The following is a 126,311-nucleotide window of genomic DNA, read 5'->3' as shown; positions in this document are numbered from 1 at the left end:
AAAAAACAAAACAAAACCCAGAATGACAACAACAAACAAACAACAACAACAAGACAACAAAGGAGAACAGCGAATGAGAGCTTACTGACCCATCGGCCCAGAGGAGTTGTAGAGACTGAGAGATATGTCCTAGCAGCCAGGAAAGTATTATTTTGAATATTTCCACACAAAAGATTTAGGAGAATGCCGGGTGGAATACCTGCAAACCTTCTGCAGAAATTCTATTTATCACCGTGTTGCTACCCCTGCTTTCTCGCTCTTGGGTAGTGTGTGAATACACATACGTCTGCCTCTCCTTTTTAGCTGAGCCGTCCGTGATATGCTGCAGACCAAACAAGTCAAATAAAAACCCAAGCTAGAACAATGAGGGATGTACTGTAGTGACAGAGGTTTGTTCCAACCACAAAGGGAAGATAAGTAAAGAAAATAATCAGTCCAAAAATGGAACGGGAAGTCCTCAGAGAGGGAGAAAAACAGGAGAGACTCTTAACTCTAGGAAACAAACTGAGGGTTGCTGGAGGGGAGAGGGGTGGGGGGATGGGGTGACTGGGGGATGGGCACTAAGGAGGGCACGTGATGTGATGAGCACTGGGTGTCATATGCAACTGATGACATACTGAACTCTACAACTAAAACTAAGGATGGACTATACGCTGCCAATTGAATTTAAATAAAATTAAAAAAAAGAAAAGAATCAGTCCGGAAAAACAGGGGAAGACATGACTCACACACCTTTACGCATTATATATGGTGTTACATGCTCTGCATTCACATTACAAAGGACATCGGAGGCAAGCGGGTCCTTCTTGGGAGAATTCAAACTCTCCCTCTGAACCTGCCGTATCAAGGACTCAGAAAGGTAGAGAGAGAGAGGAGATGCGCCCTCCCCAGACTTTCCCACCTGGCCTGGCCCATCCAGGAGGGCCCTGGTCAACGTCTCCTGATCAGCAGCACCCAGACAGCGAGAAAATGCTCTGGCCACTTCCCAGTCACTGTCACTCACCTACACGTGGGCCTCGAGAAACTCCATTTTCCACCATCCAGGGATCTTCTCCCTGCTGTAACTGGAAGATGACCTTTGGTGTGGAAAACAGGATTCCTGTTCGTGAGCAAGAAGAAGAGAATGAGTCCGCCGTGCAGACATGAGCGGCCACCCTGGCACACAGATCCGGCCCCAGGGGCTCCGGGGCAGAGGGACAGCTGAAGGAAGGAGAGGTCTGTTCAGAGAGGGGCTTCGGTCAGGCTCCTAGAGGATGGCCAGGAGGTGGTCCCAGGAAGAAAGTCAGGGCGCTGGCTGTGCTTGCCTGTACACTGGAACCTCTCGGGACACCCAGAGGGACAGTTTAGGGACAAAGAACGGCAAAGGCACACAGAGGCTGCCCATCGCCAGCTCTACCAACCCGCGGCCTTTCCTGGCAGTGGAGGGGAATGCAACTGCCACCCTGTGAGCCCACGTGTGGCTGAACCTGACCAAGCCCCCAAGTGTCCCCCTCGGAGAGGGCCCCACGATGCTCCCCCAGCAGACGCTCCATCACGAGGAAAGGTCCTTACCCAGCGAGACGAGGGTGCCGTAGTTCTCCAGCATCACCTCCCGGTAAAGGGTTCTCTGCGCGGAGTCCAGGCGCAGCCACTCGTCCTGGCTGAAGAACACGGCCACATCCCTGAATGTCACAGACTCCTGCAATGGCAAACCCATTCCTGCTCACCCGGGACCATCCCCCCAAGGGGACGGCTGAGCAGCCACCCTGTCGCCACGCAGGGTTGCGAGCATCTCCAGGCGAGTCTCTGTCCTTTCCACAGGTACGTACAGTTGTCCCACTTCTGCAGGGGGGCACGTTCCAAGGACCCGCCCCCCAAGAGGTTGCCTAAAGCTTGGAGAGTACCTAACCCTATATATACTGTTTTTTCCTATAAATACAGCCCTATGATAAAGTTTAATTTATAAATCAGGCACAGTATGAGATTAACAACAAATAACAGAACAACTATGATAATATGCTGTAGCAAAAATTATGTGACTGTGTCCCTCCCTCTCAAAACATCTTACTGTGTTGTACTTACCCTTCTTCTGCTTGTAATATCGTCACAGCTAGACCCCAAGACCTGACCTTTACTGCCCACCTGCTGCTGCTCATTGACCTTTGTCCACATTCTTCCTCGAGCTTTTCTTTCCAAGTTCTCTCTTAACTCGGCCAGATGGGAGGAGAAACCGCTCCTCCAGCAGTAGCGACAGCCCTGTCAAGATCTCCTGCTGGCCCAGGCCACCCACACCTTTGAGCTAGAGCCCCGACTCGGCCTGCAGAGATGGACCGTGAAGTGACCTCTAGTGACCCACAGTTACCTCTACCTCATTATAATACTACAATCTCCGCCCAAGGCGGAGCACAAGCCTCATTTACATAACATACAATGGGTGTGGGGGGGTGTTTCCTTAAGGCGCATGCGCGACCTTGTGTTGGCCTCTACATGCAGTGACCAGGGTCCCCCTTTTTTTTTTTTTTTTTAAGATTTTATTTATTTATTTGACAGAGATAGAGACAGCCAGCGAGAGAGGGAACACAAGCAGGGGGAGTGGGAGAGGAAGAAGCAGGCTCCTAGCGGAGGAGCCTGATGCTGGGATCACACCCTGAGCCGAAGGCAGACGCTTAACCGCTGTGCCACCCAGGCGCCCCCCAGGGTCCCCTTTTTAAATAAATAATCATCTTAACCCTAAATAACAGGAACCCATCCACCCTGGCATGGGGAGTCACGGCTTTGGAAGTTATTTCCCGTGATCTCATTTGCTGCAAAAACGTTTCCCTTGTGCGACAGCTCACCGGGCGTAATTTCTATTGGAGGCAGACCCAGGAGCAAACTCACGTTGGTGTGGTTACATGACGAGACGGTCAAGTGCCCACACGAGGTGAAGTGAGGTGAATGACGCAGGCTTTGTGGTGCAGCGTTCAGCTACCACTGACCTTCTGAGGACAGGTCAGAAGCAGGATCATCTGGTAACTGAAGCCTCGGGAAGGGAAACAATGGATGGGGGGCGGGGGCTATTGTAAGTCTTTTCAATAGCTCAGTGTCACTTGCCAGGCTCACAATTCAGGATCATTCTGAGGTGACCTGCGAGCCAACTCTGAATGTGCCTACCTCTCAGTCTCCAGGGAGGAGGCGGGCCTAACAGGTCACCTGACAATGTCCAAACTACAATGTTAAGTGGAAGCCACTTAACATGTGAGTGAGCCTTCTGTCTTGGCAATCTCTTCAATGGACGGCCTGGGATGCACAGGGCATTCTGGCCTAACACTTACTTAATGATCAAAGCGTTTTCTTTCTCTTCTGCTTCTGTGGAGAGGTTTTCTGGGTTGGGAGGACATTATGTTCTTAATTATTTCCGTAAGTGCCACGAAATGGCCAAGAAGGAAGAAAACACCGTGGACCAGATGCTTCATTTCCCTCAGTCTGTCCCCCAAAAGCACTGGCTAGTTGGGACTACTTTTCCTTTCACCAGCTCTATAAGCCTGGTCCTGCTGGTAAGCCCCACATCGCCCAATACAGTTGACCCTCGAACAACAGGGGTTTGAACTGGGCAGGTCCAAATATATACAGATTTTTTTCCCGATAAATACAGTACTGTAAATGTATTTTTTCTTCCCTTGAATTTTCTTAATAACATTTTCTTTTCTCTAGCTTGCTTTATTGGAAGAATACAGTACAGAGTACATATACCATACGAAATATGTGTTATCCGACCATTATTGGTAAGGCTTCTAGCCAACAGTAGGCTATTAGTAGGGAAGTTTTTGGAGGAGTCAGAAGTTATATGTGGAGTTCTCATTTGCCACCACGTGGCTGGAGCCAGAGTGTATTATGCTAAGCAGTGTCAGTCAATTACCTGACTCCCTCAAGTTTCCACCCTTCACAGGAAAAAACATTCCTAGATCCATTCAATTCCTAATCAACAAGTACTTAGCTGTTAAGTGGGGAATTCCGACTGAGACTGGCCCTGAGAGCTAGAGAAACAGCTTCCTTCCCGAGTTACCCCACCAGGCCCTCGGTCCCTCCGTGGGCTTCACTGCCTAGTAAAGCTCAACGATGGCTTCACTGTGTTCACGACCTCTGAACCAGGAAGGCAGGTGAAGAAAGAAGCCTTCGCTCACCTGAGCGTGGGCTGGCAGCAACCTTGTGGCCATTTCTCCCTCCCTGCTGCCCCTCCTGGAGAAGGCACCTGAAATGGGAGAAAAAACTGTGAGCAGTCTGTCTGTCCATCCTGTCTGTACTCCCACCCTCATGAGGCCGGACGAAATTAGAGAGCTCCACACACTGAGCACCCTGCAGACGGAAGCCAGAGGGAACGTGGGAGCCCAGGCATCCCTGAGTTAGAGGGTCCGTGGGCATGGCCGCCCAAACCAGGAGTGGGCAGCAAGCACACTTCCAGTCACCGGCCAGCTACCTTTCAGCCAGTGGTTTCTGAATAAAGATAAATCAGACTAAGGAATTAGAACCATCTGATGTACGTTAACAGAGTAAAGGGCAGTCAGGCCAGGCTCAGAGAGATGTTCAATGAAAGAGAAATAACATAAATACTCAGCACATCTGCACTTAAATGTTTTGAACTATATTATAATAATTATATTGTACCTAACATAGTATATAATTAGATATAATGTATGACAACAAAGTAATAACACGATTATAATTATTATATATAATTATAATAATTCTTTACATAACATTTGAAGGAAATTGGTGTCCGTTTCAGGAAGAGCCAACCAAAAATTAGTCTTTTCTTTCCCTTGGAAATGGTGCTTCCTTTACGAAGAAAGAGTTATCAAATCTCCTTAAAAGAAAACATTACCCATCCTCTCCCTGCTCCAAAAAAAACCCACAAGGCTCAAAAGAAAGAGCATCATTGGCTACAGATGAATTTTAAAATCTGGAGAAAAGGCAAGTAACTCAGCAAAAGGGCAAAATTAAACAAAAAAAGAATAGTCAAATCACTCTAGGATTCACTCTGGGAGAACAGGGCCACACAAGCTCAATCTAGCAAGCATAGCAACAACTAACACACATAAAAAGTTGAAACTCGGGGCGAGGTGGGAGTGGGGGGAGACCAACCAACGCGCCCAGCCAAAAACCGCCCCAGGGTGCACGAACCCTCCCTCCAACAAGGCAGAGCTCCCTGCAGTCTCAGTTCTGGGACCAGGGCTCCACGAGACTTGCCCGAGGCTGGCGCCCCGGGCTCAGGCGGTGACAGCTCCGATTTCCGGGGCTGGGGGGCCGCGGGAGCGCAGAGCTCCCGGGGCAACGCCCCCTCCCCGGGCCACCTTCACCTGCCGAGGCCGCCGCCGCTCGGACGCCCGCAACCGGGACTCAGCTGAGACTCGCGCGGCGGCCGGCCCTCTGCTCTGTCCCCGCCGCTGGAGCTGCGCACCCCGGGCCCGCTCTCACCGGCAGCCGGTACCTGGGCCCGCCGCGACGGGGACGCCAAGCGGCGGACCGCACTGGAGACAAGCAGGATACCTAGCCTGGGGACATTTTTCGCCGCCGCCGCCAGGCCGCCAGGCGCAACTGCGCCTGCGCACGAGAGATGAGCCGGGCGCTTCGGCTGAACCGCAGCGCTTTTTCTTTCGAACTTTGTTTCCCAGACGTCGTCGCAGGACGGCAGCCTACGGTGTCCGAGAAGGGCCAATAGCGGTAAGGCTAGAGAAAGCCGGCTTGCGGGAAGCCCTAGAAGGCTGAGTGAAGCCAGGTCTTTTAATGCCTCTCTAACCGCTTGTCCTGTCGCGTACCCTTTTTGCGAAAAGTGAGTATGTATTTAAAAATATGGAAAATGAGGCTCTCGCTGCAGCTTGTTCTTGGAGGGTGAGCGAACTGTGTCAACCAAAATTCTTGGAATGCCAAGATTTGGTCAGAGACGAGGGAAAGCTTTCTTGCCACGCGGTTTGCACGCCCCGGCGTCGCAGTCTCGAGCTACAAACTGAGAGTCCTCTCCGAAGGGGACCATTTCGGCTGAGGGTTAACTAGGCAGAAACCGCAAGTTCTGTGCCCTTATCGAGGCTGGTCAGACTTGGGTCCCAAACTGCAGCTTCAGGAGCGAGTGACAAGCCGGGTACAGCTCGCTTTTCCGAGCTTCAGGATGTGGCAGATCCTTGAAGAGCATGATAAGTTGTGTTGCAGGGGTCTTTCTGCGAATGTTGTCGCCTCAGGCTGTGCTGCCTGGTTTTGTTTCTCATGATCCTTTGGCCAGACTGAAATTTTAGTTTCTCTCCCTTGACATGAGGGAACCCATTTTGTCTGTTAGCTGTTGCTGTGTAATTATCGGGGTCTTTTGTTCTCGGCTGTTCAAATCTATTTTACACGTTTTTGAATTTTTAAAAAATTAGGTCTAAATGTCGTAACCTGTAAAAGACGTATTTTTAACTGACATTCACATTGGGTTAAAAAAAAAAAAGCGTAAACCCAGCATTTCCTTTTTCACGACACTCATCACTTCTTTTAAAATGGCGCCTCTGAAGGCGCCTGGGTGACTCAGTCGGCTAAGTGTCTGCCTCGGGTTCAGGTCATGATCCCAGGGTCCTGGGGTCGAGTCCCCCATCAGGCTCTCCGCTCAGCGGGGAGTCTGCTTCTCCCTATTCTGCTTCCTCCTTTCCCCCTGCTTGTGCGTTCTCTCTCAAATAAATAAAGTCTTTAAATAAATAACTAAATAAATAGTGAAATGGCTCCTTTGAATTGTAAAGTTTGTCTTCTAGCATTGACTATAATCCCTTTCCAAACTGCATCCTCAGTGACTGGTATTGTACAAACCAAAGAATATGTGCTCCGTGATCTTTTCGAATGATCTTTTTTTTTTTAATAACTAAAACTGAAGGGCACTTGAGGATAGAAAACAAAGAGATTAACTAAAAGATGCTAGGAAAATAATATGAAAAAAAATCTGGAATCACGCAGTGTTACGTCAAACAAAAATTGCAAAAAGGATGCAAGGCAAACAACTTATTTGGGGTCTTAGGAATTGCAATTTGAGAGACACAGGTATTTGGGAGAAAACTCAAATAGTGCTCTGCCTTGGAGGGGGTGGGGGAGCAGAGGGTTTTTAAAGGCAAAAAGAAGAATTCCAAGAAGTCTTACATAAATTGTTTTGCAAAATTATGATTGCCTGAAAGAGTCTAATTTCTGTTGAATTCACAGCTTGCTATCTGGGCTGCAAAAAGCAGGATATTTCAGTTTCAGTGAGCTATATTTAAAGTACATGTTTTGTGTGGAGGTGGAAGTGGATAGGCCCCATGTCCTTAATGGCCCCCTGGTTCCATTTTCCATGGGCTGTCCTGACAGGAGTGACTCTGTTTCAGGTTTTTCCTTTCACAATTATAACATGACAAAGATCATTTCAAAATAAAATAATTAAATCGGACAAAATGAGTTGTTTCGTATTGATGAAAGATAATCCATATTCCTAACCGTTAGGGAAATGCAAATCAAAACTGCGTTGAGATAGCAGTTCACATCCATTAGTATGTCTGCTATCAAAACAAAACAGGACAGTACAATGCAGCAAATGAGCATTGGTGAGGACATAGAGAAATTGGAATCCATTGCCAGTGGAAATATAAAATGGTGCAGCAGCTGTGGAAAATAGTATTTTCCTCAAAAAATTAAACATAGGATTACTATATGACCCAGCGATTTGTCTTCTGGGTATATTCCCAATGGAATTGAAAGTGATGACTTAAACTGGTATTTGTACAGTACAATGTTAATAGCGGCATTATTCACAGTAGCAAAAAGATGGAAACAAGCCAGTGTCAATGGACAGATGAGTGGACAAACATAATGTGGTGTGTGCGTACAATGGAAAATCATTCAGTTGTACAAAGGAAAGAAATTTGGACACATGCTCCAACATGGATGGATCTTGAAGACATGCCAAGTAAAATAAGGCAGACTTAAAGCAGACAAATATTCTATGATTCCACTTATATGAGGTATTTAGAATAGATTCTTAGATAGAAAGAGGAAAAATAGTTACCAGGGGTTTGGGGAAGAGGGGAATGAGAATTTATTGTTTAATGGGTATAGAGTTTCAGTTTGGATGATGAAAACTGGAAATGGATGGTGGTGATGGTTGTACAACAATACAAATGTACTTAGTTCTCCTGAACTGTACACTTAAAAATGACTAAAATGGAAAATTTTGTGTTATGTGACCTTTATCATGATAAAAATAATAGCAATACAAAGTAAAGATGTAACAATTATGAACTGTTACTGGCAAAAAACATAACATTGAGATTTACAAAGTATAAATAAAGTGAGAGAGTGCACTTGATTGCCTCCTTTTTTCTCTTAATATTCCTTAAAATACAAAAACACATACATATTTAATTTTCAAAGGAATAGATCCCCTACAGCCCCAGAAAATACCATCAGAACCCCAGAAATTGAGAGAAAATTTTGAAGGCATGCAGCAGTGTGCCCTGAGATCCAAAATCCATCTAATAGAAAGATTCAGAAGAAGTAACCATGAATGAAGAGGAGGAAAAATTATAAATAGATTACGGATAAAGATATGGAACCGTTCAAGCTGAAGAAGGCTTGGGTCTTCAGTTTGAATAGAATATAAGATATTGAACATAATGACAGGGTTGGGCCGGGGGAGGCCTACAAAAAATATATGCTGGATGAAATTTCAGAACTCTTAAGGATAAACAGAAAATCCTAGGAGCTACCAGGATATAAACATGAAATAAAAGATTACCTATGTGTGCCTTGCTACAAGTAATAGAAGATGGACTGCCTCCATTGTCTTAAATGATAAAGGCAGAACAAGAAATTCTTGGGTCGGACTCTAGCTCCAGCAGAATGAGTAGTTGAGTGAGGTCATCAAAAAACCAAGTTTCTTCCCTCCCTCCTCTCTGCTGCTCTGGAGTTGGGTGCGATGTGGACATAGACACAAAATTAAGATTCTGTTGGGAAATAGGAAGAGGGTGTTGAATGGATGTTGGGTGATCAAGAATGCCCACTATTCCCGGCAAAGGAAAGAGGGTGAGGCTGATATCAGACTCTCAGCAGCAGCACTGGATTCTAGAAGACAGTGTGGAGTAATATCCTCAGATTTCTAAAGTAAAATGACTTAGAACTTGTAATTCTATAACCCTTTAATCTAGCATTCAATTGTGAGTGAAGTAAAGGCATTTGGAAGATGAAAGTATTTGCATAGATTGTAATCCCTAAAATATCTCTGATAGATATAATCCATTAAAAAAATCAGAGAGGAGTGCCTGGGTGGTTCAAGTCAGTTGAGGACCTGACTCTTGATTTCAGCTGAGGTCATGATCTCTGGGTTGTGAGATCAAGCCCCATGTTAGTCTCCACGCTGGGCATGGAGCCTGCTTGGGATTCTCTCTCCTCTCTGCCCCTCCCCCACGCTTGCATGCTCTCTCTCCTCTCTCTCTCAAAAAAAAAAAAATCAAAGAAAGTATAACTTGTATAGATTAGAGGAGAATGTAGTAAGTACATTACTAAAACATCGGGGTTCAGAATGATTCTTGGGGCATATCGTGAAGATAATTTAGCAATAGGATTAAAAGCACAGGTGATAACAGAAGGGAATGGCAGAGAGGATATGATGACAGGCTAAGGTTCTTGTCTTTGTCAGGGGGATGACACAGATACCAACTGACTTCAGATGTAAATTTTTTAAATGTTTAAATATGTATATTAAATTTTTAATAGAGACCAGTAGGCACATGGAAACATGGTATATGACTTCCTAACCAGCCACAGAGTAATCTTAAACTATATTCTTTTAAGTCAACATTCTTTTTTAAATATGAATTATTTGATTTATTTTTGCAATTAGATCTTCACAAAGTTGTCTTTTCACTGTGTTTTGTTAACATGAAATTATACTTTTGTGTAGTACACCAAAGTTGGTCACCTGGGGAACAATAGTTGTATGTTCAGTTTAACAGAAATAAAAGGATTTTGTCTTAAAATGCAAGATTTTATCTGCTGCAGAAGCTTTCATCATGTGATCACATTATAAAAGTTTTGAAGTAACATTTTTAAATTCTTAATAAGATTGTTGTGTAGGTACAGCTCCCAATCAGAGTAGTGGAGAGGGACCTGCAGCCCTGCTCTCCATCAGCCAGCTCTGGATATTTCTTCCTTTCCCGCACATCTAGCCTGTGTCCTGAGCCTCGGCATCAGCCCCTGCACTAGGCAGGAGTGTGGACCCAGGGCACCGGGCTGCTCTAGGTGGGGAGGAGAGCGGGGCTTGCACCAAGCTGCCTCATTCCCCAGGGTGTGAGCACCCACTCACTAGCACTTTCCGCACCTTCCAGCCCACCAGGCCATCAGTGTTCAGAGTCTTGGACCTGACACATCAGGAGGTAATGCTGGCTCAGCTTTGAGTGTTTTGGGGAGAATGAAGACACCCACCAAAAGGAAGGCTTTTCTATCAGGACCTAACTCACCGGTGGTCTGGACCACAGACCTCCTTTCAGAGAGACACTGGCCAAGGATGGAATCACCGCTTTAGCTGTTGGCAGTTTACCTTCTAAATTGTCGAGTACATTTTTTTGCTGTCTGCATCTCTTGGAATAGAGTTACTGCCTACTTGTCCACTGGTATCAACAAGGAGACTTAGAACCAAAATTTAGAAATCTAGCTTACTGTATTTTATTTTCTATCATGTATATGTGGGAACCTGTACTTCCATGACGTTGCCAAGGAGAGAGACCTACCAGGTCTCTGCAAAGCTACATATTGGACTTCATCAAAATGAATAGTTTTCCACTCATCAAGTGACAGTTTTAGGAGTGTGAAAAGACAAGACACAGATGGGGAGAAACATTTGAAAAGCTTGTATCTGGTAGATCAGTATCCAGAATATATAAAGAACTTTCAAAAAACTCTGTTGTGCTACGCCAAACACCCTAATTTTTAAATGGGCAAAAGATTTGATCAGATACTTCACTAAAAAGATATAAGAATGGCAATTAAACTGAGACAGTGTTGCACAACATCATTAATCATTAGGGAAATACCAATTCAGACTATAGGGAGATACCACTACATACCTACTGCAGGAGAAGGGACCACAGCCCCTCAAATATGTCTGCCTCTTAATCCCCTGAATGTGTGACTGTTACCTTATATGGCAGAAGGGACCATACCCGTGTGATCAAGTTAAGGATCCTGAGATGGGGCAATTTTCCTGGATTATCTAGGTGTGCTTGGCATAATCACATTGGTCCTTACAAAAGGGGGGCAGGAAGTCAGAACGGAGGTTATATGATCATGGGAGCAGGGGGACAGAAAGAAAGAAGTGAAGATACCACACTGCTGCCTTTGAAGATGGAGGAAAGAGGCTGTAAGCCAAGGAATACCAGTACCTATCACAGGCTGGAAAAGGCAAGGAAATGGATTGTCCCTTAGAGCCCCAAAAGGAAGCAGCCATGCTGTCACGTCAACTTGGGCTCAGTGAAATTGATTTTGGGCTTCTGGCCTCCAGAACTGCAAGAGAATAAATGCATGTTTTAAGCCACTGAATTTGTGGCAGTTTGTTACAGCAGCAATAAGAAACTAATACACCTCCTAAAATGATTTAATAATTTTTTAAAAGATAATACAAAATGCTGGTGAAAATGTGAAAAGAGCAGAACTCTCACACTTTGGAAAACATTTTGTCAGTTTCTTTTAAAGTTAAACATGCACTTCCCATGTGACCCAGCAATCTCACTTCTAGGTATCTACTCAAGGGTAAATGAAAATGTATGTCCACACAAAAACCCGTATGAACATCTTTTTTTAAAAAAGATTTTATTTATTTATTTGACACAGAGAGAGAGTGAATGAGAGAGAACAGCAGAAGGAAAGGGAGAAGCAGACTCCCTGCTGAGCAGAGAGCCCGATGCAGGACTCAATCCCAGAACCCTGTGGGGGCCTGTGGGGGCCCTGTGAGCCAAAGGCAAGCACTTAACCGAGGCACTCTGTATGAAAATCCTTAAAGCAGCTTTATTCATAATAGCCAATGCCTAGGAACTGAAATGTCTACCCACTGGTAAATAGATCAATAGATTTTGATACATTCATGCAATAAAAAGAAACAAGTTGCTAACATTTGTCAACATAGATTAATTTAAAAAAAAAGATTTTATTTATTTGAGAGAGACATAGCGAAAGATAGAGCATGAGCAGAGGAGAGAGGGAGAAGCAGGCTCCCGGCTGAGTAGGGAGCCCAGTGTGGGGCTCGATCCCAGGATCCTGGGATCATGACCTGAGCTGAAGGCAGATGCTTAACCAACTGAGCCACCCAGGCATCCCAACAAATTAATCTTAAAAGCATTATGCTAAGTAAGAGAAGCAGTACACAAAAGGTTACATATTGTGTGCTCCTTTATACATAATATACAAGAAAAGGCAAAGCTAGAAGGGACAGAAGTCAAATCAGTGGATCCCTAATGCTGGGGATAATGAGGGGGAAGAAATTGACTCTAAAGGAGCATAAGAGATAGGGAATTCAGGGCTGAAGAGACTGTATAAACAAACCTTATTCTTTACTAATTTAGTACCCAAGCCCAAACTTCTTTGTGTTGTCCATTTTTCACAAATTTATTGTCGCTTTGTCTAAAAGCTGCCTGCTTTGGTCCCTTCTCCGAGTCTTATATTTCTATGAGCTCCTGTATATACAAATTAATGTCTTACGTCAATTTAATTTTTAGTTTTTATTTATTTTAAGATTTGTTTATTTTAGAGGGGAGAAGGAGAGGGAGAGAGAGTCTTTAAGCAGACTCTGCATTCAACACGGAGCCTGACATGGGGTTCAGGCTCATGACCCATATATGAAATCATGACCTGAGCTGAAACCAAGAGTTGGATGCCCAACTGACTGTGCCACTAAGGCACCCCATGGTCAATTTAGTTTTTCCAGCCAAAAGAATGTAGAAGGGTAGAGGAAATTTTTTTCCTCCCTACAGTATGACAATTCTATATTTAATTTGAGGAAACTCCATACTTGTTTTCCACAGTGGCTGCACCAGTTTGCATTCCCAGTGACAGTGCACAAGGGTTCCCTCTTTTCCACATCCTGGCCAACATTTGTTATTTCTTGTCTTTTCGATAATAGCCATTCTAACAGGTGTGAGGTGATATCTCATTGTGGTTTTGACTTGCATTTCCCTGATGATGAGTGATGTTGAACACTTTGTCATCTACCTGTTGGCCATCTGAATATCTCCTTTGGAAAAATGTCTATTCAGGTCCTCTGCCCATTTTTTAATCAGACTGTTTTTGAGAGGGGGGTTGCTGTTGAATTATATGAGTTCTTTATCTATTGGGGATATTAATCCGTTATCAGATAGATGATTTATAAATATTTTCTCCCGTTCAGTAAGTTGCCTTTTCATTTGTTGATAGTTTCCTTTGCTGTGTAGAAACATTTATTATTTTTTTAAAATTAGGAAATACTTGATAGAAGGGTTGGGAGTTATAACTCAGTTTCCTTCTTTGTAGTGTTAAAAAGAAGACAGCAGGCCCAGGATGGAGTCACTAATGTTAAACCCCACATCAGCAAACCAAGACTTAACACCCAATCTGATTAGTTTCATGTAACCTTTAAACAGTGAACCCGACGTTACCTGGTCAGCACTGGTTGGGTGGTCCACCTGGCCTGGAACAATGCATTCATTCTCTATTAATCATTTCCCTTCTCTGCCTTTACAGACCTTCCCTTTTCTGCAGCATTTTGGAGCTCCTCTGTATTTGTTAGATTGGATGCTGCTCGAATCATGAATTAATAAGGCCAATTAGACCTTCAAACTTACTTGGTTGCATTTTTATTGTTTAACAGATTCGGTGGCAGTGGTGGGACCGAAGGCGGCTTCCGATGGCTTCAGGAACAACCAGAAACATAGGTGCGGTGTCCCTTTTGAGTTTGCAGTCTTTCTCATGGTTTTCTGGCAGATGGAGTGAGTTAAAGCCACCTGCTCGGATGGCTAAAGCTAAGTTTCAAATGAGTGTTCCCCCACTTATTTTTCTTGTGATAAGAACGACCTTCTGAAGTTTGTGCTTTAACCTTTGCCTCCCAAAGGCACAGAGAGAGAATGCAAGTTACAAGCATTTTAAGAGAACTAAGGGAGGTTTGGGGATGGGTGGAAAGGAATAAGTGAACTTTGAACTGCCTCTGGAGCCGCATCTCTAGCTTTGCAAGGATTTGTGAGGTAAAGACAGTTGCTCTCCACTCCGCAGAGAGTGGCGCGATAGCCTAAATGACTGAAGTTGATTCACCCGCCCAACCGCATTATCTTCTGCTTGCTTGGGGGAGGGGGGAGCAATGGCCTAAAAAATTTTCTATCAGGCTCTGAATGTTATCTTTCAATTTGGCCAAATTTCTGATCATAGAGTTATTAGATCCTTTTAAATACCTTGCCAAGTTTCAGCGTGGCCAAGCAGTAAATATTTCGGGCAGCATTAAACAGCCCCGTGGCCCCGGGAGGCACCCTCAAAGAGGGTGCAAGGGATATTATCTTCACAAGATCCGGAACCATTCCCAAAAATCAATAACCAATGCCCTGGATTTGGAAAGGTAAAGGACAATGTGAAATTTGATTTGTCTCTCCCTACCAGGTACTACAGACGGAGATCCAGGCGGGAGAGCTGATTCTGGTCCGAAGTCTCACTTTAGCTGGCTTCTGCCAGTTTCGCCAGGACCCCATCTGCAGGCTCTGAATGGGGTTTAAAGAAGAAGATGTAACTCTGCTATTGACTAGAATTTGGCAAGGTATTTCCTTAATGTTCATTTTATTTTTCCTTGGCTCCAGAAGAATCCCTGAGTCCTGTCAACTCTGAGAGGTACCCACACAGGGGCCCTCCTTTGGGGATAGATGTAGGGATAGATGTCCGTTAGGCCACGAACTGGGTGGACTTCTCTTTACAGTCTCATATAGGCAATTCAGACCAAGGATTACTAGAGCTGGGTATTCAAATAAAGGAGGGTGAAGGGGAGCAGGAGGAGGGATGTCAGGCTTAGGGTCTTTTTGTTTTAGGTACCTCTTATATCTTCAGTTTCTCATTAGCCTTTGCAACAAATCTTCCAGTGAAGCTACTTAGGAATTTTGAAGCCCTTTGGAGGCTTCTGCATGCCAATTAAAATAGTTATCCCATTCTGTCTGTTGATTTGGGACCCCTTGCTTTCAAGTGCACCTCCTAAATGATCTTGTCTGATTGGATCATTGCTCGTAGTAGCTGTTGTAATTTTCCCTGAGGGCTAGCAGCAGTTTGGTGGGACCCTTAGCCACAAACAGAGTTCACCCCATGTTTCTGTCTAGTCCTATCTGCCTGTAAAGGGAGTGCAACCCACATTTCTGTCCAGCCACATTTTGCCCCGCCCCCACTCTGACAGTTGCCAAGCCAAGTTCTCAGGACACAAAATTCTAGGCTTTCTTTAGTCAGATTGTGGCCATTTCTGTCAATCTTTATAGCTTCTGGGAGCATAGTTCTTAAGCAGGTGTGCTGGAAGGGGGCATCCTGAACTCTTTATAATTTTCAGGATCCCATTTCTCTGACTAAGCCTTTGGGTCTCTGGGAGCCAAACTGATCCCTAAGAGGGATGTACTGTGGGGTCGGAGACTGCATGGTGTTTTACAACATATCTCGTTGCACGGAAATTTTCTCGAGGTCGGTGGGTGACCTAGTATTAATCTAACCGACTCCAACAAACAGTGCTATTGCCCCTGTAGCCAGGATCGGAGGACCCAGGACTCAAGGGGTAGAAATAGGGGCACCAGTCGGTATTACCCCTAGAGACCCAGAGCAAAACGTTTGCTTCCGGTTCCCACAACCTCATGTTCTCCTGGCCCAGTGGTCTTGAGTTCCACAGTGTGGAACGCTTCCGCCTGGAGACGCAGCAATAATTACACTGAACCGGAAGTTAGGATGGTCACTTTGGACTCCTCGTGCCTCTGAATTGACAGGCAAAGCCAGGAGTTACTGTGCTGGCTGAGGTGATTGATCCCAAGTACCACCTAGGGGAAAGTAGACAGCTACTCCGCAGTGGAATACAGGAGACCCCTTTGGATGTCTGTAGTATCACCACACCCTGTGATTAAGGTCAAGGTCAATGGAAAAGTGCAACCACCCAGTCCAGGCAGGACCACTAATGGCTTATAGTGTTTATGTTGCAGGATATCAAGGAGAAGCATAAACATCACTCAAAAACATTACCTCCTTCTTGGGGAAGGGGTTAGTTTTTGGTTGTATGCAGGATAGTTGTATCACGTTAATTGAAGTATGACCTTGTTATTACCTTTATTTGAAGCTTAAGTGTGGCTTAAGAAGACGCATATGGGTGCCAAGTAGACAAGGGGTGCTGTGATGTTTAATTTTATATATCAACTTGACAAGGGCCCAGGGTGCCCAGGTATCTGATCAAACATAATTTTGGCTATGTCTGTGAAAGTGTTTCCAGAGGAGATTCACATTTGAGTTGGCAGACTGAATAAAGCAGATTGCCGCCCATAACATAGGTGGGCCTCATCCAATCAGTGGAAGGCCTAGACAGAACAAAAGGCCTACCCTCCCAGGAAGGAACTTCTGACTTCCTGGAGTTGGGTCTTCTTCTGCTGTTGAACTCGAACTGAAACATCAGCTCTTTTTGGATCTCAAGCCTCCTAGCCTTCTGTCTGGAACTTACACCATGGGCTCTCCTGGTTCTGAGGCCTCAGACTGAAACTACATGTCTGTCTATCTATCTATCTATCTATCTATCTATCTATCTATCTATCTATCTATCTATCTATCTATCATCGGTCCCTATTCTGTTTCTCTGGACGCTGAATACAGTAGCTAATCACATCTGTAAATGATGAGATTGCATATCTTTAATTCAATCATACTTATTTTTTTCTTGCACTCTCGTTCTGAGTTTAAAGGAAATAAATACCTGAAATGACTTCATCAGCAAGTATAATATTTTCTGTATGCTTTTGGTAGCTAACTTCATCAGACTAAAGAAGATCCCTAGATTACCGAGTTTTTAAAATCATGAATGAATATTAGATGTTATCAAATGCTTTCCCTGCATCCATTTAGATAATCATGTTTTTTTCCCTTTAATCTGCTAATGCAGTGGATTACGTTAATAAATTTTAAGTCATTAATCTGCTAAAGTGCATTTCTGGGACAAACCAGGCTTACTTATGAGGTTTTTAAGTATTTCAGGTTGCAAATGTTTTGACTAGGATTTTGGTCTCTATGTCCCTTAGTTTGGCTGAAAATTTTATTTCTTGTTCTCGCTGTGTTTTGGCTTAATAAAATGAATGACAAAATATTTTCTTTTTTCTACTCTGAAAATGTTTTTGTGAAGAAATGTGTTCTGCAATAATGCTTCTGTATTGTGGATTAATGTGGTGTTATATGGAAGGTTTCTTGGTTCGTATGCAGTTTTTCCCCAGAACATTCATATTTTACACTTCAGGCAAGAGGGTCTAAATGCAAGCAGACCAGCACAGCTGAGAGCAGTCCGACTAGGGAGAACAGGACTCTTCCTGACATCACTGTCTCTCGTAGCTCAGTGTGGCCACCTGCTTTCAGCCTGAAACACTTTTGTGTGGTCTTCATAGCTCAGTGACACAAAATTTCCATCATATTCCCTTTTTCCAAGGTCCTTTTACCTTTCTTAATAAGTGAAGTGCACGCTCTCTCTCTCGTGTGTGTACTTAGATATCTAATAACTTACAACATCTTTCAAACTAGGCAATTCGTTTTTATTAGGATTGTGGTTTTGGGGGTGCCTGGGTGTTTCAGTCGGTTAAGCATTTGCCTTTGGCTCAGGTCATGATTTCTGGGTCCTAGGATCAAGCCCCCAGTTGGGCTTCCTGCTCAGCAGGGAGTCTGCTTCTCTCTCACTCTCTCTCCCTCTGCCCCTCCACACCACTCATTCTCCCTCTCAAATAAATAAATAAAATCTTTTAAAATAAAGGATGATGGTGGGACACCTGGGTGGCTCAGTCGGTTAAGCACCTGGCTTCTGCTCGGGTCATGATCCCAGGGTACTGGGCTGGAGTTCCACACATCAGGCTCCTTGCTCAGTGGGGAGCCTGGTTCTCCCTCTTCCTGCCTCTCCCCCTGCTTGTGCTCGCTCTCTCTCTGACAAATAAATAAAATCTTTAAAAAAAAAAAAGGATGGTGGTTTTTGTTAGTGGTCTGGTTCTAAACATGCTTATGGTTTGAGTGGTCTGTTCCAATCCCATTCTTCCCATAATAACTCGTTATCTTTTGTTGGCATTTTTACGTGACACCGAAGTTATCAGGAATACTTACACTGTGTTCCAGCAGAAACACCTGCCAGCATTCCTTGGTTCATTTGTGCCACCTGACTGTATCTGGAATCACCCATGGCTCTTCCCTCTGCCTGGGAGGTGACAACATTGCTCTGTCACACCCTTCATCCAGGTCCAGGTCTCTGCCCACATATGACCTAGAGGACATCTATGCATCCATCTGAATGGCCACGTGCAAAGGGATGCAGTTGGACCCCTACCCACACATCATATACAAAAATTCACTCCACGTGGATCAAAGTCCTAAATGTGAGAACTAAAACTATCAAAATCTTACAATAGAACGTAGGTGTAAGTCATCATGTCTCAAATTTGCCTACGGATTCTTAGGACACCAGAAACACGAGGAATAAAGCATACATATTATTTGAGCTTCATCAACATTGAAAACTTTTGTGTATCAAAGGAGACCGTCAATAAAGTGAAAGACAACCTAGTGAATGGAACAAAATATTTGCAAACCATATCTCTAATAAGGTTGTGGTATCCAGAATATATAAAGAACTCTTACCACTCTTAAAACCACAAAAAGATCAAAACAAAACAAAACAAAAACCAACCTAATACAAAAGGGTCAAAGTATTTAAATAGCCATTTCTCTTAAGAAGATCTACAAACAAAAAGCCCATGAAAAGATGCTGACGATCATTAGTCACTAGGGAAACGTAAATGAACATCACGGTCTCACTTCACATACACTAGGAAAATAATCAAAAATATGGAAAATAACAAGTGTTGGTGAAGATGTGGAGAAATTGAAATCCTTGTGCATTGTGGGTGGGAATGTGAAATGGCTCAGACACTGTGGAAAACATTTTTATAATTCCTTGAAAAGTTAAATATGGAATTATCATATGGTCCAACAGTTCTACTCTTAGGTTTATGCCCATGAAAATTGAAAACATATTGTATTAGTCAGGGATCTCCACAGAAACCAGAACTGTGTGTGTGGGGGGGTGGTCTACGGAGAGAGACTGAGAGAGAAAGATTTACTTTAAGGAATGGCTCACACAGTTATGCAGACTGGCAGGTCCAAAATCTGTAGAGTGGTTCAGAAGGCTGGACTCCAAGTGTGAAGGCCGTCTGCCGGTAGAACTCCCTCTTGCTTGAGTGAGGCCAGCCTTTGGTTCTATTCAAGCCTTCAGTTGATGGGATGAAGGCCACCCACATTATGGAGGAGAATGTGTTTTACTGAAAATCCACCAGTTTGAATCTCATCCAAAAAATATGCTTACAGAAACATCCAGAATATTGCTTGACCCAGCCAAGTGACATATAAAGTTACCCATCACAAATCCACCCCTTGTCAAGTTGGCACCCATTTGGGTCTCCTTAAACCATACTTAATCTTCAAATGAAGGTAATAATAAGATCATACTTCCGGGGCGCCTGGGTAGCGCAGTGGTTAAGCATCTGCCTTCGGCTCAGGGCGTGATCCCGGCGTTCTGGGATCGAGCCCCACATCAGGCTCCTCCACTAAGAGCCTGCTTCTTCCTCTCCCACTCCCCCTGCTTGTGTTCCCTCTCTCGCTGGCTGTCTCTATCAAATAAATAAATAAAATCTTTAAAAAAAAATAATAAGATCATACTTCCACCTAACATGACACAACTGTCCTGCATACAACCAAAAATGTGCTAATCTCTCCCCCAGAAGAGGAGGTGAAGTCCTTAAGTGATGTTCAGTCTTCTTCTTCTTGATAGCCATAACTTCAATATAATGATATAAAGTAAAAAATACTTAAATACGATATAAAGTCAACAAATCTTCTGTTACATGATAAGGGAATAAGAGAAAAAAACAAAGCTTGTATAAACATGTTCATGTCACAAAAAATGAACTCATGATAATCACAATCCTTGTTTGTATAACTGATCATGTGGTCGTAGCTGGTATGTGTAATTACCTTCTTCCACTGCCCACTTTATATTCCCTTTGCCCTCAGCACGTTGCTCTTAACCCGGTGAACTTCAAGGGTCTGGGCCATTAGTAGTCTTGTCTGGATTGAGTTCTTTTCCACTGATGATAGTCACACGTCATTCACAATGTTGAGGAACCTCTACCTCTATATCGTTTCAAAACATCTGACTCGTCCCCAAAGAAAACTCTTTGTCCATTAAGCAGTTACTCCCCAGTCCTTCCCCCCACCCAGCCGTGGCAACCACGAATCTGCTTTCTGTCTCTCTGAATTTACCTATCTTGGATAGCTCACGTATATGTCGTCTGTCCCCTTTTGGGGCTAGCTTCTTTCATTTAGCATAACGTCTTTGAAGTTTATACACATTGTAGACTGTGTCAGTACTTCATTCCCTTTACGACCAAATAATATTCCATTGCATGAAGCTATCTTAATTGTTTCATTCAGTCATCCGCCAATGGACACTTGGGTTGTTTCTAACTTTTGTCTATTATGAATAATGCCGCCATGAACATTTGTGTAGAAGGATTCGTGAGAGGGTCCAGTGGGTGGGGGCAGGCCTGGCAGGGCAGCAACAGAACAGGTGGCTTCTGAAGGCACACGTAGCTCCCATTTGTCAGCACAGGGTGTTCAGGGAGGGCTCAGGGGGATGGCCTCCAGTACAGACAACCAGGTGTTTCAACGACCTCATGCCAGAGACCACGCCATTCCTCTCACAAACCATGTGCCCCCCTCTCAACAAACGAGAAGGTGGACTGTGGGTAGCAACCCCATCAGGGATCAGAATCCCTAAATCCTCGAAGCTAACCATGAAGTGAACCCCAAGAACACAGAGTTTTAAGTGAATTTTGCAATAAAAATCATCTGGTGGTTCAGTCAGCAGGCTAGTCTAAAAATACAGATATATTTAACCTTCCAGCTTTGGGGTTAGAAATGTGAAAACAGGGGCGCCTGGGTGGCACAGCGGTTAAGCGCCTGCCTTCGGCTCAGGCGTGATCCTGGCGTTACGGGATCAAGCCCCACGTCAGGCTCCTCCACTATGAGCCTGCTTCTTCCTCTCCCACTCCCCCTGCTTGTGTTCCCTCTCTCGCTGGCTGTCTCTATCTCTGTCAAATAAATAAATAAAATCTTTAAAAAAAAAAAAAGAAAGAAAGAAATGTGAAAACATACTGAGAGCAGCGGCCCCAAGCCTTAAATTTCATTTAATCTTGTCAGCTGAACTAGCTGGAGCTGAAATTATGGACTCAGAAGTAAAAGTTGCTGAGCTTTACAATGGGTTGTATGAGCAGCCCCTAGTCTCCTGTGCTGTGTGGACTTGGGGGAGTCACTCTCTGGCTAGGTTGTGTTGTCTGTTTAAGGTGAACAATGACCCCTTTGCCACTGCATGGGGCTGAATCAGTTATAATGAATTTTCCTTTCTTCGTCAATCCCTGTTTCTTGGCCTCTGTGCCGCCCACTCTCCCACCCCTCCTCACCTCCTTGGCCACCCCCTCCCAGCCTCTTCTCTTCCGTTTTACCTCCTACTGTTGGGGGACCCGGGGCTTGGTCCTCACCCTCTGTGCACATCTCTGCCCGGGTGAGCTCATCCATCCATGGCTTTAAATGCCACACACTTGCTGATGCCGTCCCAGCTTCATCTCCCACCCTGGCCTCCTCCCTCAATTCCAGACTCATGAATCCAACCACTTGAATGAGATTCTCGGCTTTCCTGTGTCCCAAACTGAGCTCCTGATTTCTGCCCTCCATGGACCTGCTCTGCCCTGGTCCTGGTCCGGGCGTTCTCATGGAATGTTCCCCCTTCCTCTCACATGCCCCAGCCGTGACACCTTCCTCTTCCTCACCCTCAGAGACAGTCCTTCCCCATGCCTGGAGCCCACCCACTTCCCTTCCTCCCCCCCCCCCCCCCACCTCCAGCAGCCTGATCACAAACCCTCTTGCCTCCCTCTGCACCATTGTCAGGGCTCTGCCCCAGTTGCTGATGGTCTGTCTTGCATTCAGGAGCCAGTGGGATTCTGGAACCTGCTTTGTGACATCGGCGGTGGCCTCATCTGACCCATTTGGAGCAGGGGAGGGCTGTGAGGAGCTGTGTGAGCCCAGCCCACCCACCTCCAACACCCAGTTTGTATGGACCTTCGTAATGTCAAGCTCGGGGCCTAGCACCAGCTAAGTGCTCCATCCTTCCCAGGTTGTAAATGGGTAAAGGCAGAGCTGGATCCCGTTCTCCTGGCTCCCAGCCTCTGCCAGAGGGAGGTGCCTGGCCAGCTCTGGGAGCAAGACTGGCGGGGCCCTTGGAGCTGGTGGGGAAGGAGAGAAGGGTGACATGGCTTCTGCTCATTCCCTCTGCCTGCTTTGCCCAAATCCCTGTGGCCACCCTAATCCACCCTGTCTAATGGAGCGCAAGCCGGCTCAAGCCCCTGTGGGATGAGTCTGCAAATCCCTGGGGCTGGGAGCTCACCATCTGTCCCCAGGATGCCCTTTGCTCTCTCTCTTTGCATTGGAGAGCCAAATGATGGTAAAAGCGTATCATGGCGAAAGCCCCCTCACCATAGCCCTCAGTGATGAGATGGAGAAACTCAAGTCCAGAGCCTCAAACCGTGAAAGTCACTGCTTCAGACCCCAGAGCCCAGGAAGGCTTTCCACATGACCAGAAAGAACAGTTCTTTAGGGTTCCATCATCAGATGTGAGAGGTCGGGGCGGGAGCTGCAGGGTGAACTGGCCCTGTCCCGTTTTCTCCCTCAAACGCAGTGCGGGCTGGTGGTTTCACACCAGCCGGAGTGCAAATCCTGACGCTGACCCTATGGGACCTTAAATGAGTCACTTCATTCCTTGAGGTCTCTATTTTCCCATCTGCAAAACGAGGCTCAGGGTAAACGTCTCCTCTTTGTAGGGTTATTGTGTGTGTATTAAGCAGAGTCCTTGCTAATGTTAAAGGTCTGCTTGCTGGTGCTTCCTTCCTGGCCAGCCCTGTTCTCCCTCCTGCTGCTCAGGTGTACTGGGCTCATTCAGCCTGACCTCCTTTCTCCCTCCATTCTGGGGGGGGGGGGAACGGCAGGGTTTTGCAAGGACAAACTTGGGGAGTACCTTGGGCAGCTGGAACCAAGGTCCTGGTGGCTAGGAGAGAGAGGAAGAGAGGGACAGAGAGAGAAAGAGAAATTGACAGAGACAGAGAAGAGAGACAGAGATGGGCAGGGGGCAGAGATAGAGAAACAAACAGAGAGACAGAGAAGGACAGTGTGGGTGTCAGAGACAGCCAGAGAGAGTTGGGGTCAGATACACTGCCAGAGAGGAAAGAAACAGCCCCAGGAAGTAGGGCTCCCTCCTCTCCTAAGAGGGAGGGAAAGGAGTTATAGGAGAGCCAGTTCTGGGCACGCTCCATGTTCAGGAGGGGTCTCTACCCTCAGGGCGGCCTCTCATCCCTTCCCCAGAATCCCTAAATCCTCTCTGGGCCCTGCACATCTGTCACATCCGTGAGCTGACCGACAGCGGCTGGCGCAGGTGAGTGTGGCTAGGGAGTGCTTTGGTTGTGCGCTGAGGAGGAGGGGCCCAGGGCTGTCGGGGAGAGGCAGGCTGGCGCGGTGGAGACAGTGGTCGGGCCGGAGACCCGAGTGATAAGACTGAGAGGGTGTGAGACCCCGCTGGAGGCCTGGGAGGGCAGGGCGAATTGAAAACCCATCTCTTCCCCAGCCAGCTCAGCCAACATTTATTGCGCGCCTCCCCCCCTCCCCAGGATCCGGGGCTCCTTCCCCTTCCCCGCGCGACCCGGGGTTCTGCCTCTGCCAGGTGCTCAGAGCGTCCCCGCGTTCTGTTCCCCTCCCGGCCCTGTCTTCCTCCCGCAGCGGGACAGCGGATGGCCCGGCCCCGGAGCCCCCGAGAGCCGCGGCTCCCGGCGCTGCTGCCGCCGCTGCTAGTGCTAGTGCTGGTCCTGGTGCTGGTGCTGGCGCAGGCGGGCGCGGCGGGCGCGGCGGGCTCCGTGCGCCTGGCGGGCGGCCTCACGCTGGGCGGCCTGTTCCCGGTGCACGCGCGGGGCGCGGCGGGCCGGGCGTGCGGGCAGCTGAAGAAGGAGCAGGGCGTGCACCGGCTGGAGGCCATGCTGTACGCGCTGGACCGCGTGAACGCCGACCCGGATCTGCTGCCCGGCGTGCGGCTGGGCGCGCGGCTGCTCGACACCTGCTCGCGGGACACGTACGCGCTGGAGCAGGCGCTGAGCTTCGTGCAGGCGCTGATCCGCCGCCGCGGCGACGGCGACGAGGGGGCCGTGCGCTGCCCCGGGGGCGTCCCCCCGCTGCGCACCGCGCCCCCCGAGCGCGTCGTGGCTGTCGTCGGCGCCTCGGCCAGCTCCGTCTCCATCATGGTCGCCAACGTGCTGCGCCTGTTTGCGGTGAGGGCACTCTCTCCCCGTCCTCGTCCCGTCCTCGCCCTCCGGTCTCCTGGCAGAAATCCTCAAATCCACCAAGATCAGCGGCTGCTTCAAAGAAACCCCGTCCCGTGGGCCAGATGCAAGCCCGAGCCAGATCAACCCAACCGGTCCACCCTTCCTTGTCCGCCCTGGTGCGCTGCCAGAGCGGCCGTCTGCACACACAGCCCTCTGTGAGAATTAAGGAACCCTACCTTCTGGAAGGTCAAGGGGGCCCCCTCCCAGACGAGGCTGCAGCCTCCGCCCGCCCGGGGCCTGATTGACTAGAACAGGGCAGCCTCTAGTTTAGCCTGTACTTGGGCGCTTGCTTGGGTGTCCTCGTTTGGGGCACACACGGCACCGTGGGGTGGTCTTGTCCCGGGCCCCGGGGAGAGCTCTGGGTAATGAGGTGCAAGTTTTTCCTGGAACCCGGGCCCTCCTTCCCATGGGGCACCTAGGACATACCCCTGACTGCTGGGGTTAGTTCCCTCATCTTTAGGGAATCATCTCAAATGAAGGGCAGCCCCCTCCTTGCACCCTGGGGAGCAGTGACTGGTGGAGGGCATAGGAATCAGGGATTAGGGGCCTTTGCATTAGAGTTGGGGGGTTTTCCATAGTAGTCATTCACTGGGGTTCCACTGGGGTTCGGTAGGGGGAGGAGGCGTTTCTGTCCTCCAGTCTTTCTGTGGAGAGAGGACGGCTTTGCTTCCATCTGGCTAGGGAAGGGGACTTCTGTTTGAGAGTTTCTCTGATTCTTCTAGGCAGGGAGTCTGTTTCTACCATGCTGGGTAGGGGTTTTATCTGGGCCCCCCTCCATCATCTGCATCCATGTAATTCCCCCCACCCCTGTTCCCACTGGGTAGCAGCTTGTCATACAAACACACCTTCTAGTTGGGACAGGGAGAGCTTATGTGTGTTTGCGGCGGCTGGGGGGGGGGGGGGGAGTCCTCATCTCATCCACCTGCCCATGTCTGTCTGCATTTGTACTTCTGTCCCCTGCCTCGAGCTCTGGTTTCTGTCCCTTTTCCTGTGTCTGCCCCTCTAGGCTGAGTGCAGAGATCTCAACCTCAAGGGCCTTCAGGGGCCAGGTCTGGGGTGTAGGTGAGTGAAGCAGGACCCCGCGAGTCCAGGGCCCACTGCTGCCAGCTCCACCCAAGACTGAGGTCACGCCCCACTCCCACATTTTAGACACTGACTGCCAATTCAAAAATGAAAGAAATGAAGACATTGGTGCATGAAAGGCAACCAGGGGCCAGATTTGGTTCCCTGGGGCCCGTTTTGCAGTTCCTGGTCTAGGAGCAGAGTTGAGGGTTTCCGAATTCATGCATCACTGTGATCGCAGGCGTTTTAGATGAACTTCTCGGAGGAGGTTCGAACTGCACAGGAAGGCGGTTCTGAAGATCAGACTTCAGCGTCTAGACCACCCGGAGTAGCTATAGCGTCCATTACCTGTGCCGGGCCTTTCTCTGACCTTCCCTCCTCCTTCGTGGTTCTTCTTGTTTTTCTGTCTCTCCCCGTCTCTCTTTCTCTCTCCCCTCTCCCTCTTGCTCTTCCCATCATGTCTCCACACTCCACACTTTCTTTCTGCCTTGCTTCAGACATCCCTGTCTCCCCTAGACCAGCTCAGCCCACTCCTTCCAGAACCTTCCTTCTCTTCTGCCCTTCACACCAGGTCCCATCTCACCCCTCTTCTCTGCCAGCCTCCCTTTTCCCTTCTTTCTCAGCCTTCTGCTACCCCTCTCCACTCTCCTTTCACACTTGCCCTTCCTGTCGGCCATTCTCCAGGATCAGCTCAGCCCGTAATCCCAGCTGTCAGTCACTCTAATGGACACAGATGAACCCATTTCCATGCAGGCCCCTCCATTAGGCCAGAAAGAGCTTTGAATCAAATAATGTCTTCCCAGCTCCCCTGCCCGCTCTGACCCTGCCTGGGGCTGCCGCTCCCCTACGCAGACTTGTCCCTTGGTGTGAATTAGGAAAATATGTTGTCTCCTGGGGCTGACAAGGAGTCCCATTCCCCTTGCTGATGCAGCCTGTGCCCAGCAGCTGGATTGGCTGCAGGCTGGACTTGAGCCTCCACTTCCCCTTTGCCTGGACACACTCAGACATCTCAAATACAGAATGCTCCCCACACCCTTGGGCCTCTCTATGTGGCTCTCCCACGTTGATGCCTGGCGCCCTAATCCCAGACTTCTGTGCCGCAACCTGTGTCCTGGATCCCCGCTGCCCTACCTCCCCCTGGGGTCACTGACCGTCCATCCATAGCCCAGTTGTCCTTCCCCATTCCAGATACCCCAGATCAGCTACGCCTCCACAGCCCCTGAGCTCAGCGACTCCACGCGCTACGACTTCTTCTCCCGAGTGGTGCCGCCAGACTCCTACCAGGCCCAGGCCATGGTGGACATCGTGAGGGCACTGGGATGGAACTACGTGTCCACGCTGGCCTCTGAGGGCAACTATGGCGAGAGCGGGGTTGAGGCCTTTGTGCAGATCTCCCGGGAGGCTGGTGAGCTGGGAGCAGGGTCCAAGGCATCAAGGAGCCTACAGAGGGGGAGCCAGGGGCCATCAGACAGGACCCTGAGATGGGGCGCTAGGTCCATGGTGGAGAGCCTGGATGGTGCCCCTGTGGGCAGGCGTCCCTTTCCTTTGGAGCACTCGGCCCTGCCCCAGTAATGCACGGTGGTGGCCCCGGTGGGTGGGCGGCTGGGTTGAAAAAGAGGTGACTCTGGCATCCCTGACACCCAGGGGGCGTCTGCATTGCTCAGTCCATCAAGATTCCCAGGGAACCAAAGCCGGGAGAATTCAACAAGCTGATCAAGAGGCTCATGGAGACGCCCAACGCCCGGGGCATCATCATCTTTGCCAACGAGGACGACATCAGGTGGGACGGCGGGCACATTCAATCACCGTGGTTATCAGAGGCTCTCCTTGAAGGCCCTGCGCCCTCTTCTTACACATTCCCCAGCCATACACATCCTCCCTTCCTCCTCCTCCCTCTTCTTGACCCCCCTCGCCCTCCTGCCCTTACACGCTTTTCCTGCTGTCATCTGTCTGGTGCCCCCGGAAACGCACCAGGCCCCGTCAGGATGGAGGTGCTCCAGGACAAGCCAAGGGGAACACGAAGGAATCCCTGTCTGTTCTTACCATTCACAGTGGGGGAGAGACCTGTGGGCAGATCTAAGTGCCGAAAATAAGCTGTCAGGGAAGGAGCCCCAGCGGCAGTTCGGGGGTATCCGCAGGTGGCCGTGGCCCCTGGCTTGAGGCCTGTGTGGCTCCGAGCCAGCAGGAGCCTCTGCAAAAGGAAGGCCCTTCCTCCAGGCAAGTGAGGTGGGCTGCAGTGCACAGAACAAGAGACAAGAGGGCAGGCCTAGGGCCCGAGCCTGGCTGGAACCCCCAGAAGCCCGGGGCAAGTGCCCAAAACTCCCTTTGCCCCACTTTTCCTGATAAATGAGGGTCTGATGAGTGGTTTGGAATGGGATGGAAGGAGAGAGATGAGCAGGAAGTGGCCAGAGGTAAGTTGGAGGAGGCTCTCAGGCCCTCACTCACCCCTTGCCCTATTCCCACCAGGAGGGTCCTGGAGGCCGCACGCCAGGCCAACCTGACAGGTCACTTCTTATGGGTTGGCTCAGACAGCTGGGGAGCCAAGACCTCCCCCATCCTGAACCTGGAGGACGTGGCCGTGGGGGCCATCACCATCTTGCCCAAAAGAGCTTCCATAGATGGTGAGTGCAGGGATGTCCCCACCCCCACCATGTCCCAGGCCCCTGCTCGTCCTTCCCCACGATCCCCTCTTGGGGGCGCTCGTTCTCCCTATCTGTAAAATTGTATCCTGCTCCATGTCCCTTCCTCCCAAATTCTAGGATTCTGAAATTCTGTGAATACATCCCTGCAAGCAATGTTTGAGTTGGGAAAGGAGGAAAAGCCCACCCCACTGTCCAGGGTCAAAAATTAGTTGTGCCTTTTCTGTTTTTGTTTTTATTTTAATTCAATGCCTGTCTTCCTCATGTTCCTGGTTCTGCAAGACACACTAATTTGAGGTTTGGGGGAGAGGGAGCAAAACCGAGGGTGGGGACATACTGTCCTGTTGATCAAATCACGAAACCTGCCTCCCCTCCCTTCCTCCACCATCCTACCTGTGAATATCTGGAAGAATCCAGCAGAGAGGTTCACTTTACAACAGGATTGATCGTTTTCCCAAAGTCTGAACTGAAGTTGCCTTGACGAGGTACTTCAGGGCTATTTTATGAAACACAGAACCTTGTAAAGACTGAGAACCCTGGAGCGCCTGGGTGGCACAGCGGTTAAGCGTCTGCCTTCAGCTCAGGGCATGATCCCGGCGTTATGGGATCGAGCCCCACATCGGGCTCCTCCGCTGTGAGCCTGCTTCTTCCTCTCCCACTCCCCCTGCTTGTGTTCCCTCTCTCGCTGGCTGTCTCTATCTCTGTCAAATAAATAAATAAAATCCTTTGAAAAAAAAAGACTGAGAATCCTGACTTTCAGGGACTCCCCGCCTCTTGGAGGTACACACCGGCCCTCACGCTCTTTCCTTCCCTTAGAGTGCACCTGGTTGCATTTGACAAATTAGAATGAGAGTTGTTTTAGCAATAAAGGCATTTCATCACCAGATAAGACGTCTGAAAGTAGGCCACTTCAGGTCTGGACAGAGAGTTAATGATGTTCTCAAAGTCCTGAGCTCTGTCCCCACTTCTGTTCCACCATTCTCCGTGGTTGTTCTGTGCCTTCATGACTCAGGTGTCTTATTCACAAAGTGGCTGCTGAAGCTCCAGCCATTACATCTTCACCACAGCATCCTAACCAGGAAAGAAGGAGCAGCATAAGTCTTCGATGTGGCGAGGCTCTGAGTTTACAACAGGATGCACATTCTACCCTGAAGCCACTGGACGGCTTTGAAATCAATGGGCCAGAAGCTGGTCACGTGGCCAGTCCTGGCTGCAAAGTGAGCAAGTGGTGAAGGGACACAGAGGAGTCGATAGTTCAGACGGTTGCTGTCCTCTCTCCTCCTTCTCAGGATTTGACCAGTACTTCATGACCCGCTCCCTGGAGAACAACCGTCGGAACATCTGGTTTGCTGAGTTCTGGGAGGAGAATTTTAACTGCAAACTGACCAGCTCAGGTACCCAGTCAGATGACGTCACCCGCAAATGCACAGGTGAGAGCTGCCCAGGGTGGCACGGGAGGTCAGGGAGAAGGCGGGAGGCCGGGCGGGGCACCCGCGGGGCCGGGCACACTTCTTCTGGGCATCCCTAGGACAGGCGAGGAACGCATCGGCCGGGACTCGACCTACGAGCAGGAGGGGAAGGTGCAGTTCGTGATCGACGCCGTGTACGCCATTGCCCACGCCCTCCACAGCATGCACCAGGCGCTCTGCCCTGGGCTTACTGGCCTGTGCCCTGCGATGGAGACCACTGATGGGCGGATGCTGTTGCAGTATATTCGAGCCGTCCGCTTCAACGGTGAGCAGGAGCCAGATCCCCTCCCACAGGGAAGGGACGCCCCTGGCATGGGTTTCTCTGCCGGACCTGGGGTGACTAGGATCAAAGGGATGGGGGAGGCAGAATGGTATCATGTCCCCTGGTACCAGCAGAGGGCCTGGCACGTAGGCAGGCTCAGACCAAGGTCTGGAAAAGGCCCAAATGGACTCAAGCCACACTCACGGTTTGTGCGGAGAGATCCACTTCTTGTTCACTGACTATCCTTTATAAAATTAGAAAGTGTTCCCCCACCAAATACTGAGCCCCTTCTCTCTACCGAGCTCGCTGTTAAATAGCACAGCTTAACATCACCCCAGACCAGCTCAACGAGCAGGTAGGACGAGCCTCTGAAAGAAATAGCCTGATTGTTCAGATGGGTGCAAATCTTTGTACAAGTCTGAACCCACCGTCTCGCCTGGCCAGCTAAGCTCTTTCTCTTTTCTTATTAAATTATGGTGACATACATATGACATGTAGCGTCATATTTACCATCGCAACCATTTGTAAGCGTACAGTTTGGTCGTGTGCACTGTTGTGCAACCATTCTCCAGAACTCTCTTTATCTCCCAAGACTGAAATTCCGTCTCCATTAAACACCAACTCCCCATTCCCCCTCCTGCAGCTTCTGGCAACTTCCATCCTACTTTCTGTCCCTATGATTTTGCCTGCTCTACGCATCTCCTACAAGAGGGATCATACAGTACGTGTCCTTTTGTGACTGGCTCATTTCCCTCAGTTTAACGTCCTCAACGTTCATCCATGTTGCGGCCTGTGTCATAATGTCTCTCCTCTTTAAGACTGAAGAATAACCTTCCGTGAATAGGCAACGCTTTGTTTGTCCATTCAGCCCCCAGTGAACACGCACTAGGTTGCATCCACCCTTTGGCTGTTGTGAATGATGCCGCCGTGAACATGGGCGACTCACCTTTGAGTCCCTGAGCTGAGTCCTGGAAGTGGGGTTGCTGGGTCAGGGGTAATCCTACCTTCAGTTTTTGGAGGACCTGCCACACTGTTTTCCACGGTGACGGCACCATTTTGCACCCTCAACCAGCCACGTATCGGGGTTCCACTTTCTATTTCCCGGGGTGCTAACAGTGCCGGGTCCTGATGGGTGGGAGGTTTTTGCCCTGATGACACGGGGCGTCTCTGCGCGTGCGCGTTACGCTCTTCCTTGACCTTGGCGGGGCCTTGCGCCTCTCCGGGAGGGGCTGGAGAGCCCGCTGAGGATGCGGGGCTCTCGCTCCAGGCAGCGCGGGGACCCCCGTGATGTTCAACGAGAACGGGGACGCGCCCGGGCGGTACGACATCTTCCAGTACCAGGCGGCCAACGGCAGCGCGGGCAGCGGCGGCTACCAGGCGGTGGGCCAGTGGGCGGAGACCCTCAGGCTGGACGTGAGTGGGCGCGGACACGCTGAGCTCGGGCTGCGGGGCGCGGGGCGCGGGGCGCAGCGGCCGCCGGACGCAGGTCCCAGGCCCGCGCGTCTCCTGTGCCGCAGGTGGAAGCCCTCCAGTGGTCGGGGGAGCCCCGCGAGGTGCCCGCGTCCCAGTGCAGCCTCCCCTGTGGGCCGGGAGAGCGGAAGAAGATGGTGAAGGGCGTGCCCTGCTGCTGGCACTGCGAGCCGTGCGACGGGTACCGCTTCCAGGCGGACGAGTTCACGTGCGAGGCCTGCCCCGGGGACATGCGGCCCACGCGCAACCACACGGGCTGCCGGCCCACGCCCGTCGTGCGCCTCACCTGGTCCTCGCCCTGGGCCGCGCCACCGCTGCTGCTGGCCGTGCTGGGCAGCATGGCCACCACCACCGTGGTGGCCACCTTCGTGCGCCACAACAACACGCCCATCGTGCGGGCCTCGGGCCGCGAGCTCAGCTACGTGCTGCTCACCGGCATCTTCCTCATCTACGCCATCACCTTCCTCATGGTGGCCGAGCCCGGGGCGGCCGTGTGCGCCGCCCGCCGCCTCTTCCTCGGCCTGGGCACCACGCTCAGCTACTCGGCCCTGCTCACCAAGACCAACCGCATTTACCGCATCTTCGAGCAGGGCAAGCGCTCCGTCACGCCCCCGCCCTTCATCAGCCCGACCTCGCAGCTCGCCATCACCTTCAGCCTCACCTCGGTGCAGGTGGGCCGCGGGCTCCCGGGGCCACGCTGGGGGCGGGGGGACGGGGGAGATGGACCGCGGATGGGCTGGGGGTTGTCCTCCCCTCTGAAAATCAGAGGAGCCCTCTTCTATTTTGATTCCTAGGTTAAAAAAAAAAAAAAAAGGCTGCAGGAGACAGGGCCCCACTGTTTTGCTATAAGCAGAACTCCCCCTCCCCCCGCCCCCATCCTGCTCCATCTCGAGAGAACTGGGTCAGTAAGCTGGGGAGCGTCAGCATCCAGCTCCATTTCTGTAAACACAATGACATTATTTTCCTACACGGAACAGGCTCCTCTACAATTTGGCTCCCATATAAAAAATAAGGCAAAGAGCTATCTAGCAGTTTTTCTCAAGCCAGAAAAAGAATGTTTCCATAAAGGGAGTTCCTGCTGCCTGATCACTGCGGTAACCTGGATGGGAGGCAGGGGCTCCAGCGACCTTACTGTGGAGGGGGGCATCCAGCTCCATAAATGTCCAGGATTTCATGACCTACGTGCAGCAAAAGCAAGAGTTCCTTCAGGGGTTTCTCTAAGGTGGTAACATTATGGCATTGGAAGTTATTCTCATGGTCTGGAAAGTACCGGATGTTTTCTGTGTAAAGGGTACGACTCACGGGCATGTGTGGGTGACATGGTGGCATCGTAGAGCCAGGCCAGTTCTCAGGGCTACGTGGAGGGCCTGTGCTCAGCCTGCTTTGGACATGGCACACTCTGCACTCCAGGCAAGCCCTTCCCCCTGCCTAGCTCTGCGTCTGCCACGTTCATTCCCACCTTCAGGCCTCTGACCCTGCGATTCTCCACAGCTGAAAGGTGTTGCCATCTTCCTGCAGATAGCATGGCCCGAGCTGTCCCTGTGAGGGCCAGAACACCAATGCCCAGTGCATCCCGACTTCTTACCTCCCTGCTTCCCTGCCCGAAATCCCTGTGCTGCCCCTGCCCCTGTCCCACAGGACAGAGATACTTAGATGACAGTCAGTATTTCCGGCCTCGTCAATGGACTCCCCACATTATACCCTTCTTTCCAGAAATCCCAGACCCCTGCAAAGAGGCACACCTGCATTTTACTAGGTTATTCGTCAATATGGTGGACATGAAATGGCATCTTGTTATTTTAATTGCATCTACTTAATTACTAGTGCAGCTGGCCTTTGACGTTTCCTCTTCTGCAATGTGCCTGTTCCTATGCTTTGCTCATTTTCTATTATTTTGTAGTTTTTTGTTTTGTGTTTGTTTTTGTTTTACATGTATTGGATGCTAGTTCCTTATCAGTTACAGGGGTTGTGAAGTTGGTGGGTCTGTTTTGGTTGCTATTCCTGTGTATCTCAGGCCTTGGATAAGAGTTTCTCATAGGCAACTCTTTCCCTACCTAGAAGCTTGTTCTAGGAGGAGCCTCCATACTGCTTTCCTGGACGGTGGGTGGGGTGTTATTAGTCCCTTGTCTGTGGAGCTACTGCCTCTGGAAGAATCACATAAAGGTTCTCCTTCCAGGTCCACAAATTATTAAAAAGCATCCCTTCCTCCAGGATCACACGGCCCCACTCTAGGTACATAGCATGGCACTCAAGTGTTAGCTAAATTTCAGCCCTACCTGCCCCCACAGCACACACACACGCACACACCAGGCAGTCTTGTGCAGTGAACAACCTGCATAAATGAATGGGGCAGCCCCTCCAAGGTCCCACCTTTATGCAGGAATCTTACTTCCTGCTCCCCAGCTCCCCTTGGCTCAAAGTCATGTCTCCTGTCACTGTGAGGGAACTGCTACTCCATCTCCTCCCTGTTAGTGCTTGCATTTGACTTTTAAAAAAAAAAAACATTTTATTTATTTATTTGTCAGAGAGAGAGAGAGCACAAGCAGGGAGAGCTACAGGCAGAGGGAGAAGCAGACTCCCCACTGAACAAGGAGCCTGATTCAGGACTCGATCCCAGGACCCTGGCATTAAGTCAGATGCTTAACCGACTAAGCCACCCAGGCTCCCTGTGTTTGATTTTGATAACCTCCCAGGCCAGCTGGCATCAGCTCACATCCTTACTTCTCTCTGTTTTGTGCCTCATTCTGAGCTTCACTCTGCATTCCTACACGATTTCATTACATTATGTCCAAAAGTTCTCTGGATCTGAAGAAGGATGGGGTCCCTAGGAACTAGGTTTGCCATGTTGCTTGATGGGATCAAGCTAGCATTTTCATGTCTACAGAATGGAGATGGTACCGCCGACACGGGGGGTTGTGAGGAGAGAGAATCTCTGCTGAGTCTGGCTCTTAATCGGTGGGGCAGGCACAGGCTCCTTCCCCAAGCTGGCATGGAGAAGCTATGTTTAGGCAGTCACTATAGCTTGCTGGGCTTGGTGATGGTTGGAATACAGGAAGAGGACATCCAGGGCCCCTTACCCAGCCAGCCCTGACATTGCCAGCATGGACAGTCCCCTCCTGGATGGCCCTCCCCTCTCCATGGGGGAATCTCAGGCCTAAACATCCCACTCAGTAGGCCAAGAGCCTCGAGGCGACGCTAACCTGCCAGAGACATTGGTGGGTGGCCAGGCTGGGTGTGTCCCTGATCGGGTGTTGGCTCCCGCAGGTGGTGGGAGTGATGGCGTGGCTGGGGGCCCAGCCCCCACACAGCGTGATCGACTATGAAGAGCAACGGACAGTGGACCCAGAGCAGGCCAGGGGGGTGCTCAAGTGTGACATGTCGGACCTGTCCCTCATCGGCTGCCTGGGCTACAGCCTCCTGCTCATGGTCACATGCACGGTGTACGCCATCAAAGCCCGTGGCGTGCCCGAGACCTTCAACGAGGCCAAGCCCATCGGTTTCACCATGTACACCACCTGCATCATCTGGCTGGCTTTTGTGCCTATCTTCTTTGGCACCGCCCAGTCGGCTGAAAAGGTAATCTGGGGTCCCTCCGTTGGTTCCACTGCCTCCTTTGTTTTCTGCTTGTCTGTGGAAGGGCTCAATTGTCCCAAGAGCTGGGCCACCCACATGCAGGATTGCTTGTTTGTTAATTCATTCATGTACTTAAAAACCCATTCACTCATTCGTCAGTCTCCTTTGCTGCTTCAGTCAGTCCCATTTCCCTTCGTTCATTCGTGTGTTCATCCATGCTTCTAACCATCCATTAACTTGGGTTTTTTTAAAAGATTTATTTTTCTTGGAGAGAGAGAGTGTGTGTGTGAGTGGGGGGAGGGGCAGAGGAAGAGGGTGGGGGAGAATCTCAAGCAGATTCCGTGCTGAGCACGGGACCCAACATGGGGCTCAATCCCATGACCCCGAGATCATGACCTGAGCTGAAACCAAGAGTTGGACACTTAACCCACGGAGCCACCCAGGTACCCCTCCATTAACTTAATTTTATTCAGTTACTTCTTTATATACTTTATACCCATCAATCCATGAATCTGTTGGTCCATTCACTTGCTCATTATTCCGTCATTTATTTGTGTGTATAGCAGAACATGTTTATTCACCCTTGTCGTTCATGTGTTTGCCCGCTTGCTCTTTTATTCAATGTGCTCACTCATTTGTAGATTTGAAAACATATCCATCCATTCATTAACATGCTCTAGCCTGTTTTAGGCGTGAGGACCATTTCCCCAGGTGTCACTCGCTGCGAATGAGCCCTTCGCTTCCCTGGGTCACTTGTCCACTCGGTCCCGTGTTATTCATCCTCCTTCCTGCCCACATCAGAGCCACACGATGACCATCACTTCTTCATGCCACAGCGTCTTTGCTTATATGGTTGCCCTTTCCATTCACCCAATGGACACAGACTCGTGGGGGTGGGGGTGGGGGAGAACAGGGATGAGTCCAACCCAGTGCCTTCCTCCATGGCTCAGATCTACATCCAAACCACCACACTGACTGTGTCCTTGAGCCTGAGCGCGTCGGTGTCCCTCGGCATGCTCTACGTGCCCAAAACCTACGTCATCCTGTTCCACCCGGAGCAGAACGTGCAGAAGCGCAAGAGGAGCCTCAAGGCGACCTCGACAGTGGCAGCCCCACCCAAGAGCGAGGACACAGAGGAGCCCAAGTAGCGAGTGTGGCAGGAGCGGGGATGGTTGCTCCCTCTCTTCTGTTCTTTTCTTTCTCTTGCTTCACGGTGAAAGCCCAGGTCTGCAGTGAACAGTCAGAAGCAGGAGTCCATGAAGCCCATGCCCGCCAGGATCCACACTTCATCCCTGCTCTTCCGTGCCTGTTGGCATCATACGTACTTACTGCAGACCAGACTTTCTACTCGTGGTGGGAGACAGCTACTGAGAGGATCCTAGGGAGGGACTGAACTTACACACTCCCTGCTCTGGGTTCAGAGAGCGTCATGAAGCCCCCGGGCTTGGCCCAGCGTGGGTGAGATTTCTACCCAACTTGCCACCAGAACCTGGGGATTGGGCAGCATGCAAGAATGTGTAGATCTCACTCTGGAAATACAGGGCTGGATTTGGGGAGGGGCGGTTTCCACAAGAGACCTGGGGTTCTGTCTTCTGGACTGAGTAACTCAGGCTTGGCACTGAAGGATCAAACCTTGGGTGAGACAGCCCTGTGAGCAAGGGTGGACCTGAGACAGGATGTGGGAGCCAGCAGAGGTTCTGGGATGTACCCCCATGGGGTTACTTGTGTTGAGGTCTTTTTCTCAGGACCTTCGACCCTGGGACCTGGGGCATGTCGCACTTAGACTATAGCTTTTTGCCTTTCCCATGCACACCCCCAAACATGTGTGTGGTGTTAGTGGTGTGAGAATAAAGCAACAGGGCAGCGGTTGCCCTTTTCTGATGCCCGTGAGGGATTATGGTCAGGAGTTTCAGGTTGGGGCCAGTGACAGAGAGTTGTGTCCATGGTGACGATTAATTCCAAGTAGACATCTTAGGACGAATATCAAAACTTTCCTCTCCCAATACTTACTGAGAGGTCCCCTTTGAAAGGCAAGCACGAGGCATGAGGAGGAAGATACTTGGACTTCAGATGCATGGACATTTATTTTTCAGGGTTTTTTTCCTCCCCAAAAGCTTGGTTTCAGTCATGGAATTGTATTCCCCTGTGGTAGGATTGACATTTGTTAAATTGACTCTTTTCATTTATCAGTTTGAATTCTCTAGTATCTAATGTCTGGAACTGATTCTGAAAGTCAACCACACTTCATACAACATACAGACTCTTTCCTCTTCCTGTGTTGTGTAAATAGATTTTGACCCTGGGCCCAGGTGTTTCTGTGTTCCTTAAGTTAATAGGGCTTCTCCTCAGAATAGCATTTTTGGTGTACAAACTCTCCTTCCTCATGTTTTTTGCATTCCTATGGTTTCTCCACAGCGTGAATTATGAAGTTTAATTTATCGCTCGGTGCTTTCCAAAATTCATTATTTCGTAGGGCTTCTTTCCTTTGTGAGTTTTCTGATGTGTAATGTGATGAGGTGTGTTTTCTTGCTGAAGGCTTTTCCACATTAGTGCTTTGATAGGATTTTTTTTTTTTTAAAGATTTTATTTATTTATTCGACAGAGATACAGACAGCCAGCGAGAGAGGGAACACAAGCAGGGGGGGTGGGAGAGGAAGAAGCAGGCTCATAGCGGAAGAGCCTGACGTGGGGCTCAATCCCACAACGCCGGGATCACGCCCTGAGCTGAAGGCAGACGCTTAACCGCTGTGCCACCCAGGCGCCCCTTTGATAGGATTTTTGTCCTCTATGAATTCTCGGAGAGTCAGTGAGCTCTGATATCCAAAGGAAGGTGTTCCTATGGTTGTTTGTTTTTGTTTTTGTTGTTGTTGTTGTTGTTGTTGTTGTTGTTTTCTTGGTGTTTCTCCCAGGGTGAATTCCCTGTTGTGCAACAAGTGTTGACTTCTAGTTGAAAACTTTCCCACTTTTTTTGTTTTTTTTACATATTTGTGATTTTCCCCACTTTGAACTCCATGACTTAGAGTTTGGATGGTTTCTCAGTAGAACTTTCTACATTTAGAGGATTTCTCCCCAGTGTGAGGTTTCTACCTTAGAGTCCTGTCTTCCTCCTGAAGACTCTCACACACTCCCCACATTCGTTCATACCGGTCTCTCTGATGTGAACGCTTTGCCACAAGCAGGTCCTGGCTCCTTCTTAATGGGCATCTCATATTCAGTCCACTTGTAATGATTCCCACAGCATGCGCCATTTTGTGTGCGGTGGAGAACACTCTGTTACTAACGTGTTATCAGACGTAGCACATGTTCTCCAATGTACTCAAAGTTTGGACTCCCAGAAGGCTTTTCTATGATCGGTGTGTACAAAGGATCGTTTGGTGTTCAGTGTGGGGTTGACAACTTCCTGAAGGTCTTCCCATGCTATTTACATACATAATTTGCCTTCTCTGAGGTTCAATCAATTTGAACCCCAGAATAAAGGTGGTTTTTTTTTCAAATTTGTGGAATTTACAAGGCATTCTGCCTGTGTGGTTTCTTTTATGCTGAATAAGAACTGGGCTATGCTTGTCAGCTTTCTCACATTTGTTGCCCCTGAAGGATTTCTCCCCAGTATGAATTCTGTGTTCCCGTGAAAATGGGGCTCTGGATTGGAGGCTTTCTCACAGTACGATCACAGTGTTCCTCTCCAGTATGAGTTCTCTAAAGCAGGGGAAGATTACATTTTGATATAAACTTTTATTCACCTCTTCGTAAGAGTGCCATCTGTGTCCAGTGTGAGGAGAGTCGTATAAGGAGGGCCTCTCTCATATTAACTTTATGCTATGTCTTTTCACTAGTGTGAATTTTTCGACACCTCTATTACATTTGCTATAGCTTTGTCACATCTATTGCATTTTGTGGTCTTCGGAAATTTCCCCCCAATTCATTGGCTTTCATTGTCTCTCACTCAGTGACTTCTTGTTGAATAAATGTAACTTTTCCCAGAAGTTTGACTTGCATTTTCTGCTGCTTTTTTATGTAGTCACCAATTTGCAAGACTCCTTCTGAACTGGAATAAAGTGCACAATTTCAGGTGAATCTTTCCACCGTCGTTTTCTAGAATCAAACCTCTTCAGAAATCCTCCATTATGTTGATACCTTTTTTTCTAAATATGAAAAATTCCCAAGTGTAAATATTTTCAATTTCCTGGGCTTTGAGGAGGGAAGCCTGCTGCCGTGTGGACAGAGTACTGACAGCTATAGGGGGCTGGGAGTTTCAGAGATGAACTTTCAGCCTGTGGAGCAAAGGGTAGGAACAAAGATGGGGTGTAGTTCTGAAGGCAGAGACCCTGAGGGGAGGCTTGGATGAAAGGCAGTTGAGGGTGTGGAGAGGCAGATTAGTGAAGGGACCGGGTTTGGACACTGAGCCTCATCGCTTCCTTCGTGGATTATTGTGGCAGGATACTCACTAGTCTGTGCTTCCTGTGTCTTTCTCCTCCATCCCACACACCAATGTCAAAATCACCATTCTGGGGCACCAGCTCCCCGCTCTTACAGGGACGCTGCAATGGGCCCTGCCCTCTCCCAGCACCTGTATCTGGCTGCAATTCATTCTCATATTTGCTTGCAGACTCAGACATAGCAGGAAGGGCACACGGGTCAGGTTCCACATGCTGTTCACTGATATAATCTGTCCGATGAAGTATATTATTAGCTTATTCTATCAGGGCTCTTGAATGTTGAACTCACCCATACTATCAACTTCTGAGTTTTTTTTTTTTTTCCCGTCCCGATCTGCCAGACATGGAAATTTCCAGGGGCCACAGACTTTGTCTTGCCCCTGACACTGCAGACTTCCTTCAGTTGGCTTTTGTATCTAGAAATTATACAGTGTCGAGGTTAAGACTTCTTTTTTTTTTTTTAAAGATTTTATTTATTTATGTGACAGAGAGACAGCCAGCGAGAGAGGGAACACAAGCAGGGGGAGTGGGAGAGGAAGAAGCAGGCTCCCAGCTGAGGAGCCTGATGTGGGACTCGATCCCAGAATGCCGGGATCACGCCCTGAGCCAAAGGCAGACGCTTAACGACTGCGCTACCCAGGCGCCCCAGAGGTTAAGACTTCTTGAGATCAATGCCAGCTCTGCCACGTTAGTAAGTGACCTTGGCCAAGATGATTAGCCTCTCCCATAGTCACTGACAGCTAGAGTCACCTTGATCCCTGCAGATACCCACATCATTGACCCCATTTCTCAACATCCACCTTCCCAGTCCTACCAGTCAATGCTCATGCAGACCCCACTCATTACACAAACCCCTCAGCTGACTGATCCCAAGACCCCATCTCAGACCCCCCCCCCAAATAGCATTCCTTCCTCAAAACTGCTCTCTAGAGAAAGCTGTACTGTATTTCCCTCATAAAAATATGAATTCTACACGGGTCTGGCTGTGAAGGGTCTTGAAGGCTTTGCTTCCCATGGTTGGCCCAGGGGAGCCATGGAAGGGTTTACACAGGTGAGTGCCGGGTCTGGATCTATGGGGTGGACAAAGTCACTAATGTCTGGAGTGGGAGGTGGCTCTGGGGGGGGGGGGGACCAGAGAGATTGGTGAGGAGCCTGAGGCAGTGCACTAGGGGGAATCTGGTATTTCCCCCCATCACAATGGCTAGAAATAACATTAGGTGTGTGTGAGCAATGCTATACCTTGGTTGAAGTATATTGCTGAAATAAATTAGCAGTTGAGCCTTATGTGGTTAAGTTTTTAAGTTTCTGTATTTAAGTCCTTCCAATTTTGGAATTTCTTATTCAGTGCAAGGACAATTAATTGGGAAAGAACAAACTAATTGGAAAATTTCCCAATATTTAGGCTCTGGTAAAATTTATTCATCCACAGCAACCACCTGTAGCTTAGAAGTTTGGAGCACGAAACCTGACACCTGGCCACAGCTTGTGTTTAGAGCACCAGCCAAGCTCGCTGCAGTGGCTGATCGGGCCGTGGTCCCGCCTCTTCCTGTAGAACCCCATCTTGCTAATGCAAGTCCTGACTCTGAGCTCCACCCTCACCTTTTTAATGGCACTTAACCAGCCTCTGCCAGTTCCTGCCTCGTGTGTCCAAACCTCTTTCCCTGTCTCACTCAACTGTGCTTTGTCTGTTGTCAATTAATTCTAGTGAAGCCCAATGCAACCACACAATCTATAGCTGGGCATCTCACAGGCTCTTTTGTGTTACCCCATCTGTGTAAATACGCATCCCACAAACTACAATTATTTTGCTAATTATTTGTGTTTCATTCTGGAGTACATATCTTTTGTATTTAAGTCCCATGAAAGCAGTACTTAGATGCATGCATATGCTCTGCGTATGTACCATGCTTGGCAGAAACTATTAATGGCTATCACTCACTTTCTCTTTCTCTAGCTACTAGCTTTGGCTTTCTGCTTTTGTGGGGTTTTTTTTTTTTTTTAAGATTTTATTTATTTTAGAGAGAGTGGGTGAGGGGTAGGGGTAGAAGCAGACTCCCCACTGAGCAGGGAGCCTGATGTGGGGCTCAATCCCAAGACTCTAGGATTGTGACCTGAGCAGAAGGCAGATGCTTAACTGACTGAGCCACCCCGGTGCCCCAGCTTTCTGCTTTTGGAATACCTCCAGAAGGGCACTCCTAGTAATTACTGTCATTTGGCCTGCCTTGAGGACCCAACCTCATTATCAGGCTGTGCCCACGAGGTATGCCAGGGCTGATAGGTGTTTGTGAACCCACGGTTCTTGTACTCTCAGGTTCGAGTAGCACCCGAGCCCTTTCTACCTTGCCAACCCAGGAAAGGTCTTTTTGTGGAGGAAGTGGGTCTGGAAAACCACGTCTGGAACACAGTTGCAAGACTGGGGACTTAATACAATACCACCCCCCTCCCATCAATAGGCACATCAGCTCCACTCCAATGTCTGGAGTCAAGCGACCCTCCAGGGTGACCTAGAATGTGTCCATGAAGGAGGGGCTGAGTGCAGCAGGGAGGCATGTGTGCCCTAAGGCTACAGTGCCTGGGTCACGTCCTCAGATCATGCATGTTACCAGCTGTGCAACTTCTGAAATGCTCTGAAACCTCTCTGTTCAGCTTCCAAGTGGGGACGGGACAGTCTCACATAATTGTGAGGATTAAGTGAGTTAGTATGTGCAGAGCACTTACAACAGTGCCTGGTCTGAGGGATGTCCTCACAGGTTAACTGCTGTCCCCAGCGACTAGGGATACAACTCTTTCTGTTCCACAGCCTGAACTATGGTTTCTGGGGCTGGGTAAGTTTGGATGCTCATTGTGGGCAGGATATAAAGACAAAAACACTTGGAAGCACTACTTTTGGCTATGTCTTAAGAGATGACCAGGTAACACAAATGCAGCTTGTACCTCTTAGAACACTGTGTACTTTTCTCATTTATTTTCAGAAAGACACAATGATGGATCATTCTGTGGCAACAGATTTTAAGAACAGCGGTGAGTGGTAGACAGGGTAGCACACAGGATGAGGAGGAACATGCCCGAGTGACCAAACCCTGGCACTGGCAGAGAATGGCCATTAGCACAACTGAGAAGTTCATGAGGGATGGGAAACGATTAAACCTTGTATTTTCCCCCCTTCACAAACTGGTATAAAAATACTAAAAGTAAAAATATTACCAAAAAAATATATTTAGCAGGAGTTGAGGTGGGGCCGGAAGCTGGGACCCCTCCCGCTGCAGGCAGGAGTAGGGTGGGAGTGTTTTATGTGTCCACATCGCCTTGCTGGCTAATCCAGTAAAGGGCAGAAGAGGGCGAAGTGCAAAGGGAAGAGGAGTCAGACAGCTGGAGGCTATGCACTTAGACTAAATTCACGTTCAAGGAAATTGTTGTCTCAACCAAAGATGCATGCAGTTTAGGGCTGTTTTGTTCCAAGACTCTGAGGCTCAGGCACTGTAACCGGGAAGCCCCAGTCTGCTGAGGGTCAAGGTGCCATTCTAAAAGCTGTTGCTGAATATGGAGGAAGGCAACGTCTTGGGCAGACACTGCTGGCAGAGCTCGGCAAGCTCAGGTGGCGAGGGAGAACGCAGGTGCCCGATCTATCAGCTGGAGATGGGAGGGCCTGACATGAGAGCATTAGAGGTATGTGAAAGGGGAAACTGTAGCAATTATTTCCCCCCCAAGAGCTGGCAGTTTCAGGGGCATTCACGGGAGCCCACAGACAATGATGAATTTAACAAAGTCTAGGGGCTAATCCTCCTCTCAAACCCTTCCCCCGGGCACAGCGAAATTGGCACTCCCACTGGGTTTGCCCACTGGGTGATTCCACAGGCCAGGGGAGCTCTGATGTGTCTGATGTGGGAGACGGGGTCTAGGTCTGCTTCTCTGCCCCCCACCTCTGGTCCTGTCGAGGGGGTGGGGAGGCTGGCTCATTCATTATCTTGTGATGGCGTAGTCGCAGGTGTGCTGGGAACTCTGTGCACTGACAGGGCAGGGAGCAATCCCAGACTGAGGGCCTTCGGCTGCACGGATTCCAGTGCAGGAACAGCTGCTGGATTTGCCCCAGGGATGGAGGAGGCTCTCAGAGGGCAGCCGGTCTCCAACACAAAGTGAACAATGAACTCAGCTGAGCACTGTTCCATGGGGATTCAAGGTAAGAGGGTGATTTTTAGGACCAAGCCATATGGCTAGTCCTGAAGGCATCAATCTGTAGCAGCAAGCAGGATTCCATGCTTCTTGTGGCATCTGGGTTGCCAGCCCTGTGAGGCTGCAGATGAACATGTGTGGGTCCAGCTCCAAAGAGTCCAGTACAAAGAGCTCCAAGTCACCCCTTGAAATGCTGTTTCCCCTGCAGCTTAATAGGGGAGAAAGTATGAGCTGCTGATCACCTCCCAGGAGATGCCTGCCCACACTGGCAGCCTTTATTCCACAGAAGCAGAGTTTAGAGAACTTAGGCTTTAGAGCTGCTGGAAGCTTCCAAGTCTGTGTTCAACCTGGAGTCTACGGGTTCCACCAGAATACAGACTATCCTCTTCTGTAACTGGGAGTCAAGGTGCAGCATTTGTGGGGCCAGTGGGCTGCCCGACTTGACAGCGAGCACTTCCACAGACTAAGAACTCGCCACTCCGTTTCGCAGAACAACGGCTGACTTGCTCTTCCATCTTCATGACGTGGTTCCAGTTTGCAGTCCTGTGGGCTCCCCATCCTTTGTGGTGGGGAAGGGGACAGTGCTACCAGAGGCTGTGCTCACGTGTGAAGGCACACATGTTATTTTCTCTCTGTGATTTCTACTGAGAGCAGTGAAGGACCAAAGATGGAGAAGGAACTGTACCTGCAGGAATAGAGTATCGCTAAAACTTTTGGGCATGGACAGTGTCCTCCCAGAGAACGTCACGATGCTGATGACCACTTCTTGACCCGTGGAATTACTCCAGAGGTAGCTCACCACTGTCAGAATGGGACAGTCTTTAAATAGAATACCCAGATGGAGGAGAGGAAATGTCTCCTTTCAAATGCAAAAGCAGAAATTCAAAGCTGTTTGTCCTGTGAACACAGTCAAGACCTTCAGAAAATTGGACAGAAGGAAGGCAGGGCAGGCAGGGACCAGGATGCAGTTCCTATTCTGGGGGTAAGAGAGATATACTCTAGTGCAGGGGACACAGAGGACTGCCAGCCAGGGAAAGAGAGTGGAGCAGAGCCTTTGAGAACTGGCTTTGGGGCTCTAACTTGCATCAGCTGGTTAGGAAATGGCAAGTCACAGAAGTGGAGGGGGCCTAGAACACCGCTAGGTGGTTGGATTGTCACACCTGAAGTGAGCAGGCCCCTGACTGCTGTGTGTGGGGTAAGCACAGTGCGGAACAATTGGAGGTAATGTCTACACAAACTAAGCCCCTACTCTAAGGTACCATCCCAGTGTCAGAGTCAAGGTGGGGCCCAGAGGAACTGGGTAACCCAAGAAATTTGATCGCCCTCTGCCTCCCGGGGGTCCCGAGTTCTGAATGCTGGGTCTGGGTGAGATATCCAAAATCACGGACTGTGTACGAGGCCAGATCCCCACATTCCCCAAGGGCAAATGGGGTGGTGATAAGTGACACGATGTCACCAGTTAGGAGGTGCTAAATCAAGAGGGACACACCATTCAAATGAGTTGTCCCAGAAAGAGAATATGGGTAAGCAGCCAGTGGACAGTTAAGTCAGGGAAATCTGACAAGATGGATTCAAGCAGAAGGTGGACAACACAATTTAAGTAACTCCGGGGCCAATGCATGGGTGACTGCACTTTCCCTACACTGGCAAAGTGGGTGGATGAGAACAAAGGGTTCCATTAAAAGTAGAAACCCTCTTATATAAAAGTGAACGAAATGCTTATAGATCATTTTCTTACTTTTTTGTTCCTTTGCTTCTCGACCTGGTCTTTTACCATTTTATACTTTCTCTTAATAGTCAAAATGTAAATTTGATTATCTAATTTCTATGTTATCAATGAAGCTTCATTTTGGTTATGATACTTGATAATCCAGAGTAATTAAACATTACTGGTATTCAACTGAGGCCGTTCCGAACTAGGAGCGCAGCCATTCTTAAATTCTCAAACCCACAATACTGTGAAGCTTGACTCTCCGTAAATAAAAATTCCATCTTCAGGTAAGATTTCATGGCTATTCTCTGGAATGGATTCTCTTACATTCAATAATTAACATACTTAGTCTCAAAGCTCTGCCATATAAACGATAATGCTATCACTTTTCTCCAATATGATGTCTCTGATGCTGAATGAGGTTTGCAGTCTGGTTGAAAGCTTTCCCACATTTATTACATTTATAGGGCTTCTCTCCTGTGTGAATCCTCTGATGTTGAGTAAGGTGTGTGCTTCGAATAAAGGCTTTCTCACAGACTTTACATTTGTAAGGTTTTTCTCTGGTGTGAATTCTCTTATGTTGAGTGAGGGCTGAATGGTCGCTGAAGGCTTTCTCACATATATTACACGTATAAGGTTTTTCCCCAGTATGAATTCTCTGATGTTGGGCTAGGGCTGATTGGTCCCTGAAGGCTTTCTCACACAAACCACATCTGTAAGGTTTCTCTCCTGTGTGAATTTTCCGATGTCGAGCGAAGGATGAATTATCCCTGAAGGCTTTCCCACATTCACTGCATTTATAAGGTTTCTCTCCAGTATGAATTCTCTGGTGCTCAGTAAGGGAGGAGTTCACCCTGAAGGCCTTTCCACATTCATTACATTCAAAGGGCTTCTCTCCAGTGTGAATTCTTTGATGCTGAAGAAAACTTGTACTCTGATTAAAGGCTTTCCCACATTCATTACACTTATAGGGTTTTTCTCCACTGTGAATATTCTGGTGTTTGGTAAGATGTGCCCTGCACACAAAGGCTTTGTCACATATGTTGCATTTAAAAGGCTTCTCTCCGGTGTGTATTCTATGATGGTGGGCAAGGTGTATGTTTCGGATAAAAGCTTTTCCACATAAGTTGCATTCGAAAGGTTTCTCTCCGGTGTGAATTTTCTGATGGTAAGTGAGTGAGGAGCTCACGGAGAAGGCCTTGCCACATTCCTTACATTCGTACGGTTTCTCGCCAGTGTGAATTCTTTGGTGGTGGATGAGGTGTGTGCTCTGGTGAAAGGCTTTCCCACATTCTCTACATTCATATCGTTTCTCTTTAATAACAGTTTTCCGATTTGCATTCAGTTTTTCAGTATGAACTTTCTGATGTTTATTAAGGGTTGAACTCTTAGTGAAGACTTTTCCACACTCACTACACTCGAAGGATTTTTGGCTAGACTGAAATCGCTGACTCTGATCAAAAGATGAGCTCACAGTGCAGTGCCTCCCAGGTTCTTCCCTGGCCTGGGTGCTGAGCACAGAGGGGGTTCTCTGGTGAGCAAGTACCACCTGGCCTCCATGCTGCCATTCTAAAAGGCCACCGTATTTCCAGTGACCATCTCTAGTGAAGCCTTCCTTTATCATCCAGTGATCCAAGTCTTCGTCAGGAATATCCACCTTGGGAGTAGAATTCTTACTCACAAGCATAGTCATCCAGTCTGAAAGACATCAAGCATAAACATGTTTTATCTAGTTGGGGTAAGAAGATGAGCCTGTTTATAATGCTAACAAAGAGTCTGCAGTTTTAAGGGCTTCTTGAAGTGAAGGTAGGAAAGGAAAGGGGAAGAGAGGTGAACAGAGGACGTGCCAGGAAGGGGTTGATTTAATGTAAGATGTATGAAGCAGGACAGCTTGGGAGCTTGAGTTCAGAAGTCAGAGGCCTGGGGTGGGATTCTCAGTACAATACTCATTTTCTTTGTGATTACAGAGAAGTTACCTGACTTTCTCAGCCTCAAAAAGCCTACACAGATCCTAATATGCTAACAGATAAGAAAAAAATGTACTTTGTCTATTTTAGTGGTATGGTCTTAAAAATAAGCTAGATGAGGTCTTAAGAAACCAGGGAAACTAGAGGTCAACTCTTGGTAGAAAAGTAATTCAACTCCCGTAACTACTAAAAGCAACGTTTTTGGGGCGCCTGGGTGGCACAGCAGTTAAGCGTCTGCCTTTGGCTCAGGGCGTGATCCCGGCGTTGTGGGATCGAGCCCCACATCAGGCTCCTCCGCTATGAGCCTGCTTCTTCCTCTCCCACTCCCCCTGCTTGTGTTCCCTCTCTCACTGGCTGTCTCTATCTCTGTCTAATAAATAAATAAAAAATCTTTAAAAAAAATAAAATAAATAAATAAAAGCAACATTTTTATGTTTTATAGACTCATTTTAGCATTCAGATGGCTAATAAAAAGGCCACTATAAAGGTTATGTAAAACACTCGTATCTACTAATAAAATTAGGACCTCCTACTATTGGTGAGGAAGTCTTTAAACCATATGAATAATGTAACATCTGTGTGAGGAAAATGTACCATAAGGCTGTATATGTGAGGACGGAAAATTAGGAACAAAGCAGCAAATCTGCCTGGATACACCCAGTACATCTTAGAGGGTGAGGCCCTGACTGGGGAAAGCAGTATACGAGTCATGAGAAATGGGACTCTGCTACTGGGATATGAGCCATGGTCTCATGCATTATCTGACAGAATCATTTCTCTCCCCACAGACCAATTCTGCACTTACTCAACAATCGTCTCACTTGGTTTCATGGGACAGACGTACCTCAGAGATACTGCAGGTTTGGTTCCAGACTGCCGCAATACGGCGAATGTTGCAATAAAGTGAGCTGAATGAATGTTTTGGTTTCCCAGTGCATGTAAAAGTTATGTTTACACTATACTGTAGTCTGTTAAGTAGCACAGCATCGTGACTAGAAAAACACTGTATATACCACAATTAAAAAATACTTTATTGCGAAAAAGTGCTAACCAGCATCTGAGCTTTCAGCAAAATCTTTTTTGCTGGCGGAGGGTCTGGTCTCAGTGTTGATGGCTGCTGAAGGACGGTTGTCGAAGGCGGGGGTGGCTGTGGGATTTCGTAAAATAAGACAACAATGAAGTCTGCTGCATTGATGGACTCTTCCCTTTCAAGAATGAGTTCTCTGTAGCATGAGGTGCTGTTTTGATAGTATTTTACCCACAGTAGAACTTCTTTCAAAAATGGAGTCAATCTCTCAAACCTTGCCTCAGCTTTATCAACGAACTTTATGTCCTATTCTAAATCCTGTGTTGTCATGTCTACCACCTTCACAGCATCCTGCTCAGGAGGAGATTCCATGCCAAGAAACCACTCTCTCTGCTCATCTGCAAGAAGCAATTCCTCATCCATTCATGTTGTCTTATGAGCTTGCAGCAATTCAGTCCCATGTTCAGGCTCCACTTCTAATGCTAGTCCTCTTGCTCTTTCTACCACATCTGCAGTGACTTCCTGCACTGGAGTCTTGAACCCCTCCAAGTCATCCATGGGCGCTGGAATCAACTTCCAAACTCCTATTAATATTGCTATTTTGACCTCTGACCATCACTTATGAATGTTCTTAATGGTATTTAAAAGGAATCCTTTCCAGCCATTTTCAATTTTATTGCAAGAATTACCAAAATGTGACACAGACACAGGAAGTGAGCCAGCCAACACTGTGGGGAAAATGGCGCCAACAGATCTGCTTGATGTTGCCACAAACCTTCAATCTGCAAGAAATGCATATCTGCACAGCACAACAGAATGAGGTATGTCCGTATTAACAAGCAGAGTTCTGGACTGCATACTAGTTCTTCCTACGTATTGGTGAACATCTGCCTTTTATGTTAAGTCTATTTAAGACTTTGCACTAAGAAATGAAATAGTAAGAGCTAGATACTACTTTGCAATTATGCAAAGCTTTCTGGAAAATCCTATCAAGAACAAGCCTTCCTCATCACTTTTTTTTCCTACACACTCCAGAAAATCTACAAAGAGATATAATCAACAAAAACAAACTAAACTAAACTAACCCCTTTACTTATCTGGAAAAGAAAGTTAAACAAGTACATTTCAAAGCTAACATCCTGGGGAGTTCAGAATAATGTTGCTCAAAACAAAAATGGTCAGTTAAATGCCAGGACTGTCAAATCTAACACAATACGGGCTGACTTTCACTTCTGGACCTTATGAAGTAGGCTGTGGCAGACGTTCCTGCAGAAAACAACTGGAAAATCTAAACTGAGAAACAAAAGTTCTGTCTAAAGGCATCAGATATCCCTTGAGGCCAACCTGATAGTCCAATATTTGGTAGAGAAGAGAAATACAGAAAGGTAATCCCAATACTTGCTGGTTTTTTTTTTCCTTATAGAATTTGCTGAATTCTAAAACTTCTCAGGGCAAGAGACCAAAGCTAAGCAGAATTTCAAAATTTTCTAGTCTTAAGAAAATATGGAGCCAAAAACTGAGAGCAGGATCTTCCAAAGAAGGCGGTAGTGCTCAGAGTAAACATGTAATGCTCTCAGTAGGCACTCCTGGAGGGCTACAACCTAGTAGCAAGGGCAAACAAGAGATAGGCAAAGCTTTATAAACACCACACCCCAAGCTCCAAATAACATGTCCTCGGTTGGATTAAGGTGCTTCCCTTACACTCACTATCTGCCAGAAGAAAAGGCAAATCTTCTCTGGAGGAATATAACATCACCCAGAGCCTCTTCACTTCTTCAAATACAATATCAGGGATTCAGTCAAAATGTACCAGGAGAGGGGGCGCCTGGGTGGCACAGCGGTTAAGCGCCTGCCTTCGGCTCAGGGCGTGATCCTGGCGTTCTGGGATCGAGCCCCACATCAGGCTCCTCTGCTATGAGCCTGCTTCTTCCTCTCCCACTCCCCCTGCTTGTGTTCCCTCTCTCGCTGGCTGTCTCTATCTCTGTCAAATAAATAAATAAAATCTTTAAAAAAAAAAAAAATGTACCAGGAGTACTAAGAAATTAAGTCAAGAGAAAAAACAGAAAGTAGACAAAGAGCCACAGAACTCAGATATGAAAGTTATCAGACATGGATTTTGAGATAAGTGTGATTAATATGTTCAATAAAACAGATAAGAATGAGAATTTCAACAGAATATTGGAACCAAAGAATCAAATGAAAATTCTAGAAAAGAATATAATAATTGAAATTAAGAACTGAACAGATATGGGGCGCCTGGGTGGCTCAGTTGTTAAGCGTCTGCCTTTGGCTCAGGTCACGATCCCAGGGTCCTGGGATAGAGCTCCCTGCTCAGCGGGAAGCCTGCTTCTCCCTCTCCCACTCCCCCCCCCCCCCCGCTGGTGTTCCCTCTGTCGCTGTGTCTCTCTCTGTCAAATAAATAAAATCTTAAAAAAAAAAAAAAAGAACTGAACAGATAGATTTAATACTAGTATACTGAACGTGGCAGAAAGGAGCAATAGTGCACTGGAAAAATACATAAGCAGAAAACATCTATGGTGAAACTTGCTGAAAAAAATTAAAAAGAGACATAGAAGACATGATGAAGAGACAACATATATGTGATGAATTCTGGAATGGGAGAAGAAAACAAATAGGACAAAAGTGTTATTTGAAAAAAATAAAGGCTGAAAAATGAATTTGAGAAGCACTAAGAGATTCCAGCCAGGATAAATACAAAGAAAACACACCTAAGCACAAAACTACTGAAAACTCAAGTTTATCTTGACAGTTGCTTGAGAGGAAAACAAATACATTACTTTTAAAGAAGAAAAAAATAAGAGTGACAGCCATCTTTTCAACAAAAATAATGGAAGCCATAAGACAATGAGACAACATCCGGTAGTGTTAAAAGAACATAATTGCCAAACAGAATTCAATAGAAAGAAAATATCCTTAAAAGTGAATATGAAATGGGTATTTCTACACAAATAAAAACAGAGACTGTGTCACCAGCAGACCCATATTAAAAAAAAACAATAACAAGAATGTTCTAGGCATAAGAAAATCCCAGGTGGAAACATGGAAATGTAAAAAGGAATGAAAAGCAATAGGAAAAGTAAATATGTGAATACATGTAAGATTGCACACGATAATTATGTCTCGAGAGGCTGAAAATATTTATGTAATGAAATATACATAGTAAAAATAACATGAAAGGTGGAAGAAAATGGAGTTAATATTTTAAGGTAGGAGCAATAAAGTCTAATAGTTAAAGAAGATATAATAACAAGCTAATACGGGATGAAAATAAAGCAAGAGAAGGCGAAATGGAAGACAAAAGATAATTTAAAGCAGGTGAGTAAAACACAAAATAAATATTAAGATAACAGATACCCAATTCCATACATATTAGTAACTGGTTTAAACATCCTATTAAAAAACTAAGACTGTAAGACTAGATTAAATCCAACTAAATGCTTATTAGAAGAGAAATACCAAAATATAGACACAGAAATATAGAAAAGAAAGAAAAGGATTTATCATGCAAGCACTAACCACAAGGAAGCTGGTTGTATATATTAGACAAATCTTACAATATTAAAAAAATAGACTTTCAGATATTTCACAATGACAGAGGGACAGTTCCCCAGGAACATATAACGAATCTACATTTGCACATAACTTCACAATGTATAAAGTAGAAACCAAGAAAATGAAAAGCAAAACTAGAGAAATCTTAACAATCCTAATAACATATGTTCACACACCACCCTCAATAACTCAGAAATCACACCTTTAAGAATGGAGATGATCTCAACAATCTGATAAACAAATCTGACTCAATTAGTAGACTTGAAAACAGCACACCCAACAACGACAGAGTACATATTATTAATGCATACAGAACATTTACCAAAACTGACCTTATATTGAGCTGTAAATGAATACATTTCACAGGACTGAGAGCATTCAGAATATGTTCTCTCAACTCGGTAGAATTAAGCTGGAAATGAACACCAAAATACCAAAAAGATACTTAAAAAATCCATAGATATTTCTAAATTAAGCAATACATTTCTAAATAACTGATAGGTGAAAGAAAAAAAATCACAACAAAAATTAGAAAATAATTTAAATGATGATAAAAATATGAAACGAAACTGATAGGATGTAGCTAGAGTCATGTACAGAACGAAATGTACACCTCAAGAAATCAGAGAAATAGCAAATGAAACACAAAGGAGAAGGAAAGAATAATAAAGACAAATCAATCAAGAACTTAATAAAAATCGACAGACTTCTAGCAACACTAATCAAGAATAGAGAGAAGGCACATATTACTAATATCAATAATAATAAAGATGACATCAGGATAGATTCCACAGAGACTTATAAGACAATAACGTAATAAGGAAACTTTATGCTAAGAAGTGTGGCCACTTAGACCAAACGCTCAAATTCCTTGAAAGGTACAAAAAAAGAAAGAGAAAATTTGAATGGTCCTACATCTAATAAATAAATTGAATCTTCATCTTAAAACCTTCTCACAAGGGCGCCTGGGTGGCTCAGTTGTTAAGCGTCTGCCCTCGGCTCAGGGCTGATCCCAGGGTCCTGGGATCGAGCCCCGCATTGGGCTCCCTTCCCCACTGGGAGCCTGCTTCTTCCTCTCCTGCTTCCCCAGCTTGTGTTCCCTCTCTCACTGGCTGTCTAGCTCTCTGTCAAATAAATAGAATCTTTAAAATAAATAAATAAACCCTTCTCACAGGGGCACCTGGGGTGGCTCAGTAGGTTAAGTGGCTGACTTTTTTTTTTTTTTTAAAGATTTTATATATTTATTGGACAGAGAGAGAGACAGCGAGAGAAGGAACACCAGCAGGGGGAGTGGGAGAGGGAGAAGCAGGCTTCCCGCTGAGCAGGGAGCCCAATGCGGGGCTTGATCCCAGGATCCTGGGATCATGACCTGAGCCAAAGGCAGACATTTAACCAACTGAGCCACCCAGGTGGCCCTAAGCGGCTGACTTTTGATTTCGGTGCAGGTCATGATCTCAGGGTCCTGGGATCAAGCCCCGCGTCGGGCTCTGTGCTTAGTGGGGAGTCTGCTTGAGGATTCTCTCTCTCCGTCTCCCTTTGCCCCTCCCCCCATTTGTGCTCACACACACACTCTCTCTCAGATAAATAAATCTTTAAAAAATAAATAAAACCTTCTCACAATGAAACTGCCAGGCAGAGATGGTTTCACTAGTGAATCTGTCTAAACATTTAAGGAAGAAATAACACCAATCTTATACAAGCTCTTTCAGAGCACTGAAGAGAACAAACATTTCTAATTGGTTTTATGAGCTTAGCACAACCTGCCAGAATTTGATGAGGACAATTAAAAAAAAAATTGCAGACCATTCTTTCTCATCAACACAGATGCAAAATTCCTAAAAGAAATACTCAGCAAAAGGAACATAAAAAAGTGATATAAAAAAGGATAATGGATCAGAAATAAGTTGAAATTCAATGTTGTTTTCACATTTCAATCTCTCAGTGTCATTCACCATATTAACAAAATACAGGAGAAAAATGACATCATTCTTTCAACAGATGCTGAAAAGCATCTGACCCAATTCAATACCGAATCGTGATAAAAACTCAGTAAAGTAGGAGTAGAATATAACTTCCTTAATCTGGTAAAGAGTACCTACAAAAAATCTACACAAAACATCACAGTTAATTGAAAATATTGAAAACATTCCCCTGAGACTGCAATGAAAAAAAAAAAGTCTTTTTTTGTTAATTGTCCTTATTGTTAAATAATGTTGCTAAATATTGTTAAAGTAATATTGTTATTTTTGAAGTTGCTACCACAATTTCTTTTTTTTTAAGTTTATTTAAATAATCTCTACACCCAAAGTGGGGCTTGAACTTATGACCCTGAGGATCAAGAGTCACGTGCTCTTTGACCGAGTCAGCCAGGCGCTCCATTATTACAATTTCTATTTAACATTGTACTAGAAGTCTTAATGGGTACAAGGTAAAGAAAGAAAAAAATAAAAATATCATTATTCTCAGATAACATGATTATATTCATATAAAACAAAAAATAATCTACAATCTTTTAGAATTAACAAGGGAACTTAGTAAAGGTGCTGGACATAAGAACGATATATAAAAACCAGTAGTCTATCAGCAACAAATAACTGGAAAATAAAACTTTCAAAAGATTTTATAACTGTATCAAAAACAAAAATACTCAGAAATAAATATAATGGGGGCGCCTGGGTGGCACAGCGGTTAAGCGTCTGCCTTCGGCTCAGGGCGTGATCCCGGCGTTATGGGATCGAGCCCCATATCAGGCTCCTCCGCTATGAGCCTGCTTCTTCCTCTCCCACTCCCCCTGCTTGTGTTCCCTCTCTCGCTGGCTGTCTCTATCTCTGTCAAATAAATAAATAAAATCTTTTAAAAAAAAAAAAAGAAATAAATATAATGAAAGCTGTGCAAGAACCATACACATAAAATGGCAAAAAATTTAGGAGAAATTATAAAGAAAACCTAAAGAAATATAGGGATATAACATGTTCACAGAATGGAATACTACCAATTCTCCCCATTTAAGCTACAGGCTCAGGCCAATTCTTATTAAAATCCCAGCAGAAATTTTGTGGAAGCTGAATAGTCAATTCAAAAATTCTAAAAGCAAAGAAAAGAACAAAGCTTGAAGACTTATATCATCAATTGTGAGACTCATTATAATGTTAGAGTAATCAAAACAGTATTGTATTGCACAAGATTAGACAAAAAGAAAGAGAATAGAGTCTAGAAACAGACCCACATACCAACAGACCAATGCAAGAGATTAAAGAACCCCGAATCAGACTCATGCACATGTAGTCGCCATATGACAAAGGAGATACTGCAATACAGTGGGGAGAGAGACAGTCTTTTCAATAAACCATCCTGGGTCAACTGAAGACCCATATGGAAAACAATGAATGATAAATCTTTCATGTTGATTTTAGACTGAAGTATGAAAGACAAAAAAATAAAGCTGCTACAAGAAAACAAAGATCCTCATGGCCTTAAAGGTCTTATGTAGGACACAAAAAGCATTAACTACAAGAGGCAAAAAGAAAAAACAAAACCACAAAAACCCACACACTAACTGGACTATCTTGTTTATCAAATGACACTATTATTCAGAGTAGGAAACAACATTTGCAACACACACATGCATACACACGCGCGCGCACACACACGACAGCTGAGGACGCAAATCCCAAATTGCAACCCTATCAATCAATAAGAGACGACCAGACAACTACACAGAAAATAAGAGAAAGACCTATAGGTACTTTTACAAAAGAGGATTCTAGGGGCATCTAGGTGGCGCAGTTGGTTAAGCATCTCTACTCTTGGCGTCAGCTCAGGTCATGATCTCAGGGTTGCGGGATCAAGACCCGAGTCAGCCCCGTGCTCAGCGAGGAGTCTGCTTGAGATTCTCTCTCCCTCTTCCTCTGCCCCTCCCACTTGTGCGCTCTCTCTCTACAATAAACAAATAAATCTTTAAAACTCCATAAATCCTCAGAGTGGTTGGAAAAAAATTACAATGGTAATACTAGGTCCGTAGGAGGCTATGGAACCCTCACATAGTGCTGGTATACCCACTTCGGAGAACTACTTGGCAGTGTCGACTAAAGCGGGAATACTCATGAACACAGTACTCCTAGCTACACACCCAAGAGAAATGTACATGTATATTCTCTAAGACGTATAGGCCCATTCAAAGCAGTACACTTCATCACAGCTCCAAGCTAGGAATGAATCAAATGCCTAGCAGCAGTAGAAAGTAGAAATGTTGGCAGGTTTACGGAGTGAAATACTGAACATCAGTGAGAATGAACTATTGTCATACGTGGCTAAATCGCAAACATACTGTATGCGCCGAGTAGATACTGGATGATTCCATTTATATAAACTTTAAAGACACGCAAAACAAACCTATGGTCAGGGTAGTAGTATCTTCAGAACAAAAGAAATAGAGGGGATGGGAGGTTTCTGACGTGCTGGTGGCATTCTATTTCTTGTTATAGGTGCCAGTTATACAGTATTTACACTGCAAAAATTTGTTGAGTTTTACCCTTATAATTTGTGTATTTTTCTGGGTTAGTATTACTATGAAACATTTTTACTTAAAAAAAATCCAGCAGATGGCTTTCAAAAAGGATACTGTAGCTCGATAACAAGAACCAACTGCTGGCTTTTTTTTTTTTTTAAAGATTTTATTTATTTATTTGACAGAGAGAGAGACAGCCAGCGAGAGAGGGAACACAAGCAGGGGGAGTGGGAGAGGAAGAAGCAGGCTCATAGCGGAGGAGCCTGATGTGGGGCTCGATCCCATAACGCCGGGATCACGCCCTGAGCGGAAGGCAGGCGCTCAACCGCTGTGCCACCCAGGCGCCCCTGGCTTTCTTTTCTAGCAGCTGCTGGTCAGTTATATCTATTAAAGCCCTTTCTTGATTGTGATAATACAATCCCATCATCTACATTTAAGAGAATATTTGTCTTCTGAATGTTTAGTGTTCCATGAGAACACTCATGTAGTCAAGAGGGGAGTCAAATGCACCCCAGTTTTGTCACATTGAAGACGAACTAAGGGTAGGAGACTGTACCCCCGGGAGCACACAGAGTCTGCTCTCCCCAGGGCCCAGGTCACTTCAGGGTGGGCTGAACTAAGGAGCAATACCCCTAGCTGCATTGTCCCACGTTACAAAAAACAAAGTACGGTCTTAACTATGGAACTCCAGGGTTTCATACAAGGCATGCAAGCCCCCTTTACAATGTACTCAAAAGGTCCCCCCCAGGGAGGGACCAGAACTAACCCAATTTACTTCCAAATCACCACGAGTTTCAGGAACTGGCCCCATCAGGTACATCCGGAAGTGGGGAGTGGATTATGCAGCACTGGTTTAAGATCAGTTTACAAAGCCTTTAGGCACCCCCCGTCCCTTCCCCAACCCAGAGGAGCTCAGGGACTCCCCTCTCCCAACTTGGCAGAGGACCGGAGGCCTTTTCTCTTTGAGGGAGTAAACCAAAGGTGCTCTGGACTGAAGACACCAGGGCAGCTGGCGGCAGGAGAGCCGTGTTAAAGACTCAGGCCCCACTCACCCACATAGAGCTTCCAAAAAGGACCTTGATCCTCCCACTGTTTCCCTGGGCAGACAATCAAGGACTACCAGATAGTGGAGGAAAGCTTCTAACAGGAAAGAGATACCAAAATAATCAAAGAGAAATTTACGAGAACACAGAGCTTATGAAGGGAGAAGAAAATGTTTTTAAAAAATCATTTATGTTTAGAGGTAAAATATTTTAACTACAAAATGTGAGTACGAGCATACAGATAAAGCAATATCCAGAGGCACGAGAGTTCTTAGAAATTAAAAATGATGGCAGGATTTGAAAACTCTGAGAATTTCCATTGTAAAACAATTAGAAAATCAAGGGAAAAAAGAGAGAGAGAGAGAAAGAGAAAGAAACAACTTTTTAGGCAATGGACAACTGACAGGGAAAGATGGAGATCCCTGGAAAAAAAGAAACAGACAAGTGAAGGCCTAGGGATTTAGGCCCTGGGGACAGTGTCCAGGTCACAGCACAGGGACCAAAACAGCCCAGGAGGTTCCATGAATTGAAGTGACAGGGCTCAGGGTTTGGGGAGGCTGAGGCAGCTCACATTTGTGGCCCACTGAAGAGAAGCTGTGGAAACTGAACGTGCAGTTGAATACCTTTCCGTGAGGAAAGTTCCTGGCCCAGAAAACGTCACTGGGTTGATCAAGCGTTTAATGAAGAAATAACACCAATTCTATCCAGATTTTCCCTCAAAATAATAGAGAAGCGAAACGTCCAAATTCATTTTGTGAGGTTAACGTTACTCTGGTACCAAAAACAAAGATATTATGAGGCACAGATCAGACTACCTCTCATGAATACGGGTGCAAAAATTCTTAACAAAATGTTAGCCAATGTAGTCCAGCAATATTTCAAAAACAATAAAGCAAAACTAAGTTGGGTTTTCCGGGAATGCAAGTTTGATTTGATATTTTATTTTATTATTATTTTTTAAAGATTTTATTTATTCGACAGAGATAGAGACAGCCAGCGAGAGAAGGAACACAAGCAGGGGGAGTGGGAGAGGAAGAAGCAGGCTGTAGCGGAGGAGCCTGATGTGGGGCTCGATCCCATAACGCCGGGATCACGCCCTGAGCCGAAGGCAGATGCTTAACCGCTGTGCCACCCAGGCTCCCCTGATTTGATATTTTAAAACCAATCAGTGTAATTGATTGACCACAGCAGCATCTTAAGGATTCAGAAAAGCATTTGAGAGAAATGCCATATCCAGTCACGATAAAACTCTCATCAGATGTGCCAACTTCTTCAACCTGACGTCAGAAGGGCATCTACAAAATAATCCACACCTGACATAATCATGAAAGATCCAGTGCTTTCCCCCAAGACGGGGGAACAAGGAGGGATGGCCCCTCGCACAGCTGCTGCTCGGCGGGGTGCTGGAGTCCTACCCAGTACAGAAAGGAGCACCCGGACTCGTGTCCACTGAAAACAGTTTCCCAGTTTAAACACACAACTAGTACACAACCCGCGATTCCTGCTTCTAGACACATACCTTAGTGAACACATATGTCCGCAAAGAGCATACGAACTAAAATATATCCACACGAAGAAGCCTTGTACCGGAATGTTCATAGCGGCTTTAGCCAAACCTGAAAATAGCCCAAATGCTCGTTAACGATGACTGAACAGAGCTATCGCCATATGACAGGGCGCTGACTCGGCAACAGCAAAGGATTTCTGACACGTGAAACGGCAAGGAGAAGTCTCGGAGATACCGTGGTAAGTGACAGAAGTCAGACACGGAAGCCTACGTGTCCATTCCTATGAAATCCTGGCAGATCCCGGGGCTGCCTGGGACTAGGGATGGGGGGGATTAACTGCAAAGAGGTCAGAGGGAACTCTTAGGTTAGGGATAGAAAAACATCATTATTTGGCAGAAGTACATTAAATAATCAGCTAAAAGAAAAGTGGCTATTTCTCCAGCAGGGAGAAGGGGGAAAAGGGGGGACAAAAGGGCCACTCGTTTTTTGTAATAAATACCACAGTTTCATGAAATGCATGTATTACTGTGATAAAACTTAATACTAAAAATAAAAAGAACAGAATAAACTCCAAGAGAGTCAAAGGTAAGAAATAAAGGGCAAAAAAACCCCAAAAAACCCAATGAACTAGATCAAGATAAAATAGAAAGGATCAGCAGAGTCAAACATTCCTTAAAAAGTCTATTAACAGGGCGCCTGGGTGGCTCAGTTCATTAAGCGACTGACTCTTGATCTCGGCTCGGGTCTTGATCTCAGGGTTGCAAGTTCGAGCCCCATGTTAGGCTACTCAAAAAGAAAGTCTATTAAAAATAAACCTCTGACAAGATTTTACAGGAAAAAAAAAGACAAAAGTTAAGTACTATTAGAAATTCATGCTTCCGCTCCACAAATACACACTGGGACCCGGTGTGCTGAGGATGTAAGAATAAATAAGACCAAGTCCTTCCCTCGTGGATCTAAGGGTAGAAAGGATCATTTCAACACAACAGCAAAAGCATGAAGATAAAGATCATTAAGGCAAAAGACTGATATATTTTACTTCATTAAGAACTTCTGTTTGTAAAGAGAAAAGAGAAACTATAGGGTGACACACATATTAACCAATAAAATACTGGATTCCTGAATAAGGAGGACTTTTTACAAACGACTAAGAAAAAGAAAAACTATAATAGAAAACGGGCAAAGAACATGAACACGTAAGTCACAGAACACAAATCAGCAACACACGAAGATGTTCGATTTCACTACGAAACAAGGAAATGTAAATTAAAACCACAGGGAGATACCATTTCGCAGGAATGGGCCTGGGAGAATTTTTAAAAGTCCCACAGTTCCCAATTTCGGCAAGAATGTAAAGTAACAAGAACTTGCATCAACTATCCGTGTAATTTGGAGCTAATTTAATCAGTAATCGGGGAAACTCTAGCAGAGTGGAAGAAGCATACGCCCTTAATCCCAGTATTTCTACACCTAGACATCACGCCTAAAAAAGAATCCCAAAGAAGGCGTGTATAAGAATATTGAGTCAGGGATGCCTGGGTGGCTCAGTCATTAAGCTCAGGGCGTGATCCCAGCATTACGGGATCGAGCCCCACATCAGGCTCCTTCGCTGGAAGCCTGTTTCTTCCTCTCCCACTCCCCCTGCTTGTGTTCCTTCTCTCGCTGGCTGTCTCCATCTCTGTCCAATAAATAAATAAATAAATCTTTAAAAAAAAATACTGAGTCAGCATTATCCTGTACAGCAAAGTCTGGAAACGACTTACAGGTCTACCAGCAACAGCATGGAAAAACTGAGGGAATATCAAAGCGCAGGGCTACGCATCTCAACAAGGCTTTAAAAAGCGCAACCTGGGGAAAGGTATCAACTGTGCCCTGCATGTATCAAACTTGAAAGCGCTGCAAAGCTGAACACGACTGCTCAGAGCCACAGATAAATGTGGTAAGACCATGACGAGCAGCGCAGGGCTGCTGGTGTCACATTCAAGCTAGCGGCTCTGGCTGGCACGGAGAGGAGAAAAGGGCAGTGACGCGGGGCGCACCGGACTCCACGGGTGCCCCTACATTTTGTTTCTTCAGCTGGTGCTGTTTCCTTACTCTTCAAACTGCCAAAAAATACAACAGATTCTCTTTTGTATACAGAACGTACAGCCATCAAAATACGTGAAACAAGGAAATGACCACATGCGTAGAAATAAAATTACAACTTATAAGAGATATAAATAAGAGCTGGGTCTCCGAAAAAGAAATTCCCAACAAATGTAAGAGGGGAAAAAAAAAAAAGCAGATAAAATTGGAAATGAGGACGAAGACACAATATAAAGTGTTAAATTTTCAGATGAATGCTATCTCTGCTCGGTTGTGAACAAATACACTTCATGGCTCAAAGAAAACAAAAACAAAAACCCCACCAGTTTAAAACTAATTGGTAAAATGTACAACTGATGTAATGGAAAGAAACCTCCACAGATTAATAAATACGAAAGAACTAAAAAAGTTAGTAGCACACGACCCGAATTAAGGGACCAGCTGGCTATCGGTAGGTTTACTGAGTACACAATTTCTGGGTGACAAGCTGTTTTGGAGGAGGGGAGAAAATGAGTTTGAGGGTCAGATGGGTTTCAATGCTGGCTTCACCCCAATCCTGACTTGCCGGGAAATAGCAACATTAAATCTGTCCAAATTTGTTAACCGTGCTGAGGCCTGGTTTTCTGGAAGTGGGGTTGATGTGACTTGCCTCACAGGCTGTAAGGCCTGAATGAGGCAGTTTGCATAAATGCCCTCGGAAAACACCCGGCAGGATGATGGTCTCCAGGTGCTCGAATGCCAACTCTCTGCTCCCTCCGCAAGCACATGGCCCAGAGAAGAGAAAACCAATGAGAAAGACTTTTTTCTTCCTACGACTGAAAATAAGTGTCTGTTCTAAACCAAGGGTAATTGGTGCAACAATGGAGAAGTTCTAGATGGTTTTTTTTTTTTTTTAAGATTTATTTATTTATTTATTTGACAGAGAGAGAGGCAGCCAGTGAGAGAGGGAACACAAGCAGGGGGAGTGGGAGAGGAAGAAGCAGGCTCATAGTGGAGGAGCCTGATGTGGGACTCGATCCCATAACGCCGGGATCACGCCCTGAGCCGAAGGCAGACGCTTAACTGCTGTGCCACCCAGGCGCCCCTCTAGATGGTTTTTTGAAGTCCTAGTCAGTCATTATGAAGTGAAACAGAAATAAGAAAAAAACCAAAACTAAAAATGATCTAATGAATGCTTTAATAATAACAATTAGAGAGAGACAAGAGGGCAATACATATTTGGAAAGGACTACCATTTCTCTATAACAGCAATTTCTGGCTAAAAAAAAAAACAAAAAAGATGGTTCCATTCAAAAGTAAAAATGTATCTTCAATTTATAATGAGAGGAACAGCTATAAAACTTTACTGGGAAGTATAAAATAAGACTTTTGGGGCGCCTGGGGGGCTCAGTCGGTTAACCGTCTGTCTCCAGCTCAGGTCATGATCCCGGGGTCCTGGGACTGAACCCCACATGGGGCTCCCTGCTCAGCGAGGAGTCTGCTTCTCCCTCTCCCTCTCCCCCTGCTTGTGCTCTCTCTGTCCCTCTCTCTCAAATGTATTCATTTCTTAATGTATTCATTTCTTAATGTATTCATTTCTTAATGTATTCATTTCTTAATGAACTCAAATCTTTAAAAAAAAAAAAAAAAGGACTTCTTTCCATGCCTGATCGGTGCTAACCACTGATCATCCCTCAAGAATCGGCTCAAGGTTTGGAGTGTCCAGGCAACTCAGGGATATGAGGTGCTGGGCCCTGAGGGTCGGGAAAGGCACCTGGGAGGGCCTGAACCACGACCGCCTGGTTTTTCATGTCATTACCCACAGCTGAGTGTCAAATGCTTCTAGGAGTATATAAAACTCCTTCATCTTCATACTCCTCCCACCCAAGTACAAGAAAGGACGAGCGGTAATGACGAGTGATGGGGGAATGGATGACGTTATGCTACAGTGGTAGGACAGTGGATGAATTTCTTTTGCTTAATTCCCCCACCCCCCCTTCTTTTATTAGGACACTGCGTGTATAATACAGAACGAAATACTAAAAAACGCCCTATGGGTATGGCAGAAATGCAAATTCAGAACGCTACTGGGGTAAGTTAGAAGATCCTTTTTTTTTGCATAACTGAGTTTTCGAGTTAAGACATTTAAATTCCGTAACAGATTGGATCCTAGACATCCCGGGTATAGAGTTATTTATTGTAGGATATAAATCCCTGCCTGTTTTGCTGGGTGAAAAATCAGTACCAAAAGGTTTGAAAAAATACTTTTCTAGCCTACGAAACGCCAGCTCAAAGGGAAATGTCCTAACGTCTTAGACGAGGCAACACGCTCTCTAGAATATTCGGGAGCAAAGGAAGGGGCACCCCTGCTCCCGCACTTAAGCTACCAGACCCACAGTGCTCCTTGAGACAAGTAACCACCACCCACTGTCATGTTCTCTGTATCCTCAGGCTACAAGTCTGTGCCAGCCACCAGGTGCCAAGTGAGCGACCTGGCAAAGCATAAACCTGGCTGGCCTCGCCTGGTGCTTCCGGCACAGTGTGGTGCTGACAACGGGCAGGGAATAATTAAATGCCGGCGGATCTAGGTACACACGGACGAACCAACATGAAGGCCAGGGTGAAGAAGTGTGCCCTGTGCACTGGAAGGGCTGCCTCAGAAGGCAGATGGCGAGCCGGCCCATCGCACCTGCTGTGCGCAACCTGGCGCGGTTCCTCGTCCCCGAGAACCGTGAGCAGAGATCGTTAGACGCTAAATGAGACATGGGGTGCTGGGAGCAGCCCGGATTACACCGGAGGCCTTTTCCACATTGGAGACTATGAATCTATGCCAAAGAAGGGAGAAGAAAATCCGGGGAGAGGAGGGCCCACGTGCACACGGGGACCAGTGTGGCCATCAGATACTGCGGTGAACGAGAAGGGAAAAGATGTTGTTTCGCAGTCCACGGGCCTGGAGTATTTGTGGAGTCCCTCCCGGTGCCTCCCACACGCAGGGCTCTTACCAAGACAGAGGCCTCCCGACGCGTCCTCCAGCATCCAGTCTTCTCCTTTTCCCAGCTGGGAAAACACATCTGGTTGGGATCCTAACAGTCCTGTTTGTGAGGGGGGAAATGGACCACATCTGTTCATACCAGCGGTAAAATCATTGCAAGGAGGAGACCCAGTCCTTGGGACTTCCTGGAAAAGGTGACCTGATAGGAAGGCCAGGGGACAGGCGAGTTCCCAGAAGGAAGAACAGATGGCTGGGGCCTGACACAGACCATCTGTTCCCACATCCTCCTCCCTGCTGAAACGGAGCGAGGATTCAACCTCGGCACCTTCGAAGCATCTGCACTTCGACTCCAAAGGGGTCACGTCCCCAGGATACCAGGGGTAGGCATGCAGCAGCCCTGAAGAGAACATCCTCGATCAGCCCACTCCCAGCCCAGTCTTCTGTATGGAACCAGTTTAAGAGTTTACAAGGGTCCCACAGGGATCCCCGGCTGCGAGATCAGCCTTCGGAGGCCCCCCGCTTACCCAGAGAGACCAGGTGGCTGTAGTTCTCCAGCATTACATCCCTGTAAAGGGCCCTCTGAGCGGCGCTCAGCTGCGCCCACTCGTCCCGGGTGAAGAGCACGACCACGTCCTTGAAGGTCACGGATTCCTGTAACAGCAAACCCGTCCCTGGTGACCCGCCGCGACCCCCTCCCACGGCTCTCTGGGAGTCCCCAGGAGCCAGCTGAGAGGTGCGGGACTGTTAGCATAGTGCGGGGCTGGTGTCCTGTGACAACGTAAGCATTTCCTCAGGGTGTCCTAGCGGCCGAGCTTTTACCAGACTTTCCTTCCCGCCTTGAAGAAACACGTATTGTGGAGAAGATACGATTCCTCAGCACCGAGACTTCATACTTGCTGTTCATTTTGCCCCAAACATTTTCTCCCGTCTCCCTCAATCTGCCCAGCCCTGCCTCTACCCCACCCCATGACCAAATCCTACCCAGGCCTTGGTCTCCACATTTCCTCCCGGGCACAGCCTTCCTCAACTCCCTTCTCACCTGTGCAGGCCCAGCAAAGCACTGTCCCACTTTGTTGTGAGTTCTCATTTACTTTTGGATTCCCCCCACTGGGCTGTTAACTCCAAGAAAGTAGGGACAGTTTCCACATCTCTCATCTTTCCAGCATGTCTTAGAGAACATGGCCCATGTACCCAGCGCCTATTACTTGAAGCTTAGCAACTCCGGCTTGTCTTCGGCTGCTCACCTGCTCACCCCCAACACATATACATGGTTCCCATAGGAATTGTCGTTCTGGACAATATGACCTTGTCCCCTCTGATCACAATTAGTGCCTTCCTTGGAAACTTCCTGGCTGAGAAGCCGAGAGAGCTGGTGTGCCCTGAGAAGGAGTTAAGGAGAAGCCCAGAGAAGAAAGCCAAGGGTCTCTCTCTCTCTCTCTCTCTATACATATAGGAGCAATGGGGTCAGGCCTCCAGCTGAGACTGGATTAAGAAAAAAGCTCTTGGTCAGGGTAAAAAAACAAGCCCACCCTCTTCAACCTCTACTTTCAAAACTTTTAAGGCAACTTAGGGGGGAACCCTGCAGCAACTCCCCACTCACCTGGACCATGGTTGGCAGGTGCCTGACGGCCATTCCTTCTTTCATAAGCCCTTTCAGGGACCGGCAGAGCGGGACTTAGGCTAGAAACTTCTACACACCTGTTATGAGGAGAACTGGGTTAAAAGAGATCACAGACAGTCCAGACTGAGGCTGTGAGCAGTCACATCCTGGCAGTCCTCCAATACCCTGAAGCAGTAGATTTTTGTTCCTATTTGCTCCCAATTCTCTCTCCTCTTTCTGAGGATAGTTCTGCTGGCCTCCACTGTAAAAAGAATCCCTCCCAGCCATTCCCAGCCCTCACACCTTCCCCCAGCATCTGAGTCAAATCCTCCACATCTTCCCTTCTGTATCTTAAATATGTGGGCTTTTCCTTGCAGAAAGCACCCTTCAGCCCCAGATCCCAGGCTTTCTACCTACCCTCTGGCCTTTACCCTTAAGTTACCCTGACAGGTCTCAACAGAAGTTTCTCCCCTGCCTGGGAGGGGAATGGAAGAAGTGGGGAAGGATGGTCTTCTTTCTCCTCCAAAGGCAAGCTAGGACGGCTGGATCTTCACTGTCAAGGCCTCTCAGGCCAAGCCCTTCTCTGACCTCAGGCCTATCCCGCTCAGGGGCCCAGTCTGGGTGACAAAGAGCCAGAGGTGGGCAAGAGGCAGTGCATTTGTGCGGCTGGGTGGCGGGGAGGGTGCTGGGAGTCTCATTCATACAACCCACCCTCCGGCCCCCGGCCCGGTCCCCGCGGGAGCTGCTGCTGCGAATGCGGCTGCCCCGGCCTCAGCGAGGTCCGCAGACAGGGCTCCGACCCAGCCCGGAGCATCCACGCCTGGAGCGTCCACCGGCTTCCCGGAGTCGGCTCCTCCGAGACACACGCAGAGGCCCGGACCGCATCCTCCTCCACATGCACACTCACATTCGGACCCTAAAACCAACAGCCCGCACCTGGCCGTCCTCCCCGTTCCTCTTTAGAATCAAACCTCAGCCATACGTCCCGGCAAGTTCAGGGCATCCTGATCAGCGTCCTCCAGAACGGACTACGACCCGTACTTACTCGTCCTTTCCCTCCGCCCTTGCCCCCCGGGCCCGACCACCCCACGGCCGCTCCCACTCTCCCGACGCGGCTCTGGCCACCGTGCCTGGTCACCACCGGATTGCCCTTCGAGGAGCCTCTGCCCGCGGCGAGAAACCGCAACCGCCACATCGCAGGCGGAACACAATGAGCTGGAGTCGGCAGCCCGGGTCGGAACTGCGCTTGCGCGTTGCCCGGGGAGCCGCTGAGCCGAATACCCACGAGTCCGAGGACTGCAACCCTTCGGCTTCCCAGACTCCACTTCCCAGAGGGCGAAGCGCTGGCCTGCGCCAAGCGGAGAAAGTGATATCGCGCGCTTGCGCAGATAGGGCCTCGCCCTTCACGACTCCGGGCAGCTTTGCGTACTGAAACTACATTTCCCAGAGGCCACGGCAGGGTCGTCGCGGTGCCCCTAGTGCAGCTCTTCCCCGTGCGCTAATCGGCACTTGCAGCTTTCGTTCCGTTCTAGTCAGACTCGGAGTCCACCTCAGCCCTGAAGTAAAGCCCGGGGAAGGTAGAGACCAGCGAGAAGTTGACGACGGGATAAAGTCTGTCGCTCGCCGTGGGGAGCGGTCCCGAGGACGGAGTAAGAGGTGAGAAGCCGCAAAAGGCGCCTTCCTGAAGGAGGACCGCATGGGGACGACCACCTTTGTAGCGGTGTGGCCCGGGGGCCGGGCGGGGGCGCGAGGCCGGCGGCCACGGGGCCCGGGAGAAGCGCCAAGGAGGTCGAGTGGACCTGGGGGTGGGCGGCTCGCCGGGGGAGGAAGGTGCCCGGAGGCCGCGGGGGTATTCATTTCTGCGGGGGCGGGCGGGGATGGGGTGACCTGTGGGAAATCCCACTGGGGATGTTAAGTTGCCTCTGAATACACGTTTTCGCGGAGCTCGGGGAGGGAAGAGGAGGTTTTAATTTTGTCGGTGGTGACTTGAAAAAAAAAAAGTCAAAAATGTGACCTGAGGCTTGTCAGGGAACTGTCGGCTTAGGAAGCAGGGTCAGTGACTTAGGTCACACGACAGCCTTCTGTTTAGGGTTTTATGGAAGATTTCATCCTCTGGACACTTTGGGAGCACGTGTGTCAGGCACTGTTCTAGGGGCTGGGGAGAGAGCAGTGGAACCTGCGCTTGGACAGTATTTGTCAGGAAACCTGGGACAGTGGGCGGGGGTGGGGAGGATGTTAAGTCGTGTTTGGGGAAATCCTCTTTGAAGAGGGAGGCAACCGTGTGAATACGTGGGAGAAGAGCCATCTAAGGGGAGGGGACGGCGAGGTCCCGAGACAGAAGTGTGTGCTTGCTGAGCCTGAGGCTTTGCAAGGCTGGAGGCACTGGAGAGGGCACAGTGAACAAGAGAGCGTTGGACGGGAGGTTTGAAGGGGACCGGGGGGGTCTTGAAGGCCATCGGAAGACCTTTGGATTCGTTCCATGCGGGATGGGCAACCACTGAAGGAGTCTGCGCGAGAGTGACGTGGCGAGCACATTTTGACATTTTGCAAGGGGAGGGGGGAGACCCTCTGGTGGGGCCAGAGGCAATACAGGGAAACTCCGCAGGAGGCTGTTACAACAGTCCGGGGGAGGGACCGCCTCCCACAGTGACATAATCTTGCTGTGTACACGGCACTGGTTTTGAGGGTCTAGTGATTCTAAGACAATTTTCTGGATGCCATGCTAAGGAACCTGAATGTTATTTTGTTTCCAGGTAATTGAGGATGATAGTAACATATTTATGGAGCACTAACTCTGTGTTGGGCACTTTTATAAGCACTTTACATGGGTATCTACCATAATCCGAAGCAACGCGGTTTGCTCTACTAAGAATAAAAAAAGTGAAGCACGGAGATGTTAAGTGTCTTGCCCGAGGCTTCATGTCTACTAAGTGGAACCCGGAGTCCTGGCCCTGGTGATAGAGGAGAGGTACAGAGACTGTCCTTCTTACTTGTTGCCCAGAATGACTGACAACTGACATACAAGGGCCTAAGGCATCCAAAACTCCTGAAAAAGTAGTGCAGCCTCCATGTATCTGACCCATTTCTCCAGCTGTTTCCTCTGAAGGTTAATATTTCACCAAGTTTGAGTTATTGCGTCGTCTCAGGCTTCATTGTTTCATTCTTCCTCTCCCCCTTGTCCTGTGCCTTCCTTCTGACCCTTTATTTTGCTGCTGTCTTTATCATTTTCATCTACTTTCTATCCATGTCTTCTCTCTGCCTCCTCTAGAAAGAATATGTGAAGGTAAAGGAGGAAACTAGGTGTAAGGGACAAATATAAAAGATCTAATTTTCCAAGGATACAGTTGTTTCATTCCCCCTCTGTCTTTGTTCCAGCTCCCAAGAGTTAGAGCTTAGAGGTCACATAGCCCAAAGAGACTGACCTGCCCGGGGACCCAGCGTCCATAGGGATCCTCTTCCATTGCCACCCACAAACATCTTCTGTACCCATCGCTTCCTGAGTCCCACCTCTCCCCATGAAAAATTCCCTTCCTTTGAAAAAGTTTCCTTTAGCTTCTGCCTCTGTCCCAATCCTGTTTTCCCACTTTTGAGCTCCCCATCCCCTCCATCCTGCACCTTCGACTCTCGCACACCTCTTCTTTTCAGTGGCCATGTAAACATACTCTTGCCAGACCGTTGGCCATAACAACACCTTGCTCAAACCTCCTTTTCTTTGCCTGCCTCCACTTTAGAGGCTGGAAGAGTATTTCTTTTCTCAGCCTCCTTTTGTTCCTGGCCTCCATATAGCACAGCTGTGCTCAATGAGATGTAAGGCAAAGTCTGCTGAGGGGCTTCTAGGACAACCTTTTTTGAGAAAAGGCACAGATGTTGCTAGTGCTTCCCACCCCGATCTTCCGGCCTTGAATGCAGATACTTTAGCTGAAGCAGAGCGGCCATGATATGACCGTGATAGAAAAGCCATAAAACTAAAGACGTTGAATTAATTTTGTCTCTGAAACAATGCCACCCACCTCCAGATTTGTTATGTGAGAAAAAAAAAAAATCCTGCTTGCTTGTAAGCCTTGTTAACTGGGCTTTCCAGTATTTGTAGCCGTAAAGCTCTTCTGATAGATACACCCATTCTCAACGCCAGTCTCCTTCTAGTTGTCTTTCTCAGTGTCTCCTTTTTCAGGCAAGCTAATGAGTCCTCTTCAACCTTTAATTCACTCTTCAACCCACTAATATTTAACAAAGGTTATCAGTAACCAAAACCAAAGGCCATTTTTAATTTTTATCTTACTTTAACCCTCTATGGCATATGAAAATATTAACTATTCTTACCTTATGTGAAATTCTTTTACCTTTGTGCCACCGTCTTCTAATTTTTCCTTCTGTTTTTCATTTTCCTTTTGGTTGCTGTTTCCTCCCAGCTCCTACTGGCTTCACTTCCTCCACTTCCCCTGGTCAATGACAGTGCTCTGAGGGTACCCTTCGTAACTGTCTTGCCAGTCATTCTAGTGTCTATCAGGAATCTTCACTTGGATACTCAGAGACTCATTCAAATGACCCCAGACTGAACTTACCATTGCCCCCCAAAGTCGGTCAACTTTATGTATTCTTAATTATGGCACTCCATCCACCCAAATAAATTCGAGTTCCTACATTTAATCAGTTACCACATTATCTAGATTCTGCCTCATTATTGCTTGAATTCTTCCTTTCCTCTCCCATCCCATGGCCAGTTTTTTAGGTTAGCCCTTGAAAAGCAAAGACTGTATCTTATCCATTTTGATCTTCTAATCATGTCTATTACATATTTAGCACTTAATAAGTATGTATGAATAAATGAAACTGTTTTAACCACTGTCATCACTAGAGATATCTAAAACCTACGATTGTTTTGAATATGTTTTGAATTGCAAAGATGTTGTTCATGTGTCACATTTTTGTGTCCATTAGTGTTTAGCCTTTTCTCCTTTCCCTTTGATAGAATATGGCACAAAGATACATATCTGAATCCTATGTACTTAGAGACTATATTTAAGTTTTACTGTTTTCTAAATAATTAGGTTACTTAACAGTAGTTTAATGCCTGTTATTTGAGAACTCAGAATAGCATGCTGTTGCATTAAGATCTGTACAGTTATTCCATCACCTGGGTAGCAACCAGCCTATGTTTTAGGGGAGAAAATAACAGTGCAGGGGGAAGGGAGGGACATGGATGGATAATAACAGGATTTGGTAGACATAGAGAATTTTGACTCAAAACATCCAGGGAAACCAGATTGTGGAATAGGAGCATCTAGATAACATATATAACAGGGTAAAAGATCAAGGATTTCCCAGTATTGCCTATATTTATAGGTTTATAGCATTTTAGACCTAATAGGGATCCTGGAGACCTTCTAAGCTCAAAATCCCTCATTTACCAAATAAGGACACTTTGACCTGGTGAAAGTAGGTGACTTGTCCAAGTTAGTGGCAGATCAGGACTACATACCAGGTCTTTGGGCTGTCCAGTTTAGCACTCTCACCTTTTCTCTCCAGTGTGAAGTCTCTGCTATCCAAAGGAAATCTACAGTATGACACAATAGAACTTATCTTTAGCACAAATCTCCATCGTTTAGAACATTAGCTATTTAAACCTTCTGGTGTAAAGGAGTGTTTTACATTCTGAATTACGATTTCTCTATTTTATATGGTTTCTTTGCAGTGGTATTATCTGATATAGTAACTTATACTTCAACTAAAAGATTCCTACAATCATTACATTTATTAGGCTTCTATATTACATGACTTATCTGATTACCACCAAAGAGTTAATCCTGGTGAAGGGCTCAATGAAAACTCAACTCACGTATGAGTCCTCTGATGTCGCGTAAGGTTTGTACTCCGACTGAAGGCTTTTCCACATTCGTTACACTGATAAGGTTTCTCTCCTGTATGAGTTCTCTGATGCACTATAAGGGATGAGTTCTTAATGAAGGCTTTTCCACACTGATCACATTCATAGGGTTTCTCACCAGTATGAATTCTTTGATGTTCAATAAGGTATGCACTCTGGCTGAAAGCCTTTCCACATTCATTGCATTCATAAGGTTTCTCTCCAGTATGAATGACCTGATGTACAGTAAGGGAAGATCGCCCAGTGAAATGTTTTCCACATACCATACATTCATAAGGTTTCTCTCCAGTATGAATTCTCCGATGTTGAGTAAGAGATGAATTCTTGCTGAAAGCTTTTCCACACTGATTACATTCAAAAGGTTTTACTCCAGAATGAAGTCTCTGGTGTTCTATAAGGTATGTACTTTGGCTAAAGGATTTCCCACATTTGTTACATTTGTAGGGTTTTTCTCCAGTGTGATTTCGTTGATGGAGAGTAAGGGTTGAGCTTTTACTGAAGGCTTTTCCACATTCACTACACTCATAGGGTTTTTCTCCAGTATGACTTCTCTGATGTACGGTAAGGTGCATGCTCTGACTGAAGGCTTTCCCACATTCATTGCATTCATAGGGTTTTTCTCCTGTGTGAGTTCTCTGATGCACTGTAAGATTCATGCTTTGGGTAAAAGCTTTCCCACATTCGTTACATTTGTACGGTTTCTCTCCAGTATGAATCCTTTCATGTTGAATAAGGGATGAATTCTTACGGAAAGCTTTTCCACACTCTTTACACTGATAGGGTTTCTCTCCAGTGTGAGTTCTTTGATGAACAGTAAGGTTCATGCTCTGGCTGAATGTTTTCCCGCATTCGTTACATTTGTAGGGTTTCTCTCCAGTATGAATTCTTTGATGTACAGTAAGGGAGGAGCGTTCAATGAAGTGCTTCCCACATACATTACACTTATAGGGTTTCTCCCCGGTGTGAATCCTCTGGTGCTTAAGAAGAGATGAGCTCTGGCTGAAGGTTTTCCCGCATTCATTACATTCATAGATTTTCTTTCCTACAAACATACTTTGCATTTTAATTAATTCAGAATTCTGTTTAGTGTCTTCTCCGTGTGAATTCTGATTATGGGGCCTTTGTCCCACAGGAATACTTTGTTGTATATCAAGGATTGACCCCTGACTAGAACGATGTTCAAATTCATGACCTTCACATGCCCTCCTCTCAGGGAGGGTTTCCTTATGAGTAACAGCCACTTGGTGCAGATGTCTGTCCTGGGTTTTCTGTTGCCCATCTAACCAATTATCAGGTTCCCAGGCTTCCCCTAAAGAAGAAGGCCAGAGACCTTCCCTTTCCATTATTACCCCATAGGATAAATCTTCAGTAATGCTGGGCTTTGTAGTTGATTCTTTGGTTTCAAGTCTTGTCTCCCAGTCTGAAAAAAATAAAAAATTCAAATACACATTGGTTTCTGTGCTGAGAGACAAAAAAAACTGTATAAGGTGGGAATGAGAGAAAGAAACAGAATAACTGTGGGGCACATGTGAGAGCCTTAAAAGATGTCCCTACAATTAGGAAGAATACCAGAAGGGAGGGAAAGAACAGTGAACCAGTCCATAAATAACAGGAGAACTAGAGGAGATAGTAAACAGAGAAAAGAGTAAGCCTATGTATGCAGGAGGGATGGACACTGAAATCACTGACCTCTGGACAAGGCTGAATAATGGAGATGGAATGAAGGGAAAATATACAGACAAGCTGGAATCAGGGGGAAGCCGATCAGGAAGCCCTGCCACATTGTACCTGATATTCCCACCAGCAGTTTCTTACCCCCTGCAATGCTGCCTCTAATTCTGACACTAAATCTCTGTACAACACTGCAGTGTGACACTGCGAAAGATTATTGGCTCTGGAGTCAGACACACATGGGCTTAAACTCTGGCTGTTAACTTACCCCCTGGGTTAGTTTTCACAGATATAAAATAAAGATAAAAATAATCTGATGAGGATTAAGTAAGACAATGCATATAAACTACCCTTCAGGAATATGCTTATTTGGAACATAAAATACCACAGCCTACTTGAAACTTAAGGGAGGATGACACAATCTAAAGGTTCCCCCCAGGGGCACCTGGGTGGCACAGCGGTTAAGCGTCTGCCTTTGGCTCAGGGCGTGATCCCGGCGTTCCGGGATCGAGCCCCACATCAGGCTCCTCCACTATGAGCCTGCTTCTTCCTCTCCCATTCCCCCTGCTTGTGTTCCCTCTCTCGCTGGCTGTCTCTATCTCTGTCAAATAAATAAATAAAATCTTTAAAAAAAAAAACACCTCACATTTCTTAAAAAAAATAAAAAAATAAAGGTTCCCCCCACCACCAACTTTCAACAGGCTACAAGTTTCTTATTCTCTTTAGGTAAGAAGGTCTGACGGGGCCCTACCATTTCTTAAATAGCCATTCGTTAGAGATGTGAACTGGTGGCAGGGAGAGGCAAAGCAGGATCTGTTGAGCTGCTTGAGATGGTGCTGAAGGAAGGACCTTGTGGCCACTCAGACTTTATTTTCTCAGATTCCACTTCTTATCCTTGACAAAATGGCCGGGGGTGGGGGGTGGGGCAATGAGAGGCAGAGGACTGAAAACTACAATCTGAGAATCAGCTGTCAGCTTGATCAAAATTACCAGAGCCGAGATCAACCCTGAACCAACAAACCAAAGGCCTGTGGGCAGGAGGCTTTACTATGAAGCATGAAGGATGCATTAACTGGACCGCCTCCTTGCAACCTGAGCTGCTTATGTAAAATAAGAGAAAAAGTGGAAAGCCATGCAGGCTCCACTTCTAAAACACACACACCACCAGGTAACCCCAGAAAGGACCTATCCAATCAAGTGTGAATATCAACGGGCAACACATGAACTGAGGCCGCCTCCTGCCCCATCACCGTATCACTTCCAACTGTGCAATCAAAGCTCTACCCGGTAAACAACAAAAGGGCAAAGGAGGAGCCGTTCACACTGCTAGACAGATACAGACTCCTGACAGTACTGCCCTCATTCAAAGATAAGTGATACACAGAAAATTACAAATGTGGAAATTACGTAGAGGTTCAAGAAATAAGATTTTAAAATAATAAAAACAGGAGAATGAGGAAAAAACATAAAAACCACCTGAAAAATAAACACTGGAAGAAAAATGAAATGCTTCCAGTCATCAAAAAGGAAGCAAACAAAAACAGTGACATACTGGGAGGAGATCTTTGCAATACATGGCCCATACAGGACTAGAAACTAGATCTGGAAAACAGTGTCCATGGAACACTAAGCCCACCAGAAGAATGGGCAAAAGACTTAAATAGGCACTTAAGAAAAGGAAACGGTGGTGGTGAGTAAACAAGCAAAGATACCCAATCTCAACAGTAACCAGGAGAAGCGAGATTAAAGCTCCAATGAGTAACAGCCACCTGAGTAAAAAAATTTAAAAAGTGCAGACTGGTAGCTTCAGATTTTGGAAGGATGAGCTGTAATGGGAACTTTTACATTACTGCTGGTGGAAATGTAATTTGGTTCAGGTGTCTGAAAAAGTTTAACACAACCTAGTAATGTAGGACAGGCACACAGACTGGGATTTAACAAACCCACCAGTAGGTACATACGCTTAGGGAATCTGCTTTGCAAAGGTACACCACAATTCATAATTTTTAAGGTAACATTGTGCACAAGAGCAAAGAACTGGAAATCACCCAAATGTTACCAACAATAGAATGGATAACTAAATTGTGAAGTATTTATGACAACAGGATAACTGAAAATAGTGAATGTTAAGGATGTCATGTTTGTGTCTCTCCAAAACTCATGTGTTGAAGCCTAATTCCCAATGAGATAAGTTTAGGAGGGGGAGGACCTTCGGAAGTCATTAAGTCACGAAGGTAAAGCCTTGTAAGAAGTGACATACAAAACAGAGCTTGCTTCCCCTCCCTCTGCTCTCTGTCATGTGCAGATGCAGTGTGAGGGCAGCTGTCTATGAAGCAGGAGGAGGGCCCTCACCAGAAAGCCAACCATGCTGGCCTCCCATCTTAGACTTCCCGCCTCCAGGAACTATGAGAAACAGATGGCTGATGTTAGAGCTACCAAGTCTACGGTGTTCTGTTATAGCAGCCCGAACCAACAGAGAACATTAACCAAAGCTACATAGGATAATCAGAATGAATAAATAATTTAAGCAAAGTCACACAAAAATATATATAGTAAGAGTCCATTCAGATAAAGTTTAAAAACAGACTAAAACTAAATGTATTGTTTAGAGATCCCTTTATGGATGGCAATACTGTAAGGAAAAGCAAGGAAAGGGAATTATCACAAATACGAGAAGAATGGTTACGTCTTGGGTAAGAGGATGTGAATGAGGAGGCTCACACAAAGCACGTCTGAGATAGTAGCAATGTTCTGTTTCCGAACCTGGGTTCTAGTGCCAGGGTGTTTGCTTTCCTTATTATTCGTTCATCTGTATTGTCATGAACTATAAAGAGAAGCAGTATGGCATAATGGTTAAGACAACAACTTTGGAGCCAGGCTACCTGCCTCCACTTAGCTGTGTGACCTTGGGCAGGTTACTTAACCTGTCTGTGCTCCTGTTTCCTCATCTGTTAAACGGCACCTATTATAGAGTGTTCATATAACAAAAATTAGTTAATATTTATAAAGAACTTAGAAGAATATGTAGATTTTTGCTAAATAGTACATGTATTTTACATATTCTTCTGTATGTATGACATTTCTAAAAATGAGAACAACAAAATATTTGCTATTTTGGAAAATATTAATAATTTTAAGCTGAAACATCACTATATACTGAAGAAAACGTAATAGTAAGACTCAGTATACCTTCATGGAATTTGGAGATCTAATTTAAGAAGTTAATTCTGGAGATTTGCTGTGGGAAAAGAAAAATGGATTACCAACAACTTTTTGAAAAACTGACTGAAGCAGTTGCTCCAAGAACATGGAATACCAAAGACAGTGAAGCCATGTCTACAAGGGACTGCGTGCTGAGCCTGGAGTCTGCTTAAGATTCTGTCTCTCTCCCTCTGCCCCTCCCTGCCCCGCACAAGCTCACACACACTCTCTCTCTCTTTAAAAATAAAGGAAAGAAAAGAAAGAAAACAATCATCTAAAAGAAAAATTGGGCCGTGACCTAGAGGTTCTATTTTTGCTAGCTGTACTTGGAAATAAGAAGCCACAGCAAGGCAGGGCAAGAAAGTTACAACTTTTCTGTTTCAGAATTAGCATTAAACTCGAAGGCAGAAACAAAACAAAACAAGAAACCTGTGTTCAACTTCCTGCATGTCATTCCCCCTCTGAACCCGCCTCTCCCACTGAGAGGAGGGCTGGCAGTACCTACCCCACAGGATGGTTATGAGGAGTGAGTCATGATGGCTGGAGAAGAGCCGAGCACAGCACTCAGTCCTCTACGCTTTCTTGTCTTGGTTTTTGAACAGAAGAAGACTAAATGGTAGCTTAATCTGGCAGTAACATTGAAGAAAATCTGGAAAAAACAAGACCCAGAATTAGCACACCACCCATTTTTCGGGCTTCATCCTATGGCTCCACTTTTCTGGGTCTTTAGTTTCTCCTCTCTGCTCCCGTAAATACACTTGAGTGTCTTTGCTGGTAAACAAAGCAGAGGCACTTGACCTCTGACTTGTCTCAGCTCTTGCCCTTTCTTCCTTTTCCTCTAAAATGAACCCCGTTGAAAAAACTGTCTGTAATGTCTTTACTTGTTTGCTTCTTTGCTCATCTACCCACAGCACATTTCCCTCTGCACCAAGAGTGCTCTTCTCCAGGCCAGATCCTTAATGCCCTTCTAGCTAAGGCCAACAGCACCCTCCAGTTCTCAGTTGGCATGCTGTACTCTCCCACTGCTTCTCTCTTCCCTTGGCTCTCCCTACATTCTCTCCTCCTCCTTTGACGACTCTTTCTGTCCCCTTCACTGTGGCATCTTTGGCCCCAAGTCAATCTTATGGCCCTTTAGGGTTCCGTCCTTGCTGCCTTGACCTTCTCATTCCCTCTCCCTGATAATTAATAGTACTCATTGATATGAATGCCACAGATAGGATTATAACTTTCAAATCTGTATTTTCACTTATTTTCTAAAAATTCTACTTGATGCCATTCAGTATTCACTTAACAAACATATATTAAATACCTACTCTGGCAGGCAACGTGCCAGGCAGGGGACATAAAGTTAGCTCAATCATGACAATTCAGTGAGCCTGCATACTAGTGGCTAGACAGACATTCAGAGACAAGGCAAATATAATGTGAAATGGATTCATAAACAAATGAAGAATAGTTAGGATTTAGCCCAGTGGAGAAGCCTGAAAGACCAATAAAGAAGAGAGAAGAAAACCCAGGATCAAGAATACATGTGTTTGCCTCTGCTGCCTCCAGAAAACCCACCAAAATGACAGTGGGATAATGAAAAAGGCATCTATAAACCTACCAAAGTAATCTAGAGAACAAAGGAAAAATGCTGTATACATATACTAAAAAATGAAACAAACCAAAAAAATAACTTAAATATTCTTGTATAGACAAAAGAAATTCATGTATGCATTAAAAAAGATTGCTATTAAGAAAGAAGGAACACTCAGAATGAGAAGAAGGCCCATAGAAATTTAATAAAAAATAGAAATAAATTTTTTTCAGAGAAGGATGGAAAGACTAAGTTTAAGGAAATCTTTACATCTCCTGGCAGTCTTCCCTTCAAACAAGGCCATGCAGTCAACCACAGGGTCTTTGCACCTGTTCCCTGGGCCCAGAATGGTCTACATGGCCCATCACTTTGTGAGTTATCTATCCAACGGCCACCTTCAAGGAGAGGCCCTCTCTCTGATCACTCCGTCTAAAATAAAGCTTCTGTTAACTGATCTAGTTCCCTTATGCTGCTTGCTTTTTCCACACAGCACTAGGACTCTGCGCTATTCATTTCCTTCCTTTCCTTTCCCTTCACCCTCCATGCTTTCTTTCTTTATTAATTTACTATCTCCCCCACTAGACTATAAGCTCCACGGGGAAACTGCCTGTCTTGTTTATTGCTATAGCCACAGTGCGAGGAACAGGGCCTCGTGCTCACAAAATGTTTGTTGAATGAAAAAATTATTTACATAAGAATAAATACATATAGCAATAGTAATCAAACCACAGAATCTATAGTAAAGGCAAAGCCACCATAAGGGATCATTTTATATCTAATAAATTAGCATTAAAAGGCATAAAATATCCAAAGTTGTGCAATATGTAGCAAGAGCCATAAAAAATTCATCTTTTGACCCAGTGATTCTTGTAAAATCCCATCCTTTAGGAAGCTTACCGGAGACTAGCTGCAATGTTCATAAGATTCTTTTTTTCCTGTCAGTACGTTCTTTTATTGATTTCTTTTATTGCTTTATACTTCGGTAACCATACACTATTCAGAGATTAAAAAAAAATATGTGTATCTCTTTAATTTAAAAAAATGTATAAGAAGAAATGGTGATCAATGCTTTCATATTGAGTAGAGAATATAAGACTGTAAAATGTATTTTTTCAGAGGAAAGTCAGCAATAACTTCTAACAGAAATTTCATTTGTGAGGGGGATTAGAAACAGTTACCAAAGATTGAGAGGCATTAAGTGCTTAGAGGAGAATGGGGTGCAGTTGAAAATTTAGGAATCAGAGAGGGAATGTATAAAACGTGAGGTTACTAGTGAAAATAACAAAGCTAAAGTCATCTTCATTTGTTTTTAAATGAAGACTATAGAACACATATACAAGTTTGCAACTGAGGAGGAAAAACATTAGTTTCCTTTAAGAAAGCTGACAAAGGTTTAAATGAATAAGGGAAAGAAAGCCGTGGATACAGGTTATGGCCAATAGGAAAGACGCATGAAATAGGAAAGAGAGTATAAAATGGAGGAAGATAGAAAGACAGGGATTCAAAATACAGATGAAGACAGCAAAGCAATAATAATCGGCAAAATTTACTGATGTTCACCGCAATTAATGTGTGCTACAAGTGTAGTAACTCATTTAACCCTCCTCCGCTACCCCTCCCTCCACAGTGAGGACTCTCGCGAGACGAGACGGAGGGAGGAGGAGTGACGTGAGTAATGCAGAGGCCTCTGAGAGAATATACTGCAGGCAGACGTGCAGGTCCCTCCGGGAGACGCAGCAAGCTCTGCGGTGATTTCTCCCAAGGGGACACACTCATATAACAAGTCCCTGCAGCCTGATCCGTACCTGGAGAGAGGCATGCTGAAAGTTCTTTCTTCATCCAGCTCAGTTCTTCGAGTTCCAGCTGAGAAATCACATTTGGTTTGGAAAGCTGATGCCCTGCTCAGGAGGAGAGATACTAAATTTGGGTTCGGAACTGAGTATTACCACCACTCCCGGTACCTGTCCTTGTCCCTTCCCCGTCAGGCCTTCTGAAGGTTCCATTTTCCATTCCATGTCCAAAGAGGACACCAAGCAACCACCGTAAAACAATGACCTATCACATCGGATTTCAAGTGCAAATTTCTGAACTTCTGCGGTTGTACAAGGTGTCAGTAGGTGGGGAAAGATGTCAGCAGGGAGGTTTTGAGTTAGACTGAGAGGTCCTTACCCAGTAAAACCACGTCCCTGTAGTTCTCCAGCATCACTGTCCCATACAAGTTCCTCTGAGCAGAATCCAGATGAATCCACTCCTCCCAAGTGCAATCCACAGACACATCCCTGAATATCACTGACTCCTGAAACTATAAATTCCTGCTCAGAGGATTATGCCAATAAAACCCTCTGAGGGAAGTGGGGGGGGGGGGAAGCAGCATTAGAAGGGACAGGATAAAGAGATCTGTGTGAGAAAAATGTCTTATCTGTCAAAGAAACTAAACAAAAAATGTACCCATTATCATGAAATAATGAGAGATAAATGTAATATAGAAAGTGATTTGGGGCGCCTGGGTGGCTCAGTCTGTTAAGCATCCAACGCTCGATTTCACCTCAGGTCATGATCTCAGGGTTCTGAGATCGAGCCCCGTGTCAGGCATAGGGCCTGCTTAAGATTCTCTCTCTCCCCCCCCCCCCCCCCCATTGTGTGCTCTCTCTCAAATAATGAAATAAGTGAGTAAATGAAAAAAAGTGCTTTCACATGTATGGACAGGAAGAGGAAGTAATAGAGAAATAGGGAAAGGTACCAAAGGCTGCTCCAGATTACCACTGGAAAAGAGCAGTACTGTTTCGACGGCCTCCGTTTACCCCATTGGTGAAGGAGGGATCCCGCACCTTACAGAGCACAAGATCACCAAACACATGACACCCAGCACCAGACAGAAGAGACTGACAGCAATTTATCAGTCTCATATTCTCATAGCCTGGGGAAGGAGGAGCTACCCACCGTGCAGGGCCACTCAGGGACTGCACTTGTGAACCAGCAGGGGCTGTGGGAGGCAGGCTTTGTGGTGACAAGTGAGGTGACCCTTGGTTACCGTGAGAAGATGCAGTTGGCTTGTTTGAACCATTTCATGGGCTGGTAGGGAGGCGAAACCCATTAGGTTGAGGACAGGGAGGGGTGCACCTGGTCTGGCTGATAGGACAGCTAGGTAGGGTGCTTTTCCTGGTGCGTGGGGGCAGGGAGACCAGGGGAACTCATAGCCAGGTCTCTGGAGCCCGATGAGGCTCAGCGTTGTCGAGGCAGCACATGGAATTTCAGGCTGTACAATATCGGCGGAATCCCGATCATGGAAGGGAAGCATGTACAAACAGGATACATGCAGAATATGGTTGAGAGGACCAAGAAAACACCCAGCTTGACCTGAAAGTGGCATCTTGAATTTATAAGCCCATTTCAGCCTTGTTCTCTAGCCCTTAGACTAGGAAGTAAAACACAATAGGCATTCCGTATCTATTTAATGAGTGTGATGGTTAATTTTATGTGTCAGCTTGACCGGACTAAGCTAAGCCCATATAGCTGGTAAAGTGTTATTATTTCTAGGTGTTACTGTGAGGGTGCTCCCTAGTGAGTCAGTAGGCCGAGTAAAGATCAGCCCGCAGCAATGTGGGAGGACATCATCCAATCCACTGAGGGCCCAAACAGAACAAAAAGCCTGAGGAAGGACAAATCTGCTGGCTCTGCTTGAGCCCCAACAGCCCTCAGACGGTGCTCTTAGCTCTTGAGCCTTCCGACTCGGACCAGGACTTAACACCCTCCGTCCCGGATCTCAGGCCTCTGGGTTTGGAGTGGAGCTAACCCTGGCTTTCCTGGCCTCCAGATTGCAGAGGGTAGATCGTGGGGACTCTTCAGCCTATGGGTTCTGTTTCTTTGAAGAGGCCTGACTAGTACAAGGAGGGAGCGCTGAGTGCTCACAGTTGCACTGAGTTTTGCACTAACAGGAGAGTCACGCACCTCACCTCATTTAATCCATTGGACGACCTGCTAGATGGCTAGCACTAAGGTCATCGTTTTACACATGAGGACTCTGAGGATCAGAATGGCTAAATAATTTCTCCGAGACCACACAGCTGGGACTCCAACCCAAGGCCACCTGTCTCATGTTGTGAGAGGAAAAAGCCAAGAAAAGAACCCTCGCAGCCAACCCCCATCACAGCGAGTGAGAGTGTAGGGAGGAGGGAAAGAGATTCAGAACTGAAGGCTGGGGAGGAAGGAGTGAGTCAAACAGAATGATGACTGAAAAGAGAGCTGCTGGTTGGAAAATGAGCTAACTTCAGCAGAGCGGTGAAGGCAGAAGTTAGCTTACAGTGGAAAAAGGCTTAGTGGAAGATAAGGAATCAGAAGCAGCTAGATGAAATTACTTCAGACTTGGGTGAAAAGATGAGGGAGGACAATATGGGAAGAAGTAAGGACAGGGAATGGGGATAAAGCCATGGAGGAGGCTTTCATTTAAGGACAGAGAGCGCTGTGCTATGTAAGTGGGCAAAGGGGAGAAAAGCAGTGGAGAGAAAAGGCCTGGATACCAGAGACGGGACAAAGCCCACACCCAAGAAATATGTGTATTTTACGTCCTGCTTGCTGTGAACTTCTAGAAAAAGTGTCAGCAATGAGGCATAGTTCATTCTCTTTCTACCTCATTATTTTCTCCTAATATTTATTTAACTAATATATCAACATAATGTCAAAAATCTCAAATATTGTCAAGAAATGTAAAGATAGCTTCTAGTAGGACACAATTATAAGGCTGAATTTCCATTTTATGAAAGGAAAAAAAGGAACCAAGAAAAATCATCAGTTTAACAAATGTAAAGAAAGGAAACAAGAAAGCATAATAAACAGAATTCATTAAATAATCCAAAAAGACGTGATACTTGTATAACAACATACGTGAACAAGCTGACTTTCTCTACTAAAGGACAAAAGCTCTAAAGTTGGTTTCAAAGCTAGCATATCCAAGAGATGTACCTAAACACAGACCGGAGAGTTAGAAAGTAAGGGAGTGTATGTGCGGGGAGAGGGGTCAGAGACAAGATACATCAGGCCAGTGTAAATTTAAAAAAAGCAGGGAGAAAAGAAAAAAGACTAGGAGGAGAACATATGAATATCAGATAAGGTAGAATGTAGGTGGAAACAAAGCATAAGCCCCTTCTTTGGGGAAAAAAGGTAACATCAGAAATAGGACATTCTCTTTCCAAAAATTAATCCACTAATTTTTTCAATAAATTGCCTTGTTGGCTGAATATACTGGAAAAAATTAAAAGCCCAGATTCAGACTCATGTGGGCTGTATGCTGGTCTTCCCACTTTCCTGGATTCTCGTCGGCTTCAGTGCAGAGCTCCCGAGAGTGTCCCAGAGCTTGTCTCTACTGTGAAACAGGCTGTGGCCCCCTGAGCTGTAGAGAAGGGCTGCTGAAGCCTGATTTAGAGAAGCACAGAAGAGCATTTTCAAAGGCTAATGTGAAACTTTCTGTTTCAAAACGTATTTTGTCATAAAACTATTTGTTGTTAACCTCTATTGTCCACAAAATGTATTTGTTGTTAATCCCTTCAGAGGTTTTTCCCTTTCTCCTTTCCACTTAATATGGTCTTTTCTCCCAAGGGCTACATTAAAAGCACAGGGTAACTCATGGTGTTTGAAATAAGCAGCTTCATGGGTTTGTTTCTTCCATGCAAAAGTTTTCTTAAACCTAAAGACACAGGCTTTTTGATATTGTTACCCTTTGAAAAGGTTGAGGATCCAGTGGAATAAATGGGGATATTTTAAATGAGCGAAGTATAATTTATAAAGAAGGTATGACAGTGATGAAGTTTGAGGCACCACAGCAGCACAATGTCTTCAGATATAATTCTTAGCAATCCCATTCTTTTATTTTTTTTAAGATTTATTTATTTATTTAAGAGACAGTGCGTGTGTGAGTTGGGGGTGGTGCAGAGGCAGAGGGAAAGACTCTCAAGCAGACTCCCTGCTGAGCACAGAGCCCAATGTGGGGCTCGATCCCACGACTCTGAGATCATGACTTCAGCTGAAACCAAGAGTCGGATGCTTAACTGACTGAGCCACCCAGGCGCCCCAGCAGTCCAATTTTTTTAAAAAAATCTCAATCATGTTTAAATCACAGTCACAACAAAAATGAAACAGCTCAGAATACACTTAATAGGAATATGCAAGATTCTTGTGATCAGACTTAAAAACCATTATGAAGGATCTGAATAAAATAAAGGGTAGGTTTTTTTTGTTTGTTTTTTGTTTTTTTTTTAAGATTTTATTTATTTATTTGACAGAGACAGCCAGCGAGAGAGGGAACACAAGCAGGGGGAGTGGGAGAGGAAGAAGCAGGCTCCTAGCAGAGAAGCCCGATGTGGGGCTCGATCCCAGAACACTGGGATCACGCCCTGAGGCAAAGGCAGACGCTTAAGGACTGTGCCACCCAGGCGCCCCTGAAGGGTAGTTTTTTTTATTCAATAGGAAGACTAAATATTGTAAAAGATGATATGGATTTAATGGAATTCAAATCAGAACTGCATACTTTTTAACAGTTACTGTTGAAGTTTGATAATAGTTAATAAAATTTGACCATAAGGGTAAATGTAAAAGAACAGTACAATAATCCAAAAGTTTGGAAAGAAAATCAAGGGGGGGATTTGCTTTATGAAATAACAAAATAAATTCTAAAACAACAAATAAAATAGTGTGGCACTATAGCAGAGATAGAGTGATTGCACGGAATCCAGGAAAACTTATGAAACATATATAAATATAGTATACATTAAAGGTAGCATTTCCAGTCTGTGGAGAAGCAGCAGATTATTCAGGAGATTACATCAATTGGAACACCATCTCCTCAGGAATGCCACCTCGGCTGTGCCCAGCTAAAACAGATGTCACACTCCACCATGCTGCCCTGCTGTGGGGCCTTCACAGCACCCAACAATATCCTCAGTAACTATTTCTTCTTCTCTGCTGCCTCCTCTCTCTACCTCTATAAGCCTGTCTCACTCACTGCTATCTTCCCAGCGTCCAGAACACTGCCTAACACCGGTAGGCAGGTGCTCAGTCCCTGTTTAGTGAACGGATGGATGATGAAATGCCACACCACATTGTTAAATGAAGCTAGATTCTGACCTCACGTTATACGCGATAAATTCCAGATAGCTCAAGGATGCCAACTTAAAATAATAAAACTAATAGAAAATATACAAAAATATTTATATAATCTTAGGGTACAGAAAGCCTTTCATAGCACGATTCCAAAGCCAAACAAAGAAAGGGAAAGTTAACTGCATACAACTTCAAAACTTATTTGTAGCAGACGATGTTATAAACATATTTAAGAGAACTGACAGGGAATAAATAATATGGCGATTTATGGCAAAGGATTAGTATCCACACTGCATAAAAGGCTTCTTTTATATACAAACCACCCAGTATAAAACTGGGCAAGGATGTAAACAGGTATTTAAAAGGCCAGAAGAATGTACGTCCATGCTTATTATTGAGGATTTGAGGCCTGCAATATATATTACAGTCTTAAAAAATTTTTTACAACTACATACCTAGTATGTATAGTTAGAAAAAGAAGATAGAATTTAAAGGCAAATACAAGTCCTACTTAGGCGATTCATAGTCCCATGACCAGCCTATAAAGGAAAGATGGAAAAAGGGGAAGAGCTCCAATGCTTCACTGATACATCCCAGGTCCAAGTGTCAAGGTCATCCAAGACAAAGACTGAGGAGCTGTTCCAGGTTAAGGGAGGCTAAGGAGATGTAACAGCTGAATGCTAGCTGTGATCTGGATTGGGTCCTGGACCAGATAAAAGACCCAATTTGTGGCAAAATATGCATAAAGTTTGTAGGTTAGCTAACAGTACTGTGTCCATGTAAGTGTCCTCATTTGGTAATTATATTCTGGTGATGTAAAATGAGAGCTTGTTTCTAGGAAACACATACTGAAGTATTCAGAAATCAAACCCGTGATTGCCTGGGGTGGGGGATGTGGACTGGAAGGGGGTGACAGCACTTTCTGGGGTGAGGAAAATGTTCTATAGCTTCATTGGGGTAGTGAGTATGTTGGTGCATAAAGCTGTCAAAACTCAATGAATTATATGCTTAAAATGGGTTATCTTATGTAAAATTACACCTGGAAAAAAAAGCTAATTTAAAAACTTAACACTATTTTAACTAAATAAAATAAAATCAAGGCCCTGACAGCCAAACCACAACCTTCATCAACCAAAATCTTCTGAATGCTCCCCTTTTAAACCTTCTTTTCTGGAAACTCCCTTTCTTCTATTTTTGTGGGTTCCATTGCCTTTTATAACTGAGCTTGATAATACTAAGGAGAGAAAGTAGTACCAACAGAAATCACAACCATTAGTACTTGTCTTCAGAAGCCTTCTTTAAACTGGTTCTTTTTATAAATAAACAAGTGACATATCTGAGAGAACCATAATACATGATCTTATAAATAGAGAAAATATGACGAGTCCTGCAGGGTTGCAGATAAAGTTAAGTAAGCCTAACCTGAAAAAACAAAGCAAAACAAAACTTAGGGTCTCTTGGGGCCAAGTCCCCTTGACATCTTCTTCTTTTTCCAGAGAAGCAACAACTCCAGGTTCTTGTAAAAACTAGCAATTTCCATTTTCTTTTTTTTTTTTTTTAAGATTTTATTTATGTATTTGAGAGAGAGAGTGAGTGAGCACCAGCAGAGGGAGAGGGAGGAGCAGGTTCCCCACTGAGCGGGGAGCCCGGTGCGGGGCTCGATCCCACGACCCTGGGATCAGGACCTGAGCCGAAGGCAGACACTTAACTGAATGAACCACCCAGGTGCCCCTAGCAGATTCCATTTTCAAGCCATCTCTCAGGACAGAAAACCCCTGGGCTCCTCACTACTTTTTCACTGCATGATTTCCTTTAGCTGATGGACACTGCTTCTTCCTAGAAAAGTTGGGACCATGCCAACTCCCTTATCAAAATTCCTCCTCCTCCACCCCCGTGCCTACCACCCTAGCAGACACACAAACTCCTTCTTCCTGGCACTTGACCCCAAACTTTGTATCTGATTCCCTCTCATTACCAGTCTCTGCTACATTTGCTCCACCTCTAAAACTAAAATACCAAGCTAGAATAATAATGCTAAGAGCGCCTTACCGAGTACCTCTAACATTCTAGTGACCATCCTGAGAACTTCTTACTTGCATTATTTCACTTGAACTTTCAACAAACCTATGAAGTGTGTATTATTAAACGAAATAAGCCATGTGAAATGTCAAGTAGGTGGCAAACACTCAGTTAATGCTCTTATTTCTATCATCATCATGAGGAACTTCAGAAAAGTCAGGTTACTTACCCAAGACAGGGCAGCAATTAATAGTAGAGTCAGGATTTAAACTCCGGACACTTTTAACTCCATTATAGCAAATCTTCTCCAGTTATCCCTATCCAACCCTACTTTTCCTGGTTGCCACAGGAACACTGACAAGCTGCACACCTAGCCATACTTGTTCTTATTATCATGTTCACATATAATCATCGTGACTGTATCTGGTAGAGATATGACCTCTCTTATGGTCTGTGAGAGTCCGTAAACCCTATAAGCACTCAGACCATCTTTCATATGAGTTTTGTTCCTTTGATGATGCCTGTGTGGCACCAAAAGCTCAGGAGGCCAGGGCTTCCAGCTGAATAAGGAAGTAGGCTGCTGAAGACAGAGCTGAGGGACACTAAGGGGGGCTGGATGGGAAACAGCCAACATTCCGAGATCTCAGTAGCCCCATCCTCTGCAGCGAAGCCCACAGACAGTACAGGAATAAGTGCTAAGGAGTAAGGGAGAGGGGTCAGAGAGAAGTATGAGCTCACCTGAGCTGCCAGTGGCAGAGGCCCAGTAGTCACTGCCTTCTCTTTCCTTCCGTCGTGGTCCTCCTAGGGGATGGGCAGGATCCCGAGGAGGCAGAGCTGAGGGACGGAAAAGAAGCCATGAGAAATGAGACTCCCGCAACAACAGCAAATAAAATACCTACAGATCAACCAAATAAGAAGTGTATGGTACCTTCTTAAGGAAAACTGTATTTTTTATTCATGAAGTTTATTTTGCCAAGCTTATTTAGATATATAAAGGATGAACATATTCGTGGATAGGCTGTCACAATATCTAAGCTGTCACTTCTTGGAAATTAATTTATAAACTTAGCACATTCCTAACCAAGGTATACCTAAGTAATAGTATTTTAAAGATAATTACGGAAAAGATCTTTTTTTTTTTTAAGTTAAATGTGTCATTTATGACAGCCAGGAAACATTAAGGGAAGAGTGGTGAGGGAGAACCTGCCCGCCAGATATCATAGAGCTACAATAATTAGAACACACTGTGATGGAACAGACTGAGTCATTCATGCACCAGATATAATGCTGACCACCTACTGTGTGCTAGGCACCATTTCTAGGGGAGAGGGTAAATACAGCTATAAACTAAACAGATAAACAATTTCTCCATGCCCTCATGGATTATAGTCTAGCAGAGAAAAGGATCAGCAGAACAAATTAAAATCCTACCAACACAAACAATTCAGAAAACATTTTATATGTAAGAATTCAGGATATGAAAAAGTGACATTTCACATCAGTGAAAAAAGAATGAATTAGTAACTTGGAACAAGGGCCAAGGGCTTACCATTTGGAAAAGAATAAAAATCTGCACATTAAATCATACTAAAGGACAAAAAGAAACGGCAGATGAACATTTTTGTGATAATGGGATAGAAGGCCCCCTAACAATGACGTCAAAGAGCCAAACATGAAGGGATGATTTTCATGTCTAACCATGTGAAAATGTAACACTTCTGTCTAGTAAGAAAACACTGTGTATCAGATACAGAATTTAAAAAGAAAACTCAAAATTGCATAAAAATATTCATTAGTGTTCAAACACACATTTAAACAATCCTATCGCTTGCTCGTACCTCTCAGAAAGTTGGAGGATAGGAACACCCAGACTTAGTGTGGATCCATCAGGCACCCTTACAGTGCAAATATTTATAAACTACTACTTTTTGGAGAGAGTAAAATGGGAAGGTATCAAAAGCCTTGCTGTATGACCCAGAAATTTCATCTGAAGAGATTTAAAGAATGAGACAGGAATGCAAAGATGTGTGTAGCCAGATGGCCTATATGGTTTATAACAGAAAAAAAAAAAAACCTGAGAATGTAAACTCCTAAAGGGAGGATTGAATTTGGCACAGACATACTTTTTCTCACGCTCTTTAAAATGAAAATCGGTATAAGTTTTCAAAATATTAACGTTTTAAAAAAAGTTTATTCTCCACCTGGTTCGAGTGGTACTTACAACAGATAAAACACTTGTAAAAAATCATAGAGCTTTTATTTGTGCACTTTAAACCCTTTCCAAACGTATTTCAAACCTCAGTTTTAAAAGTAAATGGAGAAAGGGACACTAATGTCCACATCTTTGTGTAAAAACAAAGCCTTTCTATATTTATACGCCGACATGTAGATTTTGACAATTTTCAAATAATTTTTTTTTAAGATTTTATTTATTTATTTGACAGAGATAGAGACAGCCAGCGAGAGAGGGAACACAAGCAGGGGGAGTGGGAGAGGAAGAAGCAGGCTCATAGCGGAAGAGCCTGATGTGGGGCTCGATCCGGAACGCAGGGATAACGCCCTGAGCTGAAGGCAGACGCTTAACCGCTGTGCCACCCAGGCGCCCCTCAATTTTTTTCTTAATGCTCCTTTGAATTTTCTGGTTTTCCTATAGTGAACTTATTCTTTTTGAGGGGCTGGGGGAGGCGGAGAAGAAATTGCTTTAAAAAAAAAATAAAGGAGTCCCTGAAATAGAAACCTTCATGGGGTCTGCCTCCCCATTCTTAGATGGGTCAAGAGGAGCCCACGCCAGGGCCGCTCGGAATCAGAGATCACAGAGGGCGCGTCCGCGAGATGAGGCGGACACAAAGGGCAGGTGCTTGAGCCCCGAGATCGCGCACCAGGTGCAGCATCCCCCCAAGACTTCCGAAGCGGGGCCCGGGGAAAGCCCGCGGCGGGAAGGGACCCAGGGTCTGAGCCCTCGGGCCCCGGGCCGCCGCACCACGTCGCCCGCCCTCGCCGCTCCCACAGGTGGCGGCCCTCAGCTCTCAGCGTTCCCACCCGGCCGGGCTCCCGAGGCGAGAGAGGGCGCACCTGGAGCGAGCGGCCCGGCGTCGCGCGGGGACCGAGAGGACGCGGCCCCCGGCCCATCCACGGCCTGCCCCGCCCCTCAGGGGCCTCGCCGGGCCACCCGGGCCTCCTCCTGCCTGGGATTCCGCCTGGTGCCAACCCAATCCAGTGCGTCTCACCGCGGCCCCGCACTCACCCTCTCCCAGCAGGAGCGGGAGCAACCGGTGCGGACGCAGCCCTGCCTGGCTCTACGCCCCGGGCGCCGGACTACATTTCCCACAAGGCTGCAGGGGCGCGGCGCGGCAGTGAGAGTGCGCAGCCGCGAGTCCGCGGGAGGGCGGGGCGATTCCAGCCAGAGGACCGTGGGTACCTCCAGCATGGCTGCCCAGGGTTGGTGGGGTGGTATTTTGCGAAGCTGGGAGGGGAGCGTGACGACCTTACCCCGGCTACCCGAAAGAAGCCCTTCCTCGTTAGAGCCTGTCGGTGCTTAACCCATGCGGAGGGGAGAAGGGGCGGAGAGCCTTAACTAAGCCTCATTTTCCTCTTGTGAAATGACGCGACCCCTGCAAAGTTGTCAGAAGAAGGTATTAACGTACCGTGTACGTAGTGGGCCCTCCGTGAATAGTGATTACTGTACCCCGACCGCTAGCTCGGTGTTGGGCGCTACGCTAGGTGCTCAAGATATGCACAGTGTAGCATGCAGCGAAAATGTCTAATTAAACGTATGGCCAGAGTTGTTTCAGCTGGATCTGTCGCCGGCACTTCGAGAAATACATGACATTTGGGACATAACAATATGGTAGCGTAGATGGTGATACTTGGTTTTATCAAGATAAATGCTAATTTTCTCTGCCTCTTTCTACTAGCGTGACAGAGACTTGACCAAACTTCAGACAGTTCCCTCTGAATCCTCTTTGTACTAGGTCACATTGGGCCCAATCCTAGCCTGCGGAGCCCTAGTTTTAGCAAGAGTCCTGCTAAGTCAGTTTAGGTAGAAATCCCATTCTTGGTATGTGATCAGTTTCCTTATCCCCTACTCTTGATGTCTACGTCCTTGGCCTGCCTTTGGCAAGAATCCCCAACTTTGCTGTCTCCTTTTGCTAATTTTCCATCCCCTGATCCCCTTACTCTGTTGCTGTAAATTCCCAGCTGTCTTTGCTGTATTGGGAGTTGAGTTCAATTTTACTGAAGCCTCTCTCCCCTGTTGCAGTAGTACTAAATAAAATATTTTATTACTTTTAACTAGTGCCTTAATTTATTTAACTTTATTTTTTGAGAGCTGTATGAGCTATTGCAATATATTGAAAAATATGAAAGTTTTCACAATTCATTTAATCAAGCTAAAGTAACCCTGATAGCATCACAGTAAGTAAAACATATGTCACTACAGCAAGACATAATACCTTGAACCACTTTCTCTGCCACTACAGGTCATTCTTACATTAGAAACTATGTGAACGTATTCATTGTAGTTGTTCTGATAGAGAAACAGTCTTTCATGAAACTCACAACATAGAGTGTGCAATTTCCAAACAAGTAGGCAGAGGGTATGGGATAGGGGAGAGGGAGGACAAAAAAATAAAGTAAAATAAAATAAACCACATATGCAAAAAAAAAAAAAAGAACCAAAAATTTTACAAATAACAGGTACATAAGGAGATGGTAGCAATAAATCCATGTCTAGCAGTAATCACTAGATATGCACATGAACTGAACTTTCCAATTTAAAGAAAAATATCGTAAGACTAGATTTCTAGAAACATAGCTATATGCTAAAACAAGGATACACACATCTTAAAAGTCGAATGTTGGAAAAAGATACACCTTGCAAATATTAACCAAGTGGCTACATTTAAATAAAAAATAACATGTTAAGAAAAAATACCACTAGAAATAGGAAAGGTAATTACATAACTATAAAAAGTTAATTCATCAAGAAAAAAATTAATAAACTCATTTTAACAATGTAGCTTCAAAGTATATAAAGCAAAAATTGACAGGAGAATAAACAAATCAATTACAGAGGTATTTTAAACCCGTCTTTATCAGTAACTGGTAGAAAAGCTGACCCCTTCCCCCAAAATGTCACTAAAGATACGGAATTTTTTTTTTAAGATTTTATTTATTTATTTATTTATTTATTTATTTATTTATTTGACAGAGAGAGAGACAGCCAGCGAGAGAGGGAACACAAACAGGGGCAGTGGGAGAGGAAGAAGCAGGCTCCCAGCAGAGGAGCCCGATGCGGGGCTCGATCCCAGAATGCTGGGATCACGCCCTGAGCCGAAGGCAGACGCTTAATGACTGCGTCACCCAGGTGCCCCAAAGATACGGAATTTCTGAAGAGCAAAATGAACAACTTTGATTTAATGAATAGACATATAGAATACTGCATTCAAAAATTAATGAAAACACGTTTTTATCACACATTTTTTTAAGTGACCTCATGCTAGGTTATGAAGTACTCTCAAACATTTCAAAGAATTGGTATCGTAAAAGCCACATAATTTCACAACAATGCCAATTAGATTTTTTTTTTTAAGATTTATTTATTTGAGAGAGAGCATACAAGCGGGGCAAGGGGCATAAGGAGAGGGAGAGAATCTCAAGCAGGCTCCAACTCCCCTTTGAGCACGCAGAGCCTGATGGGAGGCTCAATCCCATGAGCCTGAGATCGTGACCTGAGCAGCAATCAGCAGTTGGCTGCTTAACTGACTGAGCCACCCAGGCGTACCCCATTCAGACATTTTTAAAAAGAATAGAAACTTCTTTAAAAATTTAGGTGAAGGGAATATTTAGAGATTGGGCCAGTCATGCTAACATGACTTTCTTTCTTCTACCACACTGTCATCGGACTCCTGATTTTTTTCAACTGCCCCTCGTTGCAGCAAGTACCTCCTTGGACCCAGGGCTGCCTTTCCCTCCTCAAATTATCATCCCTGTTTCTTTAACTCACTCTGCCTGGATCCACTCCTCACTGCATCCTCGAAGCTCCGAAGGCTCTGAGCTGGGGCGGCCATGGGGCTCCTGTCACTTGGTTCCTGCCTCCAGACACTGTTCTGTACTCCTGTTGTTAAGTTTCATGTCTTTCATCTGGCTTTTTACTCATTTGGTACTAAAGTCTGGATCTTGTGCTTTCATCACAGGCAGAAGGGGAAGCTTGGGATCCTTTATTACTTTAAAATGACATGATTCTAGCTTCTTAGAATGTTAGATTATTTTCAATACTGTGATTTCCCATATTTTAATAGATTCACAGGTAAGACATTAGTAGATTGCCTCATGTTAAAATAACTTTTATTTCTTTAACTAGGCGACTCCACTGAGATATTAAAAATCTTTTTTTTTAAGCTTGAGTATAGCTGACACAATGTTACATTAGTCTCGGGTGTATAACATAGTGATTTGACAAGTTTTTACACTTGTTCACCACAACTGTTCACCACTAGTGTAGCTACCATCTGTCACCACTTAATGGTATTACTTATCCTTGAGTATATGCCTTATGCTGTGCCATTTATTTGTTCCTGTGACTTATTCATTCCATAACTGGAAGACAGTTTCTTCCACTCCCCTTTACCCATTTTGCCCATCTCTCCACTCCCCTCCCCATCAGTTTGTTCTCTATATTTATATTTATAGGTCTGATTCTGCTTTTTGTTTGCTTATTCATGTGATTTTGGTTTTGCTTTTTTTAGATTCCACATACAAGTGAAATCATATGATATTTGTCTTTCTCGATCTGACTTAAGGAACCTTTGTGCGCCATTGGTGGGAATGTAAATTGGTGCAGCCACCGTGGAAAACAGTATGGAAGTTCCACAAAAATTAAAAATAGAAATACCGTATGATCCAATATTTCCACTACTCGGTATTTACCCAAACAAAACCACTAAATTGAAAAGATATATGCACCCCTATGTTTATTGCAGCATTATTTACAAGAGCCAAGCTATGGAAACATCCCAAGTGTCCATCATTGATAGATGAGTGGGTAAGGAAGAGGTGATATATATTACAATGGATTATTACTCATCCATAAAGAAGGATGAGATCATGCCGTTTGTGACAGCATGGACGGACCTAGGGCATTATGCTAACTGAAAAATTAAAAATCTTAAGGCAGCAAAGGAAGAAAAGGAAACTCCGGTACAAGAGCAGCCTTCTGGTCACAACAATCGAACAGCCACTTTTCTTTTTCTCTGTATTTCCCACCCAGCCTTAGGACCTTCACCAGCCCTAAGTTCCTGTCCTGGCCCACAGGGCAGCTCTGTGGATGACAGGCATGACTCTGGGTACTTAGAGCCCTGTCATTGCCCACAGAATGCTGGTGAGTGGAAGGTAAATGAGGCCCCTTACAAGGGCAGATATCACATTCCCTAAAACAAAGTAAGAGCCCTTCCAGGCCAGGAATTCCTTCATTAAAATCCTTTTGTTCAGTCAGTTTTCAGATTTTTTCATTCATGAACTTGAATAACATCCAGACACATAGATGCTTCCTGAGAGGTTTATGAGTATGGGGATTGGACATTACTTTGCCCAGTGATGCTGGTTCCTGACCTTCCCATTTAAGGATTTCTCATCTCCCACCAGCAGACATAAAGGCATGTGTGGGCCTTATCAGCAGAGAAGGAGAGTCTCTGAAAACCACTCACATATCAGGAGTGAGCCATGCCAGGGTTCATCAACATTTCTCTGTCCCTTCCAAACCAGGCCTTGGAGAGACCAGGGAATCCAGAGTTTCCTGCAGGAATGGGGAATCCTTGGAAATGAGTTTCATCTTGAGTCAAGGAGGAAGAATCACATTCTGACAAGGACAGTTGCTTTGTGCCCAAGCCCAGGGCCATAAAGAAGAGCTGGGAACAATGTCACTCAATGCTGATGAGTTTGCAGGACTGCCATTGGACTGACTATACATTTGGCCAACAAGTGAACCCTGGCCTGTCCTTATGGCGAAGCCTTGCAGTAGATGCTGGGCCAGAACTGGGAGGAACATATCTCCTCAGGTAGGTCTCTTCTGCATTCGACTTTATGACCCTTAAGTGACCAACATGGGCTGGCCCAGCCACCACACTGTGCCCTGAGCAGGGTGGAGAGTTATGAGACCAGCTTCTGCCCAGGGTCCCATCTGCATGAGACTGGAAAGGACTTAACACTCTGAGCTTGTCCCTGCCTCTCTTTCCTGGTTGTTCCTCGACAACTGGGGCCCAAAGCAATGGTGCCATGGGAGTCCGCTGCCAGCCTGTTCAGAGTGGCCGTGGCCCCTGTGGGAGCCAAGTCCTGAGGGAGTGATCCAGGGACAGAGGTCTGGGCCGCCTAACCCAGCCCTGAAAGTGTCTGTTCCATATAGCTCTTCCATGTGCACACGGCCATGTCCCACTTCCCAGGACCAGCTCCACGGTTGGCCCTTTTACATTCCTGAGGGTCAGTCTGGGGTCCCTCCCACAATAAACTATATTGAGGACACCCAAGTACTGGGATGGATCTGGGAACCTTGGGTCCTGGCTGGTCACATCTATACCCATCTTCTGTACTTCTGCTTGGAGACCTCAGACCCCAGCAGCAGTGGTGGAGCCCGTCTGACTCTGAACCAGATCTAGGACTTAAAGATAAGACTTCATGTCATTTAAACCTGGATCCCACTTCTGTTTGAAAGACGAGGGTTGCACTCATTGAACTGCAATATCAGAGGCTTAACATTGTGTTGGGTAGAGTTCACTAAAATAATCTAGCCAGTTGTTAAAAAAAAATAAACCAGCAAATAGAAATAAAGATCTTGTGGGGGTGGTAAGTACTCAGATTTGCCACAATATTATCTACAATATTGCCACATATTAAATACAATGTCAGGTTTCCAACAAAAATTATGAGATACTCAAGGAAACAGGAAAGGATGAGCTGTATACTGGAAAATAAGCAGGCACCAGAAACTGCCTGTTAATAGATGTTAGATTAAACATACAAAGACCCAAAAAGCTGGAAAGTGCAATCGAAATGAAAAATTTACTGGAGGATCTTAACAGATTTAAACTAGTAGAAGAAAGAATTAGCAAACTTGAAAATAGATTGATGGATAGAAATTATATAATCTGAAAAAGAGAGAGAAGAAAGAATAAAGGAAAATGAAAGGAGACCCAGGGAAAATGTGGGGCATGATTAAGCACACTCACATATGTATAATGGCAGTACCAGGGGAGAGAAGGGAGCAAAAAAATATTTTCAGGAAATAGTGACTGAAAATATCCAAAATTTATTGAAAAACAATAACACACAGAGTCAGGAAGCTCAACAAACTTCAAGTAAAATAAACTCAAAGATATCCACAATTAGATACATCTTATTAAAAATACAAAGAGCCAAAACCAAAGAGAAATCTTGAATACAGCAGAAGAATAATCACTCATCACCTAGAAGGGAAACTTAGTAAGAATAACATCTGTCTTCTTATCAGAAACAATGGAGCTACAAAGCAGTAGACTAACATATCCAAAGAGCTCAAAGGGAAAAATCTGTCAAACAAGAACCACACATTCAGCAAAGCTATCTTTAAAGAATGAAGACAAAATAAAGACAACCCCAGATAAACAAAACCCATCTTGCAAAACATTACAGGAAGTTTTTCAGATGATAATTCAAATTGGCATGATAAAACAGAATGCTGGGAAAGGTAATTGTGTAATTATTAAAGATAGTACATATGCATATTTCTTATCCTTTTCTTAACTGATTTAAAAAGTTTATATAAAACAATATGACATAATGTGGGGCGCCTGGGTGGCACAGCGGTTAAGCATCTGCCTTCGGCTCAGGGTGTGATCCCGGCGTGATGGGATCGAGCCCCACATCAGGCTCTTCCGCTATGAGCCTGCTTCTTCCTCTCCCACTCCCCCTGCTTGTGTTCCCTCTCTCACTGGCTGTCTCTATCTCTGTCTAATAAATAAATAAAATCTTTAAACAAAACAAAACAATATGACATAATGTATTGTCAGACCTAACATTTAGAAATATATGTTTGTTAGTAATCTCATCACAAAGAAGGTAGGTAGAAGGAAAGATTTTGGGGGCTAAGAAAATTACTCAATATAGTAACTGAAATCCACAGAAACAAATGAAGAAAACCAGAAATGGTAAATAATGAGGTTAATATAAAAACTATAAATATTTACTTGTTCTCCTTTCTTTTCGCAGCTTCTTCAAAAGTCATAACATTACATAATAACCATAACAATGTACTTGTTGGGTTTGTAACACTTATAGATGTGGTATATATAACAATAATACCACAAAAAGGAAATAGTTATATAGCAGTAATGTTTCTATATCTCACTGGAATTAAGTTACGGTAAATCTGAAGCTGATTTTAGTAAGTTAAGATGTAGAAGGTAAGTCTAGAGGAAACACTAAAGAAACAACACTAAAAATTATAGTGAAAATATCATAGAAATTAAAATGTTTTTTGTAAAATTTCCACCTACCGTAAAAGAGAAATAGAAGAACAAAAAAATATATAAGGCATATAGAAAACAAAAGCTAAAATGCAGTTGTAAATGAAATTATGTCAATAAAAGCCTTAAATGTGAATGGATTACAACACATTCAAAAGGTGAGATTGGGTGCCTGGGTGGCCCAGTCGGATAGACATCTGCCTTCAGCTTAGGTCAAGATCTCAGGGTCCTGGGATCAAATCCCACATCAGGCTCCCTGCTCCATGGGGAGTCTGCTTTTCCTTCTACCTTTCCCCCTGCTCATGATCTGTCTCTCAAACAAATAATTTTTTTTAAAAAAATCTAAAAAAAAGGGGGGGGCGGAGATTGTCAGTCTAGATTAAAAAAAAAAAAGATTGAACCATATGCTGTCTATAGAAGACACATTAGAGACACATTAGATTCAAAGATACAAATAGAAAATAAAAGGATGAATAAATATAGTTCATGCAATTACACTAAAGCTGGAGTAGCTATACTGATAAAAGACAAGATAGACTTCAAAACACAAAATGTTGGGGCACCTGGGTGGCTCAGTCAGTTAAGTCTTCACCTCTTGATTTCGGCTCAGGTCAAGACCTCGGGGTTGTGAGATGTGCCCCTCATTGGGCTCTGCACTGGGCGTGGATCCTGCTTAAGATTTTCTCTTTCCTTCTCCCTCTGCCTCTTCCCCTTCTCTCTCTCTCCCTCTCCCTGCCCCGAAAAAAAATGTTTCTAGAGATGAAGAAGTACATTTTATAATGATAAAAAAGCCACTCCGTTAAGAATACATAATAATTCAAGGGGTGGACCATTCTGCATTCCTCTCAGTAAAGTGTGACTGTTCTAGTTGTACTGTATCCTTGTCTACACTTGGCATTGTCAGTCTTCTAAATTTTAGGCATTCTGGGTGTGTGTGTGTGTGTGTGTGTGTGTGTGTGTGTGTGTGTGTGTTGGTGTCTTATTGTGGTTATAATTTCATTTCCCCCATAATCAGTTTTGAATAGCTTTTTATGTGCTTAATTGACATTTGTGTATCTTCTTAAGTGAAGGGTCAGATCCTTTAGGGGGGCCTATTTGTCTATGAATGTTCTTTATATATTCTGCATTAAAGCCCTTAATCAGAAAAGAAGGTATAATAATTAAAAGCATATATACACTTAATAACAGAGCACCAAAAACATTAAGCAAAAACTGACAGAAAAGGGGGCACCTGGGTGGCTTAGTCAGTTAAGCGTCCAACTCTTGATTTTGGCTCAGGTCATGATCTTGGGGTCATGGGATTGAGCCCTGCTTTGGGCTTCACGCTCAGTGGGGAGTCTGCTTGAGATTTAAATAAATAAATCTATAAATATGTATGGTTGCTTAGGATTGGGGGTTATAGAAGGGAATGGGACAGGGGCGCCTAGGTGGCACAGCGGTTAAGCGTCTGCCTTCGGCTCAGGGCATGATTCCGGAGTTATGGGATCGAGCCCCACATCAGGCTCTTCTGCTATGAGCCTGCTTCTTCCTTTCCCACTCCCCCTGCTTGTGTTCCCTCTCTCGCTGGCTGTCTCTATCTCTGTCGAATAAATAAATAAAATCTTTAAAAAAAAAAAAAAAAGAAGGGAATGGGACAGTGCTAGCTGGAGGTTTTGTTTTGTTGAGGTGATGAAAATGTTCTAAATCTGCTTGTGGTGATGGTTGCACATACCTATGAATATACTCACAACCAGTCCTTTGGGCAAGCCTCCAGAAAGCAAGACCACTGACCGCACAGTTCATTTTTCTCTTTCCCTCTGAGGGAGAAGCTGAGAGTTGGGAGTTTTCTCCTGAATGGGCTTTGCTGGGCCAGGCAAGGGGAGTGGCTGGGGTTGGTAAAATGTCACCAGTTTCACCATCCACCCCAATGCATCTCTTATTGGCTTTGCACTCACCGGGGGTACTGCAACGTCTTAACTGCTTTCTGGAGTTCTCAAAAGCAGTTTGTTCCATAGCTTCTTGTTAGTCAAAGTCTCTGTGGGAGAATGAAGGCCTGGGCCTTTCCAGTCTGCTATTTTGCTGATGTCATTCCTCTGCGTTCATAGTTCTTCTATTATGTTGTACCTCTGAGGTTTCTGATAAGAAGTCTGTTTTCATTTGACTTTTTTCCCTCTATACCTAAGGTGTTATTTTTCACTCTAACCTCTTTGAAGATTTTTTCTTTGACTTTTGTTTTCAGAAGTTTAACTATGATGTGTTTTGGTGTAGATTTCTTTGGTTTTATGCTTTTTTTGGGTCAACTCAGCTTCTTGACTCTGTAGGTTTATGTCTCTTGATAAGCATAGGAATTTTCAGCTAAAAATGCTTCAAAGACTTTGCAGGCCAATCCTCTTTCTCCCATCCTTTCTGAAATCCAATGATATGTTACATCTTTTGTTATAGTCCCACAGAACCTGAGGCTCTCTTCATATATATTTTCAGTCTATCTTCTCTCCTTAAGATTGAGTAATTTTTATTGTTTTATCTTCCAGTCCATAGATAACTATTCTCTTTACCCACTTCTGCTCTTGAGCCCATACAGTAAGCTTGAAATTTTTCACTTACTATATGTGTTCAATTCTAAAATTTCCATTTGTTATTTCTTCTTTTCCTTTGCTGAGACTTTAAATTTCTTAGCTGAAACTCTGTTTTTTGTTTCAAACATTTGCATAATTGCTCACTACAGTATTTTTATGATGGCTGCTTTAAAATCTTTGTTAGATTATTGTAATATCTGTTACCAGCTTGTTCATGTCTATTAATTATCTTTTTTTTTTAATCCAAGTGATCTTCCTTGTTCTTGGTTTGATAAGTCTTATGTTGGAAAAAAAAAAAAGGTCTTTTGTTGAATCCTGGACATTTTGAATATTGCTGTGAAACTCTGGATCTTATTTGAACCTTCTGTTTCACCCGGCCTGCTCTGATACTGCTCTAGCAAAGGAAGAGGAGGTCTTACTTCATTATGGCCATGGAGGGTAGAAGCCCAACTTCCTCATTTGCCCCCACCCCTAATACCCAAGGAGGTAAGGGCCTCCTTTTTATTGCTTGGTGGGATTTCTAGTTCCTCACTAGGCCTTCACTGATATTATTCTGGCTCAGGGGTTAGAGTGCCTTGTTACGACTCTTTTGGCCTCCAGTGACACCATGAGGGGGATTGTGGCCTCATTACTGCTGGGCAGGAGCAAAAGCTCCAGCTCTGCACTAGGCCTCCTCTGACACCACTCCAGAAGGGAGGGGGAGGGGATGTTCTCTTACTACTGAATGGGAGTGGGGAATGTCCAGGTTCCCCACGTGGTCTCCACTATCGTGCTGAGAAAGTGGGGTGTTTTTTGCCAGCCAGCATGGATGCATGTCCTAGCTCTTGGCCTTTTTTGACACCACCCAGCAGGGTTTTATGACCTCTCTTTACAGCCTCACAAGGTTCAGGGAGGTCTAGGCTCCCCACTTAGCCTTTGCTGGTGTGGGTAGTAATAGGACCAGTGTTTTTCTGTGTTGTTTGGCTGCAGTAGAGTGGTTAATGTCTAAGAATTTTTTGTCTTGCTAGGAGTACCCCTTTCTTGGCCCTGTGGTTAAAGAAAGCAGGCTCTTGTTGGGGCTTTGCAATATTTTTGTGTGTCTGTCTGGGTTCCTGCTTCTTCAGCTCCAAGTCGGGAGCATATGAGGTAAAAAAACCCCACAATCACCATATCGTTTCTCTTTTCCCGAGGTTCCTACCTGACCTATCTTCTTTCCACTTTTCAATCTTTTCATGAGTTTTTAGATATACTTACTAGAAAAAATAGGGAAAATTATGTCTGTCTACTCCATCTTCCTACAACAATTCACTTTTAGGTTGAAATTTTTAGTTCATAATGTATAATTTAATTATTTTTATCGAACAATATGTGCCAATAGTATTACTAACAATTTGAGGGGCGCCTGGGTGGCACAGCAGTTAAGCATCTGCCTTCGGCTCAGGGCGTGATCCCAGCGTTCTGGGATCGAGCCCCACATCAGGCTCCTCTGCTGGGAGCCTGCTTCTTCCTCTCCCACTCCCGCTGTTTGTGTTCCCTCTCTCGCTGGCTGTCTCTCTGTCACATAAATAAATAAAATCTTTAAAAAAAAAAGTATTACTAACAATTTGAATGATGAAAATAGGGTTTATTTGTAGTTCTTTTTGAGCTCATCTCAACATTTCTACACAAAAATGCATAAGATGGAAATATAAAATTTTGAGTTGATCTACACCATTAGGAACCATAATGCAGTAGATGAAACAACACAGTGGAATTTGTAGAGTTGCAGAGGCCGGAGACTATGTAACTTGAAGCAGAATGGGGGCAGACAAATATGCAGGTCTCTCGGCTCTTTGTCCAGTGTTCCAATAGGAAGCTATCTCTCAAAATGAAAAACTTTTTCTTATAGCTCTTAGAAAATGTATTCCTGAAACACTTGGTTTTATAACCTGAAACATACTGACCTACAATACTAACTGAATTGTATCTTCTGGTTTTGAAAGTATAATTGCACCTTGATTTTGAAAAATGTCACAAGGTCAGCTTTAAGAGTTTTAGCATCTGTGGCAGTTGGCAAAAGACCAGGGCAATTGTCAGACACCAAAAATGGAGATACCCTCTGTTCTCTTTGTACTGCTCACTGAGAACATTTTTCACAGACCCTCCCAACGCCTACTCCCAAGAACCCGTCTTTCAGCCAGTTTCACAAGCCAGAAATTACCAAATCATCCTTCAGTCTCATCAGACAACATAGTCTGCAAATTGACCATTTGCTTCTCAGACAAACAGTGATTTAATATCTAAAGGATCACATCCCAGCCATTATAGTCTCAGACAGCACTCAAAATCTCTGATAACCTAATTCTAGCTTTCATTTCCAATATTATTTTTTCTTTTATCCTTTCAGGAGCCCTCTATGCCAGCAAAGCTAGTTTCCCCGCTGGTCCCTACAGATGCTGTATTCACTCTCCCTCTGAGCCTTTGGTTCCTATAGTACACTTGTACTTGCCTTTCCCTTCCTCTCCAGGTATTATGCTTCTACCCATTCTTCAGATTTGAATGATAAAAATTCTGCTCTGAATTCTTAGGATACAATCTTAGTGAATTTCTATTTATTAAGAAAGAAACCTGATCTTATACACACATACGCATATATGATGATATATTATGACCAAATAGGATTTATTTCAGGAATATGTCATTGGTTAACATAAAAATTCAGTCAATGTACTTCTTTATTAAAGCATGAAGAGAAAATAATTTGGTCACTTTGATCCAATGCAGAAAATGAATATGACAAAATACTACCATTTGTGATAAAAACTCACAGCACACTAGGAATACAAGGGAATGTCCTTGTTCTGATAACAGATAACCACAAAATAAAGCTAACACATTAAATGGTAAAGTACTGAATGTTATTATTTTATTCAATATTGTACTGGCTTGTGCCATAGAGTACTATAATGTAAGAAAAGAATTTAAAAGGTATTATAAGTAGAAAAGAAAAAATAAGATGGCCGTTATTTACAGATGATGATTGTTTATGCAGAAAATCCAAAAGAATATACAAATAAGCTATTGGGGAAAAGTGAACTTATCAAGGTTACTGGATATAAGGTCAATATACAAAAATCAGTTGTATTTCTATGTACTAGTAACAAATAATTGGAAAATGAAGTTTAAAAAATACTGTTTATCATAGTAAAGTAAGCACATTGTGTCCTCTCATGATTCCTTGTCATTGCACAAACTTTTCCTCTGATGTGAGTGCCTTTCCATCCACCTCTACACACCTGTTGAGCTCCTCCATTTCTTTCCAGTCTCTCTTCAAGCTTATCACCTTAAAGCATTCTTTCTTCCTCTTCCTAGTTTTTGTTTGTTTGTTTGTTTTTTGGTTGTTTTTTGTGTTTTGGGGGTTTTTTGTTTGTTTGTTTGTTTTTTAGATTTTATTTATTTGAGAGATACAGAGATAGCACAAGAGAGCACAAGCAGGGAGGAGAGGGAGAAGCAGAATTCCCACTGAGTAGGGAGCCCAACTCGGGGCTCTGTCCCAGGACCCTGGGATCATGACCTGAGCCCAAGGCAGACACTTAACTGACTGAGCCCCCCAGGTGCCCCGCCCTTCCTAAGTAGTTTTTAAACTATAATTCACGAGCAAATTTTTTCTTAAAAAAACAAAAAGTAACACAGGTGCCAAACATATAAAAGTGATAAAAGTGGAGCTTTTGACACAAGCATATAGAATGAACTCAGAGCCATGACTTTTTAAAAACATCTGCAAATCACAGATCAAAACCCATTAACATATTTTAGTCACCCAAAGACCCCAAAATTGCTACTATAACCAACATCTCTAAAAAATGACATCTTTCTCCTGCTTTACAAAAGATAAGGTCAGCAAGAGGAAATTCCTTCTTCTCCAAATCAGACTTATCTGCATTCCCATCTTTCTGTAGGCTTTTCCCTCCAGCCTAAGGTATGGTTGATTTCTTCATCTGTGCTCTCACCCTAATTCCTTTAGAACATCACAGAAAATTTGTCCTATCTAAAGATCTCTTCTTTAATTCACCCTCCCTGTGTGTATGCGGTTGTGCCATTAACATATAAATGCTCCCTAACTCATTTCTCCCCTCCCACTAGTTCTCACCTTCCTATTAATAATCCAACCTGGAATAATCTGGCTTCCCTTCACCATAAACCACTGAATTTGTCTCCAGTACTCTCCTGGTTACCAATTCCAGTTTACCCCCTTATTACTTGATTTGTGGCACCTAACACTACTGACCATCTGACATTCATTTCACCTTTGGGCTCAGTGACATCTCTCTTCTGGCTGTAGTGCCATTCTGTTCCTTCTAGTTCAATTCCTCCTCTTTCACCAACTCCTTATATGTTGATGTTTTCCTGGGTTTTATCTGTGACCCCTTTGTTTCTCATTCTAATCTGTACTCTGCTGACCAATTTCACATACCATTGTTTTGACTACCAACTCTATTTTAATTTCTCCTAATTCTAGTCTACTAGCTCATAATTCCCTTTTGGATCTGTACGATCAACTTAACATGTGCAAAATCACACTTGTTCACTCCTGTATTGCCTGCTTGGTGAATGACACCATCGTCCAGCCAGTTAACATGGAAGACGCCTGGGAATCAACCTACTTTCCTTTCTTAACTCACCTCTCCCAATTATTTGATTGTAAAAGTCATGCCATATCTTACCACATTAATGTTTGTCACATATTCTTCACTTCCGCTGCCCCTGCTTGAGTTTAGAGCCTCATTTACTGATCATTCAAGTTACTACAACAGCCCATACTTCTGGGCTCCCATCTGCTCAGTTGTCCTCAACCTCCTAAACTCATTCTCCATACATTATTGTCAGAGCAATTTCCCTTGCATATCATCTTTCATCAGTTCCATAATTTCAGAATCAAACTCAAGTTCCTTAGAATGGCAGTTAAGACCTTTGATTATCTGGTCTCTGCCTCCTTCTCAAGCTTCGACATCTGTCATTCTTATTACTTCATAGACGTTCTACAAATGTGCCATGCGGTCACCCACCTGTACCTTTGCATATGTGGCTCCCTCTCTTTTAAGTACTTATCTCACTCTCTGGAAAATTCCTGTTCTTCCAGAACCGGGCTCAGGCACGCCTGTCTCTGGGACACTATATCTGGTCAAACTCCCTTGGTTAGGTTCCATTCCTTCTTTCTGAGTCCTGTGCAAATCTCTACAAGATGGTCTATAACACAGTATCATTGTAACATCTATTTCTTCGTGAAAACAACTTCAACACATTATGATAATTTGCTTATTTACTTGCTGTTCCCTTCAACCCCATCCTCTCAATTCCTGACTTCCTGAAGATAGGGCCTGTTTCTTTCTCCCGTACAATTTCCAGTGCCTGGGATAGTACCTGGCTCAAACCTGGGATTAAGCAAACATTTACTGAGTCAATCATTTCTAAGGCTTAGAATTATTTCCTTTCTTTGCTTTTGCGGTCTGATTTTTTTAAAAAATTTGAAAACCTCAGGTAGGGAAAACATGCTTTTATTTCATGAAATGGATTCCTTTTCAAGACTTTGCCACAGTGACATGTTCTTTAAATTAGTTCTTAGGATTTCTTTTGCAGCCAACTAGAAAAATATTAATAGCTTTAACCTTGAGGTGACTGCCAACAAACTGTATTTTTTCTACTTAAATTAACATGCTGTTCAGAACACAGCAAGTACAGTTCAATAATAAATGACTTCAAGGGCAACAAAGAAAAGTAATTCTGAGAACAAAATTAGAAATTGTGTTTAAAAAAAACTTTGGGAGACTGTTAGATATAGCTTGTAAATAACTAAAAGGATAAAGGAGTAAGAGAACACATTTTTTTCTTTCTCTTTTTTAATGAAAACCATGCACAAAGTTTGACAACAATTTAAGAAAAGGAAAATTCCAAGACTGAGGTAGTTTGCAGTTGCTTTTTTTTTTTTTAATCTATTATTTGGTCTATGTATGCGTATATTTTAAGATCAATTCTGTTTGCTATTAAAATGTGAGTTCTAATAAATATGCTACTGGTTTATAGTGTCTTTCTAATGCAAAATCCAGCACTCCTACACCAAGATTTTTCTCATGTTTACATATCACATATAGTGTATAATGCTGTATAAAGACATAGAAAAACCCCACCTTTTACCTTACAAATGGTCAAAATTGTGATTTTGCAATCAAATTACAATTGTGATTTCCTTGTCTAGGGATATTTTAAAAAGTGACTGAGAGGTATGAAAGTTTTCCACATATTTATTACATAGTCAGAGCTTTTTATCCTTAAAATTTAATATCTGACAAGACAAAATTAAAATAGAAAAGTTTTCTCATGTTCATGACATTTATTAAATCAATGTCAAGTATGTATACTCTGCTGAGCTTTGGTTTAAGGCTTTCACACGTGCAGATCTACTTTCAAGGAGTCCTCTTCGATGTGGATTTTGTAATGATTAGTAAGGGATGACCTCTGGCTGAATAGTTTCCCACATGCATTACATTCATATGGTTTCTCTCCAGTATGAATTCTTTGATGTGCAATGAGTGATGAGCTTTGTCTAAAAGTTTTCCCACATGTGTTACATTCAAAGGGTTTTTCTCCTGTATGAATCCTTTGATGTTGAATAAGAGCTGCGCTTTGGCCAAAAGATATCCCACATTCCAGACATCGATATGGTTTCTCTCCTGTGTGAATTCTCTGATGATTACTAAGGGATGAGTTGCACCTGAATGTTTTCCCACACTCGTTGCATTTGTAGGGTCTTTCTCCGGTATGCATCCTCTGATGTTGAATGAGAGCTGAACTCTGTCGGAAGGCTTTCCCACACACTTTACACTTACACGGTTTCTCTCCAGTGTGAATTCTTTCATGAATGATAAGCGTCGAGTGGGAACTTAAGGCTTTACCACATTCATTACAATTATATAGTTTCTCACCAGTATGAATTATCCGGTGTCTATTAAGTCGTGAAATAGAAGTAAAGCCTTTACCACATTCATTACATCGATAGGGCTTTTCTCCAGTGTGAATCCGTTCATGCTGGATAAGAGACGCACTCTGACTGAAGGCTCTCCCACATTCGCTGCACTTAAAAGGTTTCTCTCCCGTGTGAATCCTCTGATGATAACGAAGGGATGAGCTAGACTTAAAGGTGTTGCCACATTCATTACATAAATAGGACTTCTTTCTGAGGTGAATTCTCTGACATCCTGGAAGGGACGTGCTGGACGCTTTCCTGCCGGGATTATATCTATGGGGATTTTCTCGAGCATGGATTTTTTGATGTATAAAAAGGCCAGACCTTCTGCTGAAGGATTTACCACATTCTTTACATCTATAGGATTTCTCCACAGTGTGGATTCTTAGGTGTTTACAAAGGGATGCACTGTGGCTGAAAGCTTTCCCACATTCTTTACAGATGTAGGGTTTCTCTCCAGTATGAGTTCTTTGATGCTGAATAAGAGCTGAACTTTGGCTGAAAGCTTTCAAACATTCTTTACATTTAAATAATTTCTCTCCAGTGTGGTTTTTCTGATGTTTACGAAGGGAAGAATTGTGAATGAAGGCTTTTTCACATATATTACATTTATACCGCTTCTCTGCTATTTTGATTTTTGGTTGGTTTAGTAAGTTTGAATTCTGCTTGAAACTATTTCTTTGTATTTCATATTTTGAGGGTGTTTTTTCTCTAGCAACCCTCTGTTGCTTAACAAAGACTGATTTCAGGCTGAAATTCTGGCCAAAGTCGGTATTTTTATGGCTTCTTTCTACAGTGAGGATTTTTGTATGGGTGATTGAAATTATTTGTAAACTTTCATTTTTGTCCTTTTGTCTCTTTAATCTGTCTTCATATATGCAGGGTTTTTCTGATATGAAATTCCAGGGTTCATCCCTTTTGAGTCTTTTCCTTCTTAGACCGTGAAATGATGAATCTTGGGTTTGAGTTGACTTTGTAGTTTTAGGAGTGCTCTTACATCCTGGAAAAAAAAATTGCTAATGATTCACACGATTGGCTGAGACTTAATGTGTAGAAAGTATAAATATTAATGATATTTATTTATTTATTTATTTTTATTTTTAAAAAGATTTTATTTATTTAACAGAGAGAGACACAGCGAGAGAGGGAACACAAGCAGGGGGAGTTGGAGAGGGAGAAGCAGGCCTCCCACCAAGCAGGGAGCCCAATGTAGGGCTCAATCCCAGGACCCTGGGATCATGACCAGAGCCGAAGGCAGATGCTTAACGAATGAGCCACCCAAGTGCCTCTATTAATGATATTTAAATAAGAGCTTGCTTTCTAGCTAAAAAATACTAGCAAGAGGAAAAAATAGGAAAGTAACACATATAAAACAATAATGGATGAGGGCAGAAGTACTAGGATGACTAAAAGAATAAAAGAAGCTCATTTAAGAAGGGCGAAAGTGTATATGTAACCAGGAGAATGAATGGGGAGACAGGTTTAGAAGAGTATGAATTAAGTGCAGTCTGGTATCCAAAGCCTATGACAGACTTATACATTATTTATATGACATTGTTCTCATTTATGTAATTATTTCTAATGTTGAATGTCATTCCTTATTTTCCTACATGGCAGACTTCTCTGTAACCTTCAGACTCAGTTCCAGTGTTAATTGCTCTGTGTACACTTTCGTGAATCCATTTCCTTTATTATAACACTTACTGTGGTATATTTTAATGTATGTACCTGAGGGGGAAACTTATGAGTATATTTAGAGACGATGAGAAAGCCTTCAAAAAAATTCAGCACCATGGACAGTAAAAAAGTCAAGAAAATAGGAATTGAAGGATAGTTACTTCTTTAACATGCTAAAATACATACATTTAGTCCTAAAATCAGTATCTTATTTAATGATAAACCACTAGAGGCACTTCCACTATGATCAAGAACAAGGGGTGCTTGACTGGCTCAGTTCGTAAAGCATGTGACTCTTGATCTTGGGGTTGTGAGTTTGAGCCCCATTTTGGGTATACAGATTACTTAAAAATAAAATCTTAAAAAAAAAAAAAAGAACAAGACAAGGATATCCATTATTTTCACTTCTGTTCTAGATGTCTTAATTCAGTTACCTAAGAAAAACCAATTAGATGCACAAGGATGAGTAAAGAGGAAATGAGGAAATAAAACTACCTCTATTTGCTGGTGTTATAATATCCTAGCTACATAACTCCAGAAAATCAGTGATAAAACTTGATCAGTAGTGATGTAGCAGGATATAAAATTAACACGCTAAAGTCAATAACCGTCTAACAAAGAATTGGAGGACTGAATTTATAAGAAATATAAGAAAAAATGAGGAAAATTTTAAAACAATCTTGAATGACATTAAAGTCACATGTGAACAAATGGAACAACCCCTCCTATTCTTGGATAGAAAAACTCAATGTTATAAAAATATAAAGAATATTTTAAAGAAAATATTTAAAGATACCTTAAATCCTATATAGAGATCAGGATTTTTCAAACTCAGCTTACATTTGAGGATGCGTAATTCTTTGTTGTGGGGCTGCCCTGTGTATTAGCACCTACCCTTTCCACCACTCCCACCCTTCCTCAAGCTGTGACAATCCAAATATTTCATAACATTGACAAATGACAAAACCAGCCCCCATAGAGAACCACTGGTACAAATGAAATAAAAAGGATAGTAACTTGTTAACTGTCAAAACTGGGTGGTGGATACACAAGAATTCATTACACTATCCTTTGTGTGTGTATATATATATACACATATATATTTCTATCTTTATTTATATATGTTTATATATATTTTATATATTTATATATTTTAAGCTTTTTATAATAAAACTAAAAATTAAATGTTTTTCTACTTTCTGTCATTCCATGCAATGAGTGAGTAGATTAATTTTTTCCTCTTAAAGATCATATCTAATAAGAGACTTGTAATTGTAAAAGGTTTTGCACATGAATTAAAAAATGTCAACATACACAGGAAAAAATCTTTAAAAAATACTTTCACTTAAAAAAACATACTTTCTAAGTAGAAAATTAGAATACTTACAGAATGATAAAACGTATGTTTAAATAGTAAATACCAAAGCCTCTGGGTAACTGAAGACTGTGGTAGGTGGACAGTAAGCAAACTATCAAAATTACTTCCCCAAATGATAAGAAATAACTTCATAACTGTGAGACTTCTTTTTTTGTTTGTTTGTTTATTGAAATTTTTATTTAAATTCTATTTAGTTAACATATAGTGTAATATTGGTTTCAGGAATAGAATTTAGTGATTCTTCACTTACATACAACACCCCAAGCTCATCATAACAAGTGCCCACCCATCCCCCACTTAGACCATCCTCCACCCAGCTAACTGTGAGACTTCTATCCAAATCCTCATCTTCAACATTACTTGAGAAAGAAGAAAGAAAATGCCAAAACTTGTAAAATAAGTGTGAGTTAAAAGAGGAAAAAATGGACATCAAGGAAGATGGCAGAGTAGGAATCTCAAGGATTCTGTTTCCCCACCAAGACCACAATTGAACTGGCAGAATCTGGCTGCTCCAATGATTTTGAAACTGTAGAATCTAATTGAAGGCTGGCAGCTTCTAGGGGAAAGCCTGGTTGATAAATTGTAGGTAATTTCAGTCACTAGCAGCTACCCATGCCCCAGCCCCGTGGCAGGTAGCTGTACTGACATCCCTAAGGTGCCTTGCAGGAGCTAGGGTGACAAGAGCCTAGTTCTTCAATTATTGTCGATCTGGGTTCTAACTAAGGATTACTGCTTGGGGTCATGGAGGTACAGATACAAAAGCAACCTGCCATTGTTGCCCCACTGGCTGAAGCAGCTGCCAGGGGATTTAAGGGACAGAGCCTGTCTTCCCTCTACCCTCTCACACTCACATTTTACCTTTTCCCTACATATTTAAGTATAAGGACATTCAAAAGTAACTGCATATGGGAAATTTAGAAAGCCACCATACATGCCAAGGGAAACATAAAGGCTTGGAAAAGACATGAGAAAACCTTTAGTTTATATCTCAGGCCGGTTCATAGCATAAAGACACCTGACAACAACAAAAAATCAGTTATATAGAAAAATATATGTATTCATATATACAACTACCAGTTTTCCTTGTTATAAAGTGATTTTACTGAATTGATTTGGACATACTGTAGGTCAAATAATAGTTTCCAAAGATACCAATTGTGGACTTTTTTTTTTTTTTTAAGATTTTATTTATTTATTTATTTGACAGAGACAGCCAGCGAGAGAGGGAACACAAGCAGGGGGAGTGGGAGAGGAAGAAACAGGCTCCTAGCAGAGAAGCCCGATGTGGGGCTCGATTCCAGAACACTGGGATCACGCCCTGAGCTGAAGGCAGACGCTTAACGACTGTGCCACCCAGGCGCCCCCAATTGTGGACTTTAAAACTTGACATAACATTGGTAGCTTCAATAGTAATATTCCCCATCAACAAAATGATAAAATAATTCAATTATGTAGAAATACAGAACTCTAGGACTAGCTGGAAACTTGGGAATCACTTAAGCATAATATTTTCATTTCATGAGAAACTAGACTCAGATTAAGCGATTTACCCAAACTCAAATACCTAATAGTAATAAAGCTGGAAATCAAACCAATTTTTCCTAAAACTAGAATCTGATCAATATTTCAACTGATTCTCTATCATCTAAAAATCCAGGCTGTTCTCTAATGCTCCATGCTACTGTGACATGAAAGTGTTCAGACACTACAATAAGTCATAGTCAGGAGATTCAAGCCTGGAAGAGGCTTTATCAAATAGCTAAGCTAGCCCTCTCCTTGTGAAAAGGAGGAAATATATAAGAAGGAAATCATTCTGGGAAAAGGGGAGAATCTAATTCCCAGAATTATGACATTATAAAATTCAAATGTCTAGTTTGCAACAAAAAAAATTACAAGGCACTAAAAAAAAAAAAGAGAGAAAGAGAGAGAGATGACTCATTCAAAGCAACAAAATAAATAGACAAAAAACATCTATGAGGAAGAGATGATGGTGGGCATACCATACAAAAACATTTAAAAAACACTTTTCAAGATGCTCAGGAGAGCTAAAGGAAGATAGGGGTAAAGGTCATGAAAATGATTTAAAAAATGAAAATATCAATAAAGAAAAAACCAAAATGAAATATTAGAGTTGAGGGCACCTGGGTGGCTCAGTCGGTTAGTCGGCTGCCTTCAGCCCAGGTCATGATCCCAGGGTCCTTGCTTAGCAAGGAGCCTGCTTCTCCCTCTCCCTCTGCTTGCCATTCCCCCTCCTTGTTCTCTCTTTCTCTCCCTCTGTCTGTCAAATAAATAAATCTTTAAAACAAAATTCTGGAGTTGAAAACTGCAATAACCGAAAATTTCACTAGAGAGATTAAAAAATCAGATTTCAGCAGGCAGAAGAATCAGTGAACTTGAAGATAGGCCATTAAAATTACTAAGTCTAAGGAAGAACAACAAGAAAAAATACTGAAGAAAGTAAACAGAGAGCCTAAGAGACCTGTGGGACACCATCAAATGATCCAAAATAGCATTGTGGAAATCCTGAAAGGGAAAAGGGAAAGGGGCAGAGAGATCATTTGAGGACAATGACTGAAAACTTCCCAAATTTGATGTGAGATACGAATCTACAAATTCATGAAGCGTAATGAACTACAAAAAGGATAAAGTCAAAGACACCAACACTGAGACACGTTATCACCAAACTTTAAAACCCAAAGCCAAAAAGAGAATATTGAAAGCAGCAAGAGAGAAAGAAGACTTATAACATACAAGGGATCTTCAATAAGATTATCAGATTTCTCATAGGAACTTTGGAGGCCAGAAAGTATTGAGTTGATACAGTCGAAGTGCTAAAAGGGGAAAAAAAAAAAAACTCTAAAAAGAGAATTCTCTATCTGGTAAACCATCAAGCTGTATTTTAAGGCACACAATGTATAATGATGCAATTTGTGACAACAGTAACTGAAAGGCGATGAGGATAGAGGTATACAGAAGGAGAGATTTTGTACATTACTGTACTTAAGGTGATATAAATTCAAGTCAGAGTGTTATAAGTTCAGGATGTTAAACATAATCCCAATGGTAACCAAAAAGAAAATACTTACACAACATATATATATAAGAAAATGGGAGGGGAATTAAAATGTTTCACTCCAAAAAATCAACTAAACATAAAAGGAGACAGTGATGCAGGAAATCAGAGACAAAATGATATAAGGCGTATAGAAAGCAAATAGCAAAATGGCAGATTAAGTCCCTCATATCAGTAATTACCTCAAATATAAAAACATTAACTTCATTCTCTAGTCAAAATACAGATATTGGCAGAATGGAGAAAAACCCATAATCTAACTATATGCTGTCTATATAAGACTCACGTCTTTTCTTTTTTCTTTTTATTGAAGTATAATTAACATTCAGTATATATTAGTTTCAGGTATACAATATAATGAGTCAACGATTCTATACATGACTCAGTGCTCATAAAAGAGGTAAACTCTTGATCCTCTTTATTTCACTCCTCTCCCCACCCACCTCAACCACTAGTTTATTCTCTGTATTTCAGAGTCTGTTTTTTTGTTTGAATAAGAGATTCACTTTAGATCGAAAGACACAAATAGTTGAAAGTGAGAAGATGGAAAGATATACTTCATGCAAATAGAAGTACCAAAAGAGTTGGAGTGGCTGTACTAGGATCAGACAAAATAAACTTTAGAAAACAAGTTATAAGAGACAAATGATGATGTATATTCATAAAAGGTTCAATTCAGCAAGAAGACATTACATTATAAATATTTACATACCTAATAATACATCCTCAAAACACATGAAGCAAAAATTAACAAAACTGAAGGGAGAAGTAGTTCTACAATAATAGTTGGAGACTTCAATACCCTACATTCAATAAGGGATAGAACTACCTGACGAAAAGAAGAAATATAGGACTTGAACAACACAATAAACCAACTAGATCTAACGGATACATACGGAATGTGCTATCCATCAAAACAGAGATAACCCCCCAAACAGACTTAACTATAGAGAACAAAATCATGGTTACTAGGTGGGAGATTGGGGGGGGGGGTCGGTGAAACAGCTGGTGGGAATTAAAGAGTATACTGACCATGATGAGAACTGAGTAATGCATAGAAGTGTTGAATCATTATATTGTACATCTGAAACTAATATAGCACTATGCGAACTATACTGGAATTTAAAAGAAAGGAAGAAAAAAAATAAATAAAAATGGGCAAAGGACTTGAATAGACATTTCCCTATAGGAGATATACCAGTGGCCAGTAAGCATCTGAAAAGACAGTCAACATCACGAATCAGTAAGGAAATACAAATCAAAACCACCAGATACCACTTTAAATCCATTAGTATAGCTGTGGAAAAAACAAAAGAAACCAGAAAATAACCAATACTGGCAAGAATGTGGACACTGGAACCCTTATCCATTGCTGGTGAGACTGTAAACTAATGTGGCCACAATGGAAAATAATATAGCAGCTCCTCGAAAAGTTAAGTAGAGAATTACCAAGTGCTCCAAGCAATTCCACTCCAAGGTACCCGAAAGAACTGAAAGCAAGGACTCAAAGAGAGATTTGTACACCCATTTTCAGAGTAGCATTATTCACAATAGCCAAAAGACGGAAATCATCCAAATTTCCAGTGACGGAAGGATAAACACAATGCAGTGCATACATATAATGGAATATCATTCAGCCTTAAGACAATGGGATTCTGACACCATGGATGAACCTTGAAGCTATTATGCGGAATGAAGGAAGCCAGACACAAAATGACAAGTGTTATAAGATACCAATTCTGTGAGGTTCCTGGAAGAGTCAAACGCATAGAGACAGAGAACAGAACAGTGATTACCAGGGGCGGGGGAGAGAGGTGGATGGGGACCTGGTGTTCGGTGGGGACAGAGTTTCAGGAAGGGATTTTGAAGAACTTCTGCACCCGGATGGTGGGGACGGTTGCACAGAACTGGGAATGAACTTAACGCCACCAAACTGTACACTTAAAAATGGTTAACATGGTAAATTTTACATTATTTGTACTTTAGCATAATAAAAAATTGTTAGGGGACAATAAAATGTTTTGTCAGCACTGTGGATAAACTGGAACCTCCATGCAAACATAGCTGGCGGGAAGGTAAAAGTACAGTTGCTCTGGAAAATAGTGTGGCGCTACCTCGAAAGGGAACGAGGTCTCCATACCTTTTACTCAAAGCATTTCTTTGAGAAAATTTGTATTTCTAAATCCTTCCTCTGTGTTTTTGATATGAAATGTGTATAAACCTTGTAAAGCCTCTGTGAACATTATAACCCAAGGATGTTTTTGTTTGTTTGTTAAGTAGGCTCCGCCCAGCGTGGAGCCCAGGGTGGGGCTCAAACTCACAACTCTGAGGTCCAGAACTGGGCTGAGATCAAGAGTCAGATGCTTAACTGCTTAACCAACTAAGCCACCCGGCCCCCACCAATGAATTAAGATCCTGGGAGCCATCTCTTTGAAATGTAAACATCAAGAAGGGAGCCAGGAGAGGTTTTATGAAGGGGAGTGAAATGACCTGATTTACCTTTTAACAGAGTATTCTGGCAGCTATGAGAACAGAGGTTGGTGGCAGGAGGGAGGCACAGGACCAGCGGGAGTCTTCTTGGGGAGGGAGGTGGGCAGGGGACAAGGACAAGACTGACCAAATATGCTGGAGATGCCTACAGGGCACGTGGGCTCAGCTTTCACTCCTAAGAGAGTCATTCTTTAAATCCACCGCCCTCTGGGTCCCTGGGCTGCTAACGGCAGCACCTTTGTGCCCCTTAGAAAAAGACGCCCCTCGCTCTGTGCGGGGGGCAGTGCCCAGGCGACCCCTCAGCTGACCACGTGGTGGCACGGCTTCAGTCCCCCCACCAGGCTTCTTACACTGAGATGACAAAGGAAGAGAAAATGACGGGGGGGGGGGGGAGACACATCTTCATTGGAAGCTGTTTACCCAGATCATCCCCGCATTTTTAAATTTTAGATTTCAGGACTATTCCACATTCGGTGTAAAGCTAACTCATGCTGTACAGGCTGGTGTAATCACCTCATGACGGCTCTTCTGGAAAAGCCCCACCTCAGCTGTGCTCATTCTTAAGCGAGAGACTCAGAGGAGACGCACACCCTTCGGGCCACCTCCTTCCATCTCTCAATTTAAACACACGCACCCCGGGAGTGACCGTTTGTTTTTCTCTGCTTTGTTTTTCCTACTTGTGAATAGTTTTGAAATACAAATTAATTCTCTTTCTTTTAGAAAAGGACATGTGGAGGCCGCTAGGGGTTGCAGGAGTCCTACCCTGGGAGCACGGGCTTCTCCATCACTGGCTGTGCAGGGGCAGGTTTCGGTTCTGGTCTAGAGTTAACCGCCTGAGGTCCTTCCAGAACCCCCAGTCCTGCACCCGTGCTCACAGGGAAGGGAGCTGCCCCTGGGACGGAAGCTCTTCTGAGGCCACGTTGGTCCCGGCAGACAGAGACGCGCCAGGGCTGCGGGACAGATGACCACGCGCCAGCACTGCCAGGTCCGGGTGACCGGCAACTCTGAGGAAGGAGGGGAGGACGGTCCGTCCCGTCCAGAGACATGCACGTACTGCTCAGCTGCGCTGTTGCCCTCAGGGACGTCTCCCCGAACCCCAGGAGGAGGCTGGCTGAGGACTCCAGCCCCGTCCCCCGGTGGCCCCGGCGCCTCTCTGCACAGCTCTGGGCTCCAGCCACACATCCTTCTCCCCGTAACCCTGGAATACTCGCTTCACTCAGAGTCATTCATGGATGCGAGGCTCCCGAGGCGCGGGGAAAGGGAAAGATCCTTCTCTCCTCGGATCCTTCGTGCCAGGCTCGGCCCCTACCCCGCAGCGGGACGGAAGGCCCTGCGGACCCTCAGCGCTTGGGGGCGGCCTCTGCCAGCTTCCCAACCTTCGTGTCTTTCTCCCAAACCAGAGTTACAAAGACAGACATCCAGACAAGGGTGGTTCCCGCAGCAGAAACCTCAGCGCACGGTGGGAAGAAAGCTCCCCTGGCCCAGGGGTTTGAGGAAGGGGACAGCCGGGCCTGCAGCTCCTCTGCGGGGCCCACGGCATGAGGGGCCATCAGGGACACGTCTGGACAGACAACAGCTGGGACGAGCCCCCACTTCCACGCCAACAGGCCCCCCGTGGTCTGCAGGCTGCTATCAGCAGAGTCTACACCAGGCCGTAGTCAGGCTACTTCCAACCCCCCAGGCGCCCTGCCTCGCTCTCAAACGCCGACCAAATCCTGTGTCCGGCTCTCGGCTCAGTGGGATCAGGTCCCTGCTGCTGTCTCCTGGCTCCGGGCAGCACACGCTGGCCTCCTTTCTCTGGACTCACACAGCCCTTTCCTGTGGCTGGACTATGGCTCCACATCCTGGAATCCCAGCTCCTCTGGGAAGCCTCTGCCCGCACCGCCCCTCCCGCTGCACGCTCTCACAGCACCCTGCATCTTTCCTGCGGGGTCATTCTACACCCCCTGTGCGCTCAGTGCACGATCACTTCTCTCCCCTCTCGACTGTGACCTCCAGCCGGCAGGACCTGCGTCTTTCTGCCCCATGTCGCATCACCAGTGCCCAGCGGAGAGCTCACGCACCGTTCATTACTGGACAGGAAAGCAGTGGCTGGGGGTTTGAACCTGGTCCCTCCCCCATTCGTCAGCTCTCGTCCCCAACTTCCCTGTCAGCCGGCTCTCCAGTTCCTCTCCTCTGATGACTTCTCAGGCTCAGCCTGTCTTCTTCCCTAAGCCACCTCGTAAATGGCGAGGTTTCCTGGGATTCTGTCCTCTGCTCTGTGTCCTCACCTGGTCAGCTCAAGGCGTCACATGCCACCTCTGTACTGACTGCTACCTGACCTGCCTTCCAAGTTCCCACAGACCTCATAGGACTGTTCACCAGCACCCTTCCCCGAACATTCCACTCGCATCTCCAGGGAGACTCATCCCACAGCGAAGTCACCCTACAGCCTTAACAAAGGGGCCCCTCTTCTTCCTTCCTGGACGCCAGTGCCCGTGCCTTTGTCCAGACCCTAGAAACATCTCACCTACCTTATTGCAAGTGTCTCCAGGAAGGTTCCACGTCGGGTTTCCACTCACTTTCAATCTACCCCCCACAATGCTCCAACGTGACCATGCTTATTAAACTCAAATTATACAAGGACTTCATGAATCTATTCTCTATGAAATGTTCAGATTACATAAAACTGAAGCCCTTTCATTCCGCCCCTTCTCGAATCCATTCCCAGTGGAGCTCCTGGCACAGCTCAGGTGTGTCCCCTCACCTTTGTGTCTGCACTTCCACACACATTATACACACACAGCCACGTCATCTCCCTTTAGCATTAGCGGGGACACATCAGCACGGTGCTCCCTCGCCCGCCCCCAGCTCTGTCCACACCAGCTGCTCTTGTTTCTGACAGTGGCATTCGATGCCGGAGCGGGGACTTGCCCCAGCTTCTCCAGTCACATCCTTACCGGAGGACATTTACATTGTTTCAGATTTCAGCCAATTTTTCTAAAATACCAAGAACTTCAGTCTTCCACTTAAAATCCCTTATTTCCAAGGGAAGGTCCCATCTCCGAGTCTTGTCAAAGCCCGTTGTGACGGAGCCCTGCTAGCTTTCTGACACCCTTTCCTTCCTTGGCTCCTTCTCTCACAGACCCTGAGCCTCAGTCAGAATGATTTTCTGCGATTCCTTAAATACACTGTTTGCTGACTGAATACCCGATGTGCAGCCCTCCTCTGAGAACAGGAAGGAATAAGAAGAGACCCTGAGAGATTCACTTGGGAAGTGATTACCAGAGAATAAGAGGAAGCTCGCGTCTGGGGCCTGAACATCACCTCTCTGCCACCTCTGGAGGACAGAGGCCCAGGAGAAACTTTCCCGACCGACATCTCCAAGCCGCACTGTCCACTTACCACCCAGACTGCTGCCCGAGCCCGTCCCCGGCCCCTCAGTCCCATCCACTCACCTAGAGAGGGGCCTCCAGGACTTTCTTTCTCTACCTTCCAGGGATCTTCTCCTTGCTGCAACAGGGAGATCACTTTTGGTTTGGAAAACAGGAGTCCTGTCGTAGACAAAAAAAAAAAAAAAAGAGAGAGAAAAGACTTGGTTTTGTTTTGACTCAAAAAGGCATCACGGATCTGAGTGGAAAACTCAGGGGATGGCACAAAGAGCTTCGGTGGGGTGCTTGAACCATACCCGTGACCTGAGGGCATGTGTGGGGGGAAAGGCAAGGGGCGTGGCTTCGTAGTAAGTAGTTGTAGGTTAGGAAATAGGATACATGTGCCGCTTTGATGACTAGAGTATGGATGGCTTTCTACAGAAGAGGGAATACGTTAGATGTACAGACGAAATATTTGTAAACAGGTACCCACAGCAAGATACTGTGCACCAAGTGCCCTGTTTACAATAAGAATGCACCATCTGACTCTCTTTCAAAGAGGGATCGTACATCGTTCGTCTGTCTGGAAGGGAGAATCGGGAAAGGCTGGGGACAGGTTACTGAAGACGGCTGAGGGATGCTCTCTGCTGTGTGCTGAGCAAACAAATCACAGAAAATCACAGCAGGAGAATGTTGCCTGAACTATGAGGGAATTTCTAACGTGCAAGTGTGTTAACCATCCCACGCGTGGGACAAATCCATGCCTGTAAGGGGAAAGAAGTTTTAAATATTTATTTATTCACAATGTGTACAATCCTAAGGCAAAATTCAGCTACAAGTTCCTGTTGACCCATGGCTTCTATGCAGGGAAGCAGGTGCTGACTTATGCTAACGTCTGACTTTCTCATCTACAGGGACAGTTCCCTTACCCAGTGAGACCAGGTTAGTGTAGTTCTCCAGCATCACTTCCTGGTACACGTTTCTCTGAGAAGGACCCAGCTTCCTCCACTCATCCCGCGTAAAGAGCACAGCCACATCCTCGAAGGTCACCGACACCTGGAATGACAAGCCATCCCAGCTCACCCAGGACCTCCCATCACACAGAGTGAAGAAGGCGGCAGTGGGGGGTAGATGGACTGCCATGAAAGGCTTCTGATGTTATTCCGGTTTCTGAAGGCTTCAGGTAATTTCTTTAATGAACCGTCGCCCAGTGACACATACTGAGCAGCGTGAAGTATTAACCAGGCCTGTGGTAACCACTATAAGGAGATGTGGGGAGGAATTAAGACCAGTGGAGTGTGAATTAGAATAATCTCACTGATGGCGATTTGATAATACATATTAAAAGCTTTAAAATGTGTTTATTCTTTAACTCACGAATTATTGTATTTGAATTATAATGAACAGTACACAAAAATGCACACAGCGCATTTATCATGGTTTCGGTAATAGCAAAAAAGTAGAAGCCAGCTAAGTCATCACAGATGATGAAGGGTAGGGTCGCTAACGGAAGGCACGTCCTGAGTGCTCCCTGAAGCTGGAGGACGGAAATCACGGAAACTGAAATCTCTCTCTTCTAGTGAATGCTTTACACGGGCCAGGTACAATCCTTAGAGCGTTCTATTAATCTTTTTTTTTTAAATTCAGTTAGCTATTAATCTTTAATATAAGCTTTATTTAAAAATCACAACAACCCTAAGAGAAGCTATTAACACTGTCCCCATTTACATGAGAGAAAACAGCCATGGAGAAGATAAATTTGCCTAAAGTCCCATAGGTAGTCAGTGGTAGAGCTGGGATTCCAGTCCAGGTACATGGCCAAGGTTCCATTCTTTTTTTTTTTTTTTTTTTTAAGATTTTATTTATTTATTCGACAGAGATAGAGACAGCCAGCGAGAGAGGGAACACAAGCAGGGGGAGTGGGAGAGGAAGAGGCAGGCTCATAGCGGAGGAGCCTGATGTGGGGCTCGATCCCATAACGACAGGATCACGCCCTGAGCCGAAGGCAGATGCTTAACCGCTGTGCCACCCAGGCGCCCCTCAAGGTTCCATTCTTAACCGTTCTGCAAAAATGCCTCTCAGAACCTACCACAGAGGGCTATTAAATAAGTGAGATAATCCATACAATGTAATTAATACTGTGTCTGGGTCATATCAAAGCTTTAGATATTAGCTATTCTCACATCAATATAAAATACTATGCAACCAATATAACTGATGGTTAGGTCAGTATTTGTTAAAAAGACATCCATGTTAATGTTAAATACAAACAACAGGTTATATTTCAGTGTGTAATTTGTACTGATTTCTGATAAAAAATTAATATATATATAATATATATATAACATATATAATATATATATAACATATACAATATATATATAACATATATATATATATATATATATATATATATGCTGAGAGATGCACAACAAATGATTGAGAGTGATTCTCTCCAGTTGGTGGGGTTAAGGGTGATTCTACTTTTCTTTGAATATATGAAAAAAATATACAGTTGACCCTTGCACAAGGAGGGGGTTAGAGGCACTGACCTCGCACGCAGTCAAAATCCACACATAACTTTTGACTCCCCCAAAACATAACTACTAATAGCCTACTGTTGACTGGAAGCCTTCCCGAGAACATAAACAGTTAACACATATTTTGCCTGCTATATGTATTGTATACGGTATTCTTACACTAAAGTAAGCTAGAGAAAAGAAAATGTTATTAAGAAAATCATAAGGGGACGCCTCAGTGGTTCGGTCGGTTAAGCGTCCAATTCTTGATTTCCACTCAGGTCACGATCTCAGGGTTGTGGGACTGAGCCCTGCGTCATGCTCTGCGCTCAGCACGGAGTCTCGCTGAGATTCTCTTTCTCTCTCTCTCTCTCTCTGTCTCCCCTTGTCTACTTGTGCCCTATCTCAAAAAAGAAACCAAAAAAAAAAAAAAAGTAAGAGAAATACATTTATAGTACTGTACTGTATTGATTGAAAAAAAATCCCCATATAAGTGGACCTGCCCAGTTCAAACCCGTGTTGTTCAAGGGTCAACTCTACACACAAATACATATACATACATATATATATGCATATTTTATTCTCTAAAATTTTACCATGATGATACACTATTTTTATGGTAAGAAAAAGCATTAAATTATTTACATATTGGGAAGGAATATAAGAAATAATTTTTGGAGGCGCCTGGGTGGCACAGCAGTTAAGCGTCTGCCTTCGGCTCAGGGCGTGATCCCGGCGTTATGGGATCGAGCCCCACATCAGGCTCCTCCGCTATGAGCCTGCTTCTTCCTCTCCCACTCCCCCTGCTTGTGTTCCCTCTCTCGCTGGCTGTCTCTATCTCTGTCGAATAAATAAAATCTTTAAAAAAAAAAAAAAGAAATAATTTTTGCTCTCAAAGAATTTACCATCCAACTGGCAGACAAGATAAACACATGAAATAATTTGATCAATGAAAGAAAAATGTGTGGCTGGACAGGACCATACACCATCTCCCAGCTCAATCCTCATTTTAGAGATGGGGACCAGAAGGTCCCCAGGCAGTCAGGATCCTGGGCCACATATTTTATCAGGGGCAGAGGCAGGACAATAACTAAAGTCTTCTGTTAACTCAGCACTCGGTATATTCTCTTTCTGGTCTTAAACGCCTGTCACAGAGTTTTACACACAAGCCCATGGAGTACGGACATATGGGAGCAGGTGAGGTTAGGGAGAATGCCACATGCATTCACTCCCCTGCAAGGATGGAGAACATTCTGGGCAAGACAGCAACATGGCTCTGTGGGAACAGGAGAGGAAAGCTTTAGAAAAAAGCAGCCCAGATGTGCACTGGCCGGCCCCAGCCTGAAGATCAACCACCACCGCGTTTCATGGGCCCAAATACAACAGGACAGTGGAGAAGAGCTCCGGGAACACGGGGCTGGGTCTGCCCCGGGTTCTGAAAGAGACACCAGGGGAATGGCTGCGCAGTGACGAGCCTTGACCCAGAGGCCAGACACGCTGGAGTGCGAATTCAGGTTATTGGACATCTCTGAGCCTCGGTTTGCTCATGTGTAAAACGGGGATGATCACTGCTGTGCTGGCTGAGAGTGAGAACAAAGGCAAAGCCCTCAGGCCGACCCCCAGCAACATTAACTGTTGCTGTTAGATGAAGACGAGCAATGAAAGGACAAGTCCTAGTGACACGGTACAGCAGTTCCCATCTGTCAGCATGAGCGGTATTATCACCACGGTAGCATCATCCGGCTCCCACGACCACCCCATGTTGGGCATCTGCTAGTGCCCAGCCCCGATCTAAACACTTTCCATGCACTAACTCCCGTGATCCGCCCACCTACCCCGTGAGGTCGGCATGCTTGCTATTCCCATTGTCCAGGCGAGGAAACGCAGGGAGAGATGGAGCTATTTGTCCAAGGCCCACAAACAACCAAGGAGATGGGTTCAAGCCCGGCAGTCTGGCTTCAAGCCCCGCTTCTTACCCACTGGAGACCCTGCTCTCCTCTCCTGATATCCCGCAAAACCCTCCCCTGGGGAGTCCTCTCTGCCCCTTGCAGTCCAGAGATCTCTCCAACTGTGTCACCTCCAACACGCTTATTCTTTGTTCTTGCACTGGCTCATCCGGACCGGGTCCCTCCCCCATTTCCAACAACAGAAGGATGAAAATGGCAGGTCTAGAACAGTTTTCAAGAGCGTGTAGAAGCAAGGCACATGATCCACAAAGTAGAGGGAGAAAAAACTAACAATGATGGGTTGGAGAAGCCTAGGGAAGGTATCCTAAAGAAAAGCCGAGGGTAGGGGCTCCTGGGTGGCTCAGTCGTTAAGCGTCTGCCTTCGGCTCAGGTCATGATTCCAGGGTCCTGGGATCAAGCCCCGTATCAGGCTCCCCGCTCAGCAGGAAGCCTGCTTCTCCCTCTCCCACTCCCCCTGCTGGTGTTCCCTCTCTCGCTGTGTCTCTCTCTGTCCAATAAATACAAAAAGAAAAAAAAGGAAAAGCCAAGGGTAGGGAGGGAGACCAGGGCGAGCCAAGGAAGCAGGGCCAGAAGGAACTGCCAGGTGTGTGTGTGTGTGTGTGTGTGTGTGTGTGTGTGTTTGTTCTGTCACCACGGGGCATCTGACCTGTCAAGTTAGTAATCATACACTGAATTGAGATTAACGAATAAAAAGAAGTGTCCGTTAGGAAAAGAAAAGAGAAATACTAGACATGGATTGGCAGGGAGGAGGCAAACATTCCCTACAGAATTCACCCTCCACCTGCGTGGATCAACTCCTCAAGGAGAAAAGGGCTTGGGCTCCAAATGCTGGAGGAAAGTTGTACTGACTAGAGAACTTCAGTTCAACGGTGGGTAAGTGCGTAAGTAAATCTATCTATCTATCTATCTATCTATCTATCTATCTATCTATCTATCTATCAGACCTGAGATGGCAATGAACTCACTTGAGACCTTGCTTCCCTCGGTCCCATAGCCATATCTTCTTTCTGGGCTCTTCCCCGAGAATGGATGCAGTCTCCAGAAGGCAGATCTGGAAGAGGAAAAAGGGAGCCAGGAGGGAGAAGCCCCTTCTGCTTTCCAGCCCTGAGAATCACCAGCTCTGAAATCCTTACACCACCTGAGAATGACACCACGTGCCCTGGGAGAGGGAAGTCAGAAGGAGCTGGGGGTAGGCAGGCCCAGAGACAAGGACCAGCCCACAGGGGTCCGGGCCCCAACCCTTCCCCGAGTGGCTCAGAGAAAAAGGCCCTAGGACTCCAGCTGCAGTAGCAGCAGCAATGAATCACTGAACCTCCCCGCGGGCCAGGCACCGCCCCCATGGCTCAGTCCCGCAGCACAGCTGGCATTGTCCACGCCTGTTTTACAGATCAGGAAACAGGGCAGAGCGGGAGCCACCTGCCCCAGTGCACACAGCCAGCGAGGGCGCACCGGGATCCATACCGCGCGCTCCAGAGCACCTGCTCTAACCTCACTGCCCGCAGGGGACAACTCTTCTCCACCTCAAGCTGCCCCCCGCCCAACTCCTCCCCCTCCTGTCAAGGAATCTTCCTTTTAGGTTTTCAGAGAAAAGTGCTTCGGAAAAGGTTGACAGCAGTTTTCCTCCGGCGGCCAGAGGGCTGCCGTCTGGAGGAGCAGGCACAGAAGCCGAAAAGCTGGGTTCCAGTCCAGGTTCTGCCCTGGAGGGAAGCCGGCAACTCACTTCTATCGGAAAACACATCTCTGCGCCTGCAGCCCGGGAGGGGAGCGGCGCCGGGGAGAGGCGGAAACACCGTTCCTCACGTTCACTGACAGCCCGTAGCAAATCCAAACGCCGGCAGGGCCCCGCAGGTAGCGCGCTGGGCACGGGTCCGCAGGGAGCAGGAGGGTGACCGGGGCCTGGGCCAGTGGGGACAAGTGCCCGACCTGCCGCGGTCACGGGCGCGTCCGCGGGACGGCCGGTGCGGGGCAGGCGGGCACATCGGGGGTGCCGGCCCTCGGCCCCCCGCCCGCGCCCACAAAGGCCCCGCTCGCGCCTCTCGGGCCTGTGCCCCGCGCGTCCCGGCGCCGCATCCTCCCGAGGCCCAGGTCCTCCCTCCGTCCCGCATTCCGCCGACCCTCCGCCGCTCACCTCGCCAAGGCCTCGGGGTTCCGGGGGCTGCGCCTCCCGGCCGTGCTCCACAGGCCGAGGCTCCGGCACTGTCCTGGCAAACAGCAGCCCTGGGTGGGGAACCCTCCTCGGGGTATGCCTGGGCTGAACTCCGGCCGCGAGCCGCTGGTGCAAAAGCCGGCTGTCCAGAGAGGCGGGGCAGGGGGTGAGTTAGGGACGGCCGCTAATGCCCCTGGGGAATGTAGTCCACGCGAGTACCTATGCATTCTGGGAAGTGTAGTTCTCTGCGCTTCTCTGCAAGGCGGGGGGCCGGTCGAGCCTGTCACGTGCCCAGTTCCCGCTTCCGGGCTCGTGGTCACTCCCCTTCGGCTGCGAGGGCTATGGCTCCTGGCTCCCCGAGAAGGAAAAAGGAGGTCCGCTGATTGTAAGGCAAGTAGACAACCTCCGAGAACAAACCTATTTCCCCGTCGGTCATTCAGCCAGAGTGTTTTCAGCACATTCTTGTGGCAAGCGCTGCCATAAGTGGTTGG

At 45.1% G+C, this 126,311-nt stretch overlaps 5 protein-coding genes, 1 long non-coding RNA gene and 1 pseudogene across 9 annotated transcripts in view; 3 read left to right on the top strand and 4 right to left on the bottom strand.

The window, feature by feature from the left end:
• Positions 1–5,548, bottom strand: part of ZNF879 (zinc finger protein 879) — a 16,524-nt gene extending 10,976 nt beyond the window's left edge. Inside the window, exons 1-4 of the mRNA XM_045794965.2 lie at positions 5,447–5,548; positions 4,143–4,210; positions 1,552–1,678; positions 1,004–1,099 (exon numbers count right to left, since the gene is read on the bottom strand). Of these exons, the coding sequence (XP_045650921.1) occupies positions 1,004–1,099; positions 1,552–1,678; positions 4,143–4,175 (256 nt within the window). The 5' untranslated portion in view covers positions 4,176–4,210; positions 5,447–5,548. The remainder of the gene's footprint in view (positions 1–1,003; positions 1,100–1,551; positions 1,679–4,142; positions 4,211–5,446) is intronic.
• A 3,449-nt stretch (positions 5,549–8,997) lies between these two features.
• On the top strand, positions 8,998–10,771 carry LOC123790554 (transmembrane protein 243 pseudogene; annotated as a pseudogene).
• A 13,318-nt stretch (positions 10,772–24,089) lies between these two features.
• Positions 24,090–36,297, top strand: GRM6 (glutamate metabotropic receptor 6). The gene is made up of 10 exons (XM_045795090.2): positions 24,090–24,620; positions 26,925–27,141; positions 27,381–27,516; positions 28,203–28,357; positions 29,665–29,805; positions 29,909–30,109; positions 31,374–31,519; positions 31,624–32,247; positions 34,841–35,152; positions 36,100–36,297. Exons 1-10 carry the CDS (start codon positions 24,090–24,092, stop codon positions 36,295–36,297), a joined length of 2,661 nt encoding a protein of 886 aa, XP_045651046.1.
• A 6,212-nt stretch (positions 36,298–42,509) lies between these two features.
• ZNF454 (zinc finger protein 454) lies at positions 42,510–67,061 on the bottom strand. Of its 3 annotated transcripts, none has more exons than XM_045794961.2 (5): positions 66,878–67,061; positions 65,748–65,845; positions 64,672–64,798; positions 64,158–64,247; positions 42,510–47,164 (listed from the first exon to the last, which is right to left on the bottom strand). In XM_045794961.2, the coding sequence occupies exons 2-5, from the start codon at positions 65,790–65,792 to the stop codon at positions 45,849–45,851; spliced, it is 1,578 nt and encodes a 525-aa protein (XP_045650917.2). In that variant the 5' UTR covers positions 65,793–65,845; positions 66,878–67,061; the 3' UTR covers positions 42,510–45,848. The 3 variants fall into 3 exon arrangements, with proteins under 3 accessions (XP_045650917.2, XP_045650920.2, XP_045650919.2); XM_045794964.2 differs by lacking the exon at positions 66,878–67,061 and adding an exon at positions 66,793–66,860; XM_045794963.2 differs by lacking the exon at positions 66,878–67,061 and having other exon boundaries at positions 65,748–66,786.
• Positions 67,062–67,273: 212 nt separating this feature from the next.
• Positions 67,274–120,548, top strand: LOC123790478 (uncharacterized). The gene is made up of 2 exons (XR_006779115.2): positions 67,274–67,403; positions 120,103–120,548. It is a non-coding gene; the product is annotated as an uncharacterized LOC123790478 (long non-coding RNA).
• On the bottom strand, positions 69,213–90,499 carry ZFP2 (ZFP2 zinc finger protein). Its single transcript, XM_045794956.2, has 6 exons — positions 90,438–90,499; positions 87,932–88,027; positions 80,252–80,384; positions 79,888–79,980; positions 77,009–77,152; positions 69,213–73,051 (listed from the first exon to the last, which is right to left on the bottom strand). The coding sequence occupies exon 6, from the start codon at positions 72,972–72,974 to the stop codon at positions 71,580–71,582; it is 1,395 nt and encodes a 464-aa protein (XP_045650912.1). The 5' UTR covers positions 72,975–73,051; positions 77,009–77,152; positions 79,888–79,980; positions 80,252–80,384; positions 87,932–88,027; positions 90,438–90,499; the 3' UTR covers positions 69,213–71,579.
• On the bottom strand, positions 101,967–125,935 carry ZNF354B (zinc finger protein 354B). 2 transcript variants are annotated; one of them, XM_045794954.2, is made up of 5 exons: positions 125,803–125,935; positions 124,640–124,725; positions 120,118–120,244; positions 119,276–119,371; positions 101,967–108,220 (listed from the first exon to the last, which is right to left on the bottom strand). In XM_045794954.2, exons 2-5 carry the CDS (start codon positions 124,670–124,672, stop codon positions 106,641–106,643), a joined length of 1,836 nt encoding a protein of 611 aa, XP_045650910.1. In that variant the 5' UTR covers positions 124,673–124,725; positions 125,803–125,935; the 3' UTR covers positions 101,967–106,640. The 2 variants fall into 2 exon arrangements, with proteins under 2 accessions (XP_045650910.1, XP_045650909.1); XM_045794953.2 differs by lacking the exon at positions 125,803–125,935 and having other exon boundaries at positions 124,640–125,790.
• Positions 125,936–126,311: the final 376 nt, after the last annotated feature.

This window comes from Ursus americanus, chromosome 5 (genome assembly GCF_024610735.1).
Source record: "Ursus americanus isolate L20-20 chromosome 5, mUrsAme1.1.p, whole genome shotgun sequence".
In the NCBI taxonomy this organism is placed as follows: domain Eukaryota; kingdom Metazoa; phylum Chordata; class Mammalia; order Carnivora; family Ursidae; genus Ursus; species Ursus americanus.
Note: the sequence above shows the minus strand (reverse complement) of the source record. Positions and strands in the feature narration are given on the sequence as shown.

Coding starts and splice junctions, on each gene's coding strand:
- ZNF354B (XM_045794953.2), bottom strand. CDS start 125,014: ATGGGGGCGGTGCCTGGCCCGCGGGGAGGTTCAGTGATTCATTGCTGC. Junction 120,245..124,639: donor CGAGGGAAGCAAGGTCTCAA/GTGAGTTCATTG, acceptor TTGTCATTCCAG/GTGTCGGTGACCTTCGAGGA. Junction 108,221..119,275: donor TCCTGGAGGCCCCTCTCTAG/GTGAGTGGATGG, acceptor TTTTTTTTCCAG/GATGTAAGAGCACTCCTAAA.
- ZNF454 (XM_045794961.2), bottom strand. CDS start 65,792: ATGAAAGAAGGAATGGCCGTCAGGCACCTGCCAACCATGGTCCAG. Junction 64,799..65,747: donor ACCTGCCAACCATGGTCCAG/GTGAGTGGGGAG, acceptor TTGCTGTTACAG/GAATCCGTGACCTTCAAGGA. Junction 64,248..64,671: donor CAGCCACCTGGTCTCTCTGG/GTAAGCGGGGGG, acceptor CCTCACAAACAG/GACTGTTAGGATCCCAACCA.
- ZFP2 (XM_045794956.2), bottom strand. CDS start 72,974: ATGGAAAGGGAAGGTCTCTGGCCTTCTTCTTTAGGGGAAGCCTGGGAA.
- GRM6 (XM_045795090.2), top strand. CDS start 24,090: ATGGCCCGGCCCCGGAGCCCCCGAGAGCCGCGGCTCCCGGCGCTGCTG. Junction 24,621..26,924: donor ACGTGCTGCGCCTGTTTGCG/GTGAGGGCACTC, acceptor TCCCCATTCCAG/ATACCCCAGATCAGCTACGC. Junction 32,248..34,840: donor TCAGCCTCACCTCGGTGCAG/GTGGGCCGCGGG, acceptor TGGCTCCCGCAG/GTGGTGGGAGTGATGGCGTG.